The following is a 144,179-nucleotide window of genomic DNA, read 5'->3' as shown; positions in this document are numbered from 1 at the left end:
CACACCTGCTGTATGAGGTTCAATTTATATATTCATAATTATATTATATACAGTACAGACCAAAAGTTTGGACACACCTTCTCATTCAAAGAGTTTTCTTTATTTTCATGACTATGAAAATTGTAGATTCACACTGAAGGCATCAAAACTATGAATTAACACATGTGGAATTATATACATAACAAACAAGTGTGAAACAACTGAAAATATGTCATAGTCTAGGTTCTTCAAAGTAGCCACCTTTTGCTTTGATTACTGCTTTGCACACTCTTGGCATTCTCTTGATGAGCTTCAAGAGGTAGTCCCCTGAAATGGTTTTCACTTCACAGGTGTGCCCTGTCAGGTTTAATAAGTGGGATTTCTTGTCTTATAAATGGGGTTGGGACCATCAGTTGCGTTGAGGAGAAGTCAGGTGGATACACAGCTGATAGTCCTACTGAATAGACTGTTAGAATTTGTATTATGGCAAGAAAAAAGCAGCTAAGTAATGAAAAACGAGTGGCCATCATTACTTTAAGAAATGAAGGTCAGTCAGTCAGCCGAAAAATTGGGAAAACTAAGGGCAAAAATTGGGAAAAGTAAGGGCTATTTGACCATGAAGGAGAGTGATGGGGTGCTGCGCCAGATGACCTGGCCTCCACAGTCACCGGACCTGAACCCAATCGAGATGGTTTGGGGTGAGCTGGACCACAGAGTGAAGGCAAAAGGGCCAACAAGGGCTAAGCATCTCTGGGAACTCCTTCAAGACTGTTGGAAGACCATTTCAGGGGACTACCTCTTGAAGCTCATCAAGAGAATGCCAAGAGTGTGCAAAGCAGTAATCAAAGCAAAAGGTGGCTACTTTGAAAACCTAGAATATGACATATTTTCAGTTGTTTCACACTTGTTTGTTATGTATATAATTCCACATGTGTTAATTAATAGTTTTGATGCCTTCATAGTCGTGAAAATAAAGAAAACTCTTTGAATGAGAAGGTGTGTCCAAACCTTTGGTCTGTACTGTACACTGCGTGCAGAATTATTAGGCAAATGAGTATTTTGACCACATCATCCTCTTTATGCATGTTGTCTTACTCCAAGCTGTATAGGCTCGAAAGCCTACTACCAATTAAGCATATTAGGTGATGTGCATCTCTGTAATGAGAAGGGGTGTGGTCTAATGACATCAACACCCTATATTAGGTGTGCATAATTATTAGGCAACTTCCTTTCCTTTGGCAAAATGGGTCAAAAGAAGGACTTGACAGGCTCAGAAAAGTCAAAAATAGTGAGATATCTTGCAGGGGGATGCAGCACTCTTAAAATTGCAAAGCTTCTGAAGCGTGATCATCGAACAATCAAGCGTTTCATTCAAAATAGTCAACAGGGTCGCAAGAAGCGTGTGGAAAAACCAAGGCGCAAAATAACTGCCCATGAACTGAGAAAAGTGAAGCTGTCACAGCCAGACAGCTGAGAAGCGCTCACAGGAGCTTCTCAGATCCTCCTCCTTGAATTTCTTTGTTTTGGTTTAGTTTCTCATCTCGTTAGTCTATCTCAGCTGTCATGCTGTTGGACTTATTGCTACCCTTTAAATTCCTCCCCATAATGCAGTAGTGGGCGGCTGATACAACTTCCTGGAGTGTGTGTGCATGCTGTTCCCAGTTCCCAGTTCCCAGTCCTCAGTCGTCAGTCGTCTGCAAGTTAAGTGCTGTTTATGTATTTATGATTTTCTCTTTTCTGGATCCAGGTGACCCTGACTCCCTCCGTGTCAGTGTAGGGAGTCGGTGGTCGTGTCCCCTCACTATTGTAGGGTCTTCAGGTAATAGATAGCCGAGGAACGTGGATATGCGCCCATCCACCTTTGGGGTGTTCGCATAGGCTGAGCAGTGAGGGAGAGCGGCAGGTCTATTGCAGGGGTCTCCCTTTGTTCCTTAGTTGTGGATCCAGAGAGACATTGTTATATGGTTTTGTCTTGTTTCCTGTACACCATCCGTGACATTATCAGCCGCCAAAACCGTCTCAAGCATGGATCCGGTTTTACTTTTGGCTGAACGCTTTCAGGGTCTTTCTTTGGAGGTAGCTGATCTCCGTAAGACTTTTTCTCAGTTTCAAGTGACCGGTTCAGCTTGCGTTCATGGAGTTTGTGCTGAGCCTAAGATCTCGCTCCCGGATATGTTCTCCGGGGGTAGTGAGAATTTTGTGCGTTTTAGAGAGGCTTGCAAACTCCATTTTCGCCTTCTTCCCCATTCTTCTGGTGATTAAGAACGGAGGGTGGGGATCATTATATCGCTGCTCAGGGGTAACGCTCAGTCCTGGGCCTTTTCGCTGCCGGAGGGGGCACGGCCCCTCCGTTCAGTGGATGAATTCTTTTTAGCCCTGGGTCAGATATATGATGATCCGGATCGTATTGCTCTGGCTGAGTCTAGACTACGTCTGTTATGCCAGGGTAAACAGATATACTGCTCAGAATTTCGGAGATGGGCAGCAGATACGGGTTGGAATGATGCTGCACTCCGAAGTCAATTTTGCTATGGTCTTTCAGAAGGATTGAAAGATGCATTTGCCTTTCATGAGAGACCTACCTCCTTGGATTCTGCTATGTCTCAGGCTGTTCGTATTGACAGGCGTCTTAGAGAGAGAGGAGAGATCTCTCCTTCCTGTCATACTCAGTCCCGGGACAGTGCAGCGGTCTCATTCTGTGCACAGGGGTCTCAGTCGCTGTCAGCCCCTTCTGAGCAGGAGTCCATGCAGCTGGGGTTGATTGCCTCTGAAAATAGAAGATTCAGCCCGCAGGGGAGGGTTTGTTTTTGTTGTGGAGGTATAAATCATCTGGCAAATGTTTGTCCCTCTAGGAGATTCAGGCAGTTTTCTGGGAGTAATAGAGAGACAAAAAGGAAAAAATCTTTTAAAAAAGTTCCGTCTGTTACTATTGGCAGGGTTGAGGCGGAAATTGAAGGTTTTCCGTTTGCTTGTAGTTCCCGTTTTGTCCTGCCTGCTAGGGTAGCGCTAGAGAGCAAGAGCATTTTTTGTGAGATTTTTGTGGATAGTGGAGCAGCTGTCAACCTCATTGATAGTCAATTTGCAATAACTCATGGTTTCCAGGTATGCACTTTGGGAAAAGATATTCCTGTTTTTGCTATTGATTCAGCTCCACTTTCTCAGAAATCATTAAAGGGCATAGTTCACAATATCCGTTTAATTGTGAGTGATGCTCATGTTGAGGATGTGTCATGTTTCGTCCTTAGCGGTTTGCCTACTCCTCTAGTGTTGGGGCTACCCTGGCTCACTAAACATAACCCCACCATTGATTGGCAAGCGAGGCAAATAAATGGTTGGAGTAACTTTTGCAGAGAGAATTGCCTCATAACATCTGTTTCTGAGGTTTCTACTAAGACTGTACCACCTTTTCTCTCTGAATTTTTGGATGTCTTCTCTGAGAGTGGAGTTCAGGGTTTACCTCCGAACAGGGAGTATGATTGCCCTATTAATCTCATCCCAGGCGCCAAGCTGCCTAAATCTCGTTTATACAATCTCTCCCAACCTGAGAGGGTCGCTATGCGTGCTTATATCTCTGAGAGTCTGAGAAAAGGACACATACGACCCTCGAAGTCACCTGTTGCCGCTGGTTTTTTCTTTGTTAAGAAAAAAGATGGTTCTTTAAGACCTTGTCTGGATTTCAGGGAGCTGAACAGTATCACTATTCGTGATCCTTATCCGCTTCCTCTGATCCCGGACCTGTTTAACCAGGTTGTTGGGGCTAAAGTCTTTTCCAAATTAGACCTAAGAGGGGCATACAACCTGGTTAGGGTCAGAGAAGGAGACGAATGGAAGACGGCTTTCAATACCCCTGAGGGACATTTTGAGAATTTGGTTATGCCTTTTGGTTTGATGAATGCCCCAGCCGTTTTTCAGCATTTCGTCAACAGCATTTTTTATCATTTAATGGGAAAATTTGTATTAGTGTATTTGGATGACATTTTGATTTTTTCTCCTGATTTCAAGACTCATAAGGAACACTTACGTCAGGTCTTGCTCATCCTGCGGGAGAATAAATTATACGCGAAACTGGAAAAATGTGTGTTTGCGGTTCCAGAAATCCAATTTCTGGGGTTTCTTGTCTCCGCTTCTGGTTTTCGCATGGACCCCGAGAAGGTCTGCGCTGTGCTTGAGTGGGAGCTTCCTGAGAATCAGAAGGCGCTGATGCGTTTTTTGGGCTTTGCCAATTATTACAGGAAATTTATTTTGAATTATTCCTCTGTTGTTAAACCACTCACTGATATGACCAGAAAGGGGGTAGATTTTTCTTCCTGGTCGGTAGAGGCGCGTAAGGCCTTTTCTAATATCAAGGAGAGTTTTGCTTCCGCTCCCATCCTGGTACAACCTGATATTTCGTTACCCTTCATAGTTGAGGTTGATGCTTCTGAGGTAGGGGTGGGTGCGGTCTTGTCTCAGGGTTCCTCTCCTGCCAAATGGCAACCGTGTGCCTTTTTCTCAAAGAAACTCTCCTCCGCAGAGAGAAATTATGATGTGGGAGATAGGGAATTGTTGGCCATTAAGTTGGCTTTTGAGGAATGGCGCCATTGGCTAGAGGGAGCCAGACACCCTATTACCGTGTTTACTGACCATAAAAATCTGGCCTACTTGGAGTCAGCCAAGCGTCTGAACCCGAGACAGGCCAGATGGTCTTTGTTCTTTTCAAGGTTCAATTTTGTTGTTACGTTCCGCCCTGGGGTTAAGAATGTGAAGGCAGATGCCCTGTCACGTTGTTTTCCGGGAGGTGGGAATTTTGAAGACCCGGGTCCCATTTTGGCTGAAGGTGTGGTGGTCTCTGCTCTTTTTCCTGAATTGGAGGCAGAGGTGCAGGCAGCCCAGTCAGAAGCTCCTGATCTTTGTCCTCCTGGGAGGTTGTTTGTGCCTCTCGCTTTGAGACACAAGATTTTTAACCACTTAAGGACCACAGGTTTATACCCCCCTAAAGACCAGGCCCTTTTTTACAAATCGGCACTCCACAACTTTAGCGGTTTATTGCTCGGTCATGCAACTTACCACCCAAATTAATTTTACCTCCTTTTCTTCTCACTAATAGAGCTTTCATTTGGTGGTATTTCATTGCTGCTGACATTTTTACTTTTTTTGTTATTAATCGAAATTTAACAATTTTTTTGCAAAGAAATGACATTTTTCACTTTCAGTTGTAAAATTTTGCAAAAAAAACGAGATCCATATATAAATTTTGCTCTAAATTTATTGTTCTACATGTCTTTGATAAAAAAAAATGTTTGGGTAAAAAAAAATGGTTTGGGTAAAAGTTATAGCGTTTACAAACTATGGTACAAAAATGTGAATTTCCGCTTTTTGAAGCAGCTCTGACTTTCTGAGCACCTGTCATGTTTCCTGAGGTTCTACAATGGCCAGACAGTACAAACACCCCACAAATGACCCCATTTCGGAAAGTACACACCCTAAGGTATTCGCTGATGGGCATAGTGAGTTCATAGAACTTTTTATTTTTTGTCACAAGTTAGCGGAAAATGATTATTTTTTTTTTCTTTTTTTTCTTACAAAGTCTCATATTCCACTAACTTGTGACAAAAAATAAAAAGTTCTATGAACTCACTATGCCCATCACGAAATACCTTGGGGTGTCTTCTTTCCAAAATGGGGTCACTTGTGGGGTAGTTCTATTGCCCTGGCATTCTAGGGGCCCAAATGTGTGGTAAGGAGTTTGAAATCAAATTCTGTAAAAAATGACCAGTGAAATCCGAAAAGTGCTCTTTGGAATATGGGCCCCTTCGCCCACCTAGGCTGCAAAAAAGTGTCACACATCTGGTATCTCTGTACTCAGGAGAAGTTGAGGAATGTGTTTTGGGGTGTCTTTTTACATATACCCATGCTGGGTGAGATAAATATCTTGGTCAAATGCCAACTTTGTATAAAAAAATGGGAAAAGTTGTCATTTGCCAAGATATTTCTCTCACCCAGCATGGGTATATGTAAAATGACACCCCAAAACACATTCCCCAACTTCTCCTGAGTACGGAGATACCAGATGTGTGACAGTTTTTTGCAGCCTAGGTGGGCAAAGGGGCCCATATTCCAAAGAGCACCTTTCGGATTTCACTGGTCATTTTTTACAGAATTTGATTTCAAACTCCTTACCACACATTTGGGCCCCTAAAATGCCAGGGCAGTATAACTACCCCACAAGTGACCCCATTTTGGAAAGAAGAGACCCCAAGGTATTCGCTGATGGGCATAGTGAGTTCATGGAAGTTTTTATTTTTTGTCACAAGTTAGTGGAATATGAGACTTTGTATGAAAAAAATAAATAAAAAAAAAATCATCATTTTCCACTAACTTGTGACAAAAAATAAAAAATTCTAGGAACTCTCCATGCCCCTCACGGAATACCTTGGGGTGTCTTCTTTCCAAAATGGGGTCACTTGTGGGGTAGTTATACTGCCCTGGCATTTTCCAGGGGCCCTAATGTGTGGTAAGTAGGTAAATGACCTGTGAAATCCGAAAGATGCTCTTTGGAATATGGGCCCCTTTGCCCTCCTAGGCTGCAAAAAAGTGTCACACATCTGGTATCTCCGTACTCAGGAGAAGTTGGGGAATGTGTTTTGGGGTGTCATTTTACATATAACCATGCTGGGTGAGAGAAATATCTTGGCAAAAGACAACTTTTCCCATTTTTTTATACAAAGTTGGCATTTGACCAAGATATTTCTCTCACCCAGCATGGGTATATGTAAAATGACACCCCAAAACACATTCCCCAACTTCTCCTGAGTACGGCGATACCAGATGTGTGACACTTTTTTGCAGCCTAGATGCGCAAAGGTGCCCAAATTCCTTTTAGGAGGGCATTTTTAGACATTTGGATACCAGACTTCTTCTCACGCTTTGGGGCCCCTAGAATGCCAGGGCAGTATAAATACCCCACATGTGACCCCATTTTGGAAAGAAGACACCCCAAGGTATTCAATGAGGGGCATGATGAGTTCATAGAAATTTTTTTTTTTTGGCACAAGTTAGTGGAAATTGATATTTTTTATTTTTTTCTCACAAAGTCTCCCTTTCCGCTAACTTGGGACAAAAATTTCAATCTTTCATGGACTCAATATGCCCCTCACGGAATACCTGGGGGTGTCTTCTTTCCAAAATGGGGTCACATGTGGGGTATTTATACTGCCCTGGCATTCTAGGGGCCCTAAAGCGTGAGAAGAAGTCTGGAATACTGTATAAATGTCTAAAAAATTTTACGCATTTGGATTCCGTGAGGGGTATGGTGAGTTCATGTGAGATTTTATTTTTTGTCACAAGTTAGTGGAATATGAGACTTTGTAAGAAAAAAAAAAAATTATTCCGCTAACTTGGGCCAAAAAAATGTCTGAATGGAGCCTTACAGAGGGGTGATCAATGACAGGGGGGTGATCAATGACAGGGGGGTGATCAATGACAGGGGGGTGATCAGGGAGTCTATATGGGGTGATCACCCCCCTGTCATTGATCACCCCCCTATAAGGCTCCATTCAGATGTCCGTATGTGTTTTGCGGATCCGATCCATCTATCAGTGGATCCGTAAAAATCATGCGGACGTCTGAATGGAGCTTTACAGGGGGGTGATCAATGACAGGGGAGTAATCAATGACAGGGGGGTTATCAGGGAGTCTATATGGGGTGATCACCACAGTCATTGATCATGCCCCTGTAAGGCTCCATTCAGACGTCCGTATGCGTTTTGCGGATCCGATCCATCTACCAGTGGATCCGTAAAAATCATGCGGACGTCTGAATGGAGCTTTACAGGGGGTTATCAATGACAGGGGGGTAATCAATGATAGGGGGGTGATCAGGGAGTCTATATGGGGTGATCACCACAGTCATTGATCACGCCCCTGTAAGGCTCCATTCAGACGTCCTTATGCGTTTTGCGGATCCGATCCATCTATCAGTGGATCCGTAAAAATAATGCGGACGTCTGAATGGAGCTTTACAGGGGTGTGATCAATGACAGGGGGGTAATCAATGACAGGGGGGTGATCAGGGAGTCTATATGGAGTGATCACCACAGTCATTGATCATGCCCCTGTAAGGCTCCATTCAGATGTCCGTATGTGTTTTGCGGATCTGATCCATGTATCCGTGGATGCGTAAAAATCATACAGACATCTGAATGCAGCCTGACAGGGGGGGTGATCAATGACAGGGGGGTGATCAGGGAGTCTATATGGGGTGATCACCCCCCCCCTGGAAGGCTCCAGGGAGACGCCTGTATGTGTTTTGCGGATCCGATCCATCTATCAGTGGATCCGTAAAAATCATGCGGACGTCTGAATGGAGCTTTAGAGGGGTGTGATCAATGACAGGGGGGTTATCAATGACAGGGGGGTGATCAGGGAGTCTATATGGGGTTGTCACCACAGTCATTGATCACGCCCCTGTAAGGCTCCATTCAGACGTCCGTGTGCGTTTTGCGGATCCGATCCATCTATCAGTGGATCCGTAAAAATCATGCAGACGTCTGAATGGAGCTTTACAGGGGTGTGATCAATGACAGGGGGGTTATCAATGACAGGGGGGTGATCAGGGAGTCTATATGGGGTTGTCACCACAGTCATTGATCACGCCCCTGTAAGGCTCCATTCAGACGTCCGTGTGCGTTTTGCGGATCCGATCCATCTATCAGTGAATCCGTAAAAATCATGTGGACATCTGAATGGAGCTTTACAGCGGGGTGATCAATGGCAGGGGGGTAATCAATGACAGGGGGGTGATCAGGGAGTCTATATGGGGTGATCAGGGGCTAATAAGGGGTTAATAAGTGACGGGGGGGTGTAGTGTAGTGTAGTGGTGCTTGGTGCTACTTTACTGAGCTACCTGTGTCCTCTGGTGGTCGATCCAAACAAAGGGGACCACCAGAGGACCAGGTAGCAGGTATATTAGACGCTGTTATCAAAACAGCGTCTAATATACCTGTTAGGGGTTAAAAAAATCACATCTCCAGCCTGCCAGCGAACGATCGCTGCTGGCAGGCTGGAGATCAACTCTCTTACCTTCCGTTCCTGTGAGCGCGCGCGCCTGTGTGCGCGCGTTCACAGGAAATCTCGGCTCACGCGAGATGACGCCTATTGGCGTTAGTGTGACCTGGGAGCACCGCAGAGATGACGCCTTTCGGCGTTAGCGTGACGGTAAGTGGTTAAAGAACACCACGACACGGTCCTTGCTGGGCACCCGGGGGCAAGAGCCACACTGGATCTCATCGCTCGGAGATTCTGGTGGCCTGCGCTTCGTAAGTCTGTTGATGGTTTTGTGGCAGCTTGCGAGACTTGCGCTCGTGCCAAGGTCCCTCATTCACGGCCATCAGGTCCTCTCCTTCCTTTGCCCATTCCTTCCCATCCTTGGACACATCTGTCCATGGACTTCATAACGGACTTGCCTCGTTCCTCGGGAAGTCTGTGATTCTGGTGGTGGTGGACCGTTTTAGCAAAATGGTGCATTTTATCCCTTTTCCTGGTTTGCCCAATGCTAAGACGCTGGCGCAGGCATTTATTGACCACATTGTCAAATTGCATGGGATTCCTTCAGACATAGTCTCTGATAGGGGCACGCAGTTTGTTTCCAGATTCTGGAAGGCTTTCTGTTCTCGCTTGGGGGTTCGGTTGTCATTCTCTTCTGCTTTCCATCCGCAGTAGAATGGCCAGACAGAGCGCGTCAATCAGAATCTGGAGACATATCTGCGCTGTTTTGTGGCGGAGAATCAGGAGGATTGGTGTTCTTTTTTGTCCCTGGCTGAGTTTGCTTTAAATAACCGTCGTCAGGAGTCCTCTGATAAGTCACCATTTTTTGGTGCATATGGGTTCCATCCGCAGTTTGGGACTTTCTCGGGAGAGGGCTCTTCTGGTTTGCCTGATGAGGACAGATTCTCCTCGTCTTTGTCATCTATTTGGCAAAAGATTCAGGATAATCTAAAGAGCATTATAGAGAGATATAAGCGTGTGGCGGATAAGAGACGTGTGCCTGGTCCGGACCTGAATGTTGGTGATCTGGTGTGGTTGTCTACCAAGAATATCAAATTGAAGGTTCCCTCCTGGAAGTTGGGTCCTAGGTTTATTGGGCCTTACAAGATCCTGTCTGTCATCAATCCTGTTGCCTACCGTCTTGATCTTCCTCAGACTTGGAAGATCCATAATGTTTTTCATAAGTCCTTATTGAAACCTTATGTTCAACCTATTGTACCCTCGCCTTTGCCTCCTCCTCCGATTATGGTTGATGGAAATCTTGAATTTCAGGTCTCTAGGATTGTGGATTCTCGTCTTGTCCGCGGTTCCCTCCAATACCTCCTTCATTGGGAGGGTTATGGTCCTGAGGAGAGGATGTGGGTCCCAGTGACGGACATTAAGGCCTCTCGTCTCATCAGGGCTTTCCATAGGTCCCATCCTGAGAAGGTGGGCTCTGAGTGTCCGGAGTCCACTCCTAGAGGGAGGGGTACTGTCACAGCCAGACAGCTGAGAAGCGCTCACAGGAGCTTCTCAGATCCTCCTCCTTGAATTTCTTTGTTTTGGTTTAGTTTCTCATCTCGTTAGTCTATCTCAGCTGTCATGCTGTTGGACTTATTGCTACCCTTTAAATTCCTCCCCATAATGCAGTAGTGGGCGGCTGATACAACTTCCTGGAGTGTGTGTGCATGCTGTTCCCAGTTCCCAGTTCCCAGTCCTCAGTCGTCAGTCGTCTGCAAGTTAAGTGCTGTTTATGTATTTATGATTTTCTCTTTTCTGGATCCAGGTGACCCTGACTCCCTCCGTGTCAGTGTAGGGAGTCGGTGGTCGTGTCCCCTCACTATTGTAGGGTCTTCAGGTAATAGATAGCCGAGGAACGTGGATATGCGCCCATCCACCTTTGGGGTGTTCGCATAGGCTGAGCAGTGAGGGAGAGCGGCAGGTCTATTGCAGGGGTCTCCCTTTGTTCCTTAGTTGTGGATCCAGAGAGACATTGTTATATGGTTTTGTCTTGTTTCCTGTACACCATCCGTGACACAAGCGTGCAGCTGCCAAGATGCCACTTGCCACCAGTTTGGCCATATTTCAGAGCTGCAATATCACTGGAGTGCCCAAAAGCACAAGGTGTGAAATACTCAGAGACATGGCCAAGGTAAGAAAGGCTGAAAGACGACCACCACTGAACAAGACACACAAGCTGAAACGTCAAGACTGGGCCAACAAATATCTCAAGACTGATTTTTCTAAGGTTTTATGGACTGATGAAATGAGAGTGAGTCTTGATGGGCCAGATGGATGGGCCCGTGGCTGGATTGGTAAAGGGCAGAGAGCTCCAGTCCGACTCAGACGCCAGCAAGGTGGAGGTGGAGTACTGGTTTGGGCTGGTATCATCAAAGATGAGCTTGTGGGGCCTTTTCGGGTTGAGGATGGAGTCAAGCTCAACTCCCAGTCCTACTGCCAGTTTCTGGAAGACACCTTCTTCAAGCAGTGGTACAGGAAGAAGTCTGCATCCTTCAAGAAAAACATGATTTTCATGCAGGACAATGCTCCATCACACGCGTCCAAGTACTCCACAGCATGGCTGGCAAGAAAGGGTATAAAAGAAGAAAATTTAATGACATGGCCTCTTTGTTCACCTGATCTGAACCCCATTGAGAACCTGTGGTCAATCATCAAATGTGAGATTTACAAGGAGGGAAAACAGTACACCTCTCTGAACAGTGTCTGGGAGGCTGTGGTTGCTGCTGCACGCAATGTTGATGGTGAACGGATCAAAACACTGACAGAATCCATGGATGGCAGGCTTTTGAGTGTCCTTGCAAAGAAAGGTGGCTATATTGGTCACTGATTTGTTTTTGTTTTGTTTTTGAATGTCAGAAATGTATATTTGTGAATGTTGAGATGTTATATTGGTTTCACTGGTAAAAATAAATAATTGAAATGGGTATATATTTGTTTTTTGTTAAGTTGCCTAATAATTATGCACAGTAATAGTCATCTGCACACACAGATATCCCCCAAAAATAGCTAAAACTAAAAACAAACTAAAAACTACTTCCAAAAATATTCAGCTTTGATATTAATGAGTTTTTTGGGTTAATTGAGAACATGGTTGTTGTTCAATAATAAAATTAATCCTCAAAAATACAACTTGCCTAATAATTCTGCACTCCCTGTATATATCTGTATGGTATATTTAGTTTACAACATATGTTAATCAATAATTCATATAATGTGTTATCTATGTGTAACAATGTATTGATTTATATATATGTTATACCATGTATTTATCATATAGAATATATTGTAGAAGGTACAGAAACATTGAAGCAAGTTTATGTTAATTGGATTTCTGAGAAGAGTAAATGTTATTTCAAAACAATAGTTATTCATGGATGTAGATAAGTGAAATGTACAAATTCCGATGCCAAGCATCAAAGCCTTTATATAAAATTTTCATCAATTCGACCTATATTTCTAAAATATAGGAGAAGACAGCCAACTCCAACAAGTCCAGGATATAGGTAATTAAAAGTGTCAGGAAAAGACCTTCCTCAATGATTTATATTAAGAAGGTCAACGAGGTCATGTGAACATATTATTAGATATTTCATTTTAATGCTTAAAGTTGTGATGCTCATCTGCAGTACCGCAGTGCCATCTGGAGGCAGATGGACAATATTATATTATTTCATTATTTGTTCTATACCATATAAGGAGTTGATATGACATCATGGTGTTATTAGCATGCAAATACACCCACCTTACCTGATTGGGAATCCCTAATCTAAAGGGGATGATTCTTAGATAAGGGGGGGAATAATTACTCATGTGCGGAGCAGCCATGGAGATACATATAGATCCAGGGATCCATATTAAGCCATAGATCCATCCATCCAATCAAAAAGAAAACTTTACCAGAAGAAACTTGGATTATTTATATATTTTTTGAATTACTAGGAAAGTTCTTCGGAACTGATCCCATCTAAACTCTGTTTACTACTCGTGATATTAATAAGATATTTCTCTCGGTATACAGGGAGTGCAGAATTATTACGCAAGTTGTATTTTTGAGGATTAATTTTATTATTGAACAAGAACCATGCTCTAAATGAACCCAATAAACTCATTAATATCAAAGCTGAATATTTTTGGAAGTAGTTTTTAGTTTGTTTTTAGTTTTAGCTATTTTAGGGGGATATCTGTGTGTGCAGGTGACTATTACTGTGCATAATTATTACGCAACTTAACAAAAAACAAATATATACCCATTTCAATTATTTATTTTTACCAGTGAAACCAATATAACATCTCAACATTCACAAATATACATTTCTGACATTCAAAAACAAAACAAAAACAAATCAGTGACCAATCTAGCCACCTTTCTTTGCAAGGACACTCAAAAGTCTGCCATCCATGGATTCTGTCAGTGTTTTGATCTGTTCACCATCAACATTGCGTGCAGCAGCAACCACAGCCTCCCAGACACTGTTCAGAGAGGTGTACTGTTTTCCCTCCTTGTAAATCTCACATTTGATGATGGACCACAGGTTCTCAATGGGGTTCAGATCAGGTGAACAAGGAGGCCATGTCATTAGATTTTCTTCTTTTATACCCTTTCTTGCCAGCCACGCTGTGGAGTATTTGGACGCGTGTGATGGAGCATTGTCCTGCATGAAAATCATGTTTTTCTTGAAGGATGCAGACTTCTTCCTGTACCACTGCTTGAAGAAGGTGTCTTCCAGAAACTGGCAGTAGGACTGGGAGTTGAGCTTGACTCCATCCTCAACCCGAAAAGGCCCCACAAGCTCATCTTTGATGATACCAGCCCAAACCAGTACTCCACCTCCACCTTGCTGGCGTCTGAGTCGGACTGGAGCTCTCTGCCCTTTACCAATCCAGCCATGGGCCCATCAAGACTCACTCTCATTTCATCAGTCCATAAAACCTTAGAAAAATCAGTCTTGAGATATTTCTTGGCCCAGTCTTGACGTTTCAGCTTGTGTGTCTTGTTCAGTGGTGGTCATCTTTCAGCCTTTCTTACCTTGGCCATGTCTCTGAGTATTGCACACCTTGTGCTTTTGGGCACTCCAGTGATGTTGCAGCTCTGAAATATGGCCAAACTGGTGGCAAGTGGCATCTTGGCAGCTGCACGCTTGACTTTTCTCACTTCATGGGCAGTTATTTTGCGCCTTGGTTTTTCCACACGCTTCTTGCGACCCTGTTGACTATTTTGAATGAAACGCTTGATTGTTCGATGATCACGCTTCAGAAGCTTTGCAATTGTAAGAGTGTTGCATCCCTCTGCAAGATATCTCACTATTTTTGACTTTTCTGAGCCTGTCAAGTCCTTCTTTTGACCCATTTTGCCAAAGGAAAGGAAGTTGCCTAATAATTATGTACACCTGATATAGGGTGTTGATGTCATTAGACCACACCCCTTCTCATTACAGAGATGCACATCACCTAATATGCTTAATTGGTAGTAGGCTTTCGAGCCTATACAGCTTGGAGTAAGACAACATGCATAAAGAGGATGATGTGGTCAAAATACTCATTTGCCTAATAATTCTGTACAGGGTGTATAGCCAAGAGTTCCCATACTGTGGGAATATATAGTGTTAGGCACCTCCATAATGCTGATTATTCTCTTAGCAAAGATGCATATTGTTAATGGAAGATCTGACATTATTTGATAAGAGGACTAAAACCCTTGGAAAGTTATTTTCCATAGTCTGATTGCCGAGCTGAATATTTTATCATATTAATATCATATATTTTTGATTGGTCATAGGTAAAAAGAGTCAAGGGATAACAGTTATTTTCCTGTATAATCCGTGTTTTATTGTTATAGCCTGTTTGATAAACAGAAGGTCCTAAGTTTCTCTTGGTATATGAGTCTGTTTGTTAAAAGTATGACACTGGTTGTCATAAATCACTAAATCATACTGTGCTGATCAGATAGGGGTGTGTTAACACCACCGTGTGGTACATTTTGGGTATTATTTTGTAACTTTATCATTTGTTTTGCAATTGTATTAATTCTTATATTCTTTGTTTTTATAATAAATGATTATATATTTTTGCATATACAATTGTCCCTTTGTTTCACTGCTTGCACAAATCAAATTAAGATACCCGATAAAAAGAACTTAGAGGCGATTATGTCCGCCTGAAGGATAGTATAATTTTTATGTTTTATTTTTTTTATCCTCTCTTTTATATGAAGATTCTTTTTATATAGAAGATATATGACAGTAACGCCAATAGGCATCCGGGCGGAAGCGCTCTCAGGGCTCAGCGACACCTATTGGCGTCATCTCGTGAGACCCGAGATTTCCTGTGAACACGCGCTCACAGGAGCGCGCGTTCACAGGATCGCGCAGTTCACAAGTTGATCTACAGCCTGCCAGGGCTGATCATTCGCTGGCAGGCTGTAGATGTTAAAAAAAATCTCATCAGAAAGGTATATTAGACGCTGTTTTGTTAACAGCGTCTGATATACCTGCTACCTGGTCCTCTGGTGGTCCATTTTGCTTGGATCGACCACCAGAGGACACAGGCAGCTCTGTAAGTAGCACCAAGCACCACACTACACACACACACCCCTGTCACTTATTAACCCCTTATTAACCCCTGATCAACCCATATAGACTCCCTGATCACCCCCCTGTCATTGATCACCCCCCTGTAAGGCTCCATTCAGATGTCCGTATGTGTTTTGCGGATCCACGGATCCGCGGATCTGCAAAACACGGACACCGGCAATGTGCTTTCCGCATTTTGCGGATCCGCACATTGCCAGAACTATATAGAAAATGCCTTTTCTTGTCCGCAATTGCGGACAAGAATAGGACATGTTCTATATTTTTGCGGAACGGAAGTGCATACCCGGAAGTGCAGATCCGCAATTCCGGATCCGAGCGGGACAAAGTCTGTCCCCATAGAAATGAATGGGTCCGCAATTCGTTCCGCAAAATGCGGAACAGAATTGCGGACGTGTGAATGTGAATGGGGCCTAAGGGTCCCTTATCACCTCCAGTTAGTTAGCTACTTGTTAGGTAGTTAGCACCCAGCCCACCGCACCGCAGTCAGTGATTAGCGTCATCGCTGTCGCTAATCAGCACTAGTACTATATAGTATCTGTAAGTGATCAAGACTGATCGCAATCAGATCTAAATCAGTACATTAGGGTCACCTTAGGCTCTACAAAAAATGCAGTGTTTGCCCGATCAGGCCTGATCTTGTGCGCACACTTGCGTTCAGTCCGCCCCACCACAGTGACAGATTTTTTTTTCTGATCACTGCAAAAACACATTAAAATCGCTGCGGCGCTATAAAGATCAGTTTTGAGCTTTTTGGATCTTTATTAGCGATTGCAGCTTTACTTCGCAAGCACTCCTATGTCCTTTCCCCTCTTTTTTTTTTTCACATTTTTTGGCAGAGATTTTTTCATCCACATTGATCGATGCGAATGAAGAAATCTGCGCTCTGCAGATCAGAGCCTGAAATCAGATAGTGTCCTCGTGCCCCCCCCCCCGATCTGTGCACCAACCAAGCCCCCCCTTGTCCCCGCCTGCCCCTTATGAAGTTCCCCCCGCTCTCATCCACATTCCTGCAGCCTGCCCAGTGCCCTGATGCGGTCCGCCTCCTGCCCCCATTTGCTCTGCCCCTCAATGCTGGCCGTACCCCCCCAACCCCCCCGCCCCCCTTTTTAAGGCTGCCCCCATGCCATGCGGTCCCCCTGCTGTGTGTGATGGCGGCGGCTCCATTCCTGAGCCGCCGCTATCAGCAGAGAGTGTCAGCTCTATGCTGACACTCTGCTGTAACCCCATAGAGGCCGCGGCAGCGGCCTCCATGGGGTTAATAGAGGGAGGGGGCTCCCTCTCTCCACCATCGGGGCTGCCGCGCTGCGATGGCAGCGCCTGATGGTTGCCATGGCAACCGGACGCTTTGCAAAAGCGTCCGCTGTTGCCACCTACAGGGCATCTGATTGTATTATACTTTGCAATGCAAGAGCATTGCAAAGTATAGTACAGCCATCAGCCCCACTGGATCTTCAAGATCCAAGAGAGACTTGATTAAAAAAAAAAAGTGAAAATAATAAAAGTAAAAATAAATAAATAAAAATGTAAAATTAAAAAAATAAATTGCCTTTTCCTATAAAAAATGAAAAAAAAAAACCTACACATATTAGGTATCACCGCGTCCGTAACGACCGTCTCTATAAATATATCACATGATAGACCCCGTCCGATAAACACCATAAAAAAATAAAAATAAAAACTGTGTAAAAAAAAACATTATTGTCTCCTTACATCACAAAAAGTGCAACAGCAAGCGATCAAAAAGGCTTATGACCCCCAAAATAGTACCAATCAAACCGTCACCTCATCCCGCAAAAATGATACCCTATTTAAGACAATCGCCCAAAAAATAAAAAAGCTATGGCTCTCAGACTATGAAGACACTAAAACATCATTTTTTTGGTTTCTGAAATGCTATTATTGTGTAAAACGTAAATAAATAAGAAAAAGTATACATATTAGGTATTGCCACGTCCATAACGATCTGCTCTATAACATTGTCACATGACCTAACCCCTCAGATAAACGCTGTAAAAATAAATAAATAAAAACTGTTCCAAAACAGCAAATTTTTTGATCACCTTGCCCCATAAAGTGTAATAATGAATGATCAAAAATTCCTATGTACCCAAAAATGGTACCAATAAAAACCTCAACTCTTTCTGCAAAAAGCGAGCCCCTGCACAAGACGATCGGCAGAAAAATAAAAAACATATGGCGTTCAGAAAATGGACACACAAAAACATAATTTCTTATTCAAAATTGCTTTATTACGTAAAACTGAAACAAACAAACAAAGAAAGTAGACATATTTGATATCATTGCGTCTGTAACAACCTGCTCTATAAAAATAGCACATAATCTACCCTGTCAGATGAATCTTGTAAAAAAAAAAAAAACACTGTGCCAAAACAGCCCTTTTTAAGTTACCTTGCCTCACAAAAAACTTAATATAGAGCAATTAAAAATCATATGTACCCCAAAATAGTACCAATAAAACTGGCACCTTATCCCCTAGTTTCCAAAATAGGGTCACTTTTTGGGAGTTTCTACTGTAAGGGTGCATCAGGGGGGCTTTAAATGGGACATGGCATCTAAAACCAGTTTAGCAAAATCTACCTTCCAAAAACCATACAGCGTTCCTTTCCTTCTGCGCCCTGCCGTGCGCCCTTACATCAGTTTACGACCACATGTGGGGTGTTTCTGTAAACCGCAGAATCAGGGTAATAAATGTTGAGTTTTGTTTGACTGTTAACCCTCAATGTGTTAAAGAAAAAAATGTAATAAAAATCTGCCAAAAAAGTGAAATTTAGAAATTTCATCTCCATTTTCCTTTAATTCTTTTGGAACACCTATAGTGTTAACAAAGTTTTTAAAATCAGTTTTGAGTAACTTGAGGGGTGTAGTTTCTACAATGGGGTCATTTATGGTGGGTTTCCACTATGTAAGCCCCACAAAGTGACTTCAAACCTGAACTGGTCATTAAAGGGATTCTGTCACCAGGTTCTGGGCTATAGAGCTGCGGACATGCACGGCTAGATCGCCGCTAGCATGTCCGCAATATATCTGTCCTATAGGGCTGTGTGCTTTTAATTTCTTCAAAAAAGGATTTTAAAGATATGTAAATGAGTCTTGTATGTGTCCAAGGGGCTGTACTAACCTTCCTGGAGCCCAGCCGTGCCCAGCCACGCTCGCCTGTGAAGGAGCCCAGCACCGCCTATGTCCTCCGAATCTCCTCCTTTCATCAACTATAGATTGCCGTAATCTTGCGATGCGCGAGCTCGCACATGCGCAGTTCTTTCCCTGAGGCTGATGCCAGCATAGGGAAAGAACACTATACCGGCACTGCGCATGCGCGAGCTCGCACATCGTGAGATTACAGCTATCTATCGTTAATGAAAGGAGGCGATTCGGAGGACATAGGTGATGCTGGGCTCCTTCACAGGCGGGCGTGGCTGGGCACGGCTAGGCTCCAGGAAGGTTAGTAAAGCCCCTTGGACACATTTAAGACTAATTTACATATCTATATAATTGTCACTACCAGAGCTTTGGGACGTTCTCACAGCTCTGTTTCTCCACCCCTGTGATGATGTCACTACTAGAGCTGGGAGGAGTTCTCACTACTCTGTTTACTTTTGGTTTCTTTCACCACAGCTGTTCTTCATGTGTTTGATTTCCCTCTCTTTATGTCACCCCTCCTCCTATGATAGGATGTGGATTATAGTTCTCACTTCAGTTGTAGCTCTTGCTTTAGTTTCTTCACTTGTAGCTATCAGTTCACTGGACCTGTGTTCTGCTGCAGCTAGCACTCCGGATATTGCCAGCCTGTCCTTGGATCCGTCTTCTCTGAGGCTGCAACACCTTCAGCTAAGTGTGCAGACATTGTTGTGTTCCTGTTTATTTTCTGACTGGATCTGAGGTGGCCACGGTTCCCTCCATATACTGAGTAGGGCACTGGTGGCCGTGCCCCTTCCACTATTGTAGGGGTTACAGTGGTCATTAGTCTTAGGCACGTGGGCATGCCTCGTTCCGCCATTTGGATCCGGGCATGTGCTTTAGCAGAATAGGGAGAGCATTGAGGGTCGGACAGGGGTCACCCTTTATCCTCCCTAGTTCTGGGTCCAGTCAGGAGCTCTGTACTGTGTATTACTATTGTTGCTCACATACAGCCGTGACATTAATCCTTTTTTAAAGAAATTAAAACCACACAGCCCTATAGGACAGATATATTGCGGACATGCTAGCGGCGATCTAGCCGTGCATGTCCGCAGCTCTATAGCCCAAAACCTGGTGGAAATTTTCTTAAAAAATTTAAGAATTGCTTCTAAACTTCTAAGCCTTCTAACGTCCTAAAAAAATAAAATGACATTTCCAAAATGATGCCGACATAAAGTAGACATATGGGAAATGTTAAGTAATAAATATTTTATTAGGTATGACTTTTTTAGAAGCAGAGAAATTGAAATTTAGAAAATTGTGATTTTTTTCATAAATAAAAGGTGAAATATATTGACTCAAATTTATGACTATCATGAAGTACAATATGTCACAAGAAAATAATCTCAGAATGGCTTGGATAAATAAAAGTATTCCAAAGCAATTACCACATAAATGTCACTACCAGAGCTTTGAGACGTTCTCACAGCTCTGTTTCTCCACCCCTGTGATGATGTCACTACTAGAGCTTGGAGGAGTCCTCTCTGCTCTGTTTCTCCGCCCCTGTGATGAGGTCTTTACTTTCTGTTTCCTTCCTCCCAGCTGTCCCTCCTGTGTTTGATTTCTCTGCCTTTAAATCACCCCTCCTCCTTTGTAGGGTGCAGATTATATTTTTCATTTGAGTTGTATCTCTCGCTTGAGTATCTTCACTTGTGGGATATCTTTTCACTGGACCTGTGTTCTGCTGAAGCAAGTACTTTGGATATTGTCAGCGACTTTAGATCCGTTTTCACTGCTGCTGCAACTCCTTCAGTTAAGTGTGCAGACATTGTGTGTTTCTGTTTGTTTGCTGACTGGATCCGAGGCGACCCCGGTTCCGTCCATATACTGAGCAGGGCACCGGTGGCCGTGCCCCTTCCACTATTGTAGGGGTTACAGTGGTCATCAGCCTTAGGTACGCGGGCATGTCTCGATCCACCATTTGGATCCGGACATGTGCTTAGCAGCATAGGGAGAGCGTTTAGGGTCTGACAGGGGTCACTCTTTATCCTTCCTAGTTTGGGTCCGGTCAGTAGCTATATTCACTGTGTATGCTCTTGTTGCTCACATACAGCCGTGACAATAAAATGACGCATGTCAGATTTGTAAATTTTGACCTGGACACTGGGGCATCAATGACCCTTGGTCATGAAAGGGTTAAGTGGTTAAATACTGAACCCCCGACTTATATTTACCGTACGTTGGTCAGGAACAAGTTAAAAGATCAATAACAGCAAACAAAGGATCTAGACCCCCCACCCCCCAGAAATTAATTTTGCTTACAAAAATAATAATAATAAAATATTGGGCAGGTAAAAAATGAGTATATCGTAGAATAGGTAATTGATCACAATGCTCAGCATGCAGAAAAAGAATAATGATAGTAAATTTCCTATTCCATAAAGATTAAATGCATGTGCAAGAAAGGTCCAACGATCACTCCGACATACGTTTTGGCTGCCAAGCCTTTATCTGAAGGTAGCAATAATAAGTTATCCAGCCATATTTATAAGCCCACTGATCTAATTGGGGATACCCTGCTCTGTAGTGGCGCACTCATCACGAGTCCCTTCCTGCTGTATTTTAGACCCAGCACTAGGGATGAGCGAATCCGAATTTCAAGATAAATGTAATTTGCCACTAAGCCGAATTTCCTCGTGCTTTGCGGTAGCGAATCGATTTAACCTAAAACAGTTTAAAAACAATCAAAACAAAAAAAATACTTACCTGATCAATTTGCCTGCCGCCATCTTGCTTGAAGATCTCGGGCGAAAACCAGTGCGCATTGATGTATGAAGTCACCAAGCCAGCCAGCTTTTTTATGTTATCTCAGGCCGCGTGATATTTCACGCCAGACCTTCAAGCAAGATGGCGGCACCCAGCCCGCTGTGAGCAAATGGATAAGGAAAGTATTTGATTGTTTTTTGTTTTTTTTTACTTTAACACTCCTTTTTTTTTTTTACTTTTTTGTATATCAGATGGCATGATCATGTAGGAATTTTGCATCTGAAGGGTACAATGAAAGGGGGAGCAGTGCAATCGCCGCTTCCTGTCATTGCACCCACTACATAATGCGCTTCGTGACAAAGTAATTCATCACAAAGCAGATTTTTTTGTAAAATTCAGAGAAGCATCCGAGTCAAATTTTTCAAAACTTCACTCATCACTACCCTGCACCTAGAGACATCACAAACACATAACGCAGTGACACGTGCATGACACTTTCACAGGGCGGCAGGTCAGAGTTCGAGAACATGCACACAAGAGCAGGACATTTGAATATCATTCCTTCAAACCAATTATACGGTATGCCAATTATCTTTCTAAAGTTGGGTTCACATCAACATTATGGATTGCAATTTTGTTTTCTGTTATAACATGGTTATAATGGAAAAAATAGGAATCCTTAAGACGGAAGTCAAAAAGGAAGCCTTTAAGAGGCATTCCGTTTTGATCCTTCATAATACAAGTCTATGGGCAGCATTTCAGATCCGTTCTGGTTTCCATTATGTAGGAGTCCAGTCCTGCATAAAGGAATCCGTTGTGCTGCCCAGAGACTTGCATTATGACGGAATGCAAAACTGAAGCATTTAAAAGGCATTCCGTTTTGCTTTCTGTTATAATATAAGTCTATGGGAATCATAACGAACCTATCTGGTTCCCGTTGTGCAGAAAGCAAAAAAAAAACTGTCTGTCAACAGGACTTTGTTTTACGTCCTGCATAACAGGAACCCGACAGATCTGCTATGCTGCCCATAGACTTCTATTATGATAGATCAAAACGGAATGCCTCTTAAAGGCTTCCATTTTGACTTCCGTCTTATGGATTCCATTATAATCATGTTATAACGGAAAACAAAAATGGAATCAATAACACTGATGTGAGCCCACCCTAACAGAAGTAAGATAAGCTAATTTGCATTTAAATATTAATTTAAATATTTATTTCCCACAAACCCAAAGCAGAGTTGCCTGGCCTACTATAATACTCATGCGTACTAGGCGCTCTCCATAATGAGAACAAATACTAATCCTACAATCCCACTTTCTCTCCTGTTTGGCTGTCTCTTTCTTTGTGTCTCTCCCTCTCTGTCACGAGGGTGTCAAGAACCTCGCCTGACTCCATTATACCCGGGGTCAGGAAGTCGCAGCGGTTGGCTGCACGCTCTATGTAAGATAGGGCTGTTTCCTTATTGTAGCTTTGCAAACCCTTTTCGCTCACTCAGGGATCCGTAGCTCCTTCTCCTCAGCTGTTCCTTGTCCAGCACTCCCAAACCTCCTTATATTCCCCTCTCACACTTCTCTGGTTGCCAGATATAGAGCTTCCTGCCTGGACATCTATTCTGACCCTCTGGAGCTGTGTTGCTGCATTCTCTGGTAGTTGGTCCAGAACGCTACCCTCCGGATCCCTGTTGGACCTTTGTGGTCTATTGTGGTCGCCCACCTGGGTGTATGTGTTTGTCTGTTTTGTCTGTCCTCTCCCTGGTGTTTCCCTCTTAGTGACAGTGGTGCGGACTAGCGATCCCACCGGCCCGTTCACTATCTAGGGCTCATTTTAGGGAAAGCCAGGGTTTAGGCACGTGATCGCCGCACGGATGAGGAACCCGTCTAGGGACGTCAGGGCAGTCAGGTGCCAGCCGCAAGGTGAGTTAGGGGTCACCACCTTTCCCTCTCCCTTGGGCAGGGCTTTCCCTTTTTTCCTCCCTGTGCGTGACGCCGGTCATTACATTATATCTGGCCCTTAATTTTCTGTAGGTAAAAAATAAAAATAAAAAATTTACCTACTTAGAATCCAGTATGGATCAAATTGCTGCTCTGTCCAAACAATTTCATGGACTGTCTTTGGAGGTGGCAGGATTGAAGGCGTCGGTCCTCCAGCAACAGCAGTAATTACAACTGACCGCAAGCCTAGTGGTTGCTACTGGTAACCAGGTTGTTGCGGAACCCAAGGTCCCTCTCCCTGACAGATTTTCTGGGGGAAGGGACAAGTTTTTGACATTCCGTGAGGCCTGTAAATTATATTTTAATCTGTGCCCTTACTCCTCTGGTAATGAAGAACAGCTTGTGGGGGTTGTTATTTCCCTGCTGCAGGGGGACCCGCAGTCCTGGGCGTTCTCTTTACCTACTGATTCCCAGGCTCTTCAGTCAGTGGATGAGTTTTTCGGGGCCTTGGGTCTCATATATGACGACCCTGACCGAGTCGCACTGGCTGAATCAAGATTACAGAGACTCTTACAAGGAGAGCGGCCGGTAGAGGAGTATTGCTCTGAATTCCGTAGGTGGTCTACGGATACCCATTGGAACGACCCGGCTCTCAGGAGTCAGTTCTGCTCTGGGTTATCTGAAAGGGTTAAGGATGCGCTTGCATTATATGAGACCCCCTTTTCCCTTGATGCGGTTATGTCCCTTTCTATCCAAATAGATAGACGCCTTAGGTACAGGTTGAAAAAACCGGAGCAATTGGTAACCCCTCCCAAGGAGCAGTTAGTCTGTACGGACTTAGACGAGCCTATGCAGCTAGGAGGAACTACTCGTCAGGTCCGTCCTCCTGAGGCTCGCCGTAGGCGTGGGGTTTGTTTTTTTTGTGGGGAGAGGGGTCATTTCATTAATGTCTGTCCTTCTTTCCTCAAAAACAAAAGACAGTTGGAAAACTACTAACCCCAGGCTGTGTGGAGGATGTCAGCCGGGGGGTATACGTTTCCTCCATACGTACATCGCAATTTGTGTTGCCAGCGGTTATTGTTTTTGGTGATAAGACGGAGACAATTTCTTTCTTTCTAAACAGTGGAGCAGGGGTAGATTTGATAGATGCCCATTTTGCCCGCACTATGGGTTTGTCTCTCTGTACGCTACAGAGACCTATTCCCATATTCGCTATTGATTCTGCTCCTCTGTCTCAGAGAAACCTCACCCACATTGTTCATAATTTACACCTTCGGGTAGGGGACCACCATAACGAGATGCTTTCATGTTATGTTCTGGAGGGGCTTCCCACTCCGGTAGTGCTGGGTCTTCCCTGGTTGGTAGCGCACAATCCAGTGGTGGATTGGCAGGCCAGGGAGATATTGGAGTGGAGTGAGCAGTGCAGAGAAAATTGCTTAAATAGCAATTGCTTAGTCGCCTCCATAACTACCCTACCTACATTTATTTCGGATTTTGAGGATGTTTTTTTCTGAAAAAGGTTGTCAGAAGTTACCACCTCATCGTCCTTATGATTGCCCGGTTAACCTTATTCCCGGCGCAAAATTACCCAAGACCAGGTTATATAATCTTTCGGGTCCAGAGAGACAAGCCATGAAAGATTATATCTCCGAGAGCTTGGCTAAGGGACACATCAGACCCTCTTCTTTACCCGTGGCTGCAGGGTTTTTCTTCGTTAAAAAGAAAGATGGGGGCCTGCGTCCTTGCCTAGATTTTCGAGAATTAAATCGGATAACCATCCGAGACCCATACCCTCTTCCTCTCATTCCTGACCTGTTTAACCAGATTCCGGGTGCTAGGTGGTTCTCCAAACTTGATCTTAGGGGGGCCTACAATCTGATTCGTATTAAGGAGGAGGATGAGTGGAAGACAGCTTTTAACACCCCTGAGGGGCATTATGAAAATCTAGTTATGCCTTTCGGTCTGACCAATGCTCCTGCCGTCTTTCAACATTTCGTTAATGACATTTTTAGTCATCTAATCGGCAGGTTTGTGGTAATATACCTAGATGATATTTTAATTTATTCGTCTGATCTGAGAACACATGAGGTGCATGTCAGACAAGTACTGCAGGTCCTACGGACGAATAAATTATATAAAATTGAAAAATGTGTCTTCGCCGTTCAGGAGATACAATTCCTAGGTTATTTTTTATCTGCTTCAGGTTTCCGTATGGATCCTAGGAAGGTCCAGGCAATTTTAGATTGGGATCTTCCTGTGAACCTCAAAGCACTACAACGGTTCTTGGGCTTCGCGAATTTCTATAGGAAATTCATTAAAAATTATTCACTTATTGTAAAACCCCTTAATGACATGACTAGGAAGGGGACTGATTTTTCTAAATGGTCTGACGCCGCTAAATTTGCTTTTTCCTCTCTAAAAGAGAGGTTTACCTCAGCACCTGTACTAGTCCAACCTGATGTCTCTCAGCCTTTTATTGTTGAAGTCGATGCGTCAGAGGTGGGAGTGGGGGCGGTGCTGTCTCAGGGTCCGTCTCCTGGCAAATGGCGTCCTTGTGCTTTCTTTTCTAAAAAAACTATCTGCAGCAGAAAAGAACTACGATATTGGCAATAGGGAACTATTAGCTATTAAACTTGCGCTTGAGGAGTGGCGTCACTTTTTAGAGGGGGCAGTCCACCCCGTCACTGTGATTACAGACCACAAAAATCTTCTGTACCTCGAATCAGCTAAGCGTCTCACCCCTAGACAGGCTAGGTGGTCGCTATTTTTTACCAGGTTTAACTTTGTGATTACCTATCGTCCTGGGGCAAAGAATACCAAGGCTGATGCACTCTCTCGTTGTTTCCCTGGAGGGGATAATGTGAGTGATCCGGTGCCCATTCTTCAAAGAGGAGTGGTTGTTTCTGCGGTACACTCTGTTCTGGAGGGGAAGGTGTTAGAGGCCCAGGGGGACGCCCCGGTCTCTTGCCCCTCAGAGAAATTGTTTGTACCGTTGAACCTACGTTTCGAATTATTAAAGGAACATTATAATTCGGCACTTGCTGGGCACCCGGGTAGTAAAGCAACCTTGGAGCTATTGTCTCGTCGTTCCCAAAAGACCGTGGACACATCTGTCAATGGATTTTATCACTGACTTACCTTTGTCTGCGGGTAAAACAGTTATTTTGGTAGTAGTGGACAGGTTTAGCAAAATGGTACACTTCATTGCATTACCCGCACTACCTAATGCGAAGACTCTTGCTCAGGTATTCGTCAGTGAAATCGTGAAGCTTCACGGGGTCCCCTCCGATGTTGTTTCGGATCAGGGTACCCAGTTTATTTCTAAATTTTGGAAAGCTTTTTGTTCCTATTTGGGGGTACACTTGTCCTTTTCCTCAGCTTTCCATCCTCAGTCGAATGGACAGACTGAGCGTACCCACCAAAACCTTGAGACATATCTAAGATGTTTTGTGTCTGAAAACCAAGAGTTGTGGTCATCATATTTACCGTTAGCTGAGTTTGCCATAAATAATCGTCGTCAGGAATCCACTGGCAAGTCACCATTTCTTGGTGCATATGGTTTTCATCCCCAATTCTGTACTTTCAAAGAGAAGGGGTCTTCTGGGGTTCCCGAAGAGGAACGGTTTTCGTCATCTCTTTCATCGGTATGGCAGAAGGTGCAAGCTAACTTGAAAAATATGGGAGGTAAATACAAATGCATGGCTGATAAGAGACGGTCGACAGGTCCGGACCTAGGAGTGAATGACTATGTGTGGTTGTCTACTAGGAATATTAAATTGAAGGTTCCCTCTTGGAAACTGGGTCCTAGGTTTATTGGCCCTTACAAAATTGTAGCCATCATCAACCCCCCGGCTTTTCGCCTGGAGTTACCTCAGACTTTTAAAATGCATAATGTTTTTCATAAGTCGTTACTCAAAAAATATGTTCCGCCTCTAGAACCGTCACCGCTGCCACCCCCTCCTGTTGTCGTGGATGGTAATCTAGAATTTCAGATATCCAAAATTGTTAATTCTCGTCGGGTCCGCCGCTCTCTTCAATATCTGGTGCATTAGAGAGGTTACGGTCCCGAGGAAAGAATGTGGGTTCCTGCGTCTGAGGTAAACACCGACAGGCTAGTTCGGGTTTTCATGCCTCTTATCCTGAGAGACATGGTCCTGAGTGTCTGGAGGCCCCTCGTAGAGAGGGGGGTACTGTCACGAGGTTGTCAAGAACCTCGCCTGACTCCGTTATACCCGGGGTCAGGAAGTCACAGCGGTTGGCTGCACGCTTTATGTAAGATAGGGCTGTTTCCTTATTGTAGCTTTCTGGGTTTGCTTTGCAAACCCTTTTGGCTCACTCAGGGATCCGTAGCTCCTTCTCCTCAGCTGTTCCTTGTCCAGCACTCCCAAACCTCCTTATATTCCCCTCTCACACTTCTCTGGTAGCCAGATATAGAGCTTCCTGCCTGGACATCTATTCTGACCCTCTGGAGCTGTGTTGCTGCATTCTCTGGTAGTTGGTCCAGAACGCTACCCTCCGGATCCCTGTTGGACCTTTGTGGTCTATTGTGGTCTCCCACCTGGGTGTATGTGTTTGTCTGTTTTGTCTGTCCTCTCCCTGGTGTTTCCCTCTTAGTGACAGTGGTGCGGACTAGCGATCCCACCGGCCCGTTCACTATCTAGGGCTCATTTTAGGAAAAGCCAGGGTTTAGGCATGTGATCACCGCACGGGTGAGGAACCCGTCTAGGGACATCAGGGCAGTCAGGTGCCAGCCGCAAGGTGAGTTAGGGGTCACCACCTTTCCCTCTCCCTTGGGCAGGGCTTTCCCTTTTTTTCTCCCTGTGCGTGACGCCGGTCATTACACTCTCTTTGTCTCTCTCTGTCTCTCTTTCTCCTCAACATTCTCTTTGAACAGTTTCAGTGTAGCTCTCGTCTTTCACTTACTATCCACCTATACAATAATAAAAGCAGCACAGACATAGCTAAGTAAACTGCAATGCGTGGATGCATTTTTTGAAATGAAGCCATATTGACTGTTGTGAAAGAAGTGTAAGCACTTGCCAACCAATAGTCAGTTTGGAGAAAATGCTCTATATTTTTTTTTCAAACACAGAGGATGACCTCTGTTAACTATATAACGAGCAATCGCTGTCTAACATAACACTGATGATCTAGTGGAGCAAGCATAACATACTTTGCTGCTATCAAAGATGACTCTTACCTTGGTTGAATCCCTTCTTCTGACCCTGATTATTTCAGCACTCATCTACTCTACATGGAATTCTTTATACCGAAGACGTAACTTGCCTCCAGGACCAACACCATTACCCATTGTTGGAAATGTCTTCCACATTAAGAGAGGAGAGATGGTCAAATCATTGATGGAGGTTGGTTTTGAAGAATAAGATCTAAAAAATAGATGGACTATGTAGGCTGTGACTACACCTAGACATTTTGCAGCACGTTCAATTGATTTTATCTATCGAGTAGCAGCAGCAGTCAAAAGTTATAAATTGATTTGCCTGTAGAATCAATCAAATTTTCCATAGTTTTAAATAGTTAGTAGGCTGAAAAAGACCATCAAGTAAAACCTGGTATATTGGCAAACCCCAGTTAACCAATAGGAAGTTGAACCTCGCTTAAATGGCATAGATCAATTTGTCAGACAAATATAAACCACCACAGGATTCTCTTATCTGGGGCAAATACTTGTCATTTTGAAAACTATTCTTCATAACTAAGATGTATTATAACTGTTATAAAGCTGGTTCAATTGACTTTCATTGAACTTTTCTCCAGTTCTGATATCTTTTATGGACTGGATTGATTATTTGAGGAACGCTCACACCAAAGATTTATGAAGAGTTGTAAAATAATATATATATTTTTTCTTTACAAGCCACATACTTTTTAACATCAGCCTGATATTTTGTTAGCTTTTGATGCAGAAGACCGGCATTGGTTACTGTAGTTCAGTTTTGTTAACTACAATCTTTTCTTTTTTAAGACTCACCCAATAGAAGTCCAACTTATAACCACAATCATTATTTATTCTGGCAGTACATATAGTGGCCAGTTTATTCTGAGCGCCCACTTAATACTATGTTGGGGCATCTTTTTTCCACGTCCATACATTATGTCCAGCATTTTATGGCACTTTGAGAACCTGGGACAGGATCCCTTATCTGTTGGGTATGTTCTACGCCCGTTTACCTGTACAAGTCTAGAAACTCTATTCTCAGCCCCAGCATCTAATAACCAACTACTAGCACGGTTATTACATTTTGTCCCAGTCTTTGTCCACCTTCTGAAAACTTTCACAAAAGCTGCTCTTGAACAATTCACCAGTGCAGCTTTCTAGCTCATAATCTCAAAAGTCATTTCTATGGAGATGGGCATGCTTCAATGTGAAATCGGTTGCCCATGGGATAGTATTTTTCCATGAAATTCCCCTAGCTGTCCTTCTCGGATAACGGAGAACACAAAATGAAACATAGTCATCATCCTTCTAATTTGCAGGGTCTGTAAGTATTCTTTAGATGTTGTTACCCCGCCAGTAGATTTAATAGACAAAAGTCAAAAGTTTGTCTATGCCTTTCAACAGAAAAGTGCCTGCCACATCTATACAATTAGAAGGGTTTCACCAAAAATGCTATTTATGAGACTCCAGAAGACTGTGATGACAACTTTTTTTGATTAATGGAGGGGATAGCAAATATAACTATTTTTACTAGTTCCTCTACTTTTAATATAAGAAACATGGTGGTAAAGAATGGAATGTTCAACTAAAAATGACTCATCTTGACATGAAGAAATGTGCCAATGTTAATAAATCTTTACTCGCACAGAGTCAGAGCCAGATTAAGGGCTCAGGGTACAATAGTAGACAATACCATCTGCAGCAGAGCTATTTTACTGTTGGACTTAATCACTTCTTGCAGCAATAAAACAAATAACCTGTAAGTTCAGTTTTAGCACAGGATTTACTAAAGGAAAGGGCTTTAAATCTTTATATCTTTAAAGGGTTTCTACCACCAGAAATACTGTTATGTAGCTGACTGATATAGCGATGCGCTAATGTCAGCACTACATAACAGTATGTTTCTAACATTAGTCCCTGCAGCCGTTTTTCTTAAACAAAACACTTTTATTATATGCTAATGAGCCTCTAGGTGCTATGTGGGCGTAAAATCAGCACCTAGAGGCTCCGTCCACTCACCCATTATCCCGCCCAGGTCCAGTGTTGTGCCCGCCTAGCTCCTCTTGATTGATGCCACTGTTCCCTGCAGCGTTGGTGAAATCCCGCGCCTGCGCCGTTCACTTCTGTCTTCGGCGCAGGCGCAGTGAGTGAAGGCTGTTCTCCTGATGCCGGCTTCCTCACTGTGACGCCTGTGCCGAAGACAGAAGTGAACGGCGCAGGCGCGGGATTTCGCCAACGATGCAGGGAACAGTGGCATCAATCAAGAGGAGCTGGGCGGGCATAACACTGGACCTGGGCGGGATAATGGGTGAGTGGACGGAGCCTCTAGGTGCTGATTTTACACCCACATAGCACCTAGAGGCTCATTAGCATATAATAAAAGTGCTTTCTTAACAAAAACGGCTGCAGGGACTAATGTTAGAAACATACTGTTATGTAGTGCTGACATTAGCGCATCGCTATATCAGTCAGCTACATAACAGTATTTCTGGTGGTAGAAACCCTTTAAAACATTGTGTATTTTTTTTAAGGCAAGGTAAACTTTTAATTGCACAAACAGTATAAGTTAAATATAATGTGTAATATTGAGCTAATCGAAGGTAACAAAGCAGAATTTGATACAAATTTCAGGAAGAATTTGATTAGCCACAAATCAGTATTTCTTGGTGCTTCGTGGTAACAAATCAAATTTTCCAGAAATAGCGGTAAAAAAACAAACAAAAACATACTCACCTCAACCATTTGTTTGTGGAGAGGCCATCGCCGTCATCTTGATTGATGAAAGCGAGCCAAATTTAGCATGCGTTGCCGTCAATACTTATTAAATGTGTGAGGCGAATTTGTATTTTTTTTTAACCCCTGTTTAACTCTAAAAGGCTTCAATGTGACTCTCAGATCAGTCTGTGTTGAACGAAGTATCTGAGAGGTTCAATGACGGGGGTGGGGGGGGAAGGGGGGGGCACAGCCACCTTTCCTTATCATTACTCCCGTTACATATAATGAAATGCAATTCGTGACAAAATACTTCATAATAATTTCTAATTTCTTGAAAACTCCGATCATCACTAATAATGTGTAATTCGTTCACCCTAGCTTCAAAAATAAAAAAAGGAAGGAGAAGTGCACTAGAAATACTCCTAGTACACTCAAGAGGGAAATGGCAGAGCTGTATTGAACAAGATAGCTGGCTCCCAAAGCATGTGAAAACCATGTAAAGAGAGTCACCATGCAGTAGACAGATACTCATATATAAGATAGAAAGAAATGTAAATAACATGAAAATAAATGCAAAGCAAACACACAATACAGAAGGTTATGTGCAGGGAACAACACAGAATAAAATCAAATGTTAAAATACTGTAAGCCGATAACATGGGCTGCTGAACTCTGGCCACAAATGCATAGATTCCATATGGTATTGTCCGGTAAGTGTTGTAGGTGTTATTTAGCTCTAAAATTAATTAAAAGGACCCAGTTTAAATAACTGACAACCATTTTAGGAATAAAGTACCGTAGCTTTGTAATCATAGATGATAGTTCATAAATGTTATTGTATAATCAATATGTGGCTTTGGAGGTAATCCATAGCTCACCCGCCAAATATATACTCACTGTTCACTAGAGAAGGCCTTGTGGTTCGCCCGGCAGTCATTTCGCGGCAAACTTTGCTCATTCGCGGTTCGCCGAACATGCATAAATATGGTGATGTCCGCTTGCGCCATATTCTTTTACATTGTGAAAAACTTTGACCCATGACGCATCCATCAGGTGGTACAGGACAGCCAATTGAGACGTTTCAGCACATGGACATTATAAATAATCCTGATAGGGCCACAAAAGTCCTTTTAAGGACTGGTATAGGTGTGCTATTGATAGGTGTGACATACTGAGGGGTGTAATATACTTGTTATATACTTTCTAACATAGAAAGTATATTATAGTGCATTTGTATTGTGCAGCAGTTGTGTTTGTTTCTGCTGTAATACTGCAGCTATACAGAGGGGCAAACGCTCTTGGAACAAATAATTTCAACTAGCGTGATATACCAGTTGCCCCCCCAAAAAACTGATTGAGACAGGGGTGTGATATATCATTAATGTACTTTCTATATAGTGCATTTGGGTAGTGCAGCATTTGTTTGCGGTTCTGCTGCGTTACCGCAGCTACACATAGTGACAAACGCTCTTGGAACAAATAATTTCTACTGGTGTGATATACCAGTTGCCCCCCCCCCCCAAAAAAAAATAAATATTGAGGCAGGGGTGTGATATACCTTCTTCCACAAATACTGCTCTTCTATGGGGACTTTTGTCACTGGGTAATTTTGAAAATGACAGGCAGAGGCAGGCTATTTCGCAGCCGTGGTAGGGGTCGGGCAGGTATACCAGGCCGGAGCCTAAGTGGCAAGTTGCAGAAGGTGCATGCGATCACGTCAAAGAAAGCACCAGAGTTGGTTGAGTGGCTCACTCAGCCTTCCGTTTCTGCACCCTCCTCATCCTCTCTATTTGCACCCTCTATACTCTATGCTGTGTGCCCCTCCAAAGACACCACCACCAATACCATATCCCCTCCGCTCGAGTCAGAGGAATTATTTTTCCATCCATTCCAAGAACTTACCGATGCGCAGCCATTCTTGGCATTGGATCAGGAAGAGGAGGTATCAATGGACGCCACCCAGCAGTCTGACGACAGTACCCAGATCAGCCAAAGGAGGGAGGTGACTGCTGTTGCTGCCTACTCCGAGATCTCTAATGTCAGTGGTGGTGAAGGTGACGATGATGACGACATGTCGATGGAAGTCAAATGGGTGCCCACTAGGGTTGAGCGAACCTGAACTATAAAGTTCGGGTTTGTACCGAACTTTAGGATTTTTGGACCCCGGACCCGAACATTTCAGTAAAAGTTTGGGTTCGGGTTCGGCGCTTTCTTGGCGCTTTTTGAAAGGCTGCAGAGCAGCCAATCAACAAGTGTTTAACTCTGTGCCCTTAGAAGCCATCAAAGCCATGCCTACTAATGGCATGGCTGTGATTGGCCAGTGTAGCATGTGACCCAGCCTCTATATAAGCTGGAGTCACGTAGCGCTGCACGTCACTCTGCTGTGCTTAGTGTAGGGAGAGGATGCTGCTGGTGATTTCAGGGAGAGAATAGGAGAGAATCTTTGCTCAAAACGTGAATCTAACTCAGCAATCTACATACATTGTGTTGTGTGGGTGCAGGGCACAATTTTTTTTATCCTGTCCTGAGCTCAGTGCACCAGCACTGCATCTGAGCTTTTGGGACATTGAAATCCAAGCTTTAAAAACAGCACAAATAATCTGTTTGTAAAAAAAAAAAATCACAATTTTTTGGGCAATTTACAACATCTGGTGCATTTGCAGGCTTAGTCAGTGTGCAATTTAAGCTAGAAATACAGTCATAATTTTCTAGGGTTTTTAAAAACACAATTTTTGCCAAAAAAAAAACACTATTTTCCAGATCTGCAAGTGTTAAATTAAAGATTAATATATACAGCTTTCATATTCTGTTACAAAAAATAACACTTTTTTGGCAATATACAACATCTGGATTAGTCAGTGTGCAATTTAAGCTAGAAATACAGCCATCATTTTCGGGTTTTTTAAAAACACACTTTTTTGCCAGATTCCACAATTTTTCTGGTCTTGCAGCATCAGCACGTGTGAACTTCCAGGGTTAAATACTGCTGTCAAATTCAGTTATTAAACAAACACCCGTTTGGGCAAAAAAAGTTTAGTTGGCAGCCTTTGCTGCAGATGTCATTGTGAGATACACCCTTTAATTACAGGGGTTCTATTCAGATATTTGAAATACCGCCATTTGGTGCACAAATCTTTAATTGCGGCCTAGTGTGGGTCAGGCCGTGTGAGAAACACCCTGTATATACTGTACAGGGCTTACATTCTTCTATTAATGAAACACCCTTTTTGGGGCAAAATACACAATTGTTGCACCCTTGCAGCATCAAGATGTTTGAAATTCCCTTTAAATACATGGGTTTTATTCAGGTATTTGAAATACAGCTATTTTTGGCAAACAAATTTAATTGAGGCCTAGTCTGGTTCAGGGCGTGTGAGATACAACCTTTAAATACAGGGCTTCTATTCAAGTATTTGAAATACAGCCATTTTGGGCAAACAAATTTAATTGAGGCCTAGTCTGGTTCAGGGCGTGTGAGATACACCCTTTACATACTGTCGTTCTATTCTACTATTAATTAAACACCCATTTAGGGCAAGATCCTAAATTTGAGAAAAATGAGGAGAGCGTCAAATAAGGGACGTGGCCCAGGTCGTGGTGCTGCTGGTGGAGCTCCTGTTGCAGGGAGAGGTTGTGGTTGATCTGTGCCAGCTACACGCACAAGTGAAACCCCTTCCTCAGGTGCGAGTAGGCGACAGAACCTGAAGCGGTATTTGGTCGGGCCTAATGCGGCTCTACGAATGGTGAGGCATGAACAAGTACAGGCAATAGTAGATTGGGTTGCTGACAGTGGATTCAGTTCCTTCACATTGTCTTCCACCCAGTCTCATGCTGAAAGACAGTTGGCACCTGCAGCCGATGTCCATCAGTCTTTCACCTCACCCCCTTGCAAATCAGCCAAGCAGTCTGAGCCCCAAGTCATGCAGCAGTCTCTTCTGCTTTTTGATGACTCTGTTAGCAGAATTTCCCAGGGCCATCCACCTAGCCCTTCCCCAGAAGTGGAAGAGATTGAGTGCACCGATGCCCAACCACTTCTTTCAAGATGAGTACATGGGAGGACCAACTGCTGGGGCTTTCAAAAGTGTGCAGACCGACAAGGAGGGCAGGGGTGAAGACTGGGTGGAAGATGTGGAGGACTATGAGGTCCTCTACCCCACACGGAATCAAGGTCATGCGAGTGACCTATATAGTTCGTAGGAAGAGGCGGTGGTCGCACAGAGCCACCAGCACAGCAGAAGAGGGAGCAGCGTGCAAAAGCTGAGCGGCCGTCCCCTAGACAGTACGCTTGCTACTGCCCACCGCAGCAAGGGACCGAGCACACCAAAGCCAGCTCCAAGGAATTCCCTGGCGTTGCAGTTCTTCAGACAAAGTGCTGACGACAAGAAACGAGTGGTTTGCACACTGTGTAATCAGAGCCTGAAGCGAGGCATAAACGTTCTCAACCTGAGCACAACATGACCAGGCATTTAAGTGCAAAGCACGAGTGGAGTAGACACTTCAAAAACTAAGAAAGGTCTCTAGCTCCTCCTGCTTCTGCTGCAGTCTCTGCCTCTTCATCCACCTCTGGAGTGACAGTGACAGCTGCCACCCCGCAAACAGAGAATCTTCCAGCAACACCACCACCTGGGTCACCAAGCATCTCCACAATGTCCCACGGAAGCATTCAGATCTCCATCTCCCAAACGCTGGAGAGGAAGAGGAAGTACCCCCTACGAACCGGCGATCACTAGCCCTGAATGCCAGCATTTCTAAATTACTGGCCTTTGAAATGCTGTCATTCCATCTGGTGGAGACAGATAGTTTTAAAGGCCTTATGGCGGTGGCTGTCCCACAGTACGTCGTGCCCAACCGCCACTACTTTTCCAGGCGAGCCATCCCTTCCCTGCATAAGCAAGTAGGGGACAAAATCAGATGTGCACTGCGCAATGCCATCTGTGGACCAGTAAGCATGGTCACGTTATATCTCCATAACAGCACACTGGGTAAATGCAGTGGCGGCTGGGCCTGAGGCGGATAGCAGTTTGGCGCATGCCCTACCACCGCCGAGGATTGCAGGCGCTTCAGTTTGCCTCCTGTTGCTTCCTCCTCCTACTCTGCTTCCTCATCCTCTACCAGCTCCTCATCCGGTCAGCGCAACACCTTCACTACCAACTTCAGCACAGCCAGCGGTAAACGACAGCAGGCAGTTTTAAAACATATCTGTTTGGGGGACAAACCCCACACGGCGCAGGAGCTGTGAACGGGCCTTGACCAACAGACCGATGAGTGATTGGTGCCAGTGAGCCTCAAGCCCGGCCTGGTAGTGTGCGATAATGGGCAAAATCTCATAGCAGCTCTGGGACTAGCCAGTTTGACGCACATCCCTTGCCTGGCGCATGTGCTGAATTTGGTGGTGCAGAGATTTCGTAAAATTACCTCGATATGTCAGAGCTGCTGCATAAAGTGCAGGCCGTCTGTGCGCGCTTTCGGCGTTCTCACCCTGCTGCTTGCCTGTCAGCGCTGCAGTGTAATTTCGGCCTTCCTGCTCACCGCCTCATATGCGACGTGCCCACAAGGTGGAGCTCCCCCTTGCACATGCTGGCCAGACTGTGCGAGCAGCAGCAGCAGGCGATAGTGGAGTTTCAGCTGCAACGCGCACGAGTGAGTCTCTCGGCGGAACAGCACCACTTCACCACCAATGAATGGGCCTCCATGCGAGACCTGTGTTCCTTGTTGCGCTATTTCGAGTACTCAACCAACATGGCCAGTGCCGATAACGCCGTTCTCAGCGTAACTATCCCACTTTTATGCCTCCTTAAAAAAACGCTGCTTGTGATGATGGAAGAGGATGTGGCACAGGAGGAAGAGGAGGAAGAGGGATCATTTCATAGGGTTTCCGGCCAGTCATTCCCAAGTGGCTCCGGGGGTGGGTTCCTGCACCCAAACGCCAGGTACACAATTGTCCAGCCAGGGCACAGTTCTGAAGGATGACGAGGTGGAGGATGAGGAGGAGGAGATGGAGGAGGAGGAACCATGTTCACATCAGGGTGGCATCCAGACCAGCTCCTGACCATCACTGGTGCGTGGCTGGGGGGATATAGAGGACACAGACGATACACCTCCCACAGAGGACAGCTTTTCGTTTCCTCTGGGCAGCCTGGCACACATGAGCAATTACATGCTGCAGTGTCTCCGCAACGACCGCCGAGTTGTCCTCATTCTAACTTGTGCTGATTACTGGGTGGCCACGCTACTGGATCCCCGTTACAAGGACAACGTACCATCCTTAATTCCGTCACTGGAGCGTGATCGTAAGATGCGCGAGTACAAGTGCACGCTGGTAGACGCGCTGGTGGTGGCATTCCCACCTGACAGCGGGGGCACAGTGGAAGCACAAGGCGAAGGCAGAGGACGAGGAAGAGGTCACCAACGCAGCTGGGGCACCGCCAGCACCTCAGAAGGCAGGGTTAGCATGGCCGAAATGTGGAAAAGCTTTGTCAGCATGCCACAACAACCAGCACCACCAGCTGATATGGAATGTCTTAGCAGGAGGCAGCATTTCACCAACATGGTGGAGCAGTATGTGTGCACACGCCTACACGTACTGAATGACGGGTCTGCCCCCTTCAACTTCTGGGAGATGCTGGCCTGCCCTGCAGTCAGTGTATTATCTGAACATGTGTTTAGCACGACAAGGGGGCATCATCATAGACAAGCGCAGCCGCCTGTCCACAGCCAATTGTCTGTTACATATTTTGGTGAAATTCACAAATTTTTGGGTGTAATAAACCCCTCCTCTACCTAGTTAACAGCTTAATAGATTTAAATTATTTTTCTGTTACATTCTTGGGTTGACATTATACAATTTTAGACGTGAATAAATCCCTGCTCTGAATAGGTGACAGGGAATACAATTTCAGAAATTCTTCTTTATTTGATGCGCGCCACCTCCTTTGATTCAATGCTTAAACTTTAACAAATTGTACCACATTTGCGCATCAATAATTTGTCCCACATTTCCGCTTTACTCTTTTTGCCCACATTTGGGCTTCTGTAATTTGTACCACATTTGCGCTTTAACAGCTTTTCCCACATTTCCACTTTACTCTTTTGGCCCACATTTGGGCTTCAGTAATTTGTACCACATTTGCGCTTTAACAGCTTTTCCCACATTTCCGCTTTACTCTTCTGGCCCACATTTGGGCTTCTGTAATTTGACCAAAATTTAACCTCAATAATTTTTCCCTTAATTCTGCTTTACTCTTCTGGTATAAATCACAGAAAAACGGATATGCCACTGACTATACTAGCTAGTCATACAAGCAGATATTAAAAGCTGAGACTTTTGCCAATATAATCCTGTCAGGAACACATCGGAGCCCATCATGCACCACGTCAAGGTCTCAGCATGGCAAGGGTCCTACCACTACGCTAACTATGGTCTGAACACGGTCTGAAGGTGATGAAATTCAGCTCACAGCCAAGCTTCCACACAACCGCATAGCAGGACAACTAATGCAATGTAAATAAAGCAGGACTGTAAGTCACACCCATATCAGACCGTGTGATGGAGGCTACCAGGTGCAAAAGAATGTTTAAATGCCAGGTAAAGGCACATTCAATACATATACAACAAAATCACTGAAATAGTGGCAAATATGGGGAAACTGCTCAAACCCCAAACACTGTAGCGTGTTTCTCTTCTGGCCCACATTTGGGCTTCTGTAATTTGTCCCACATTTGCAATTTAACAGCTTTTATGCTCGATCCCCAAAAAAAAAATTATAAATTTATCTCCCTTAAATTTGGTCTCTTTTTCTCACGCTCCCTCTCCGGCGTGGAACCCTGATTCTCTGCCAATCGTGATCACCATGGTAGGCGCAGAAAAGAACATCGAAAGTTGATAGAGCAGATATTAAATTGGATCGTGAGATCGTGATCATGGAGAGACGCGCGTACACTAAATGACTGACAGGAGTCAGCCCCTGCAACTTCTGGGTCTCCAAATTGGGCACATGGCCTGAGCTTGCCCTTTACCCCTTGGAGGTGCTGGCCTGCCCTGCAGCGAGTGTATTGTCTGAATGTGTGTTTAGCACGACTGGAGGGGGTTATCACAGGTTGTATTTCCTAATGTTTTGGGATGTACCCTAATTTAAAAAAAATACTAATAAATTCAAGACCAAAAAGCAGTGTAGGCTACCTCCACCGCCGATTCCATCTACACCGCCACATCCACCGCCTCCTCAACCTCCTACTCCATATGGACCTCGTCCTCCTAGATCAAGATTATTATTATTATTTTTTTACGTATTTTATGTTATTTAAAGTAATTTCCCTATCCACATTAGTTTGCAGAGCACTTGCCATGCTCTTAACCACATTTTGATGCCATTTGCAGCCCTCTAGCCCTTTCCATGAGAATTTTACAGCCATTTTAGTGCTCAAAAGTTCGGGTCCCCATTGACTTCAAGGACTTCGGGTCCCGAACTCGAACTTTTTTCCAAAGTTCGGCCTAACCTGTCAAACCTGAACATCCAGGTGTCCACTCAACTCTAGTGCCCACAAGAAGAAGAGGGGAGTTTAGAGGGAGAGATGGAGCTGTAGATAAGGAGGAGAAGCATCCAGAACTTACAGTGCACAGGAGGCAAAAAGTAGACTGCTGATGTATCTAGAACGAGCCATCCTGCATGCACGGTCACATCTTGCGCTCCCAGGCCCACTGCAAGAGCACAGTGCAGACTGCTCAAGGAGGTGAAGAAGAATCCTAGAATGTCAGCTAAAGACTTACAAAAGTCTCTGGCATATGCTAACATCCCTGTTAGCGAAACAACGATACGTAAAACACTAAACAAGAATGAATTTCATGTAAGGATACCACAGAGGAAGACACTGCTGTCCAAAAAGGTATTGTTGCACGTTTACAGTTTTCACAAGAGCACCTGGATGTTCCACAGCAGTTACTGGCAAAATATTCTGTGGACAGATGAAACCAAAGTTGAGTTGTTTGGAAGAAACACACAACACCATGTGTGGAGAAAAAGAGGCACATCACACCAACATCAAAACCTCATGTAATAGAGCAGCACGAAATGGCAGCAGAATGCTTGGATGTATAGGGAGAGATATAAGCAGTAGAAAGAGTGAAGTGCTTATGCCGCTGTACAGAACACTGGTGAGACCTCACTTGGAGTATTGTGCGCAGTACTGGAGGCCATATCTCCAGAAGGATACAGATACTCTAGAGAGAGTTCAGAGAAGAGCTACTAAACTAGTACATGGATTGCAGGATAAAACTTACCAGGAAAGGTTAAAGGACCTTAATATGTATAGCTTGGAAGAAAGAAGAGACAGAGGGGATATGATAGAAACTTTTAAATACATAAAGGGAATCAACTCGGTAAAGGAGGAGAGCATATTTAAAAGAAGAAAAACTACCACAAGAGGACACAGTTTTAAATTAGAGGGGCAAAGGTTTAAAAGTAATATAAGGAAGTATACCTTTACTGAGAGAGTAGTGGATGCATGGAATAGCCTTCCTGCAGAAGTGGTAGCTGCAAATACAGTGAAGGGGTTTAAGCATGCATGGGATAGGCATAAGGCTATCCTTCATATAAGATAGGGCCAGGGACTATTCATAGGATTCAGATATATTGGGCAGACTAGATGGGCCAAATAGTTCTTATCTGCCGACACATTCTATGTTTCTATGTTTCATCCCAACTGTGAAGTATGGTGTTGGAGGCATCATGGTTTCGGGCTGCTTTGTGGCATCAGGGCCTGGACGGATTGCTATCATCGAAGGAAAATGAATTCCCAAGTTTATCAAGACATTTTGCAGGAGAACTTAAGGCCATCTGTCCACCAGCTGAAGCTTAACAGAAGATGGGTGTTGCAACAGGACAACGACCCAAAGCATAGAAGTAAATAAATAACAGAATGGCTTAAACAGAAGAAAATACGCCTTCTGGAGTGGCCCAGTCAGAGTCCTGACCTCAACCCGATTGAGATGCTGTGGCATGACCTCAAGAAAGCGATTCACACCAGACATCCCAAGAATATTGCTGAACTGAAACAGTTCTGTAAAGAGGAATGGTCAAGAATTACTCCTGACCTTTTTGCACGTCTGATCTGCAACTACAGGACGTTATTGATGCCAAAGGAGGTTCAACCAGTTATTAAATCCAAGGGTTCACATACTTTTTCCACCTGCACTGTTATTGTTTACATGGTGTGTTCAATAAAAACATGGTAACATTTAATTCTAGAGGATGACACTGTTAAGGGGTGGGGGTCTGTGGATGGCACTGTTATGGAGTGGGGGGGGGTCTGTGGATGGCACTGTTATGGATTCGGGGATCTGTGGATGCTATCCACAGATCCCCCATAACAGTGCCATCCACAGATCCTCCACCCCATAACAGTGCCATCCCCAGATCCCCCATTAACAGTGCCATCCCCAGATCCCCCATTAACAGTGCCATCCCCATCTGGGGGGTTTCTTTGCTGGGCTGGACTTTTATAGCCCCCCCCAAATTTTACTTGCATCCCTGTTCTCTAAAGGGGCGGTATTAGGGGGCGGTCCTAGGGGTGGGTAGGGGCGTAACCAGGGGAGGGGGGGTGAGTTCCACCACCTTTTCTCTGAGAAAAAAAGCCCTGCGATCAGGTATGATGTTGTATCGATCAGGTAGTGTACGCCCGCTTCACAGACATTGACAGACCAAACTCCCCTTTTAATGCACCGCAAAACAACCGGAACAGTCCATTTGCCCAACCGCAAACTTCCCATTTGCACAAGGTTGGATACCAAGCTAGCCATGTCCTGTCAATGTCATTGAAGGTTTCTTCCTCCATCCAGCCACGTACAACACCAAGGGTCCCCGAAAGGTGAATTGAATTGATTTTTCGAACGGGGAGATGGTTAAAAAAACACTGTCTCCCTCCCCTTTGTTTGAATCCATGCCACAGTCACTGCGTCTGCGCCGTGCAATTTACTGTCACACCCGATATGAGTGGTATTTTCTGTAGTTCTCTCTTCTCATCAGTTTAATCCCTGTTACGTCCCCAATCTGGGGTCCATTTATTAAATTGATTTTTCGAACGGGGAGATGGTTAAAAAAAAACTGTCTCCCTCCCCTTTGTTTGAATCCACGCCACGGTCACCGCGTCTGCGCCGTGCAATTTACTGTCACACCCGTGAGTGACACCCTGTAACAGTATGAGTGGAGGCCTAGCCAGTGGCCACAATACAGTCTGTGTGGGCCTGACACACACTGGCTTGCGACTGTGATTATATCACAGAAAAATATTAAATATATTTTTTTTTTATCTGCGAGGTATTTGTGAGTGAGTGACACCCTGTAACGGTATAAGTGGAGGCCTAGCCACTAGCCAGTGGCCACAATACAGTCTGTGTGGGCCTGACAGACACGGGCTTGCAAATGTAATTATATCACAGAAAAATATTAAATATAATTTTTTTTATCTGAAAGGTATTTGAGTGAGTGACACCCTGTAACAGTATGAGTGGAGGCCTAGCCAGTGGCCACAATACAGTCTGCAAGGTATTTTCTGTCACACCCTGTATGAATGGTGTGCACACAGTACTGTCAGTGACTGAGCCTGCAGCCTCTCACACACGGGCAGGCAACTGCAATATACAGGGTGGGCCATTTATATGGATACACCTTAATAAAATAGGAATGGTTGGTGATATTAACTTACTGTTTGTGGCACATTAGTATATGTGAGGGGGGAAACTTTTCAAGATGGGTGGCGACCATGGCGGCCATTTTGAAGTCAGCCATTTTGAATCCAACTTTTGTTTTTTCAATGGGAAGAGGGTCATTGGACACATCAAACTTATTGGGAATTTCACAAGAAAAACAATGGTGTGCTTGGTTTTAACGTAACTTTATTCTTTCATGAGTTATTTACAAGTTTCTGACCACTTACAAAATGTGTTCAATGTGCTGCCCATTGTGTCAATGCAACACTTTTCTCCCACTCTTCACACACTGATAGCAACACCGCAGGAGAAATGCTAGCACAGGCTTCCAGTATCCGTAGTTTCAGGTGCTGCACATCTCCTATCATCTGAAGGCAATTGTCTATGCTGTGAAGATACGAGATGTGCAGCACCTGAAACTACGGATACTGGAAGCCTGTGCTAGCATTTCTCCTGCGGTGTTGCTATCAGTGTGTGAAGAGTGGGAGAAGAGGGTTGCATTGACAATCCAACACAATGGGCAGCACATTTAACACATTTTATAAGTGGTCAGAAACTTGTAAATAACTCATGAAAGAATAAAGTTACGTTAAAACCAAGCACACCATTGTTTTTCTTGTGAAATTCCAAATAAGTTTGATGTGTCAAATAACCCTCTTCCTATTGAAAAAACAAAAGTTGGATTCAAAAGGGCTGACTTCAAAATGGCCGCCATGGTTGCCACCCATCTTGAAAAAGTTTCCCCCCTCACATATACTAATGTGCCACAAACAGGAAGTTAATATCACCAACCATTCCCATTTTATTAAGGTGTATCCATATAAATGGCCCACCCTGTATGTGTATATATATATATATATATATATATATATATATATATATTATACACACTGCTCAAAAAAATAAAGGGAACACAAAAAAACACATCCTAGATCTGAATTAATTAAATATTCTTCTGAAATACTTTGTTCTTTACATAGTTGAATGTGCTGACAACAAAATCACACAAAAATTAAAAAATGGAAATCAAATTTTTCAACCCATGGAGGTCTGGATTTGGAGTCACACTCAAAATTAAAGTGGAAAAACACACTACAGGCTGATCCAACTTTGATGTAATGTCCTTAAAACACGTCAAAATGAGGCTCAGTAGTGTGTGTGGCCTCCACGTGCCTGTAGGACCTCCCTACAACGCCTGTGCATGCTCCTGATGAGGTGGCGGACGGTCTCCTGAGGGATCTCTTCCCAGACCTGGACTAAAGCATCTGCCAACTCCTGGACAGTCTGTGGTGCAACGACGTTGGTGGATAGAGCGAGACATGATGTCCCAGATGTGCTCAATTGGATTCAGGTCTGGGGAACGGGCGGGCCAGTCCATAGCATCAATGCCTTCGTCTTGCAGGAACTGCTGACACACTCCAGCCACATGAGGTCTAGCATTGTCTTGCATTAGGAGGAACCCAGGGCCAACCGCACCAGCATATGGTCTCACAAGGGGTCTGAGGATCTCATCTCGGTACCTAATGGCAGTCAGGCTACCACTGGCGAGCACATGGAGGGCTGTGCGGCCCTCCAAAGAAATGCCACCCCACACCATTACTGACCCAATGCCAGACCGGTCATGCTGGAGGATGTTGCAGGCAGCAGAACGTTCTCCACGGCGTCTCAAGACTCTGTCACGTCTGTCACATGTGCTCAGTGTGAACCTGCTTTCATCTGTGAAGAGCACAGGCGCCAGTGGCAAATTTGCTAATATTGGTGTTCTCTTGAAAATGCCAAACGTCCTGCACGGTGTTGGGCTGTAAGCCCAACCCCCACCTGTGGACGTCGGGCCCTCATATCACCCTCATGGAGTCTGTTTCTGACCGTTTGAGCAGACACATGCACATTTGTGGCCTGCTGGAGGTCATTTTGCAGGGCTCTGGCAGTGCTCCTCCTGTTCCTTCTTGCACAAAGGCGGAGGTAGCGGTCCTGCTGCTGGGTTGTTGCCCTCCTACGGCCTCCTCCTGATGTACTGGCCTGTCTCCTGGTAGCGCCTCCATGCTCTGGACACTACGTTCACAGACACAGCAAACCTTCTTGCCACAGCTCGCATTGATGTGCCATCCTGGATAAGCTGCACTACCTGAGCACTTGTGTGGGTTGTAGACTCCGTCTCATGCTACCACTAGAGTGAAAGCACCGCCAGCATTCAAAAGTGACCAAAACATCAGCCAGGAAGCATAGGAACTGAGAAGTGGTCTGTGGTCACCACCTGCAGAACCACTCCTTTATTGGGGGTGTCTTGCTAATTGCCTATAATTTCCACCTGTTGTCTATCCCATTTGCCCAACAGCATGTGAAATTGATTGTCACTCAGTGTTGCTTTCTAAGTGGACAGTTTGATTTCACAGAAGTGCGATTGACTTGGAGTTACATTGTGTTGTTTAAGTGTTCCCTTTATTTTTTTGAGCAGTGTATATAAAAAAAAAAAAAAAAAAAAAAAAAGCAGACTGATGTACCAGCCCTGAAAAGGGCTTTTTGGGGTGCTGTCAGGATGCTGTCCTTACAGCAGATGAGTCTGTGGACACAGAACACTGCCCTAGCTAACGCTTTCCCTATTGAATCAGCAGCAGCAGCACTGTCCCTCCTCTCACTGAGAATGCAGATTCCGAATGAATCTAAAATGGATGCTGTCCAGGAGGTGGGAGGGTCTGGAAGGGAGGGTCTGCTGCTGATTGGCTGGAATGTGTCTGCTGACTGTGAGGTACAGGGTCAAAGTTTACTCAATGATGATGTATAGGGGGCGGACCGAACATCGCATATGTTCGCCCGCCGCGGCGAACAAGCTATGTTCGCCGGGAACTATTCGCCGGCGAACTATTCGGGTCATCTCTAATGTAGATTTCTGCGGCCATTTGATGAGATCACCAAACTGGTCAGTCGCAGCCAGGGCGCCATCAGTAACATCGTACCTTACACCTTCTTTCTGGAATGTGCATTGCATCATGTCATTGACCAAGCTGTCGAGGAGTAGGAGCAGGAAAATGAGGAAGTCGCAATGTTGGATGAATTCCCAGGGGGGCTACTCCATCTGAGACAAGTCAACAGGTGCCTGAAGAGGAGTTAGAGGAGGATAGTGCGGGGAGGAGGAGGACCAAGAAGAGCAGGTTTTAAACTTTTCTGGGATCCCTGGTGTTGTCCGTGGCTGGCGGGAGGAGACCGAGGACGACATTATCCTGGACGATCAGCAGGAGCCAAGCCACTCCACCGCTTCTAGTTTAGTGCAAATTGGGGCCTTCATGCTCCAGTGTTTGAAGAAGGACCCCCATATAAAAAGCATAAAAGGCAAGGACCAGTACTGGGTGACAACGTACTTAGACCTCCGGTACAAACACAAAATGGCAGACATGTTACCAGCATCACAGAGAGCTGTCAGAATGCAGCTGTAACAGTCCTACAGGCTCACCTGAGTCAGAGGACCGCTTGCTGGAGGTAGGAGTGGAGCCCAGTGGCAAGGACCGCAGGCAGGTAGTAGGTGCAGGAAGTCTGGCAGAGGCGTAGTCGGTAGGCAGGCGGTGGGTCAGGGCAGGCGGCAGTAAGCGTGGTCAGACAATCCGGATGGCAACGGTGGTAGCAGTTCAGTAGGTAGGGATAAAGCAGAAGAGTAGTCGGTAGGCAATTCCTGGTCAGCAGTGGACTTCCAGCAGTAGCAAGAGCAGCAGATGAGGAGAAGCTTGATCAAGGCTCAGGAGCTCAATAATCAGCAAACTGGAGTGCAAGGGGCTGGACTTATATAGGGAAGTACCAGGTGTGGGGAATCAAGGGTAATGAGCAAGGCTTGGCAAGACTGAGGTTAACTAATAGGCTTCAGGGAGGAATGTCCAGAGAGGACGGTAGCCTAGTAAGCAGGGCTACCGCCTGGCATGTGGCTGGTCACGGGTTCGAATCCTGACAGTACTCCCCCCCTTCCAAGGTGACCTCCGGGCACCGCAGGGGCAAGGGTGACGTTGGTGGAACTCTTTTACCAGTCTGGGGGTGTGGACATTTTCTTCTCGCTCCCAGGAGTTATCCTCGGGAGGGTAACCCTCCCACCCAATTAGGTATTGTAGTCTTCCCCGGTGGATCCTGGAGTCGAGAATCTTTGCGACAACGTATTCTTCTTCACCCTGTACCCTCACGGGTGGTGGAGGGGGCGAGTGGCGGCCTGTGAAGGTGTTCTCCACGTATGGCTTGAGGAGAGAGCAATGGAAGACAGGGTGCACCCTAATGGAGTCCGGAAGGTCGAGCCGGAACGTGACCTCGTTGATTTGTGCGGTGATTCGGAACATACCCATGTATCTTTGGGCAAATTTTTTGGAGGGGACCTTCAATCTGAGGTTCCTGGTGGACAGCCACACCTTGTCTCCCACATGGAAGCCCGGGGTGGGTTTGCGACGTCTGTCTGTTCCCTGTTTAAAGCGCCTCTGGGCAAGCTGGAGGTTGTCTATAATGTTCTTTTGTGCCTCCTGTAGGGTTGTTAGGCGTTCGGCCACTGCTGGGAGGGTGGAGGCGACGGGTAGGTGGGGAATGAACACCGGGTGCGAGCCTGTGTTAGCAAAGAAGGGGCTGTGCTTGGTTGAGCTGTGCTCAGCATTGTTGTAGGCGAACTCGGCCGTGGGGAGATGATCAAGCCAGTCATCCTGCAGGTGGGAGCTGAAACAGCGTAGGTATTGCTCTAGGGTCTGATTAGTTCTCTCCGTCTGCCCGTTTGACTGAGGGTGGAAAGCAGAGGACAGGTTCACTTTAACCCAGAGCGCCAGGCAGAAGTTCTTCCAGAACTTTGAGGCAAATTGTACGCCTCGGTCGGAGACCACGTCGTCCGGGATCCCATGCAGCCTGAAGACCTCTCTGAGAATAAGATCGGCCGTCTGTTTGGCTGTGGGTAGGCCTTTGTAGGGGATGAAATGGGCCATCTTGGTGAGACGGTCGACCACGACCAGGATGGTGTTCATCCCTTTTGAAGGAGCAAGGTCTACCACAAAGTCCATGGAGATCGAGCCCCAGAGGCGGGAGGGAATCGGGAGGGGTTGTAACAGACCCACGGGAGAGGAACGAGGAGTCTTATTGCGGGCACAGACCGTGCACGAGGAGATGTACCTCTTGATGTCCTCCTTGTATGTTGGCCACCAGAAGGAGCGGGAGAGAAGCTCCTGGGTCTTTCTTGTGCCAAAATGGCCGGCCACCTTGGAGTCATGGTTGAGTTTGAGCACTTCGAGCCGTGCGATTTCTGGTACATATAGTTGTAGGTCCTGATGAAACCAATGACCGTTCTTAAACGTAAGGCTGACATTCCCTGTGGGGTGGGAGAGGAAGGGGTCATTTTCATATCCTTCTTTGATTGTGCCCAGGAGTTCTTTAGAGTAGCTGGCCCCTACGACCCTTCTCTCGGGTAGGATGTTATTTTGGCCCTTGTTACTCTGTGAGGGCTCGGAAAACATTCTGGAGAGGGCGTCAGCCTTGCCATTTTTTGATCCGGGGCGATAGGTGATGAGAAAGTTAAAGCGGGAAAAGAATAGGCTCCATCTGGCCTGTCTGGCTGAGAGTCTCTTAGCGCTGCGGATGAACTCGAGGTTCTTGTGGTCAGTTAGTACGATTATGGGGTTGGTGGCTCCCTCCAGCAGGTGTCTCCACTCGGAGAAGGCATCCTTGATCGCCAGTAGTTCTTTGTTCCCGATGTCATAGTTCTTCTCGGAGGGGAACATCTGGCGGGAGAAATATGCACATGGGTGTAATAGCATCCTCTCCCCTGTCCGTTGTGACAAAACTGCCCCCACCGCGGAGTCTGATGCATCCACTTCGACTGTAAATGGCAGCTCGGGGTTCGGGTGGATTAAGATTGGAGCAGAAGTGAAGAGGAGTTTCAACTTGGTGAAGGCCTCCTGGGCCTTGAGTGTCCAGGAGAAGTGGACTGCCTTCTTGGTGAGTTGGGTGATTGGTGCTATGACCTTGGAGAAGTTCCGGATAAACTTCCGATAGAAGTTGGCGAAGCCAATGAATCTTTGTATCTCCTTCTCGTTTCTCGGAACGGGCCAGTTCATCACAGCTTGGACCTTCCCCGGATCCATACTTAGGCCCTCAGGGGAGATGATGTATCCGAGGAACTGAGTGGTGGTTCGCTCAAACTCGCATTTCTCTAGCTTGATATAGAGAGAGTTCTGTTGGAGTCTCTGCAGTACCCTGCGGACGTGTTCGCGGTGCTGCTCGAGGTCTTCAGAGAAGATCAAGATGTCGTCCAGGTAAACGACTACAAACAGATCCAGCATGTCCCTGAGGACGTCGTTAATGAAGTGCTGGAAGGTGGCGGGAGCATTGCAGAGTCCGAAAGGCATGACCAGGTACTCGAAATGACCATAACGTGTCCGGAAGGCGGTCTTCCATTCGTCCCCAGGGCGATTTCGGACGAGGTTGTAGGCCCCTCGAAGGTCGAGTTTAGTGAAGATCTTCGCTGCCCGGAGTCTCTCGAGAAGTTTTGAAATTAGTGGGAGCGGGTACCGTTTTTTTACGGTTATGTTGTTAAGCTTTCTGTAGTCTATGCAGGGACGCAGGGAGGAGTCTTTTTTCTCTACGAAGAAAAAGGGGGCTCCCGCTGGGGAGGTAAGGGCCGGGTGAACCCCTTCCTCAGGTCTTCGTCCAGGTACTCTTTCAGAGCCTTGAGTTCAGGCTATGAGAGGGGGTAGATACTGCCAAAGGGTATTTCGGCCCCGGGCAACAGTTCTATAGGGCAGTCGTAGGGTCGGTGTGGTGGCAGTTTGTCTGCGTTTTTCTTGTCGCAGACATCCTGGAACTGAGGGGGTAGCAGATCCTTGACGGATAGTTTTGAGATGGTGGTGTCTTCGGGTGGAAGGACGGGTTTGTGGGAGCAATTTAGCAAGCAGAACTCGGACGGGAATCGTATGCAGCGGGTTTCAAAGTCCACCGAGGGGTTGTGGGTGGCCAACCAAGGGATGCCCAAGATAACCGGGAACTTCGGGGAAGCGATCAGCGAGAAGTGGATCTTTTCGCGATGATCGGGTTCTATGAGGAGTTGTAGTTCGGTGGTCTCGTGAGTGGCCAGGCCCGAGGAGAGTGGGGATCCGTCGACGGTTTCCAGGTCAACGGGGGCTGCCTTGATTGTCAGTGGAATGTTCTTTTCGCGGGCGAAGGTTAGGTCCATGAAGTTGCCTCCCGCCCCGGAGTCTAGCATCGCTGAACAGGAGAGTTGTCGCTCCTCAATGTCGATGAGGATGGGAACGATGAAGTGGGATCCATGAGCCGCCGTGTTGTTATTTTCCGGGGCTGCTGGCGGGGTTGGAGTCTGTGGTTGCTCCTTTAGTTCCGTGACGGCAATAGTCTTTCGGAACTTATGAGGACATTTGATGGCAAAATGACCCGGCTCCCCACAATAGAGGCAGAGGTTTTCGGCCAGCCGTCTCTCCTTCTCAGCTGTAGATAGAGACCTACGTAGAGCGTCGACCTGCATAGGTTCAGTTGCTGATTGGGGGTCGCGCTGGGCGTTGGAAGAGAAGGAGTAAGTGGGTCTGTGGTTCGAGGACCAGAGTCTTTCTTTCTTCCTCTCGGAGAGTCTTTGATCTATCCGGATGCATAACTGAATGAAGTCATCCAGATCGTCCGGGGCCTCAACTCTGGCGAGTTCGTCCTTTATTAATTTTGACAGGCCTCGCCGGAATTGGCTCCTCTGTGCCGCTGGGTTCCAGGTGGTGTCCGTGACCCAACGGCAAAACTCGGCGGTGTATTCGGCGATGGAGCGTCTCCCTTGCCGCAGACCATGTAGTCGCGCCTCAGCTGTCGCACAGCGGTTGGGGTCGTCGAAGACTTGGCTCATGGCGGTGATGAAGTTGTTTAGGTTGTCCAGGAGCTGACTGTTAGTCTCCACATAAGGTGATGCCCATGCTAATGCTTCTTCCGTCAGGAGATTGACCATGAATAGCACCTTCTTTTTCTCGGTGGTGAAGGGGGCCGGGTACATCTGAAAATAGATGCGGCATTGGTTTAGAAACCCCCGATACTGGCGTCTGTCGCCGCCGAATCTTGATGGGAGTGGCATGCGGGTGTCTGCGGCCGCGCCGTGGACGTCCAGGTGTTGCCTCTGTAGTTCAATAATCTCCCTTTGCTGGCTTTGGACTACGCCTTGGAGCTGGGCAAATTTCTCCTGATATGTAGTACCAAATTCTTGAAGTTCGGAGACCTGCTTATGCAGAGTGGCCATTGCGGACTCCATAGTGTGGCTGATTATTCTGTAACAGTCCTGCAGGCTCACCTGAGTCAAAGGACCGCTTGCTGGAGGTAGGAGTGGAGCCCAGTGGCAAGGACCGCAGGCAGGTAGTAGGTGCAGGAAGTCTGGCAGAGGCGTAGTCGGTAGGCAGGCGGTGGGTCAGGGCAGGCAGCAGTAAGCGTGGTCAGACAATCCGGATGGCAACGGTGGTAGCAGTTCAGTAGGTAGGGATAAAGCAGAAGAGTAGTCGGTAGGCAATTCCTGGTCAGCAGTGGACTTCCAGCAGTAGCAAGAGCAGCAGATGAGGAGAAGCTTGATCAAGGCTCAGGAGCTCAATAATCAGCAAACTGGAGTGCAAGGGGCTGGACTTATATAGGGAAGTACCAGGTGTGGGGAATCAAGGGTAATGAGCAAGGCTTGGCAAGACTGAGGTTAACTAATAGGCTTCAGGGAGGAATGTCCAGAGAGGACGGTAGCCTAGTAAGCAGGGCTACCGCCTGGCATGTGGCTGGTCACGGGTTCGAATCCTGACAGTACTCCCCCCCTTCCAAGGTGACCTCCGGGCACCGCAGGGGCAAGGGTGACGTTGGTGGAACTCTTTTACCAGTCTGGGGGTGTGGACATTTTCTTCTCGCTCCCAGGAGTTATCCTCGGGAGGGTAACCCTCCCACCCAATTAGGTATTGTAGTCTTCCCCGGTGGATCCTGGAGTCGAGAATCTTTGCGACAACGTATTCTTCTTCACCCTGTACCCTCACGGGTGGTGGAGGGGGCGAGTGGCGGCCTGTGAAGGTGTTCTCCACGTATGGCTTGAGGAGAGAGCAATGGAAGACAGGGTGCACCCTAATGGAGTCCGGAAGGTCGAGCCGGAACGTGACCTCGTTGATTTGTGCGGTGATTCGGAACATACCCATGTATCTTTGGGCAAATTTTTTGGAGGGGACCTTCAATCTGAGGTTCCTGGTGGACAGCCACACCTTGTCTCCCACATGGAAGCCCGGGGTGGGTTTGCGACGTCTGTCTGTTCCCTGTTTAAAGCGCCTCTGGGCAAGCTGGAGGTTGTCTATAATGTTCTTTTGTGCCTCCTGTAGGGTTGTTAGGCGTTCGGCCACTGCTGGGAGGGTGGAGGCGACGGGTAGGTGGGGAATGAACACCGGGTGCGAGCCTGTGTTAGCAAAGAAGGGGCTGTGCTTGGTTGAGCTGTGCTCAGCATTGTTGTAGGCGAACTCGGCCGTGGGGAGATGATCAAGCCAGTCATCCTGCAGGTGGGAGCTGAAACAGCGTAGGTATTGCTCTAGGGTCTGATTAGTTCTCTCCGTCTGCCCGTTTGACTGAGGGTGGAAAGCAGAGGACAGGTTCACTTTAACCCAGAGCGCCAGGCAGAAGTTCTTCCAGAACTTTGAGGCAAATTGTACGCCTCGGTCGGAGACCACGTCGTCCGGGATCCCATGCAGCCTGAAGACCTCTCTGAGAATAAGATCGGCCGTCTGTTTGGCTGTGGGTAGGCCTTTGTAGGGGATGAAATGGGCCATCTTGGTGAGACGGTCGACCACGACCAGGATGGTGTTCATCCCTTTTGAAGGAGCAAGGTCTACCACAAAGTCCATGGAGATCGAGCCCCAGAGGCGGGAGGGAATCGGGAGGGGTTGTAACAGACCCACGGGAGAGGAACGAGGAGTCTTATTGCGGGCACAGACCGTGCACGAGGAGATGTACCTCTTGATGTCCTCCTTGTATGTTGGCCACCAGAAGGAGCGGGAGAGAAGCTCCTGGGTCTTTCTTGTGCCAAAATGGCCGGCCACCTTGGAGTCATGGTTGAGTTTGAGCACTTCGAGCCGTGCGATTTCTGGTACATATAGTTGTAGGTCCTGATGAAACCAATGACCGTTCTTAAACGTAAGGCTGACATTCCCTGTGGGGTGGGAGAGGAAGGGGTCATTTTCATATCCTTCTTTGATTGTGCCCAGGAGTTCTTTAGAGTAGCTGGCCCCTACGACCCTTCTCTCGGGTAGGATGTTATTTTGGCCCTTGTTACTCTGTGAGGGCTCGGAAAACATTCTGGAGAGGGCGTCAGCCTTGCCATTTTTTGATCCGGGGCGATAGGTGATGAGAAAGTTGAAGCGGGAAAAAAATAGGCTCCATCTGGCCTGTCTGGCTGAGAGTCTCTTAGCGCTGCGGATGAACTCGAGGTTCTTGTGGTCAGTTAGTACGATTATGGGGTTGGTGGCTCCCTCCAGCAGGTGTCTCCACTCGGAGAAGGCATCCTTGATCGCCAGTAGTTCTTTGTTCCCGATGTCATAGTTCTTCTCGGAGGGGAACATCTGGCGGGAGAAATATGCACATGGGTGTAATAACATCCTCTCCCCTGTCCGTTGTGACAAAACTGCCCCCACCGCGGAGTCTGATGCATCCACTTCGACTGTAAATGGCAGCTCGGGGTTCGGGTGGATTAGGATTGGAGCAGAAGTGAAGAGGAGTTTCAACTTGGTGAAGGCCTCCTGGGCCTTGAGTGTCCAGGAGAAGTGGACTGCCTTCTTGGTGAGTTGGGTGATTGGTGCTATGACCTTGGAGAAGTTCCGGATAAACTTCCGATAGAAGTTGGCGAAGCCAATGAATCTTTGTATCTCCTTCTCGTTTCTCGGAACGGGCCAGTTCATCACAGCTTGGACCTTCCCCGGATCCATACTTAGGCCCTCAGGGGAGATGATGTATCCGAGGAACTGAGTGGTGGTTCGCTCAAACTCGCATTTCTCTAGCTTGATATAGAGAGAGTTCTGTTGGAGTCTCTGCAGTACCCTGCGGACGTGTTCGCGGTGCTGCTCGAGGTCTTCAGAGAAGATCAAGATGTCGTCCAGGTAAACGACTACAAACAGATCCAGCATGTCCCTGAGGACGTCGTTAATGAAGTGCTGGAAGGTGGCGGGAGCATTGCAGAGTCCGAAAGGCATGACCAGGTACTCGAAATGACTATAACGTGTCCAGAAAGCGGTCTTCCATTCGTCCCCAGGGCGATTTCGGACGAGGTTGTAGGCCCCTCGAAGGTCGAGTTTAGTGAAGATCTTCGCTGCCCGGAGTCTCTCGAGAAGTTTTGAAATTAGTGGGAGCGGGTACTGTTTTTTTACGGTTATGTTGTTAAGCTTTCTGTAGTCTATGCAGGGACGCAGGGAGGAGTCTTTTTTCTCTACGAAGAAAAAGGGGGCTCCCGCTGGGGAGGTAAGGGCCGGGTGAACCCCTTCCTCAGGTCTTCGTCCAGGTACTCTTTCAGAGCCTTGAGTTCAGGCTATGAGAGGGGGTAGATACTGCCAAAGGGTATTTCGGCCCCGGGCAACAGTTCTATAGGGCAGTCGTAGGGTCGGTGTGGTGGCAGTTTGTCTGCGTTTTTCTTGTCGCAGACATCCTGGAACTGAGGGGGTAGCAGATCCTTGACGGATAGTTTTGAGATGGTGGTGTCTTCGGGTGGAAGGACGGGTTTGTGGGAGCAATTTAGCAAGCAGAACTCGGACGGGAATCGTATGCAGCGGGTTTCAAAGTCCACCGAGGGGTTGTGGGTGGCCAACCAAGGGATGCCCAAGATAACCGGGAACTTCGGGGAAGCGATCAGCGAGAAGTGGATCTTTTCGCGATGATCGGGTTCTATGAGGAGTTGTAGTTCGGTGGTCTCGTGAGTGGCCAGGCCCGAGGAGAGTGGGGATCCGTCGACGGTTTCCAGGTCAACGGGGGCTGCCTTGATTGTCAGTGGAATGTTCTTTTCGCGGGCGAAGGTTAGGTCCATGAAGTTGCCTCCCGCCCCGGAGTCTAACATCGCTGAACAGGGGAGTTGTCGCTCCTCAATGTCGATGAGGATGGGAACGATGAAGTGGGATCCATGAGCCGCCGTGTTGTTATTTTCCGGGGCTGCTGGCGGGGTTGGAGTCTGTGGTTGCTCCTTTAGTTCCGTGACGGCAATAGTCTTTCGGAACTTATGAGGACATTTGATGGCAAAATGACCCGGCTCCCCACAATAGAGGCAGAGGTTTTTGGCCAGCCGTCTCTCCTTCTCAGCTGTAGATAGAGACCTACGTAGAGCGTCGACCTGCATAGGTTCAGTTGCTGATTGGGGGTCGCGCTGGGCGTTGGAAGAGAAGGAGTAAGTGGGTCTGTGGTTCGAGGACCAGAGTCTTTCTTTCTTCCTCTCGGAGAGTCTTTGATCTATCCGGATGCATAACTGAATGAAGTCATCCAGATCGTCCGGGGCCTCAACTCTGGCGAGTTCGTCCTTTATTAATTCTGACAGGCCTCGCCGGAATTGGCTCCTCTGTGCCGCTGGGTTCCAGGTGGTGTCCGTGACCCAACGGCAAAACTCGGCGGTGTATTCGGCGACGGAGCGTCTCCCTTGCCGCAGACCATGTAGTCGCGCCTCAGCTGTCGCACAGCGGTTGGGGTCGTCGAAGACTTGGCTCATGGCGGTGATGAAGTTGTTTAGGTTGTCCAGGAGCTGACTGTTAGTCTCCACATAAGGTGATGCCCATGCTAATGCTTCTTCCGTCAGGAGATTGACCATGAATAGCACCTTCTTTTTCTCGGTGGTGAAGGGGGCCGGGTACATCTGAAAATAGATGCGGCATTGGTTTAGAAACCCCCGATACTGGCGTCTGTCGCCGCCGAATCTTGATGGGAGTGGCATGCGGGTGTCTGCGGCCGCGCCGTGGACGTCCAGGTGTTGCCTCTGTAGTTCAATAATCTCCCTTTGCTGGCTTTGGACTACGCCTTGGAGCTGGGCAAATTTCTCCTGATATGTAGTACCAAATTCTTGAAGTTCGGAGACCTGCTTATGCAGAGTGGCCATTGCGGACTCCATAGTGTGGCTGATTATTCTGTAACAGTCCTGCAGGCTCACCTGAGTCAAAGGACCGCTTGCTGGAGGTAGGAGTGGAGCCCAGTGGCAAGGACCGCAGGCAGGTAGTAGGTGCAGGAAGTCTGGCAGAGGCGTAGTCGGTAGGCAGGCGGTGGGTCAGGGCAGGCGGCAGTAAGCGTGGTCAGACAATCCGGATGGCAACGGTGGTAGCAGTTCAGTAGGTAGGGATAAAGCAGAAGAGTAGTCGGTAGGCAATTCCTGGTCAGCAGTGGACTTCCAGCAGTAGCAAGAGCAGCAGATGAGGAGAAGCTTAATCAAGGCTCAGGAGCTCAATAATCAGCAAACTGGAGTGCAAGGGGCTGGACTTATATAGGGAAGTACCAGGTGTGGGGAATCAAGGGTAATGAGCAAGGCTTGGCAAGACTGAGGTTAACTAATAGGCTTCAGGGAGGAATGTCCAGAGAGGACGGTAGCCTAGTAAGCAGGGCTACCGCCTGGCATGTGGCTGGTCACGGGTTCGAATCCTGACAGTACTCCCCCCCTTCCAAGGTGACCTCCGGGCACCGCAGGGGCAAGGGTGACGTTGGTGGAACTCTTTTACCAGTCTGGGGGTGTGGACATTTTCTTCTCGCTCCCAGGAGTTATCCTCGGGAGGGTAACCCTCCCACCCAATTAGGTATTGTAGTCTTCCCCGGTGGATCCTGGAGTCGAGAATCTTTGCGACAACGTATTCTTCTTCACCCTGTACCCTCACGGGTGGTGGAGGGGGCGAGTGGCGGCCTGTGAAGGTGTTCTCCACGTATGGCTTGAGGAGAGAGCAATGGAAGACAGGGTGCACCCTAATGGAGTCCGGAAGGTCGAGCCGGAACGTGACCTCGTTGATTTGTGCGGTGATTCGGAACGTACCCATGTATCTTTGGGCAAATTTTTTGGAGGGGACCTTCAATCTGAGGTTCCTGGTGGACAGCCACACCTTGTCTCCCACATGGAAGCCCGGGGTGGACTTCCAGCAGTAGCAAGAGCAGCAGATGAGGAGAAGCTTGATCAAGGCTCAGGAGTAGGGATGAGCGAACCCGAACTGTATAGTTCTGGTTCGTACCGAATTTTGGTGTGTCCGTGACACGGACCCGAACCCGAACATTTTCGTAAAAGTCCGGGTTCGGGTTCGGTGTTCGGCGCTTTCTTGGCGCTTTTTGAAAGGCTGCAAAGCAGCCAATCAACAAGCGTCATACTACTTGCCCCAAGAGGCCATTACAGCCATGCCTACTATTGGCATGGCTGTGATTGGCCAGTGCAGCATGTGACCCAGCCTCTATTTAAGCTGGAGTCACGTAGCGCCGCACATCACTCTGCTATGATCAGTATAGGGAGAGGTTGCAGCTGCGACGTTAGGGCGAGATTAGGCAGATTAACTCCTCCAAAAGACTTCATTCTGTGATCGATCTGCAGCTGTGGATCATTGGAGTGCTATTATTGACTTGCTCACTTTTTTGAGGCTGCCCAGTGCGTTTTTAGATCACTTTTTTTCTGGGGTGATCGGCGGCCATTTTGTGACTTGTGGTGCGCCAGCACAAGCTATCACCAAGTGTATTTAACCATTGATAGTGTGGTTATTTTGTGCTATATCCTACATCAGCTGCAGGCTGAGCCTGTGTCACCGAAGTGCATTTAACCATCGACAGTCTGATTATTTTTTGGCCATATACTACATCTGGTGCAGGCTGAGCCTGTGTCACCCAAGTGCATTTAACCATCAACAGTGTGGTTATTTTTTGGCCATATATTACATCAGGGGCAAGTTGAGCCTGTCACCCAGCGCCTAAAAAATAGACCTGACATTTCTATTCAACCAAATCTGTACTGTTTTAGCTGGTCAAGTTATTTGTAGTGACCGTAAAAGCACACTTTTTTTTCTGGGTTGAAAAACCATTCCCAAATTTGCCATTCTCAAAATAACTAGTTTCTGGTATTTGAGGCCTACTTGAAATCTATCCCAAAAAGAATATCTTACATTGAAGGTACTGATAGTGTCATTCAGAAAAACCTAAGACACACGCTAGCGTGCTGATAGAAGTGTGATTCTGTGATTAAACCTATACCTGTCACACAGCGCAAAAAAAAACAGGCCTCACATCTCTATTTAACCAAATCTGTTCTGTTTTAGCTGGTCAAGTTATTTGTAGTGACCGTAAAAGCACACTTTTTTTTCTGGGTTGAAAAACCATTCCCAAATTTGCCATTCTCAAAATAACTAGTTTCTGGTATTTGAGGCCTACTTGAAATCTATCCCAAAAAGGATATCTTACATTGAAGGTACTGATAGTGTCATTCAGAAAAACCTATGACACACGCTAGCGTGCTGATAGAAGTCTGATTCTGTGATTAAACCTATACCTGTCACACAGCGCAAAAATAAACAGGCCTCACATCTCTATTTAACCAAATCTGTACTGTTTTAGCTGGTCAAGTTATTTGTAGTGACCGTAAAAGAACACATTTTTTTCTGGGTTGAAAAACCATTCCCAAATTTGCCATTTTTTTAAATTGTGGTGAACGGGAACAATGAGGAAAACATCTAATAAGGGACGCGGACGTGGACATGGTCGTGGTGGTGTTAGTGGACCCTCTGGTGCTGGGAGAGGACGTGGCCGTTCTGCCACAGCCACACGTCCTAGTGAACCAACTCCCTCAGGTCCCACCAGCCAGCAGAATTTACAGCGATATTTGGTGGGGCCCAATGCCGTTCTAAGGATGGTAAGGCCTGAGCAGGTGCAGGCATTAGTCAATTGGGTGGCCGACAGTGGATCCAGCACGTTCACATTATCTCCCACCCAGTCTTCTGCAGAAAGCGCACAGATGGCGCATGAAAACCAAGCCCATCGGTCTGTCACATCACCCCCATGCATATCAGGGAAACTGTCTGAGCCTCAAGTTATGCAGCAGTCTCTTATGCTGTTTGAAGACTCTGCTGCCAGGGTTTCCCAAGGGCATCCACCTAGCCCTTCCCCAGGGGTGGAAGAGATAGAATGCACTAACGCACAACCACTTATTTTTCCTGATGATGAGGACATGAGAATACCACCTCAGCACGTCTCTGATGATGACGAAACACAGGTGCCAACTGCTGCGTCTTTCTGCAGTGTGCAGACTGAACAGGAGGTCAGGGATCAAGACTGGGTGGAAGACGATGCAGGGGACGATGAGGTCCTAGACCCCACATGGAATGAAGGTCGTGCCACTGACTTTCACAGTTCGGAGGAAGAGGCAGTGGTGAGACCGAGCCAACAGCGTAGCAAAAGAGGGAGCAGTGGGCAAAATCAGAACACCCGCCGCCAAGAGACTCCGCCTGCTACTGACCGCCGCCATCTGGGACCGAGCACCCCAAAGGCAGCTTCAAGGAGTTCCCTGGCATGGCACTTCTTCAAACAATGTGCTGACGACAAGACCCGAGTGGTTTGCACGCTGTGCCATCAGAGCCTGAAGCGAGGCATTAACGTTCTGAACCTTAGCACAACCTGAATGACCAGGCACCTGCATGCAAAGCATGAACTGCAGTGGAGTAAACACCTTAAAAACAAGGAAGTCACTCAGGCTCCCCCTGCTACCTCTTCTGCTGCTGCCGCCTCGGCCTCTTCTGCTGCTGCCGCCGCCTCGGCCTCTTCTGCTGCTGCTGCCGCCGCCGCCTCGGCCTCTTCCTCCGCCTTTGGAGGAACGTTGGCACCTGCCGCCCAGCAAACATGGGATGTACCACCAACACCACCACCTGCGTCACCAAGCATCTCAACCATGTCACACGGCAGCGTTCAGCTCTCCATCTCACAAACATTTGAGAGAAAGCGTAAATTCCCACCTAGCCACCCTCGATCCCTGGCCCTGAATGCCAGCATTTCTAAACTACTGGCCTATGAAATGCTGTCATTTAGGCTGGTGGACACACACAGCTTCAAACAGCTCATGTCACTTGCTGTCCCACAGTATGTTGTTCCCAGCCGCCACTACTTCTCCAAGAGAGCTGTGCCTTCCCTGCACAAACAAGTGTCCGATAAAATCAAGTGTGCACTGCGCAACGCCATCTGTGGCAAGGTCCACCTAACCACAGATACGTGGACCAGTAAGCACGGCCAGGGACGCTATATCTCCCTAACTGCACACTGGGTAAATGTAGTGGCGGCTGGGCCCCAGGCGGAGAGCTGTTTGGCGCACGTCCTTCCGCCGCCAAGGATCGCAGGGCAACATTCTTTGCCTCCTGTCTCCTCCTCCTCCTACTCAGCTTCCTCCTCCTCTTCTTCCACCTGCTCATCCAGTCAGCCACACACCTTCACCACCAACTTCAGCACAGCACGGGGTAAACGTCAGCAGGCCATTCTGAAACTCATATGTTTGGGGGACAGGCCCCACACCGCACAGGAGTTGTGGCGGGGTATAGAACAACAGACCGACGAGTGGTTGCTGCCGGTGAGCCTCAAGCCCGGCCTGGTGGTGTGCGATAATGGGCGAAATCTCGTTGCAGCTCTGGGACTAGCCGGTTTGACGCACATCCCTTGCCTGGCGCATGTGCTGAATTTGGTGGTGCAGAAGTTCATTCGCAACTACCCCGACATGTCAGAGCTGCTGCATAAAGTGCGGGCCGTCTGTTCGCGCTTCCGGCGTTCACACCCTGCCGCTGCTCGCCTGTCTGCACTACAGCGTAACTTCGGCCTTCCCGCTCCCCGCTCTAATGCGACGTACCCACCAGGTGGAACTCCACCTTGCATATGCTGGACAGACTGTGCGAGCAGCAGCAGGCCATAGTGGAGTTTCAGCTGCAGCACGCACGGGTCAGTCGCTCTGCGGATCAGACACACTTCACCACCAATGACTGGGCCTCCATGCGAGACCTGTGTGCCCTGTTGCGCTGTTTCGAGTACTCCACCAACATGGCCAGTGGCGATGACGCCGTTATCAGCGTTACAATACCACTTCTATGTCTCCTTGAGAAAACACTTAGGGCGATGATGGAAGAGGAGGTGGCCCAGGAGGAAGAGGAGGAAGAGGGGTCATTTTTAGCACTTTCAGGCCAGTCTCTTCAAAGTGACTCAGAGGGAGGTTTTTTGCAACACCAGAGGCCAGGTACAAATGTGGCCAGACAGGGCCCACTACTGGAGGACGAGGAGGACGAGGATGAGGAGGAGGTGGAGGAGGATGAGGATGAAGCATGTTCACAGCGGGGTGGCACCCAAAGCAGCTCGGGCCCATCACTGGTGCGTGGCTGGGGGGAAACACAGGACGATGACGATACGCCTCCCACAGAGGACAGCTTGTCCTTACCTCTGGGCAGCCTGGCACACATGAGCGACTACATGCTGCAGTGCCTGCGCAACGAAAGCAGAGTTGCCCACTTTTTAACGTGTCCGGAATACTAGGTTGCCACCCTGCTGGATCCCCGGTACAAAGACAATGTGCCCACCTTACTTCCTACAAGTCCAGCAATTATACCCTACTGAAATAATATATGACTAAGTTTAATGAGAAAAAATACAAATATAAACCTCTGTATAGTCAGTGGAGTGGACCACACCCTGATAGGACATACCGGGTAAGTGATGGGGAAGATATCCCTACCACTGCTACCCTGCTCTGGTCCTCAGCCCAGGGACGTCTCCTGGTGGTGGGGACTCCCTGTCCCCGTGCCTAACCTAAAACTCCTGTCTAACCCTGATAAGGTGACAGGTGAGGAGATGATGATGTCCAAGTGGTCCCTCCACGGATGACTAGCACAAAAAATGTATAGAGAGAGTAAAAGAAAAAAAGAGGTGTCCACTGTATCAAGCCCTCGTGACAATTTGCCAGGAGGTACAGGGTACACCTAGTGGTTAAAATACGCAGACAAACATATGCACAAAGAGACACTAATATGATGGTTTGATGATTACCAAAAAGATACAAATCCAACCCCGATGCGTTTCACCCACAGAGTGGGATCATCAGGGGGTAATACGAGGTAGGTAAAGGAGCCCAAAGTAGATAACACAGGCCCTGTCCAATAATAATGTGTAATTTATATATGCGTTTTATGCGTTTTGAAAATTACGCAGAAAACACCAGACCCAAGACTGATATAGGTAATTGAATCAATCGATAAATCAAGGCCAAATGGCGAGGTACATACGGTCACTGGAAAGTGAGGTGGGATGAACTCGTGCAAAATTCAAATCTCTACGGGAAAAACACATGGATAAGGATGTAAGCAGATAGAAAAAATACCATTGTCAATGCATATGTGGCACTCGAATAAGTGATTCAATGAGTACCTGAAGTATCAGAGGGCGCCAGTGTCACAAACTGATGAATTGTGAAAATGCGCAGTAAAGGGCATCAAAGGTAATACCCATGATAGGTGTAACTGAAAGAAACAAAATGATCACAATACTGTACACCCCTCAAATCCAAGGAATAAAAGTAGAGATAGATTTGCAATACCTGATATTCAATCCCAGTGTGAAAATATTATCAATTGGTGAAGCTCCTATGATACAGAGCTACCGGCCGTAAAGTACCTAAAAATGTATATGGTAAGGCTGAAATGATGAGCCTGTAAACAGGTTGTCACAAAACAAACGATCGAGTGAGTACTCACATGGTGCCGATATCCAAATGAGAAGAGGGTCTGGAGCCATGATAATGGGAGCCCCCGCCCTTTTATATATGCCAAGCCCGCCACCTTATGGAAGGGGGCAGTAGCAAGCCCCAGGTGAAAGGACTCAATCAAGAGCCGCTGCTGCATGACCACCGTGATGCGTGCGTTCCACAGTGGAACGCACGCCAGAGTGAGTCATGCTAGGCCGCCGTGATGTGTGCGTTCCACAGTGGAACGCACACCAGAATGAATGATAGGCTACTGCCGGACGGATATCCAGTATGTGAAGCGCAGCCCCCCGGAAGCTACCTGGTCAGCGTCAAGCATGCGTGTCAACGTGGAACGCATATCGGAAACGACGCCTCCAGGTAGAAACCAGACGTGATGACTGGCATATGGAGCGCATAGCCCGCATATTAAAATGATATCATCAGCTATATACTTATCATAAGCTATATTAACCCTATACATCAAGGGCAAAGCTAATGGGATTAGAATGTTACAAGATATATTAAATAAAAATGAAGTTGAATATAAACCCACTATGGGGTAGAACGCTTTATGAAAAATAAATAAATAAATAGCATCGGCGATCAGCATGTTGAAGGGTGGTGCCAAAAAACGTTGGGACTGGCGAGGTGGGGACAGGGGAGGGGGAAGTAACAGTGTACAGAGTGGAATATATAGAGTAATTGTATAACTGGTCACCTCACTGATGACAAGGTGCCTTTTTTGGTGTGCATAAATCTAGGCCACACCATGATAAATATCACATTCGGGTACTTCCCGTACCCAGGCTAAGTGACAGGGAATACCTAATATTTTTACGAATGGCTACAATTGCGAACGGGACATGACAGGGATAGTCCCCGTACGAGGCCAGAACTACAGCAAGACAGGATAAGTTTAATAATGTGGGAATATGTGAAATATAGTAGTGATGAATGATTAATTAAACTATAAAAGGCGGGGGAAGAGTTCATAGAAAGCACGAAAATGTAAGACGCTCGTTGAGACCCCGTGGAGATTGTGAGCGGAACCTATGTATCCATTCGCTCTCCTTTTGTAAAATTCGTCTATCCAGGTCTCCTCCTCGTGGAGAGGGGGACACTATTTCAAGGACGGTGAAGCGGAGAACCGAAGGATCGCCCTCATGACAATCATTAACGCGGATGGCCACGGGTGTTGGTTCCTTCTTAATTATATCGTTGATGTGTTCGAGGATTCTTCTCCTGAACTCACGTATGGTTTTACCCACGTAGTCCATTGGACAAGGGCACTGGCAGAGATACACCAAGCCCTTAGACACGCAGTTAATAAAATCGCGAACCTGATAGGAATGACCCGTGACTGAGCAAATGATTGTCTTAGCAGTCGAGATGTATTGACAGGCCTTGCATCTCCCGCATTTAAAGACTCCAATGGGTTTCCGGTCGAGCCAGCAGCCACCTTTTGTGGGTGGTGAAAAGTGGCTGCGGACGAGGCGATCCTTAAGGCTCCTGCCTCGTCTATAGGAGACCGAGGGATACTTGCTCACGATGTCCGATAGGTCAGAGTCCATATGTAGTATGGGCCAATACTTACTAAGGACTTCCCTGATTGCACGATTGGCAGTGTCATAATTTGCAATGATACGAGCTGGTTGGGGACCATCAGTGGTTCTACATCTTGGAACCAAGAGTTCGGTACGAGGTTTGGTTACCGCACATTGAAATGCCTCCCGAAGTACTCTTTTGGGGTACCCCCTTGCTAGGAGTCTCTGCTGCAGACTACCAGCCTCCTTGAAAAAAGATGTGTTATTGGAGCAGTTCCTCCTAACCCTGAGGTATTGTCCTCTGGGTATGCCCCGTTTTAAAGGGACAGGGTGGTAACTGCTCCAATGAAGGAGGGAGTTTGTGGCAGTGCTCTTCCGATAAATGTTGGTAGACAAGGAGTCGCCTACCTTGGTTACCATCACATCAAGGAAGACAATGGACTCAGGATCCATCTCATAGGTGAATGAGAGGCCCACATGGTTCTGATTGAGATCAGAAACAAACCGTTTGCAGCTATGAGGGTCACCCTTCCAGACAACGAACACGTCGTCTATATATCGGGTCCAAAATTGGAGCGTGATAGGAAGATGCGCGACTACAAGCGCACGTTAGTAGACGCGCTACTGAGAGCATTCCCAAATGTCACAGGGGAACCAGTGGAAGCCCAAGGCGAAGGCAGAGGAGGAGCAAGAGGTCGCCAACGCAGCTGTGTCACGGCCAGCTCCTCTGAGGGCAGGGTTAGCATGGCAGAGATGTGGAAAAGTTTTGTCACTACGCCACAGCTAACTGCACCACAACCTGATACGGAACGTGTTAGCAGGAGGCAACATTTCACTAACATGGTGGAACAGTACCTGTGCACACCCCTCCACGTACTGACTGATGGTTCGGCCCCATTCAACTTCTGGGTCTCCAAATTGTCCACGTGGCCAGAGCTAGCCTTTTATGCCTTGGAGGTGCTGGCCTGCCCGGCGGCCAGCGTTTTGTCTGAACGTGTATTCAGCACGGCAGGGGGCGTCATTACAGACAAACGCAGCCGCCTGTCTACAGCCAATGTGGACAAGCTGACGTTCATAAAAATAAACCAGGCATGGATCCCACAGGACCTGTCCATCCCTTGTGCAGATTAGATATTAACTACCTCCCCTTAACAATATATTATTCTACTCCAGGGCACTTCCTCATTCAATACTATTTTTAATTTCATTTTACCATTATATTGCGGGGCAACCCAAAGTTGAATGAACCTCTACTCTGTCTGGGTGCCGGGGCCTAAATGTGTGACAGTGGCCTGTTCCAGTGGTGGGTGACGTGAAGCCTGATTCTCTGCTATGACATGAATACAGATTCTGCACTGACATAAGGCCAAATTCTCTGTTACATGACCTCTCTCCTCTGCCTGGGTGCCTGGGCCTAAATGTGTGACAGTGGCCTGTTCCAGTGGTGGGTGACGTGAAGCCTGATTCTCTGCTATGACATGAATACAGATTCTGCGCTGACATAAGGCCAGATTCTCTGTTACGGGACCTCTCTCCTCTGCCTGGGTGCCTGGGCCTAAATGTGTGACAGTGGCCTGTTCCAGTGGAGGGTGACGTGAAGCCTGATTCTCTGCTATGACATGAATACAGATTCTGCGCTGACATAAGGCCAGATTCTCTGTTACGGGACCTCTCTCCTCTGCCTGGGTGCCTGGGCCTAAATGTTTGACAGTGGCCTGTTCCAGTGGTGGGTGACGTGAAGCCTGATTCTCTGCTATGACATGAATACAGATTCTGGTTTCCTGATTCTCCTCCCCCTCTGTCATGTGTGCGCGCGTCATCCTGGGTACCGCCTCCGGCGCCTCACGCCCGTGCGTCCTCACGTCAGAGCCACCCGATCATGTGATCTGTATCACATGGTGTGGGCGTGTCGGCGGGACGCCGGCCGTGGGGCGGCTGGATGCGGATTACCAGGATTTCTGCGCGCCTTTCTAACATGTACACCTGGGGACGAGTAAGTACTCACTTTCATTGGCTAAGAGAGTCTATTTAAACCTGGTTCACAGTGATGGCGCTACCCCCTGACGAAGGCACGCCGAAACGCGCGTTGGGGTAGCGCCACCCTGGGTCTCGCTGCACACGGTCTTTCCAGGTAAGCTTTGGTCCTCTATTGCCCCCCGCTGGCTGTGTGGTCATTTTTTGTCCACTTGCACTTTGCTTTCTATGCAACATACTTTCACCTTTATGCGTTTGCATCTGTTGCCAGTGGGGGTGCATGAGTTGACCTTGCTTTACCTGATGTCATATGGTTTTTTCATCTATTTACCCATTTCATGGGTTGGGCACTGTACCCAATATTCTCCATTCCCATGTTATATATCACTATATACTACATTTTTCCATCTCTATATCCGTGTGTTTTTCTTCCCAGGGTGGCGCTCTTTCTGTTCTCCGCTCTCATCACCTTGCCTCACGGCATCTTATGTACCTACCTTACTTCCTTTTTTTGGTATTTTTAACGTGCTTTAATAAAATTTATATACTTTTGGTATTATGAGCTCCCTCTTCATTTGTTTCTGCTGTTTCACTCGGGAGCTTTTACCGAGTTATACTTTAGGTGTATCCCCTGTTGCCATTTTGGGTGGGCACTGTTCCTCACTCGCTCTGGGGATACCCTGGGTCATTTTTGTTTATCAGATTCTGCGCTGACATAAGGCCAGATTCTCTGTTACGGGACCTCTCTCCTCTGCCTGGGTGCCTGGGCCTAAATGTGTGATAATGGCCTGTTCCAGTGGTGGGTGACGTGAAGCCTGATTCTCTGCTATGACATGAAGACAGATTCTGCGCTGACATAAGGCCAGATTCTCTGTTACGGGACCGCTCTCCTCTGTCTGGGTGCCGGGGCCTAAATGTGTGACAGTGGCCTGTTCCAGTGGTGGGTGACGTGAAGCCTGATTCTCTGCTATGACATGAATACAGATTCTGCGCTGACATAAGGCCAGATTCTCTGTTACGGGACCTCTCTCCTCTGCCTGGGTGCCTGGGCCTAAATGTGTGACAGTGGCCTGTTCCAGTGGTGGGTGACGTGAAGCCTGATTCTCTGCTATGACATGAAGACAGATTCTGCGCTGACATAAGGCCAGATTCTCTGTTACGGGACCGCTCTCCTCTGTCTGGGTGCCGGGGCCTAAATGTGTGACAGTGGCCTGTTCCAGTGGTGGGTGACGTGAAGCCTGATTCTCTGCTATGACATGAATACAGATTCTGCGCTGACTTAAGGCCAGATTCTCTGTTACGGGACCTCTCTCCTCTGCCTGGGTGCCTGGGCCTAAATGTGTGACAGTGGCCTGTTCCAGTGGTGGGTGACGTGAAGCCTGATTCTCTGCTATGACATGAAGACAGATTCTGCGCTGACATAAGGCCAGATTCTCTGTTACGGGACCTCTCTCCTCTGCCTGGGTGCCTGGGCCTAAATGTGTGACAGTGGCCTGTTCCAGTGGTGGGTGACGTGAAGCCTGATTCTCTGCTATGACATGAAGACAGATTCTGCGCTGACATAAGGCCAGGTTCTCTGTTACGGGACCGCTCTCCGCTGTCTGGGTGCCGGGGCCTAAATGTGTGACAGTGGCCTGTTCCAGTGGTGGGTGACGTGAAGCCTGATTCTCTGCTAAGACATGAAGACAGATTCTGCGCTGACATAAGGCCAGATTCTCTGTTACGGGACCGCTCTCCTCTGTCTGGGTGCCGGGGCCTAAATGTGTGACAGTGGCCTGTTCCAGTGGTGGGTGACGTGAAGCCTGATTCTCTGCTATGACATGAATACAGATTCTGCGCTGACATAAGGCCAGATTCTCTGTTACGGGACCTCTCTCCTCTGCCTGGGTGCCTGGGCCTAAATGTGTGACAGTGGCCTGTTCCAGTGGTGGGTGACGTGAAGCCTGATTCTCTGCTATGACATGAAGACAGATTCTGCGCTGACATAAGGCCAGATTCTCTGTTACGGGACCTCTCTCCTCTGCCTGGGTGCCTGGGCCTAAATGTGTGACAGTGGCCTGTTCCAGTGGTTGGTGACGTGAAGCCTGATTCTCTGCTATGACATGAAGACAGATTCTGCGCTGACATAAGGCCAGATTCTCTGTTACGGGACCGCTCTCCGCTGTCTGGGTGCCGGGGCCTTAATGTGTGACAGTGGCCTGTTCCAGTGGTGGGTGACGTGAAGCCTGATTCTCTGCTATGACATGAAAACAGATTCTGCGCTGACATAAGGCCAGATTCTCTGTTACGGGACCTCTCTCCTCTGCCTGTGTGCCTGGGCCTAAATGTGTGACAGTGGCCTGTTCCAGTGGTGGGTGACGTGAAGCCTGATTCTCTGCTATGACATGAAGACAGATTTTGCGCTGACATAAGGCCAGATTCTCTGTTACGGGACCGCTCTCCTCTGTCTGGGTGCCGGGGCCTAAATGTGTGACAGTGGCCTGTTCCAGTGGTGGGTGACGTGAAGCCTGATTCTCTGCTATGACATGAATACAGATTCTGCGCTGACATAAGGCCAGATTCTCTGTTACGGGACCTCTCTCCTCTGCCTGGGTGCCTGGGCCTAAATGTGTGACAGTGGCCTGTTCCAGTGGTGGGTGACGTGAAGCCTGATTCTCTGCTATGACATGAAGACAGATTCTGCGCTGACATAAGGCCAGATTCTCTGTTACGGGACCTCTCTCCTCTGCCTGGGTGCCTGGGCCTAAATGTGTGACAGTGGCCTGTTCCAGTGGTGGGTGACGTGAAGCCTGATTCTCTGCTATGACATGAAGACAGATTCTGCGCTGACATAAGGCCAGATTCTCTGTTACGGGACCGCTCTCCGCTGTCTGGGTGCCGGGGCCTAAATGTGTGACAGTGGCCTGTTCCAGTGGTGGGTGACGTGAAGCCTGATTCTCTGCTATGACATGAATACAGATTCTGCGCTGACATAAGGCCAGATTCTCTGTTACGGGACCTCTCTCCTCTGCCTGGGTGCCTGGGCCTAAATGTGTGACAGTGGCCTGTTCCAGTGGTGGGTGACGTGAAGCCTGATTCTCTGCTATGGCATGAATACAGATTCTGCGCTGACATAAGGCCAGATTCTCTGTTACGGGACCTCTCTCCTCTGCCTGGGTGCCTGGGCCTAAATGTGTGACAGTGGCCTGTTCCATTGGTGGGTGACGTGAAGCCTGATTCTCTGCTATGACATAAAGACAGATTCTGCGCTGACATAAGGCCAGATTCTCTGTTACAGGACCTCTCTCCTCTGTCTGGGTGCCGGGGACTAAATGTGTGACAGTGGCCTGTTCCAGTGGTGGGTGACGTGAAGCCTGATTCTCTGCTATGACATGAATACAGATTCTGCGCTGACATAAGGCCAGATTCTCTGTTACGGGACCTCTCTCCTCTGCCTGGGTGCCGGGGCCTAAATGTGTGACAGTGGTCTGTTCCAGTGGTGGGTGACGTGAAGCCTGATTCTCTGCTATGACATGAATACAGATTCTGCGCTGACATAAGGCCAGATTCTCTGTTATGGGACCTCTCTCCTCTGCCTGGGTGCCTGGGCCTAAATGTGTGACAGTGGCCTGTTCCAGTGGTGGGTGGAGTGAAGCCTGATTCTCTGCTATGACATGAAGACAGATTCTGCGCTGACATAAGGCCAGATTCTCTGTTACGGGACCTCTCTCCTCTGCCTGGGTGCCTGGGCCTAAATGTGTGACAGTGGCCTGTTCCAGTGGTGGGTGACGTGAAGCCTGATTCTCTGCTATGACATGAAGACAGATTCTGCGCTGACATAAGGCCAGATTCTCTGTTACGGGACCACTCTCCTCTGCCTGGGTGCCTGGGCCTAAATATGTGACAGTGGCCTGTTCCAGTGGTGGGTGACGTGAAGCCTGATTCTCTGCTATGACATGAATACAGATTCTGCGCTGACATAAGGCCAGATTCTCTGTTACGGGACCTCTCTCCTCTGCCTTTGTGCCTGGGCCTAAATGTGTGACAGTGGCCTGTTCCAGTGGTGGGTGACGTGAAGCCTGATTCTCTGCTATGACATGAAGACAGATTCTGCACTGACATAAGGCCAGATTCTCTGTTACATGACCTCTCTCCTCTGCCTGGGTGCCTGGGCCTAAATGTGTGACAGTGGCCTGTTCCAGTGGTGGGTGACGTGAAGCCTGATTCTCTGCTATGACATGAAGACAGATTCTGCGCTGACATAAGGCCAGATTCTCTGTTACGGGACCTCTCTCCTCTGCCTGGGTGCCTGGGCCTAAATGTGTGACAGTGGCCTGTTCCAGTGGTGGGTGACGTGAAGCCTGATTCTCTGCTATGACATGAAGACAGATTCTGCGCTGACATAAGGCCAGATTCTCTGTTACGGGACCGCTCTCCGCTGTCTGGGTGCCGGGGCCTAAATGTGTGACAGTGGCCTGTTCCAGTGGTGGGTGACGTGAAGCCTGATTCTCTGCTATGACATGAATACAGATTCTGCGCCGACATAAGGCCAGATTCTCTGTTACGGGACCTCTCTCCTCTGCCTGGGTGCCGGGGCCTAAATGTGTGACAGTGGCCTGTTCCAGTGGTGGGTGACGTGAAGCCTGTTTCTCTGCTATGACATGAATACAGATTCTGCGCTGACATAAGGCCTGATTCTCTGTTATGGGACCTCTCTCCTCTGCCTGGGTGCCTGGGCCTAAATGTGTGACAGTGGCCTTTTCCAGTGGTGGGTGGCGTGAAGCCTGATTCTCTGCTATGACATGAAAACAGATTCTGCCCTGACATAAGGCCAGATTCTCTGTTACGGGACCTCTCTCCTCTGCCTGGGTGCCTGGGCCTAAATGTGTGACAGTGGCCTGTTCCAGTTGTGGGTGACGTGAAGCCTGATTCTCTGCTATGACATGAAGACAGATTCTGCGCTGACATAAGGCCAGATTCTCTGTTACGGGACCGCTCTCCTCTGCCTGGGTGCCTGGGCCTAAATATGTGACAGTGGCCTGTTCCAGTGGTGGGTGACGTGAAGCCTGATTCTCTGCTATGACATGAATACAGATTCTGCGCTGACATAAGGCCAGATTCTCTGTTACGGGACCTCTCTCCTCTGCCTGGGTGCCTGGGCCTAAATGTGTGACAGTGGCCTGTTCCAGTGGTGGGTGACGTGAAGCCTGATTCTCTGCTATGACATGAAGACAGATTCTGCACTGACATAAGGCCAGATTCTCTGTTACATGACCTCTCTCCTCTGCCTGTGTGCCTGGGCCTAAATGTGTGACAGTGGCCTGTTCCAGTGGTGGGTGACGTGAAGCCTGATTCTCTGCTATGACATGAAGACAGATTCTGCGCTGACATAAGGCCAGATTCTCTGTTACGGGACCTCTCTCCTCTGCCTAGGTGCCTGGGCCTAAATGTGTGACAGTGGCCTGTTCCAGTGGTGGGTGACGTGAAGCCTGATTCTCTGCTATGACATGAAGACAGATTCTGCGCTGACAAAAGGCCAGATTCTCTGTTACGGGACCGCTCTCTGCTGTCTGGGTGCCGGGGCCTAAATGTGTGACAGTGGCCTGTTCAAGTGGTGGGTGACGTGAAGCCTGATTCTCTGCTATGACATAAAGACAGATTCTGCGCTGACATAAGGCCAGATTCTCTGTTACAGGACCTCTCTCCTCTGTCTGGGTGCCGGGGACTAAATGTGTGACAGTGGCCTGTTCCAGTGGTGGGTGACGTGAAGCCTGATTCTCTGCTATGACATGAATACAGATTCTGCGCTGACATAAGGCCAGATTCTCTGTTACGGGACCTCTCTCCTCTGCCTGGGTGCCGGGGCCTAAATGTGTGACAGTGGCCTGTTCCAGTGGTGGGTGACGTGAAGCCTGATTCTCTGCTATGACATGAAGACTGATTCTGCGCTGACATAAGGCCAGATTCTCTGTTATGGGACCTCTCTCCTCTGCCTGGGTGCCTGGGCCTAAATGTGTGACAGTGGCCTGTTCCAGTGGTGGGTGACGTGAAGCCTGATTCTCTGCTATGACATGAAGACAGATTCTGCGCTGACATAAGGCCAGATTCTCTGTTACGGGACCTCTCTCCTCTGCCTGGGTGCCTGGGCCTAAATGTGTGACAGTGGCCTGTTCCAGTGGTGGGTGACGTGAAGCCTGATTCTCTGCTATGACATGAAGACAGATTCTGCGCTGACATAAGGCCAGATTCTCTGTTACGGGACCGCTCTCCTCTGTCTGGGTGCCGGGGCCTAAATGTGTGACAGTGGCCTGTTCCAGTGGTGGGTGACGTGAAGCCTGATTCTCTGCTATGACATGAAGACAGATTCTGCGCTGACATAAGGCCAGATTCTCTGTTACGGGACCTATCTCCTCTGCCTGGGTGCCTGGGCCTAAATGTGTGACAGTGGCCTGTTCCAGTGGTGGGTGACGTGAAGCCTGATTCTCTGCTATGACATGAAGACAGATTCTGCGCTGACATAAGGCCAGATTCTCTCTTACGGGACCGCTCTCCTCTGTCTGGGTGCCGGGGCCTAAATGTGTGACAGTGGCCTGTTCCAGTGGTGGGTGACGTGAAGCCTGATTCTCTGCTATGACATGAAGACAGATTCTGTGCTGACATCAGGCCAGATTCTCTGTTACGGGACCTCTCTCCTCTGCCTGGGTGCCGGGGCCTAAATTTGTGACAGTGGCCTGTTCCAGTGGTGGGTGACGTGAAGCCTGATTCTCTGCTATGACATGAAGCCAGATTCTCTGCTATGGCATGAAGAGACTGATTCTCTGCTGACATGAAGCCAGATTCTTTGCTATGGCATGAAGAGACTGATTCTCTGCTGACGTAAAGCCAGATTCTCTTCTATGGGACCTCTGTCCAATTGATATTGGTTCATTTTTATTTTTTTAATTTTTATTTTAATTCATTTCCCTTTCCACATTTGTTTGCAGGGGATTTACCTACATGTTGCTGCCCTTTGCAGCCCTCTAGCTCTTTCCTGGGCTGTTTTACAGCCTTTTTAGTGCTCAAAAGTTCGGGTCCCCATTGACTTCAATGGGGTTTGGGTTCGGGTTCGGGACGAAGTTCGGATCGGGTTCGGATTCCGAACCCGAACATTTACGGGAAGTTCGGCCGAACTTCTCGAACCCGAACATCCAGGTGTTCGCTCAACTCTACTCAGGAGCTCAATAATCGGCAAACTGGAGTGCAAGGGGCTGGACTTATATAGGGAAGTACCAGGTGTGGGGAATCAAGGGTAACGAGCAAGGCTTGGCAAGACTGAGGTTAACTAATAGGCTTCAGGGAGGAATGTCCAGAGAGGACGGTAGCCTAGTAAGCAGGGCTGGGATGTGGCTGGTCACGGGTTCGAATCCCGACAGCAGCACTTCCAGGCCTTGCTTCGAGAAAAGATGCATTCGAGAAACAGTTGTGGGTACCAATCCAACAGCGCATGCAAGAAGAGGGCAGTTTGAAGATGTGTTGGTCACTTCGGATATGAGATCATTACCCATCGACAGCCACCCTCTGGGAACACCTCAGGGAACGCCTAGACCGACAGGTGTCCAACTACATCGGGTTAACGGTCGATGTGGACGCTCTGAGAAGCAAGGAACCCCTTAACAACTGGGTGTGCAGGCTTGACCTGTGGCCAGAGCTGGCACAATTTGCCATGGAACTCTTGGCTTGCCCCTTATCCAGTGTCCTGTCTGAAAGGACGTTCAGCACATCAAGGGGGATCGTGACCGTTAAGCGCACTTGCCTAGCTCACGACTACCTCAGATTTCTAAAAATGAATTAGGCATGGATCTCGGAGGAATTCAACACATGTGACGAACACGTTGAATTGAATTTCCTCATGACATCCCACAAATATCCGCCACCACCCAGAACGAACAATGTTCCCTGTCTTAGGTAAATACAGCGGAATAAAATACATTTTCTGTCCGTTGAATGCCTAATGTTTTTGGCCTCGGAGGAATTCAACACCTGTGAAAACCACTTGTTTCAACTGTTATCATTAGGGTTTTTTTCAAGAGGGGGGATTTTTGTTAGCCATGTTTTTGATCCAATTTTATATTTTTATAGTTCATTTAAAAATATATGTATTTGACCTATATTTGTACTGGCCTTCAGTAAAATTGATGTCCATTGACCGTCTAATAGTCCTCCAGCCACATAATCACTTGATCGTTTCTGTACGCTGAATGCATAATTTTTGGGGCCTGTAGTCCACTGGCCTGCTGTAAAATTGATTTCCAATGACCATGTAATCTACCTCCAGCCACATACTTACTTGTACTTTTCTGTACGTTGAATGCATAATTTTTGGGGCCTGTAGTCCACTGGCCTGCTGTAAAATAGATATCCAATGACCGTGTAATCTACATCCAGCCACATACTTACTTGTTCTTTTCTGTACGCTGAATGCATACTTTTTGCAGTCTGTAGTCCACTGGCCTGCTGTAAAATTGATATCCAATGACTGTGTAATCTACCTCCAGCCACATACTTACTTGTTCTTTTCTGTACGCTGAATGCATAGTTTTTGGGGCCTGTAGTCCACTGGCCTGCCGTAAAATTGATATCCAATGACCGTATAATCTACCTCCAGCCACATACTTGTTCTTTTCTATAAGGTGAAGGCATAATTTCTGGTACCTGTAGTCCACTGGCCCGCTGTAAAATTGATATCCAATGACCGTGTAATCTACCTCCAGCCACATACTTACTTGTTCTTTTCTGTACGGTGAATGAATAATTGTTGGGGCCTCAAAGGAATTCAACACCAGTGACGAACACGTGTTATCGAATTTCAACTAATATCATTTGTGGTTTTTGCTTTTAATCCAATTTTATATTTTTAGTTCTTTTAAACATATGTATTTGACCTGTATTTGTACTGGCCTGCAGCAAAATTGATATCCATAGACCATGTAATATACCTCCGACCACATAATCACTTAAACTTTTCTGTCTGGTGAATGCCTAATGTTTGGGGCCTGTAGTCCAGTGGACTACAGTACAATTTTTATCCATTGACCGCACAATGTACCTCAAGCCACATAATCAGAAATTCTTTTATGTCAGGTGAATGCCTAATTTTTGTTGGAATGTTGGTCATTGATCTCCCTTTAGTATGTCACTGTCCACGTGTGGGACTATTTGTGCACTTCTACTAAGTATTTAGTAGCTGCAAATATGAGCTAAATATTTTTCAGGTTCGCCTGCCATTAAAGTGGACTTGCGGTTCACAAACATTTGATCGCAATCGCGTTCGTGAACCGTCCCGGCCGATGTTCGTCAATCACTAATGTTCACATCAACAGTGTAGACACAGTTATACAGTATGTACTCACTGTTCACAGCAGCAGTGTAGGCACAGGTATATAACATATACAAACTGTTCACAATGCTGTGGTGTAGAGCAAGACATTTTATATACAGGCACCAGTGTAAAACGTGCTCCAATGGTCTGCATGCCAACTAAAAACAATGCTTTGGTGAAAATACCACATGAAATCTACTAATTTACTGCAATGGTCCAGCAGCCCACATACTGTACATAAATTCTACAGATGTTTTGAATAAAAATTATTCCAGCTCCAAGAGGATTTAGAATATGGTGTAATATTCTGTAATAGTTTAGAGACCTGTGGTGCTATGTGCAGCAAATAGTGACTTCTTTTTTTCTTTGGGCGCATTGTTTCATCTTCCTTTCACCACTTTATAAAACAACATCACAGATTTAGATTACGTTTACCAAACCAAATTGGAAATTTGACACAAATAAAAAATGGAGCAGGCACAATATTCTGATGCAAAATTAACCTCCACCACTTGACGATCAGCACCGTACATGTACAACAGACATCAACATTTTTGAGATGGCATCCGCTTGTTAGAAAAATGGGCGCCATAGCCACTAGGTTTCTGCTGTTTCAAACAGCAAAATCTTGAGACTAATGTCTGTGATTCTCCTGTTCCAGTAACAGACTCCCCCCAGCTGAGACTGGGGAAGCTGTTACATAGAAGGGATAGCCTGGAGCCTGATTAAGGCTCCAATACCTATCACTGGTATATTCCATTACAGAACAACTTCAAAAGAAACATTTATGGTCATCTCACCTTGGTCTCTTAGTCCCCAAACTAGATACCTGAGGGCAAGGAGACAATCCTGGACTGGAAACGGGCTATCTTTAGTTTTTGCTAATGCCATGAGTAAGGAATAAACTTCCTGAGTCTGAAATATTTTGGCTACTGATTGCTATCGTGCAAGGTGTTTTTAATCATAACTTAATAAAGAAGATATTTTTTACAGAAGTGCTGGAGAAGGGGATGTATTTTATTGAATAATTCTAATACAGGCTTGCAGGTAGCAGCACTGCATTGGAATACACTGAATGCTGCACTCTATAAATATTTCAGAATACAAGTGGTAATCCAATGTTTGCTTGTTATAGTCACCTAGGGTGACAAAACAAGGAGAAAAAAGTTTTAAAAAATAAAAAAGTTCAAACTACACCCTTTACCTAAAATTAAAAGAAATATATATATATTTTTTTTAAATTGGCATTGCCGCATCTGAAAATGTCCATACTATTAAAATATAAAAATATTTATCCCATACAGCGTTAATGGAAACAAATTCTAAATGGCCAACTCTCACAAAAAAATGAATAAAAAGTGATCAAAAAGTCATCCCAAAGTGGTATCAATGAAAAGTACAGATCTCCCCACAAAAAAGACCCCCCCCCCCCCCCACAGGTCCAGAGATGTAAATATAAAAAAGTTAAGGGGAATAGCTTGAGAGCAGGCTACCTTTTTTAATACAAAGAAGATCTAATGGGTTACCCTAGTAGAAAGCGATTGGCTCCAAATGGGGCTTTCTTTGGGTTGACCTTTAGACCCATTATTGTGGCAGTAGCCACTGGGTGCTACTCCAGTACTGTGGTGTCAAAGTTGGTGATATGGATCATGCCTGAAATGAGAGTTGATATGGTTATAGAATTGTCTGGTGGATGAAGGCAGGACTCTTGGGCTGACATTGGTATTATAATGATGAGAGATATCCTTATATAGCAATGCACTGTATAATGGATATTATGTTTTAATATTTTCATATTTTATACTTTCCTACAGTTTAAAGAGAAATATGGCTCAATATACACTGTGTATTTTGGACATTATCCTATAGTTGTCTTGTCTGGTTACGACACTGTCAAAGAAGCATTAATTGACCGTGCAGAGGAATTTGCGGGTCGGGGAAGACTTCCCACCATTGATCAATTTATGAAAGGATATGGTAAAGTTGTCTATATTCTATACTATTACTTGTTTTACACTCAGTAAAATATACAGGTGAAACCCGAAAAATTAGAATATTGTGCAAAGTTCATTTATTTCAGTAATACAACTTAAAATGTGAAACTAACATATGAGATAGACTCATTATATGCAAAGCGAGATATTTCAAGCCTTTATTTGTTATAATTTGGATAATTATGGCTTACAGTTTAAGAAACCCCAAAGTCACAATTTTGAGGTACCCTTTGCTCAGGGGATATGGATTAATTTGCTGACTAGAGTGTGAGCCTAGAATATTGAACCTTTTCCCAAAATTCTAATTTTAAGCTGCATTAATGCAATTCTTTTTAATTTGCATTACTGAAATAAATGGTCTATATTGCTAGTATATATTTGCACGATATTCACTTTTTTTTTTTCACCTGTACACACATTGTTTTTTTTTTTGTTTTTTTTTCTGTTTGTGCATTTTTCAGGGGTCGTTTTTTCCAATGGGAGTAGATGGAAGGATTTGCGCAGATTTTCCCTTACAACCTTAAGAAATTTTGGCATGGGAAAGAAATCCATTGAAGAAAGGATCCAAGAAGAAGCCCATTTTCTCATAGCAGAGATCAAATTACAAAAAGGTACTGTATTTATATACCCACTATCCAACATGACCAAATCATAGTATAGTGTAATCATTATAGACTAGCAATGCTATATAAAAAGGTAAATACATATCCGACCTCGGAGCTGACAACCCATATGTTATGGACCTGTTCACCTGAACATAAAAAGGAAGACTCACCTATCCGTGGCCCGGCTGCTGCTCTGTTCCTGGTCGCTTCCAGTCCCAACTAGACCAGGAAGCAGCTGGGTCTCGTGACCACTTCAGCCAATCACAGGTTTCAGTGGTCCTTGAATGCTACATCACAGCAGTAATTGTATTGTAACTATAGGCTTGTTATTAGCTGTAGCTGTCTCTGGACTCAGCCGCTTACTGGTCCAGTGGGGACTCTAAGCAGCTGGGAATGGAGCAGCAGTCAAAATGTGGGCAGGCAAGTCTTCTTTTTTATTTTACCTGGCGCAAGTCCATAGCATAGGGGCTGTTAGCTCCAAAACTGGACAACCTCTTGATTTTTTTTCATTTTTTACTGAATATTATGTCATTCCAATCTTTTAATCAGTATCAGTCATTGCTTATATTGTGTTACTAGTAGCACTATGCATCAAGTATAGCATTTTGAGATATATCTACAGCGGTGCTTGAAAGTTTGTGAATCCCTCAGAAATCTTGAATTTAATCCAATGGAAATGTAATGAAAGGACCTGAAGTTTAAGCCGTTTTGAACAAAAACATTTAGTTGCAGTTCTTTCTGCACAAGGGGGTCACAACAAGATACTGAAAGTAAAGGTTCACATACTTTTGCCACTCACAGACATGTGATGTTGATAATTTTCCTCAATAAGTAAATGACCAGGCTTATATTTTTGACCTATTTGTTTGATATGGTTATCTTTACCTACTTTTAGGACTTGTGTGAATATCTAAGGTCACATTTATGTAGAAATTTCTAAAAATTCTGAAGATTTCAAAAACTTTTAAGCACCACTGTAACTATACACTGACAAACCATAGCAAAAATCGAAATTGTTACCAATTATTGCCATGACTATTTGAAGTATTTGAGGCTGTGTTTTAGCCCCTTTGATGCTGTACAGTGTCATAGAAGCTAAAATACAGCATTTCATAATGTGCTAGTTCAAAGGTGTGCTAATCACATTAGACTGGCACACTCATACACTGGCAGAATATGTATTGAAATATGGTGGATGGTGACACTGGAATCTACAATTAGAAAAATTGAACAATACATGTTATTTATTGATTACAGTAAATAAACCACCTAAAAAATATACAAAGCCATGATTAAAGAGGTTTTCAGGCTCTTCATATTGATGATGATGACTTATCCTTAGGATAGGTCATCAATATCAGCTGGGGTCCAACACCTGATACCCCCACCGATCAGCTGTATAAAGAGAAAACACATGCCGTGCTGGCGTCCTGTCTCTCCTGTCCTGAACCCTCAAGGTAAAAACACAAAATAAAAAAAAAATAAAAAAAATCCACATCCAGAAAGGAAGCTACAAACCAACAAGCATACATACATTACATTTATTGTTTCACGTGAATATAGTACCTTCGTACACTGGATAAAGTAATGCAGCAATTAGGTTCCTGGATGCAGATTTTTTTATTTTTTTTTACTTTTATTTTCTGTTTTTACTTTGAGGGCTTGGAAGATAATCATCATGTGCACATATACTGGAGAATAACTGGACTATAGCTAGGGCATGATTCTATCTTTGTATTATTTGTATTAATTGGTACATTATATTATTAATAATGGCTTTGTATGACTTTTAGGAGGTTTCTTTAATTTTACATTCTTCTAATTGTTGTACATTCTATCTGGTATTCCAAGCTCACCCCTCACCATATTTGAATATATATTTTACCAGTGTATCACAGTACCAGTCTGAAGTGATAACTATGGTTTCAACTCTAAGAATTCTTTAGCTCTGAGCACCTATCCATCAAGCAGATTTGATCGAAGCCACTTGTGTTGGTTTTGTAGTAATCCAAGGTTAGCTTGTCAATATCTTGCTCCCTATTAAAGTAAGGAGAAGCATGACTCCCTCGATGGAGGTCCAACTGAAAAAAAGTAAACTTGGATGCAATACGCAAATGAGTTTGCAAGTGATCAGCAGTTGGTCCCAAACCCAGCAAGTGTATAGACACCTCCATACGCCCTCTTTTCTGGATGTGGCAAAGGTGTAATACAGTGTAAGGGATCAAGGGGTTGGTTAATCTGGAGCACACGATCAGCTCCGATGTTCACAGCGGCGGTTGCGTTCCAGGATGGAACGCAACGTGCGCGATGACGTCAGCGCGCGACGTGCGCGATGACGTTATCGGCTCCTCCCTCACAATCACTGCAACCCGATATATGCGCCAAGGCACCTATACACGGCGTTCCACTAATTTGGAGTGCACGCCGTGTATGCTGCTAAGGTAGCCTCACCTCCGTGACACAGAGCTGAACCACAACCTGCTGGGACCCTCATTGCTACAGGATCACCACGCCGGGATACTTGGACCTTCTAGGAGAGCTCCTAAAACGCAAGTATCAGTCTACTCAAAGACTGGATGTACCTGGACTAACTCAGTTCTCTCCTATTACTAACAACACTTCGGCACCTGGTTGCCCGCTTTCTGCTGTAGCAGGTGAGAGGGGTGAAATAGTAACAAGTGTTACGGACGGTAACTCTGTCCCTCCACACAAATTGTTTCACTACATACACCTGTGAAGGTATAGGAGCTACACTAATAATTGTTATAGCATAGGGAACAGGTGTATGATGTTTGGATCCCTAACTCTCCGTATACCAGATTGAGAGAGCCGCCTGGGTATCCGTCACTTAACCTGAATTACCATACCCGCTCTCGTTCTGGGCTGGGTATTGGTTAATGCAAAACGTCTCCGCAGTTGAGATCCTCGCCAACCAGTTAGGTGCATTACATATTAGTGGAACCCAAATGGATCCAGCGGAGTTAGCGAGACACATGGTCACTCTCTCACAGAGGGTTGAGAACCTCTCAGAGGATGTTCTGAACCTGCAACTGGAGAACCAGACTTTGCGAGACCTTGTCGCACAGAACACAAACCCCCCAAGGGAGGGGCCCGAACCTATGGTCAGTCCGCCGGAACTATTCTCAGGGGATCGTAAACAGTTCCGTGATTTCATAAACGCTTCAAATTTAATGTTTGAACTTCGTCCTAGGACGTACCCTACAGACCGGATAAAGGTCCTTACAATGATCTCCTTCCTTAGGGGTGAGGCTAGAGCGTGGGCAAATACCTACTTGGAAAGGCAGGACCCCGTCCTAGACAACTACCACCAATTTCTCACCATCATGGCTCTCTTGTATGAAGACCACAGCAAGCAGCAGACGGCGGAATCTGCCATCAGGAGCATAAAACAAGGCAGACGGCCGGTTGAGGACTTTATTGCCGAATATACACGGTGGGCTCGGGAGACCGAGTGGAACGATATTAGTCTCAGAAACCAGTTCCGTCTCGGCCTCTCCGAAGCATTGAAGGACGAATTGGCAAGAGGAGACATGCCTCTCACCCTCGATGAATTAATGCAACGTGTCACCATCCTCGACAGACGTCTACGTGAACGTAGAGTTGAGCGGTGCATTGGATACGTACCTCCCAGTAGACCAACCCAGATGCACCCCCCTGAAGAGAACATGGAGATAGGTGCCCTTAGGGGTCCTCTAACAGAGAGAGAGAAAACCAGAAGACGTAACTTGAATCTCTGCCTTTATTGCTCTTCCGAAGCCCATGGGGTAGATGACTGCCCGGCTATACGGAAAAAGTCCGAAGGTAAGCAACACAATCGTTGTAAAATCGTTGTTCCCCCGATCAGAACCCCGGGTTACTTATACACCTCTCTTACTCTACAGTGGGACCAAAGTCGACTTACCGTTGACGCAATGGTGGATACAGGTTCCTGTGGAAATTTTATCGATACGCTGTTGATCAAGCGAAATAAAATTCCATTGATTAAAAAGAACTCCCCGATGTCCGTGAGTTTTATTGATGGTACTACTTCGGCCTCAGGCCCAGTTCAATCCCAAACCCCACCAATAATGGTGACGTGTGAAAACAATCACACTGAATTCATGTCTTTTGACATTATATCTTCCCCTTTATTCCCTATCATACTAGGTCTACCATGGTTAAAACTTCATAGACCAACACTTCTATGGGACCAAGGGAAGGTAAGGTTAGACTCGGGGTATTGCCAGGAGACTTGCTATCCTACAAACCCCATATTAACGGTTGGGGGCACCCAGATACCAGACCTCTACCAGGACTTCTCCGACGTGTTCAGCTCTAAGAATGCTGAGACACTGCCGCCTCACAGAATATATGACTGTCCCATAGACCTCCTTCCAGGTAGTGAAATACCCACAGGGAGGATTTATCCATTGGCGAAACCTGAGTTGGACCATCTCAAACAGTATCTAGAGGAAAACCTGAAAAAGGGGTTCATTAGCCCCTCTACCTCACCCGCAGGTTCGGGAATGTTCTTCGTTCGGAACAAGGATTCCAGCCTCCGTCCTATCATCGATTATAGGGCTCTAAACAAAGTGACGGTAAAAAACAGGTACCCATTGCCTCTCATTAATGAGCTGATTGAACGCCTCAGCACTGCCACTGTCTATACCAAACTGGACCTCAGAGGAGCTTACAACTTGATAAGGATCAGAAAAGGAGACGAGTGGAAGACCGCTTTTCGCACCCGCTATGGACTTTTTGAGTACCAAGTGATGCCGTTCGGTCTATGCAATGCTCCTGCAACATTCCAAAATTTCATAAATGACATTTTCCGTGATCTACTGGATGTTTGTGTCATTGTCTATCTGGATGACATATTGGTTTATTCAGATAACATCCAGGACCACCGAAGACATGTCCGTTGGGTACTAGCACGTTTAAGAGCCCACTGCTTGTACGCAAAATTGGAGAAATGCGTATTTGAAACGACCACCTTACCGTTCTTGGGGTATATCATCTCCCCCGAAGGAATTCAGATGGACCAGTCCAAGATTAAATGTATACAAAATTGGCCCAGTCCGGGTTCTAGGAAGGCACTCCAAAGGTTTTTGGGGTTCGCTAATTTCTATAGGAAATTCATCAAGAATTATTCCGCTACTACGAAACCGCTTACCAGTCTTACAAGCATCAATACGAGATTCAAATGGAATCAAGAAGCTCAGGAAGCATTCCAACTACTAAAGCACAGGTTCACGTCCGCCCCCATTCTCACCATACCGGACCCTAACAACTTGTACGTCCTCGAAGTGGATGCATCCCAAAATGCTGTAGGTGCTGTCTTATCTCAACGCTCATCGTTAATGACACTCTTACACCCGGTGGGGTTTTTCTCCCGGACACTAAATCCGGCCGAGGTCAACTACCCCATAGGGGAAAAGGAACTTCTGGCAATAAAAAACGCGTTGGAAAATTGGAGACATATCTTGGAAGGCTCAAAACACCCAATCACTATTTATTCAGATCACCGCAACCTCCAATACCTAAAGACCGGTAAGACATTATCCTCTCGTCAAGTAAGGTGGAGTTTTTTCTTCGACCGGTTCGATTTCCAAATCACATATAGACCAGGCTCAAAAAACGGAAAAGCAGACGCGCTTTCTCGGTTGAATGAACCCAATCCAGGAGCAGATTTTCCTTCTTGGGTCATTCCACCCGAAAAAATTATCGCTTCTGTAACTCTACATCAAAGACTTAAGGACAACTTAAAACTAAACGAAGAGGATCGTCCTTTAGGACTCCGCAGGGATGAGGAGGGCTTCTACTATAAGGAGAATCTCCTATACATACCACCAAGACTCACAACACAAGTAATTCAACTACACCATGATACTCCCATGTCGGGGCATCCGGGCACCTCCAAAACCGTTGATTTAGTCCGCAGATACTACTGGTGGCCCAACATGATACAGGAAATTCAGGACTACGTCGCCTCATGCGAGATTTGTGCCACTTGCAAACATGACCGTAAGCGACCTTACGGGTTACTAATAAACCTCCCGATACCCTCCAGACCCTGGGAGTGGGTATCAATGGATTTTATTGTTGATCTTCCCCCTTCACATGGTCATAATACAATACTTGTTGTTGTTGACCTTCTAACAAAGATGGCTCATTTCGTGGCTCTGAAGAAGTTACCATCCTCAATGGAGACTGCTGAGGTCTTTGTCACAAACATAGTCCGTCTACATGGTGTGCCTACAAAACTGATTTCGGATAGGGGGTCACAATTTACCTCCAAGTTTTGGAAGGCTTTATGTGGGAAACTCCAGATAGACCATCGGTTGTCCACGGCATACCACCCACAGACAAATGGACAAACCGAGAGAGTAAACCAATGCCTCGAGCAGTACCTCCGCTGCCACTGCTCTTATCTCCAGGACGACTGGGAGACCTTACTTCCCCTTGCAGAATTTTCCTATAACAACTCCAAAAGTACCTCTACCCTCTATTCTCCATTCTTTTCGAATTACGGGTTTCACCCTTCTCCTATCACTCCGATGAGTGTACTTACTAATGTGCCAGCTACTGAGGATTACTTCTCCACTTTGCAGAAGACCCTCAAGGAACTTAAAGAAAATCTTATCCGAGCTAGAGAACGTCAAAAAATTTATTATGATCGACACAGAAGGCCGAATCCCCCTTATCAAATAGGGGACTCTGTCTGGCTGTCCACCAAAAACCTCCGCTTGGGTACTCCCTCTAAAAAATTGGGGAAACAGTTCATCGGACCATTCCGTATTGAGAAGGTCATCAACCCTAACACCATGAAACTCATCCTACCTCCTCGATTTCAGATACACCCCACTTTTCACGTTTCCCTGCTGAAGCCTGTTCGTCCTAACCCTTTTCCAGACAGGAACCCTGTCCCGTCACCTCCGGTCATAGTCCAAGGTGAGGAAGAGTTCGAAGTTGAGGAGCTGTTGGATTCAAGAAAGAGGGCGGGGAGACTTCAGTACCTTATACGATGGAAGGGTTACGGTCCCCAACATGATTCCTGGGAGGTGGCCGACGTTGTCCACGCTCCAAAACTGCAGAAGGAGATCCACCGCAGGTTCCCCGACCGGCCCTCCCCTTCTGGGGTACCCCGGAGGGGTTCCCTTAGGAGGGGGGTACTGTAAGGGATCAAGGGGTTGGTTAATCTGGAGCACACGATCAGCTCCGATGTTCACAGCGGCGGTTGCGTTCCAGGATGGAACGCAACGTGCGCGATGATGTCAGCGCGCGACGTGCGCGATGACGTTATCGGCTCCTCCCTCACAATCACTGCAACCCGATATATGCGCCAAGGCACCTATACACGGCGTTCCACTAATTTGGAGTGCACGCCGTGTATGCTGCTAAGGTAGCCTCACCTCCGTGATACAGAGCTGAACCACAACCTGCTGGGACCCTCATTGCTACAGGATCACCACGCCGGGATACTTGGACCTTCTAGGAGAGCTCCTAAAACGCAAGTATCAGTCTACTCAAAGACTGGATGTACCTGGACTAACTCAGTTCTCTCCTATTACTAACAACACTTCGGCACCTGGTTGCCCGCTTTCTGCTGTAGCAGGTGAGAGGGGTGAAATAGTAACAAGTGTTACGGACGGTAACTCTGTCCCTCCACACAAATTGTTTCACTACATACACCTGTGAAGGTATAGGAGCTACACTAATAATTGTTATAGCATAGGGAACAGGTGTATGATGTTTGGATCCCTAACTCTCCGTATACCAGATTGAGAGAGCCGCCTGGGTATCGGTTACTGAACCTGAATTACCATACCCGCTCTCGTTCTGGGCTGGGTATTGGTTAATGCAAAACGTCTCCGCAGTTGAGATCCTCGCCAACCAGTTAGGTGCATTACATACAGTCACTAATGGAAATTCTCATAGAAGGGAAACTACTGTGCATGTAAAGTCGCCATGCATGTGTTACAGCGCCAGGGTGGTTTAGCCAAAGTGCCTTGCAGCTCTGGGGTCCTGATTTTCAATCCAATCAGGGACACCATGTATGCAAGGGTTTTTTCTGGATACTCCATTTCCATCTCACATTCTAAAAATAGGCAAATTGGCTTTCTATTAAACTGACCTTAGTGTGCATTGAGGTCAAGCTCTTATATGATAGCCACTGATTTACCAGGGAGTTGCCCCAGCCACACAACTATCCCTGTGCTTTGAGTCCATGTGAGAAAAGTGTATTACGAATGCTTGTCATTGTCATAGATTTCAATGCTGGAGATTAAGACTGTGGACTGTGGAACCGGTTCAGAGTCTAATTGCTGTAACAGTACTAAAGAATACAGGATGAGATCAGAAACAATAGGTGCAGCAATCGGGAGAGTCTGGTCAGCAGCCAGAGTTAGGTATAAAAGCGGGATTAGAAAGTAACATCATGAATGCTTAGCCAAGTTCAGTACACAGGTATCAGCAATGATTGTAGCACAGGATGAAATCAGACCTAGACTAAGATAATAGTCCAACAATCTAACAAGGAGAAAGTGTTATGGTCAAACTTTATTTGGAAGTCCAAGAAAACAAGGCCTAGAAACTCAAGGGGCAAGAAGTGTCCTAGACAATAGATTCAGTAAAAGAGAAGTCCAGCATAACCGGTAGTTTAGTGAGAAGAGTTATTTCCTAAGAGACAGGAATCTTTGGGTTTGAATTCTGACTCAGGACCGCTCATTGCGCAGTTGCAAGCTCACTTGCTTTGCATCCAAATTAGTTTTTTCGGTGTATGGCCCTCGTGTATGGACCTCTGTCCAAGGACACAAAGGTATACTTGTGCAGTACCCAAGACCTGGGGGTAACTACAAATATATTGTATATAGTTGTGTATTATATTTGCATGTACACCCTGTACAGAATTATTAGGCAAATTAGTATTTTGACCACATCATCCTCTTTATGCATGTTGTCTTACTCCAAGCTGTATAGGCTCGAAAGCCTACTACCAATTAAGCATATTAGGTGATGTGCATCTCTGTAATGAGAAGGGGTGTGGTCTAATGACATCAACACCCTATATCAGGTGTGCATAATTATTAGGCAACTTCCTTTCCTTTGGCAAAATGGGTCAAAAGAAGGACTTGACAGGCTCAGAAAAGTCAAAAATAGTGAGATATCTTGCAGAGGGATGCAGCACTCTTAAAATTGCAAAGCTTCTGAAGCGTGATCATCGAACAATCAAGCGTTTCATTCAAAATAGTCAACAGGGTCGCAAGAAGCGTGTGGAAAAACCAAGGCGCAAAATAACTGCCCATGAACTGAGAAAAGTCAAGCGTGCAGCTGCCAAGATGCCACTTGCCACCAGTTTGGCCATATTTCAGAGCTGCAACATCGCTGGAGTGCCCAAAAGCACAAGGTGTGCAATACTCAGAGACATGGCCAAGGTAAGAAAGGCTGAAAGACGACCACCACTGAACAAGACACACAAGCTGAAACGTCAAGACTGGGCCAAGAAATATCTCAAGACTGATTTTTCTAAGGTTTTATGGACTGATGAAATGAGAGTGAGTCTTGATGGGCCAGATGGATTGGCCCGTGGCTGGATTGGTAAAGGGCAGAGAGTTCCAGTCCTACTCAGACGCCAGCAAGGTGGAGGTGGAGTACTGGTTTGGGCTGGTATCATCAAAGATGAGCTTGTGGGGCCTTTTTGGGTTGAGGATGGAGTCAAGCTCAACTCCCAGTCCTACTGCCAGTTTCTGGAAGACACCTTCTTTAAGCAGTGGTACAGGAAGAAGTCTGCATCCTTCAAGAAAAACATGATTTTCATGCAGGACAATGCTCCATCACACGCGTCCAAGTACTCCACAGCGTGGCTGGCAAGAAAGGGTATAAAAGAAGAAAATCTAATGACATGGCCTCCTTGTTCACCTGATCTGAACCCCATTGAGAACCTGTGGTCCATCATCAAATGTGAGATTTACAAGGAGGGAAAACAGTACACCGCTCTGAACAGTGTCTGGGAGGCTGTGGTTGCTGCTGCACGCAATGTTGATGGTGAACAGATCAAAACACTGACAGAATCCATGGATGGCAGGCTTTTGAGTGTCCTTGCAAAGAAAGGTGGCTATATTGGTCACTGATTTGTTCTTGTTTTGTTTTTGAATGTCAGAAATGTATATTTGTGAATGTTGAGATGTTATATTGGTTTCACTGGTAAAAATAAATAATTGAAATGGGTATATATTTGTTTTTTGTTAAGTTGCCTAATAATTATGCACAGTAATAGTCACCTGCACACACAGATATCCCCCTAAAATAGCTAAAACTAAAAACAAACTAAAAACTACTTCCAAAAATATTCAGCTTTGATATTAATGAGTTTTTTGGGTTCATTGAGAACATGGTTGTTGTTCAATAATAAAATTAATCCTCAAAAATAGAACTTGCCTAATAATTCTGCACTCCCTGTATTTATGTATTGGCCGAGCATCCCAGCAGGGAAGACATGGATGGCAAAGGTTGGCAGGAACAGGCCTAACCACCCTGTTCCTCCCCTCTTGGTCGGAGTGGGCTAGTCCCATTTCCTGCCAGGTGTGGGGAGTTCCTAAGTAGCCTTGGAAGGGAGAGGAAGCACACTGCGGAGCTCCTGCTCTTTGGAACAAGTCCCCAGGGAGACCAACTAATCCTACCTCATGAAAACACAGAGACAAAACAGCAAAACCCTGAATTACAGGCAATGCTGCAAGGTGAAGAATAACAGCTCAAATACCCACCACCCAAAACTGCCACTAGCCCAGGTAAAGCTCAAGTCTGAACTTTACAGTGGACACTTATACCCGCAAATGCTGATCAAACCTGCCTCTATATCTCCTTAATTGCAATTGGTGCCATAAACTGCACTTTAAATTTTCTGCTGTTAGATATACCATAAGTTATATTTTGCACTTAGTAAAAAGAGACAGTTAATCGTTCACTTCTGGCCTCATTCTTCAAATTACCTTTCCACTGCACCGATCCCCAAGGAACAGCCTTAGGGAGTACACCGTGCCACAACATCTCATCAGAGCTATTACCACTCCTACTGTATCTTCTACACTGGCTCCTCAGCGGCTGCTGTACTTGTAAGACTGTTAGCCCACTACCCACACTGGTATTAGTTTCATAGAAAGAAATTAGCTTTAAATTAAAGTGGAGGTTAACCTGAGGATGCATTAGAATTACCATTCCTCCCTCTCTCAATCTCATCCTTCCTACCTTCATTCATTTCTTAATTTCTTGTCTGCTTTATTATTATGTGGAAAAAACAAACAACACACTATTATTATTATTTTTTATGTTGTTTATACAGAACAATTTGTCGACCCGACCAGATTTCTAGCCCAGTGTGTTTCAAATGTAATTTGCTCCATTGTGTTTGGAAACCGCTTTGAATACAGTAATGATAGCTTCCAGAAGCTCCTGGGCATGTTTAATGCTGTATTTCAGGATATGAGCGGTGTGTATGGACAGGTAAGTGCAACACTTTCAACGTTATACACTGGACAGCCACATGGTCTTTAATCAGATGCAAATCTACTCTTTGGAAAAATATTTTTCTCTCGGCAACCGATTTAGTACCCTCTTATTAAGAGAAATGTACATGTAACTATAGGGGATAAAGAGCTTTCAGTAATACCTCGGCTCTGGCATCAAAAAGGCACCAATAACCCTCTGCTAATATAGAGAACACTAATACTATAAATATCATGTGATATTTGGGTACGTTGGACAAATATAGATTTTTCATTAGGACCCAGAAGTAAAGATGGGTCCAATTCTAACAAATGAGTCAATTGTAAAAGTATATTGATACTTTGGAGAGAGTTCAGAGAAGAGCTACTAAACTGGTACATGGATTGCAGGATAAAACTTACCAGGAAAGATTAAAGGACCTTAACATGTATAGCTTGGAAGAAAGACGAGACAGAGGGGACATGATAGAAACTTTTAAATAAATAAAGGGAATCAACAAGGTAAAAGAGGAGAGAATATTTAAAAGAAGAAAAACTGCTACAAGAGGACATAGTTTTAAATTAGAGGGGCAAAGGTTTAAAAGTAATATCAGGAAGTATTACTTTACTGAGAGAGTAGTGGATGCATGGAATAGCCTTCCTGCAGAAGTGGTAGCTGCAAATACAGTGGAGGAGTTTAAGCATGCATGGGATAGGCATAAGGCCATCCTTCATACTGTATAAGATAGGGCCAGGGGATATTCATAGTATTCAGTATATTGGGCAGACTAGATGGGCCAAATGGTTCTTATCTGCCGACACATTCTATGTTTCTATGTTTCTATGGTGTATGACACACTGGGCCAGATTTATCATTAGCTCAAGTCAGAATAATGGAGTGAAAAAAGTCGCAAAAAAATGTGCAAACGCTAAAACTGCGCACAAATATGTGACTTTTTTCTGCTCTGCACTATGCTCGCCAGTTTTCTGAAAGTGGGTGTGTTTTCTTATGTAAATGAATCTCTAGACAGATTTACTATTGGGACTATTTAAAAAGTCGCAAAAAAGTCGCAAAAAAATTTGCAATTTCACTCCAGTGAGGACCATGCTTATCTTATGAGACCTTTTATTAGAACATGCAACTTTTTCATAAGGACGTGCGACTTTTGTAAAGCTGCTTACTGACGGATAAACTGCTACCGTCAAACCACATTTATTACAGTCTTAAAGGGACGATCAGAAATCTGACTTGGCTAAAACTATCACGATCGGCGTGACTATCACATACGTGACACAGAGGGAGGGAAAGAGGAAGGCTCTGCCCAAGTGAGAGGGAAGGTGGTGACCCCTGACTCACCTTGCGGCTGGCACCTGGCTGCCCTGACGTCCCTAGACGGGTTCCTCACCCGTACGCCGATCACGTGCCTAAAACCCTGGCTTTCCCTAAGCTGAGCCCTAGATAGTGAACAGGGCGGTGGGAACACTAGTCCGCACCACTAGCTCTAAAGGAAAACACCAAGGGGAGGACAGACAATACACCCTGTACAGAATTATTAGGCAAATGAGTATTTTGACCACATCATCCTCTTTATGCATGTTGTCTTACTCCAAGCTGTAAAGGCTCGAAAGCCTACTACCAATTAAGCATATTAGGTGATGTGCATCTCTGTAATGAAAAGGGGTGTGGTCTAATGACATCAACACCCTATATCAGGTGTGCATAATTATTAGGTAACTTCCTTTCCTTTGGCAAAATGGGTCAAAAGAAGGACTTGACAGGCTCAGAAAAGTCAAAAATAGTGAGATATCTTGCAGAGGGATGCAGCACTCTTAAAATTGCAAAGCTTCTGAAGCGTGATCATCGAACAATCAAGCGTTTCATTCAAAATAGTCAACAGGGTCGCAAGAAGCGTGTGGAAAAACCAAGGCGCAAAATAACTGCCCATGAACTGAGAAAAGTCAAGCGTGCAGCTGCCAAGATGCCACTTGCCACCAGTTTGGCCATATTTCAGAGCTGCAACATCACTGGAGTGCCCAAAAGCACAAGGTGTGCAATACTCAGAGACATGGCCAAGGTAAGAAAGGCTGAAAGACGACCACCACTGAACAAGAGACACAAGCTGAAACGTCAAGACTGGGCCAAGAAATATCTCAAGACTAATTTTTCAAAGGTTTTATGGACTGATGAAATGAGAGTGAGTCTTGATGGGCCAGATGAATGGGCCGTGGCTGGATTGGTAAAGGGCAGAAAGCTCCAGTCCGACTCAGACGCCAGCAAGGTGGAGGTGGAGTACTGGTTTGGGCTGGTATCATCAAAGATGAGCTTATGGGTCCTTTTCGGGTTGAGGATGGATTCAAGCTCAACTCCCAGTCCTACTGCCAGTTTCTGGAAGACACCTTCTTCAAGCAGTGGTACAGGAAGAAGTCTGCATCCTTCAAGAAAAACATGATTTTCATGCAGGACAATGCTCCATCACACGCGTCCAAGTACTCCACAGCGTGGCTGGCAAGAAAGGGTATAAAAGAAGAAAATCTAATGACATGGCCTCCTTGTTCACCTGATCTGAACCCCATTGAGAACCTGTGGTCCATCATCAAATGTGAGATTTACAAGGAGGGAAAACAGTACACCTCTCTGAACAGTGTCTGGGAGGCTGTGGTTGCTGCACGCAATGTTGATGGTGAACAGATCAAAACACTGACAGAATCCATGGATGACAGGCTTTTGAGTGTCCTTGCAAAGAAAGGTGGCTATATTGGTCACTGATTAGTTTTTGTTTTGTTTTTGAATGTCAGAAATGTATATTTGTGAATGTTGAGATGTTATATTGGTTTCACTGGTAAAAATAAATAATTGAAATGGGTATATATTAGTTTTTTGTTAAGTTGCCTAATAATTATGCACAGTAATAGTCACCTGCACACACAGATATCCCCCTAAAATAGCTAAAACTAAAAACAAACTAAAAACTACTTCCAAAAATATTCAGCTTTGATATTAATGAGTTTTTTGGGTTCATTGAGAACATGGTTGTTGTTCAATAATAAAATTAATCCTCAAAAATACAACTTGCCTAATAATTCTGCACTCCCTGTACAGACTCAACATATAATCCCAGGTGGGCGACAACAGGAGACAACAAGAAGTCCAACAGGGATCCGGAGGGTAGCACTCTGGAACGACAACCAGGATTCACAACTCCAGTGGGTCAGTATAGAAGTCCAGGCAGGAAGCTCTATAACTGGCAACTAGAGAAGTGTGAGGGGAGAATATAAGGAGGTTGGGAGTGGCAGACAAGAAACAGCTGAGGAGGAGAAACTACGGATCCCTGAGTGAGACAAAAAGGATAGCAAGGCAAACACAGAAAACAATCACTAAGAAACAACGTGATCTTTAGATATAGAGCGCGCAGCCACCCGCTGCGACTTCCTGACCCCGGGTATAACAGAGTCAGACGTGGCTCTTGATACCCTCGTGACAGTACCCCCCCTTTCACGAGGGGCCTCCGGACACTCAGGACCAGGTCTCTCCGGATGAGAGGCATGGAAAGCCTGAATTAACCTGTTGGCGTTTACCTCTGACGCTGGAACCCACATTCTTTCCTCGGGACCGTAACCCCTCCAATGCACCAGATACTGAAGAGAGCGGCGGACCCGACAAGAATCAACAATTCTGGCTATTTGAAACTCCAGATTACCATCCACAATAACAGGAGGAGGTGGCAGCGGTGATGGTTCTAGAGGTGGAACATACTTCTTGAGTAACGATTTATGGAAGACGTTATGGATCTTAAAAGTCTGAGGTAGCTCCAGGCGAAAAGCCACAGGGTTAATGACGGCTACTATTTTATAAGGACCAATGAACCTAGGGCCCAGTTTCCAAGAGGGAACCTTCAACTTAATATTCCTAGTAGACAACCACACATAGTCATTCACTCCTAGGTCCGGACCTGGCGACCGTTTCTTATCGGCCATGCATTTATATTTACCACTCATCTTTTTCAAGTTAGCTTGCACCTTCTGCCATACCGATGAAAGAGACGAAGAAAACCTTTCCTTTTCGGGAACCCCAGAAGACCCCCCCTCTTTGAAAGTACAAAATTGGGGATGAAAACCGTATGCACCAAGGAATGGTGACTTGCCAGTGGACTCCTGATAATGATTATTTATGGCAAACTCAGCTAACGGTAAATATGATGACCACAACTCTTGGTTTTCAGACACAAAACACCTTAAATATGTTTCTAGGTTTTGGTTGGTACGCTCAGTCTGTCCATTCGACTGAGGATGGAAAGCTGAGGAAAAGGACAAGTGTACCCCCAAACGGGAACAAAAAGCTTTCCAAAACTTAGAAATAAACTGGGTTCCCCGATCCGAAACCACATCGGAAGGGACCCCATGAAGCTTCACGATTTCACTGATAAACACCTGAGCAAGAGTCTTAGCATTAGGAAGTGCAGGTAACGCAATAAAGTGTACCATTTTGCTAAACCTGTCTACTACAACCAAGATAACAGTTTTACCCGCAGACAACGGCAAGTCAGTGATGAAATCCATTGACAGATGTGTCCATGGCCTATTGGGGATGAAAAGTGGCAATAAAGACCCTGCTGGACGTGTATGAGAGACTTTCGCGCGTGCACAAGTAGAGCAAGTAGACACGAAATCTATTACATCCTGACGCAACCTTGGCCACCAAAAACGACGAGATAATAGCTCCAAGGTTGCTTTACTACCCGGGTGCCAAGCAAGTGTCGAATTATGATGTTCTTTTAATAATTCAAAACGTAGGTTTAACGGTACAAACAATTTCTCTGAGGGGCAAGAGGCCGGGGCGTCCCCCTGGGCCTCTAACACCTTTCCCTCTAGAACAGAGTGTACAGCAGAGACAACCACTCCTCTTTGTAAAATAGGTACCGGATCACTAACATTACCCCCTCCAGGGAAACTACGAGATAATGCGTCTGCCTTGGTATTTTTTGCCCCAGGACGATAGGTGATTACAAAGTTAAATCTGGTAAAGAATAGCGACCACCTAGCTTGTCTAGGGGTGAGACGCTTAGCCGATTCTAGGTACAGAAGGTTTTTGTGATCCGTAATCACCGTGACGGGGTGGATTGCTCCCTCTAAGAAGTGACGCCACTCTTCAAGCGCCAGTTTAATCGCCAACAGTTCCCTATTTCCAATATCATAGTTCTTCTCTGCAGAAGATAATTTTTTGGAAAAGAAAGCGCAAGGACGCCATTTGCCAGGAGACGTACCCTGAGACAATACAGCCCCCACTCCCACCTCTGACGCATCTACCTCAACAATAAAAGGCTGGAAGACATCAGGTTGAATTAGAACAGGTGCTGAGGTAAACCTCTCTTTTAGAGAGGAAAATGCATTTTTAGCGGCGTCAGACCATTTGGAAAAATCAGTCCCCTTCCTAGTCATGTCTGTAAGGGGTTTAACGATCACTGAATAATTTTTAATGAACTTTCTATAGAAATTTGCGAAACCCAAAAACCGTTGTAGGGCTTTAAGGTTCTCAGAAAGATCCCAATCTAAAATTGCCTGGACCTTCCCAGGATCCATACGGAAACCTGAAGCAGATAATAGATATCCCAGGAACTGTATTTCCTGAACGGCGAAGACACATTTTTCAATTTTTGCATATAATTTATTCGTCCGTAGGACCTGCAGTACTTGCCTGACATGCACCTCATGTGTTTTCAGATCAGCCGAATAAATTAAGATATCATCTAGGTATATGACTACAAACCTGCCGATGAGATGACTAAAAATATCATTAACGAAATGTTGGAAGACAGCAGGGGCATTGGTCAGACCGAAAGGCATAACTAGATTTTCATAATGCCCCTCAGGGGTGTTAAAAGCTGTCTTCCACTCATCCCCTTCCTTGATACGAATCAGATTGTATGCCCCCCTAAGATCAAGTTTGGAGAACCACTTAGCACCCGCAATCTGATTAAAAAGGTCAGGAATGAGAGGAAGAGGGTATGGGTCTCGGATGGTTATCCGGTTTAGCTCACGGAAATCTAGGCAAGGACGCAGGCCCCCATCTTTCTTTTTAACAAAGAAAAACCCTGCAGCCACGGGTGAAGAAGAGGGTCTGATGTGTCCCTTAGCCAGACTCTCGGAGATATAATCTTTCATGGCTTGTCTCTCGGGACCCGAAAGATTATACAACCTGGACTTGGGTAATTTTGCACCGGGAATCAGGTTAACCGGGCAATCATAAGGACGATGAGGTGGTAGCTTCTGACAACCCTTTTCAGAAAAAACGTCCTCAAAGTCCGAAATAAATGTAGGTAGGGAAGCTATGGAGGCGATTAAGCAATTGTTATTTAAGCAATTCTCTCTGCAATGCTCACTCCACTCCAATATCTCCCTGGCCTGCCAATCCACCACTGGATTGTGCGCTACCAACCAGGGAAGACCCAATACCACAGGAGAGGGAAGGCCCTCCAGAACGTAACACGAAAGACACTCATTATGGTGGTCCCCTACCCGAAGGTGTAAATTATGAACAATGTGGGTGAGGTTTCTCTGAGACAGAGGAGCAGAATCTATAGCGAATACAGGAATAGGTCTCTGCAGCGTACAGAGAGACAAACCCATAGTGCGGGCAAAATGGGCATCTATCAAATTTACCCCTGCTCCACTGTCTAGAAAAAAATAAATAGACTCCGTCTTAACACCAAAAACAATAACCGCTGGTAACACAAATTGAGATGTTCGTATGGAGGAAACGTATACCCCCCGGCTGACATCCTCCGCACAGCCTGGGGTTAGTAGTTTTCCGACGGTCTATTGTTTTTGAGAAAGGAGGGACAGACATTAATGAAATGACCCTTTCCCCCACAGAAAAAACAAGCCCCCCCCCCTACGGCGAACCTCAGGAGGACGGGCCTGACGAGAAGTTCCGCCTAGCTGCATAGGCTCATCTAAGTCAGTACAGACTAACTGTTGCTTGGGAGAGGTAACCAATTGCTGAGGAATTTTCGATCTCTCCCTAAGACGTCTATCTATTCTGATAGAGAGGGACATAACAGCATCAAGGGAAAGGGGGGTCTCATACAGCGCCAGTGCATCCTTAACCCTTTCAGATAACCCAGAGCAGAACTGACTCCTGAGAGCCGGGTCGTTCCACTGAGTATCCGTAGCCCACCTACGGAACTCTGAGCAATATTCCTCTGCTGACCGATCTCCCTGTACGAGTCTCCGTAACTTCGACTCAGCCAGGGCGACTCGGTCAGGGTCATCATATATGAGACCCAAAGCCCCAAAAAATCCCTCCACTGACCGGAGAGCCTGGGAACCAGGGGGTAACAAGAACGCCCAGGATTGCGGGTCCCCCTGAAGCAGGGAAATGACAATCCCTACCCGCTGTTCTTCATTACCTGAGGAGTAAGGGCGCAACTTAAAATATAATTTGCAGGCCTCACGGAACGTCGCAAATTTGTCCCTTCCCCCAGAAAATCTGTCAGGAAGAACAACCTTGGGTTCTGTAACAACCTGGTTACCCATAGCAACCGCTGGGCTTGCGGTCTGCTGCATTTGCTGCTGTTGTTGGAGAACAGACGCCTTCAATCCTGCCACCTCCAAAGACAGGCCTTGAAGCTGTTTTGCCAAGGCAGCAATAGGATCCATATTGGATTCTAAGTAGAGAAAAAAAAACAACAAAAAATTATTATTTTTTTTTTCTAAAAAAGTAAGGGCCAGTTATAATATCACGATCGGCGTGACTATCACATACGTGACACAGAGGGAGGGAAAGAGGAAGGCCCTGCCCAAGTGAGAGGGAAGGTGGTGACCCCTGACTCACCTTGCGGCTGGCACCTGGCTGCCCTGACGTCCCTAGACGGGTTCCTCACCCGTACGCCGATCACGTGCTTAAAACCCTGGCTTTCCCTAAGCTGAGCCCTAGATAGTGAACAGGGCGGTGGGAACACTAGTCCGCACCACTAGCTCTAAAGGAAAACACCAAGGGGAGGACAGACAATACAGACTCAACATATAATCCCAGGTGGGCGACAACAGGAGACAACAAGAAGTCCATCAGGGATCCGGAGGGTAGCACTCTGGAACGACAACCAGGATTCACAACTCCAGTGGGTCAGTATAGAAGTCCAGGCAGGAAGCTCTATAACTGGCAACTAGAGAAGTGTGAGGGGAGAATATAAGGAGGTTGGGAGTGGCAGACAAGAAACAGCTGAGGAGGAGAAGCTACGGATCCCTGAGTGAGACAAAAAGGATAGCAAGGCAAACACAGAAAACAATCACTAAGAAACAACGTGATCTTTAGATATAGAGCGCGCAGCCACCCGCTGCGACTTCCTGACCCCGGGTATAACGGAGTCAGACGTGGCTTTTGATACCCTCGTGACAAAAACTGACTTTAGCCATATGTGAAAGTGGAGTGAGCTGTCAGAGAAGTGATAAATCTGGCCCACTGAGTTCTTGTAGCACTCGTAATTTTCTCTCATATTTCTGTCTTTCTTTTCCTTCCCCTTTCAAACTCTTTAACGGAAAGACAGCAGTAGTAAATAATGTCAAAATGATGCTGACATATATGGCTATGGGTAAACGCATGGTTGAGGCTGTTAACAGTGTGTTTGAGAATGCACTGCTCTGTCGGATTTGTCATACATTTGATACACACGTGGTAGTCTTGACTTGAAAAAGGTTCTGGGAGAGAACCGAAACGTTGTCTCATTTTGACATGTGTGAATAAAACCACATTTTTTCTATACTTCAAGGAGTGCTGCGGATTTTCTTCACTATATATATATATATATATATATATATATATTTGTATATAATGTGCAAGTGCTGCCAAAAGTTACAAGAAAGTGGCACTCCGATACACCCTTTATTACACATAAAGGAATGCATCATTCACACCCTTGAAAAATTATGATTGCTGGCCTGCTGGTGACATTAGGGGCGAGGGCCTGCTGCTGACCTGACCATCTAAAAAACTAGGAGTAAGGGTCTGCTGCTGAGCTGACCATTTAACACATTAAGCGGATGGCCTGCTGCTGATCTGACCATCTAAAAAATTAGGGGTGAGGGTCTGCTGCTGAGCTGACCATCTAAAAAATTAGGGGTGAGGGTCTGCTGCTGATCTGACCATCTAAAACATTAGGGATGAGGGTCTGCTGCTGAGCTGACCATCTAAAACATTAGGGATGAGGGTCTGCTGCTGAGCTGACCATCTAAAACATTAGGGGCAAGGGCCTGCTGCTGATCTGACCATCTAAAAAAAAATAGGGATGAAGGTCTGCTGCTGAGCTGACCCTCTAAAACATTAGGGGCAAGGGCCTGCTGCTGAGCTGACCATCTAAAAAATTAGGGGTAAGGGTCTGCTGCTGAGTTGACCCTCTAAAACATTAAGGTTGAGGGCCTGCTGATGATCTGACCATCTAAAATATTAGGGGTGAGGGTCTGCTGCTGATCTGACCATCTAAAACATTAGGGGTAAGGGTCTGCTGCTGAGCTGACCCTCTAAAATATTAAGGGTGAGGGCCTGCTGATGATCTGACCATCTAAAATATTAGGGGTGAGGGTCTGCTGCTGATCTGACCATCTAAAACATTAGGGGTGAGGGTCTGCTGCTCAGCTGACCATCTAAAACATTAAGGATGAGTGCCTGCTGCTGATCTGACCATCTAAAAAAATAGGGATGAGGGTATGCTGATGAGCTTAGCCTCTAAAACATTAGTGGCGAGGAACTGCTGCTGATCTGACCATCTAAAACATTATGGGCAAGGGCCTGCTGGTGATCCTATAAAACATTAGGGGTGAGGGTCTGCTGCTGAGCTGACCCTCTAAAACATTAGGAGAGAGGGCTACCTAATGAGCATGTTGATAAGATGGAGGAGGGCGAGAAAAGGAAGATTAACCCATATACCCTTTTTTGTGGTGGAAGGGGTTCATGGGAATACAGTGTATTCAATACACCATAAAAGCCACATTTAAAGTGCCTTTATGTTCAGCCGCTTTCCTCTGGTGGAGTAGAGTAGTCAGGTGCAATCCAGGCCTTGTTCATTTTGATAAGAGCCAACCTGTCAGCATTTTCAGTTGGCAGGCGGATGCGCTTATCAGTTATTATGCTCCCAGCAGCACTAAATACCCAATCTGACAAAACACTGGCGGCAGGTCAGGCCAGCACCTTGAACTGCTCCGATGCTCAAGTCAGGGGGGCTGCCAGGGTGATAATGGTGGTATATCCGGGTTCATCTCTGAACCCGGACAACCCCTTTAAGTGGCGAGAGCCACAGCTTAGTCTGGTCCCTTATACCCTGCCACAACTCTGCGGCGGCGTGCTGTTTGTCACCTAAGGAAATTAGTTTCAGCTTGGCCTGTTGCTGCTTCCCCACTGCAGTGCTACACTGCTTCCAGATACTGACTGATGGCTTACTAATGCTGCAAGATGATAATTCAGAGGTGGAAGTGGAGGAGAAGGTGGAGCATGAGAAGGGGGGGGGTTGCAGCCACTAATGTAGGTGGTGGCGGAAATCCTGATGGAAGTAGAGTCTGCAATCCTTGGCATCATTGGCACCTGTGCCATCCCAGGGTACGACTCGCTCCCGGTCTCCACAACGTTCACCCAGTGTGCCGTTAGGGGAATGTAGCATCCCTGGCCAAAAGCACTTGTCCATGTGTCAGTCGTTAAGTGGACCTTCCCAATAACTGCTTTGTTCAGGGCACGGGTGATGTTACAGGACACATGCTGGTGTAAGGCAGGGATATCACACTAGGAAAAATAGTGGCAGTTGGGGACTGAGTAACGATGGACGGCCTCCTCCATCAGGCTGCGGAAAGCCTCAGTGATCACGAGCCTAAATGGCAATATTTCCAGGGCCAGCAATTTGGAAAGGTGTGCATTTAGTCCTATGGCCTGTGGGTGGGTGGCTGGGTATTTGCTCTTTCGTTTAAAGGCCTGGGGTATGGACATCTCTACGCTGCGCTGGGACTCAGAAGTGGATGTGCTAGATGATGGTGCTTGCAAAGGTCCAGGTGCAGGGCAGGAGGCTTCCACGCCTGCATCTTGGACAGGGGATTGGCCAGCACATAACACAGGGGCAGAGGAGGCAGTGGTGTGACCCACAGACACTGATTGTGGATCCAGGCATTTGGCCCACCTATTACGGTGCTTTGATGCCATGTGGCGGATCATGCTGGTGGTGGTGAGGTTGCTAGTGTTCACGCCCCTGCTCATTTTGGTATGGCACAGGATGCAAATGACAATTCTTTTATCGTACGCACTTTCCTCAAAAAAGCGCCAGACTGCAGAACACTTACCCCTTGCCAAGGGAGGTTGCCGCAAGAGGGTGCTCCACGGAACAGTTGCGGGCCTGTTTGGAGTGGACCGCCTTCTCCCTTTTGCCACCCCACTGCCTCTTCCAGCCTGTTGCGGTGCTGCGGATCCCTCCCCCTCTGTACTGCTGTCCTCGCTCGGCTTGCTACCTTCTCAGGTTGGGTCAGTGACTTCATCGTCCACCACCTCCTCTTCCACGTATTCACTCTGGTCATCCTCCTGACTTGCTGACCTAACAAGGACCTCACTTATTGACAACTGTGTCTCATCAACCTCTTGAGACACTAATTGCTGTTGACTTATTGGCAACTGTGTCTCATCATCATCCACCTTGTTAAACACTAATTGCCATTCCCCACCGTTATCTTCTTGTGACTGTGGATGCTCAAGAGTTTGGGCATCAGTGCACACAATCTCCTCATGTCCCTCTTCAAGCAGGCTTGACGAGAGGCTCAAATAAAGGGATGGAGATGAAAAGAGCTTCTCGGAATATCCAAGTGTGGGATCACTTATTTGGCAAGATTCTCCATGGTGGGAGGAAGGAGCATCTGGGTGAGGATTCTGATGACCAGACTCTTGGCTACTGAGACTGGACTTTGTGGAAGACAGGATGGTGCTTAACCGACTGGAAGCATTATCTGCTGCAATCCAACTGACCACATGGTCGCGCTGATCTGACTTCGAGAGTGGTGTCCTGCGCCGCCCTGCAAACTGGGACATGAAGCTAGGTATCGTGGATGAGTGTGTTTCTTGTGCTCTGGCAGCAGACACGGTTTTCCTCTGCGTGCACCATCAGCAGAACGGCCACTTCCCTGTCCCTTACTGCTCGCCTTGAGCATATTAAATGGTATATATGCTTGCAAGTATGTCACACGTACAGTAGCGCAGGTTTTGTAAGTGTATGCACAAATAAATTACACTGAATGTCACAGATATTTAGGATGCGCAAATGTTATACAGGAGATGTAGCGCAGGTAATGTCACTGTCACCAGTGGCAAAAAAATTTGACTGAATGTCACAGATATTTAGGATTAGAGATGTCGCAAACATAAAATTTTCCGTTCGCGAACGGCGAACGTGGATTTCTGCTAATGTTCGCGAACGGGCGAACCGGGCGAACCGCCATAGACTTCAATAGGCAGGCGAATTTTAAAACCCACAGGGACTCTTTCTAGCCACAGTAGTGATGGAAAAGTTGTTTCAAGGGGACTAACACCTGGACTGTGGCATGCCAGAGGGGGATCCATGGCAAAACTCCCATGGAAAATTACATAGTTGACGCAGAGTTGGATTTTAATCCATAAAGTGCATAAATCACCTAACAATCCAATTTTTTTTTGAACAACGTGGTTTAAAACTAGTGATGAGCGGGAGGTGCCATATTCGATTTCGCGATATTTCGCGAATATTTGAATGAATATTCGTATTATTTTCGTCAAAATCGAATATTCGTAATTATTTTATTTTTCGCGAATAATATGCGATTAAATTAATCGTACAATTTTTTTTAATCGTATGATTTATTTTTATTTATTTTTTCCTGTATAAGGCAACGTTCCTATGACTATGGCTAGGCTAATATGTGTATTTTACGAAATTTCTTAATATTGCTCTAACTCCGTCTTTTAGAATATTCGTAATATTGCTCTAACTCCGTCTTTTAGAATATTATGAATATTCTAAAAGACGAAGTTAGAGCAATATTAAGAAATTTCGTAAAATACACATATTAGCCTAGCCATAGTCATAGGAACTTTGCCTTATACAGGAAAAAAAATAAAATAAAATCGTACGATTAATTTAATCATACGATTTTTATTTATTTTTTCCTGTACAAGGCAACGTTCCTATGACTATGGCTAGGCCAATATGTGTATTTTACGAAATTTCTTAATATTGCTCTAACTTCGTCTTTTAGAATATTCGTAATATTGCTCTAACTCCGTCTTTTAGAATATTACGAATATTCTAAAAGACGAAGTTAGAGCAATATTAAGAAATTTCGTAAAATACACATATTAGCCTAGCCATAGTCATAGGAACTTTGCCTTGTACAGGAAAAAAATAAAATAAAAAAATCGTACGATTAATTTAATCATACGATTATTAGCCTAGCCATAGTCATAGGAACGTTGCCTTATACAGAAAAAAAAATAAATAAATAATCGTACGATTAAATTAATCCCGAAAGGTGAATTAAATTGATTTTTCGAACGGGGAGATGGTTAAAAAAACGCTGGCTCCCTCCCCTTTGTTTGAATTCACGCCTTGGTCACTGCGTCTGCGCCATGCAATTTACTGTCACACCCGATATGAGTGGTATTTTCTGTAGTACTATTCTCATCAGTTTAATCCCTGTTACGTCCCATATCAGGGTGGGATTGCCTTTTGTGAAAAAAAATTTAGGCCGGGTACCTTCGACTGCCTTCACAGTGACAGACCAAACTCTGATACACCAAACTGAATTGATTTTAGGTACCGGGAGATGGAAAAAGCAGCTTAATCGGTCCTCTTACTCCCAAGTTGGGGCACTGCGCGTGCACGGAGCAATGTGCTGTGACACCCTATATGAGTGGTGTCTTAACTAGTACTATTCCTATCAGTTTAATCCCTGTTACGTCCCCTATCCGGGGACGTGTGTCAAATTGATTAACCATTGTCGAATTAACGAACCATTACGACATCCTGGAATAATTTAGTTCTGAGCTTTGTACTTGCTTTGTATTGGAATTGATGGGGATTTATTTTATGTATTAAAAACCCATCCATACAACTTTAAAAAAAAAAAAATTATTTATTTAGTTTTTTCTATGAAAAATTATCCAGCCGATCGCTTTTGTTCTGATCATAATAAAGCAACGGCCTTATCATCTGGGGTGTAGTAACATTGCCAACACACTCATAGAGGTGATGATCGCTTCATTGTGATACGCAAACCCCTTCACCACAACAAGGTAACGATCACGAATGAGAATTGACACTTGTATGTGCCTTTTTTTTTATTTTGTTTTTGCAGCCACAGTGCAGCACCAGAGGCCAGAAAAATTAGGCATGTACATATGCCTGAAAAATAATGTTATTGTTGCAGCCGCTGTTGTAGCAGCGGCCGGAAAAATTTATGTTTTCAAGGCAGAAAGGTGACTAAAACATTGCGGCTTGAACCCTAGTTGGTGGCGGAGAATTCACGAGAGTCATCCGGTATGCAGACATTAAATACAGCAGCTTGGGGGACCATTTTGAGGCCAAGGCATGTCATCAGGCCTTTTGTTAGTTAAACGTATCCCCCAATGTCAGTCCCTTCGGGATCCATGCCTCATTCATCTTAATGAAGGTGAGGTAATCAACACTTTGTTGACTGAGGTGACTTCTTTTGTCAGTGACAATGCCTCCTGCTGCACTGAAGGTCCTTTCTGACAGGACACTTGAAGCGGGGCAGGCCAGAAGTTCTATCGCAAACTGGGATAGCTCAGGCCACAGGTAAAGCCTGCACACCCAGTAGTCAAGGGGTTCATCGCTCCTCAGAGTGTCAATATCTGCAGTTAAGGTGAGGTAGTCTGCTACCTGTCGGTCGAGTCGTTCTCTAAGGCTGGATCCCGAAGGGCTGTGGCGATGTGTAGGACTGAAAAAGCTCTGCATGTCCTCCATCAACAACACATCTGTAAAGCGTCCTGTCCTTGCCGCCGTGGTTGTGGTAGGAGGAGGATTACTTTCACCTCTTCCCCTGTTAGATTCCCGTTGTGCTGTGACATCCCCCTTATAAGCTGTGTAAAGCATATTTTTTAGTTTTGTTTTGAACTGCTGCATCCTTTCTGACTTTCTGTAATTTGGTAACATTTCCGCCACTTTCTGCATATACCGGGGGTCTAGTAGCGTGGCCACCCAGTACAGGTCTTTCTCCTTCATCCTTTTTATACGAGGGTCCCTCAACAGACATAACAGAATGAAAGACATCATTTGCACAAGGTTGGATGCCGAGCTACTCATTTCCCGTTCCTCGTCCTCAATGATGTCATTGACGGTCTGTTCTTCACCCCAGCCACGTACAACACCACGGGTCCCAGATAGGTGACAACAACGAGCACCCTGGGATGCCTGCTGTGGTTGGTCTTCCTCCTCCTTAAAGCCACATACCTCCTCTGACTCCTCTTCCTCATACTTCTCTTGCAGCGTTGCCGCAGGTCCGGCAAGCGATGATGACAAGGCTGTTTCTGGTGGTGATGGGGACCACAACTCTTCCTCTTCACGCGCATCTACAGCCTGATCCAGCACTCTTTGCAGGGCACGATCCAGGAAGAAAACAAATGGGATGAGGTCTCTGATGGTGCCTTCGGTGCGACTGACTAGGTTTGTCACCTCCTCAAAAGGACGCATGACCCTACAGGCATTGCGCATGAGCATCCAGTAACGTGGCAAAAAAATTCCCAGCTCCGCAGAGGCTGTCCTAGCACCCCGGTCATACAAATACTCGTTGACGGCTTTTTCTTGTTGGAGCAGGCGGTCGAACATTAGGAGTGTTGAATTCCAACGTGTCAGGCTCTCGCAAATCAAGCGCCATGGCCGTGTAGGAACGCGTGAAATGGCCACACACCTTCCTGGCCTGCTTGAGGACGTCCTGTAAGCCTGGGTACTTAGACACAAAGCGTTGTACGATGAGATTCAACACATGTGCCATGCACGGCACATGTGACAACTCTCCAAAATTCAATGCCGCCAACAAATTGCTTCCATTGTCACACACCACTTTGGAGATCTCCAGTAGGTGCGGGGTCAGCCACTGATCCACCTGTGCGTTCAGGGCGGACAGGAGTGCTGGTCCGGTGTGGCTCTCTGCTTTCAGGCAAGTCAACCCCAACGCAGCGTGACACTGTCGTATCGTATGTGGAATAGCCCCCTGGGGAGCTGGGGGGATTCAGTTGATGTGCAGCCAGACGCCGCAGCAGAAGAGGACTCAGCCGAGGAGGTTATGGAAGAGGATGGAGTAGGAGGAGTAGAGGAGGTGGCAGTAGGCCTGCCTGCAAGTCGTGGCGGTGTCACCAACTCCGCTGCAGAGCCACGCATTCCATGCTTGGCAGCCGTCAGCAGGTTGACCCAATGCGCAGTGTAGGTGATATACCTGCCCTGACCGTGCTTTGCAGACCAGGTATCAGTGGTCAGATGGACCCTTGCCCCAACACTGTATGCCAGAGATGCCATGACTTCCTTTTCAATCACTGAGTAGAGGTTTGGGATTGCCTTTTTTGAAAACATAATTAGTCTGGGTACCTTCCACTGTGGTGTCCCAATAGCGACAAATTTTTTGAAGGCCTCAGACTCCACCAGCTGGTATGGTAAAAGCTGGCGGGCTAAGAGTTCCGTCAAGCCAGCTGTCAGATGCCGGGCAAGGGGGTGACTCTGTGACATTGGCTTCCTACGCTCAAACATTTCCTTTACAGACACCTGACTGTGGGCAGATGAGATGGAACTGCAGAAGGTGAGAGGCGGAGTGGCGGGTGGTTGAGAGGGGGCAAGGAGGACAGCAGTGGTTGACGTGGCTGAAGATGCTGGACCACGAGGAGGATGGTGGCTTTGAGCTTGTGTGCTGCTTCTACTGGTCATCATGTGTTGATCCCATAGGCGTTTGTGATGTGCGATCATGTGCCTTCGCAAAGCAATTGTACCTAGGTGGGTGTTGGATTTCCCACGACTCAGTTTCTTTTGGCACAGGTTGCAAATGGCATCGCAGACACACAAAATAAATGCCACACTGCTGAGCTTTGCAATGATGGCATTCTGGTGGTGGCAACAGCATGTGTTGATTGGCGCACTGTCTGGCTGACCCCGGGTGCCGATACATGCTGTCTGACTGTACCACTAGCTCCTTGCGACGACCTCCCCCTGCTTCCAACTCGTCTCCTCCTTCTCTCTTTCTCCCCTTCTGAACTTTCCCCCTCTTCTTCTTCTCTTCGAGCAGGCACCCACGTGGCATCCACGGTCACATCGTCATCATCCACCACTTCACTTGTATCTGACACCTCAGCAAAGGAAGCAGCAGCGGGTACAACATCATCATCATCATCACACTGTACATCAATGTGTGTAATGCTGCCTGACTGAGACATATCCCTTTTATCTCCATCCTCTGGCAATAATGATTGCGCATTACTAATTTCATCCAACTGATGTGTAAATAACTCCTCTGAGGGATCAAGTGAAGCGGCTGTGGTGGCTGTGGTGGTAGTGGTGGTGGTGGCGGCGGGCGGGAGAGTGGTAACTTGAGAGCAGGTGACCAAAGTTGAGCTGGAGAAGGATGGTGCGTCAAGGTTCTTAGCGGAAGCTGTTGAAGATTGGGTGTCCTGTGTAAGCCAGTCAACTATTTTCTCTGAATTTTTTGGGTTCAGGGTACGTGGCCTCTGAACACTGGGCATTATTCCAGGGCCAGTGGAAATCACAGCAACACGACCACGACGGCCCATGCGGCGTGGCCTGCCTCTGCCTGTCATTTTTTATTAGATAAGTGTTACTATGCGGGCAAGGTACTGTGCCACCCTATATAAGTGGTGGGTAGTGGGCACAGTACAGTCTGTGTGGGCCTGACACACACTGTCTTGCAACTGTGATTATATCACAGAAAAATATTAACTAGAATTTTTTTTTTATCTGCGAGGTATTTGTGAGTGAGTGACACCCTGTAACGGTATAAGTGGAGGCCTAGCCACTAGCCAGTGGCCACAATACAGTCTGTTTGGGCCTGACACACACGGGCTTGCAAATGTGATTATATCACAGAAAAATATTAAATATAATTTTTTTTTTATCTGAAAGGTATTTGAGTGAGTGACACCCTGTAACGGTATGAGTGGAGGCCTAGCCACTAGCCAGTGGCCACAATACAGTCTGTGTGGGCCTGACACACACGGGCTTGCAAATGTGATTATATCACAGAAAAAGATTAAATAGATTTTTTTTTTATCTTCAAGGTATTTTCTGTCACACCCTGTATGAATGGTGTGCACACAGTACTGTCTGTGACTGAGCCTGCAGCCTCTCACACACGGGCAGGCAACTGCAATATATATATATATAAAAAAAAAAGCAGACTGATGTACCAGTCCTGAAAATGGCTTTTTGGGGTGCTGTCAGGACGCTGTCCTTACAGCAGATGAGTCTGTGGACACAGAACACTGCCCTAGCTAACGCTTTCCCTATTGAATCAGCAGCAGCAGCACTGTCCCTCCTCTCACTGAGAATGCAGATTCCGAATGAATCTAAAATGGATGCTGTCAAGGTGGTGGGAGGGTCTGGGAGGGAGGGTCTGCTGCTGATTGGCTGGAATGTGTCTGCTGACTGTGAGGTACAGGGTCAAAGTTTACTCAATGATGATGTATATGGGGCGGACCGAACATCGCTTATTCGCCGGCGAACTATTCGGTCCATCTCTTTTTAGGATGCACAAAGGTTATACAGGAGATGTAGCGCAGGTAATGTCACTGTCACCAGCGGGGAAAAAATTTGACTGAAAGTCACAGATAGAGACGGCCTTGTGGTTCGCCTGGTGGTCATTTTGCGGCGAACTGTGCGTGTTCGCGATTCGCCGAACATGGGAACATATGGAGAAATTTGCCCCCGCCATATTCTTTTACATTGTGAAGAACTTTGACCCATGACACATCCATCAGGTGGTACAGGACAGCCAATTGAGAGATTTCAGCACATGGACATACCCCCTACCTTATAAATAAACCAGATCTGGCTGCCATTTTACATGGAAGCAAATGACACCACTCTTCCTCAACCATATTATGATTAAGATAAATAAAAACACTGACAACTTTTTCTTAATGGAATAGAAATGGCCGAAGTGCTTTATTAAGGGTAACCAAAATTAAAACCAATAAATAATTTAATAAATTAATTAATAATTAAAACCATAAACCATACCAATAAATACCAATTTAAAACCATCCATATAGACCAAGATCCACTCAGCATCAGCTGAGCGATACAGCCCCTCTAATAAAACACAGCGACAGGTAGCACAAAATAAAGGGAGGGAAGGCGGGCGCTGTCCAGATCCGCGACGACTGCCCTGAGGTAGCGGCGAACCTGGGGATATAAAGGGTACAAATCTCCCGCCTTGCGGGCAAAAACAAATTACAGAGCTGGAAATCTCCCCCAGCAACAGGGTAGCAACCAATTAGAAGCTCCTCTTCAGTTGCCATACAGAATCTCCAACATAAACCTTACCAGCTCCAACCGGTTTCAACTTCATGAAGTAAATTTACCTGAAAAATAAGAGCTGAAAAGAGAAAGAAAGGGGGGGGGGGGGGGGGGGGGGCAGAGAACACAAATTGCCTAGTAACTGACATAAAATATTGGGGTCATTGCCCCCATGTGTCCCCCAAGCTAAACGCTCTGGTGGGCCCTCACATTCAGTGTTTTGCCAGTGTAGGGAGAGGTTGCTGTGTGGAGCAGGGACAGGCTGTTAGGGACACCAAACGCTAGCTAATAGGGCCACAAAAGTCATTTTAAGGTCTGGTATAGGTGTGATATCGATATGTGTGATACACAGAGGGGAGCAATATACTTATAATATACTTTTATAATAAGTCAAAAACACATAGATCTATATAGTGATCACCTGGAATTCAGGGGCCTAGGGGCTAGGGGCTTGCTAGGGCCATTTTTATATAGGGTAAGGTTCTGGATGGGGTCGCTCTTATCAGAGCAGGTGGTCTGTGGTTAGGCTATCAGGGCCAGAATAGCGCCCCCCTCTAGGGCAATATCAGGGACAGTTCTTTGCCCACCCTTTCCTCATCATCATCTAGCCCAGGGACAGATGTTTTTTTGCTTTCCCTCCGGGATTCATGGATGTGCACTGGAACCCCCCGGATTGTGGTAGGAAATATGGTTTCTAATTTGGTGCCGCCAAACACCTTATTTAGTGCCGCCGAGCACTTGTTATTGCCCACCACATCTATGTTTTTTGCTTAATTTTAATAATTTCATTTATTTTCATCTTGAGGGATATCTTTTCCATTCACACGTCCGCAAAATGGGTCCGCATCCGTTTTGCAATTTTGCAGAATGGGTGCAGACCCATAAATTTTCAATGGGGCCGGAATTTGCTGTCCACATCCGCACTTCCGCATCCGTGCTTCCGTTTCCGCAAAAAAATAGAACATGTCCTATTTTTGTCCGCAATTGCAGACAAGATTAGGCATTTTCTATTATAGTGCCGGCGACGTGCGGTCCGCAAATTGCGGAATGCACATTGCCGGTGTCCGTGTTTTGCGGATTTGCAAAACACTTACGAACGTGTGAATGGACCCTCATAGCAACATTATTAAAGGTTACGTTTTATCTTTATGTATATTCTAATGGATTGCCTTCCTTGTACAATGTTATAATATACTTTCTATATTAGAAATTATATAATAGTGCATTTGTATTGTGCGGCAGTTGTGTGCGGTTCTGCTGCGATACTGCAGGTATATAGAGGGACAAGCGTTATTGGAACAAATAATTTCTACTGGTGTGATATACCTGATATATTTGTGTACTGTATAGTGCATTTGCGCATGCGCGTAATTATACTATATTGCCGATATTTCGCATTGAAAAAAATTATGAATGGAGATCGCAAATTCGAATAATACATCTGGTATGTCACTGTCCATGTTGTGGGACTATTTGTGCACTTCTAGTAATTATTTCTTGGCTGCAAATAAGAGCTGAAGGTTTTTCAGGTTCGCCTGCCATTAAAATGAATGGGACCTGCCTCGAACTTGCGGTTCGCGTACATTTGATCGTGTTCGTGCAAATATTTAGGACAGATCTAGTGACAGATATTTAGGATGTGCAAACGTTATGCAGGAGATGTAGCGCAGGTGATGTCGCTGCTGCCAACGGCCAAACAATTGCGCTGAATGTCACAGATATTTTGGATGCGCTAATGTAACACAACAGATGTACCAGAGGTTGTGTCACTATCAGCAGCGGCCAAATGATTACACGCAATTTAGCGCACTTTGCGCTAATAATATACATAGCAGCCAGATAAAAAAATAGTCCTTAAAAGGACTTTTGGGTCTCTAACACCTTTTAACACAAAACAATTCCTGTCCCTACACTATCTGTCCCTTCTGCTCCAGCTCCCCCTGACTAAGACTAAGCCGAACCACGTGTCATTGGGTGCTATATAGCACCCGATGACGCATTCCGGCCAGCCAATCACTGTAATGCCAGTAACTAACATGGCTACGGCATTACAGTGAGTGCCAGTACTTCCCCGTACATTTATTGGCTGCGTAGCAGGCAATAAACATACATGGAGGAGACTCAAGCCGAAAACCGCGATTTGCGGACCATCGAGATGCTCGAGTGAAAATGGTGTTCGGCCGAGCATGCTCGCCCAACACTATCTTTTATATTATAATGTTATGTACATCAGCAATGATAAGGTATGGTTGTTTGGTTCGTATTAGAAATTAAACTTACCATCCCATTCCTCCTCTATTGGTGGCAGAGGGCTGGTCCGACTTCTTGCTAGGAAAAGGAGCAATGACAGATCTATTCACTGCCATTAGCCAGCCTTGTGTAAAAATCCTCCCAGAACCATACCTGATTCATTTTCACAAATGTTATGCGTTCTAAACTTGCGGCTAACAATGTTGTCCACTTCAGTGCGATGATTACACCTACTATGCTGAATACATCCTCTTAAAGTACACTGGAGGCTGCAGAAGACAGAACACACATAGCAAACATAGCAAGTCATGGCCACTGTTCCAATCTGCCTAACCAAAAGTCTATGAATCAGGCAAGCAAGATGTGGAAGCTGTTCTTCTATCATCTCTTGTTGCATTAGCTTGAGTGTTTTCTTTAAATATCAGGTGGATAATAGCTAATGTTACTGTGTTCCCTACTGACAAATCTGGTGACCTCTTTGAAGAGCCTGAGTATGCGACATGCATCCCTGATGAGCTGCCACTGCCTGAGCTCTAAATAACACGTTTCCTCTGTGGTGGTTTCATGCATGATGTTATCATTGACCCATTTATGCTGCTTATACAGATAGTCTAGCAAATGCAAGGTGGAATTCCAGCAAGTTGAAACATTATGAATCAAGCAGTGCAAAGGCAGATTGTTCTGGCAGGGAGACATCCTGTGGAAAATGTTCCTTTTGTTGCACATTAGCAATTGATCCGCTGTGTGGCTTCTTGTCCATCAGATCTAAGACAGCATGGCAACATTTCAGTTTACACATATGAAAGGAGGGAGGTGGAAGGGAAACAAAGCAAGGACTTGGAGAGGGATGGCTAAGCATCTGGTGTGAAAACTAGACTGGCCAAATATGATGTCAATACAACTTGATCTTGTTGCTGTGGTGCACCATTGCCAAGCAAAACATTGACCTAATAGTTCAGGGATGGCCAACCTGTGGCTCTCCAGCTGTTGTAAAACTACAACTCCCACCATGCTGTGCTGTAGGCTGATAGCTGTAGACAGTGTGGGTATGCTGGGAGTTGTAGTTTTACAACAGCTGGAGAGCCTCAGGTTGGCCATCCCTGTAATAGTCCATGAATGACATGTATTGGCCATAACAGCTGCCCTGAGTGTCAATTGTGGTGTGCCCCTTGCTGCACAGCAACAGTTTCAAGGAGCAGCCCACGTTCGACACCACGTGAGAGTACAAGACAGGAATGTCAATGACAATTTCAACAACTTTTTTTGTACCCATCAAGCCAATTTTTAGCAATTCTTTAAAGTCGAGACAATTAATATCAGGTTTTTTTTAGAAAAAAAAAGTTGCAGTTGGACAAAATCCAATACAATCTTTGTGAGGTCAGATACATGACTGATAAATTTACTTTTTTTTAAGACAAAATAAAATTTGCATATGGACAATGCAGAGATTGCAGACTGCAATGGTTTGATGTTTGCAGCCACACGGGAAAAAATTTATTTCTTGGGAAACAACACAATTTTAATCCATTTTGGAAAAGACAAGAAAATCAAAGGCAATTTTCAGCAAATGCTTTAGAAAAAAAAAATTCAGTTGGACAAAGTTGAGCTTGCAGACAGCAATGGTTTGATATATGCAAGCACTGTGGAGTTTGAATTTTTTCGAGACAAAACAAAAATTCTCAATTGGGCAAAGTGTACAACAATAAATCATTGGTCAGGTATGCAACAATTTTCATAAATATTTGTTACCACCGACTGCTATTCTTTTACCCACTGTCACTTAGCATTAAAGAGCTTGAGATGGGTTGGATACAGTCCTAGGAGATACCAGAGTGTGGTATATGACTCTACAGAGCAATCAAGGTATTTTCATTGGGAATGAAATCAATACATTTATTCAGCCTGATTCAAATCAGACAGCGGATTTAATTGAATTGGGCCGAGAATACATTTTGGGAAATTTACTCATCTTTATTACACATGAACACATTAATAGTGATGAGCGGCAGGGGAAATATTCGAATTTGCAATATTTCACGAATATTTGATAGTATATTCATCATATATTTATGAATTTGTGAATTTGAGATTATTTTCTTGATCGCGAAAAATCGGCAATGTAATATTCAAGTAACATAGTAACATAGTATAAGGCCGAAAAAAGACATTTGTCCATCCAGTTCGGCCTGTTATCCTGCAAGTTGATCCAGAGGAAGGCAAAAAAAAAACTGTGAGGTAGAAGCCAATTTTCCCAACTTTTTTTATTTTTTTTATAAACAATTTTATTGATTTTAAACAATAAAACAGTTTCTAAAGTATGAGGTTACAGCAAATTGAGATACAGTATGATTTGACAATCCAGTTTACAATTACACCTCATTCAGATAACAAAGGCTGTGTAAACAGAAAGTAAAGAGAGAGTAGTTGTATACTTGGTAGTGTAGAAGATAATACAGTCATGATTCAAGGCCCAACAGCAAGGCATAACAGAAGACACGTCAAACCTCTTCTAAAAGGGAAGTTATATAAAAGGAGAGTACATGAGTGATCAGATGAATCAAGAGAAGTTTCTATAATTTTTCCATGCTGACCAGATTGAAAGAAATTTCTTTCTAGATCTCATCTCCCAATTAGAAAGCTCTTCTAGGCGGTAGATTTGGTCAATCTTATTTTTCCAGTGGTCAATTGAGGGAGCTTCCGAAGAGCGCCACTTGGTAGGGATTAATAGACGAGCTGCTGATAGCATAAAGGATAGGAGAAATGTGTTCTGTTTACTCGAAGCGGTTAGGCCAAGGGACAGGAGAGCGGTTTCAGGTAGGCATGGAAAGTTAGAATTGCAAATGGTATTACTAATCTGGAAGATTTGTTTCCACCAGGTCTATAGGGGGGGGCAAGTCCACCAGATATGCATAAAGGTGCCTTTATCAGAGTTACATCTCCAACAGGTATTGGGAATGTCGGGATACAGGAGAGCTACTTTATCTGGAGTTCTGTACCACCTGGATAAAATTTTATATCCGTTCTCCTGTATCCGAACGCACCTAGAGAGTTTATGTGGGATTATAAGTAGATATTTGATTTCTCTGCTGGAAAATTGTTTACTTAGGTCTTTCTCCCATAAGCCTATATATGCGGGTTTGGTCTCTATAAGGGGCAGTTTCAATTTATTATAGATGAGGGATATCAATTTGGGGGGATAACAAGTGCTAGATAACAAGGGTACAAACCAATTAGGAGAATTTTCCTTAGTTATGGACTTGGCCCGCAAGTTCAGTTCCGCTCTCAGGAATTTGAGAGTGAGGAAGTTAGAAGTTGGGATATTAAGAGAAGTGGCTAGTTCTGGCTCTGATAGTACACTACCATCTTTGTCAAGGAGATCCATTAATAAGGTGGTTGATGATCTAACTTGTATAGGGGCTGTAGATCCAACTTCTGTAGGAGCTAGAGAGAGAAAGTCTCTAACCCGCAAAAGGGAGGGGAGAGATGAAGGGACCTTATAGGTAGAAGAAAACCAGTTCCACACTTTAATGGTGGAGCGTATCAATGGATTGGCACCGGAGGGTAGAACTAATAGAGGTTTGTCAGTCAGCAACAGAGATCTAAGGGATGAACTGAAATTCGCGTTTTCAATTGGGAGCCAGAGTTTATGAGGGGGGCTTCGTATCCAATCAATCACTCTACATAGATGGATGGACTTCATATATCATTCAGGGTCTGGGAGGCCAATGCCACCTAGGTGATTGGTTTGGTAAGAGTGGCGAAGGAGATTCTGGATTTTTTCCCTTGCCATAAAAACTGTCGGATAAGTGAATTCAATTGTTTGAAATAAGAGCGGGGAATCATAATGGGCAGTACCTGGAGGAGGTAGGTAAGTTTAGGGATAATCAAGGACATCAATATATTTTTCCTGCCAAACCAGGAAAGATGATGTCCCTCTAATGAGTCCAATTGAGCGGCAATGGATTTTAATAGGGGGGTGTAATTCAAATGGAACAGGTCAGGAAGGTGGGAGTTTATTTTAATGCCTAGATAAGTTAGTCTTTGTTCAGTCCAATTAAAGGGAGAATTCAGTTGGAGAGTTTTAATGCAGGAAGGAGATAGGCCAAAATGTAAAACCTGTGATTTTTGGGGTTTATTTTGAAATTTGAAAGAAGGCTAAATTGGTTAAGTACAGAGAGTATTTTGGGCATGGAGGTGAGGGGATTGGTGGAGAGGATTAAGCGGTCATCAGAAAATGCAGCTAATTTGAATTCTTGAGATCCAACCTTCAAACCCTGGATAGAGCTTTCCTGTCTTAAGGCCTGCATAAGTGTCTCCATAACTAAAACGAAGATAAGGGGGGAGAGGGGGCAACCTTGGCGTGTACCATTGTTAATCTGGAAAGTAGCCGACTTGAGGTTGTTCACTAGGACCGAGGCGGAAGTGTTTTTGTACATCGCAAAGATGGCATGTATATATGGTTCCGGGAAGTTGAATTTAAGCAACGTAAGTTTAATGTAGGACCAGTCTATGCGGTCAAAAGCTTTTTCCGCTTCGGTACCTAGTAGAACCAACGGCAGTTTTTTATGGGCGGAGTAGAAGAGTGCGTCTAATATTTTAGTTGTATTGTCCTTACCCTCTCGGCCTTTGCCAATTTTCCCCACTTAAGGGGGAAAAATTCCTTCCCGACTCCAATCAGGCAATCAGAATAAATCCCTGGATCAATGACCCCTCTCTAGTAGCTATAGCCTGTAATATTATTACACTCCAGAAATACATCCAGGCCCCTCTTGAATTCCTTTATTGTACTCACCATCACCACCTCCTCAGGCAGAGAGTTCCATAGTCTCACTGCTCTTACCGTAAAGAATCCTCTTCTATTTTTGTGTACAAACCTTCTTTCCTCCAGACGCAGAGGATGTCCCCTCGTCACAGTCACAGTCCTGGGGATAAATAGATGATGGGAGAGATCTCTGTACTGACCCCTGATATATTTATGCATATTAATTAGATATTCCCTAAGTCGTCTTGTTTCTAAAGTGAATAACCCTACTGTTGATAATCTTTCTGGGTACTGTAGTTGCCCCATTCCAGTTATTACTTTAGTTGCCCTCCTCTGAACCCTCTCCAGCTCTGCTATGTCTGCTTTGTTAACAGGAGTCGTCTGACTAGTGATTTGCAAAGTGGTAGGACTATATTATTATCACGGGCATCTATGCCCCTTTTGATGCAACCCATTATCTTATTGGCCTTGGCAGCAGCTGCCTGACACTGGTTTTTGCAGCTTAGTTTGCTGTTTATTAAAATTTCTAGGTCCTTTTCCATGTCAGTGTTACCCAGTGTTTTACAATTTAGTATGTACGGGTGACTTGCATTGTTCCTTCCCATGTGCATAACCTTACATTTGTCAGTGTTAAACCTCATCTGCCACTTCTCTGCCCAAGCCTCCAATCTATCCAGATCCCTCTGTAGCAGTATACTGTCCTCTTTAGTGTTAATTACTTTACACAGTTTAGTGTCATCTGCAAAAATTTATATTTTACTGTGCAAGCCTTCTACAAGATCATTAATGTATATTGAAGAGAATAGGGTCCAATACTGACCCCTGAGGTACCCCACTAGTGACAGTGACCCAATCTGAGTGTGTACCGTTAATAACCACCCTCTGTTTTCTATCGCTAAGCCAGTTACTTACCCACATATAGACATTTTTTCCCAGTCCGAGCATTCTCATTTTATATACTAACCTTTTATGTGGTACAGTGTCCAATGCTTTGGAGAAGTTCAGATATACGACATCCATTGATTCACCACTGTCAAGTTTAGAACTTACCTCCTCATAGAAGATGATCAAATTAGTTTGACATGACCGATCCCTCACGAAGCCATGCTGATACGGCGTTATTTGCTTATTTTCATCGAGATCCTCCAAGATAGCATCTCTTAGAAAACCTTCAAACAGTTCACCCACAACAGATGTTAAACTTACCTGCCAATTTTTTCCGGGCTCTGTTTTTGCACCCTTTTTGAATATTGGCACCACATTTGCTACGCGCCAATCCTGTGGAACATTCCGTCAGTATAGAGTCCGCAATTATCAGAAATAAGGGTCTGGCTATAACATTACTTAATTCTCTTAGGATATGAGGGTGTATGCCATCTGCGTACGAAATACAGGCGTGGGTCGCTATAGCTACATTTTTCAAGCTGCTAGAAGTTTCCTGAGACTGTATAAAATGGTTGGCACGGCAGAACATAACAATAGCTTTATATGCAGATAGAGTGCTCTAATATGTGAGAAATTGAAAAATCGGCACTAATGATGAGAATATTTTGGATAATACGTGCAACTTCAAATTTTAAAAGGTCTGAGTACTTTTTAGTGATTGGTGCACTAAGTATTGTTGTGAACTTGTGACATCACAGCACTATGTATGTATGTATTTATCTACCATACATACATACAGCACTATGTCTGTAGCATGTATGTATGGATAGCAGAACCTATCACACTACCTAACACCCTGCACTGGAACCTATCAGATACACTATATGACTTTCTAACCTACACTGACTATCTCCCACTAACTATCTTTATTATATATATAAGCTAACTAACTAACTATCTAATGTAATGACACAGGAAAGCACAGAGCACAGCAATAACACTGCTGTCTCTCTCAGATCTGCAAAATACTGGGGAGGTTCTTATATACTAAAGGGGTAGGCAAATTTCCTATTGGTTGCTAGGGATAATGCTAAGCTCAGACAAAGACAAAGACATTGCAGCCTTCTCATTGGCCCACAAGCAAGAAGGGAAGTTACTGATGAAAAAAAAACTAGAATATTTGAAATTACGAATATATATCACTGTATTCTAAATATTTGCAAATTCTCAAAGTGCCGATATTCGCGATTAACCACACACATTAACCATAATGAGGGTAGAGGAAATTCATTCAAATAAGGGCCACTGAATTCACTGTAACAAGTCAGGCAATGTTTATTTCAGGTAATGTACATGTCAATGACTTTTGATAATATTGTCCCAGTAATCTTGGTAACAATATTACCACTTATTTTAAATGAATATCTAACATTTTATTATTCTACATTTCTTTACTCAGTTACTGGACATGCTGCCAGCAGTCATGAGCTATATACCAGGACCGCACCAGAGAATAAATAAAAGCATGGGAAAACTCACCGATTTCATCAAGGAACGAGTAGAAATGAATAAGGAGTCATTTGATCCCAACTCACCCAAGGATTTCATTGATTGCTTCCTCTTAAGACAGCAGCAGGTATCTAAATAAGTGTTAAGAAAAGGGTTCAGTGGAGATGAGGAGTGGGGGATAACCTGTATTTGGCTGGTGTGGGAACCAGTGGCCTATCATTACCAATAGATAGTATACCCTGCGGGTAGGTTTGGCCTCTTTGTCATTTTGCATGGAGGGATAAAGTGAAGCTTGTACCAGTGGTAGTCAACATGCTATCAGTAAAGGAAAGAAGGGAAGAGAATGCAGTGGTGTTTGATGTTACTATGGAAAAGCCTATAAAAGAAAGAACTTTTGTTCCTATCCTTTTCTTCCTTTAAGATGGCGGTGGGATATTTTGGGCATGTCATGGAAACATACTCTCTATTCAGGGGCATAGCGGAAGGATCATGCATGGATCCTTGTGCAAAAGTTCAGATTGTCCCCTTTTGTGCATTCACAAAGTAAATGTTTACCCATAAATCTATAATGTCCTCCTGCGTTCCCCCCCCCATCCCTTTAAATATGTGTCTGTGTCCCCTTTATTGTACTCCCTCTGTGTCCTGTCTTGCATGTAGTATCATCATGAGATGCACACTGGACCTTCAGGGATGAGATGTCGTCATACAGGGTCATCCTCAGGTGGTCATCAAGGAGTTACCACTTGGTGCTTTGTTATTGCTATTGCATAAGTTAATGCATCCATCAGGATGACATAACATGTGTTATCTGGGGAGTAGAAACTAACCCAATGGATCACTTGGAGCATGAAGCCATGGGTCATCCCAAAGTAGATCATTATGAGTGGCAGGACATTAGCAGCAGCATCATTGGGAAGGGTGAGGAGGCAGAAACTCCTAGACACAATAGTATCAGTGTCATCATGGAGACGGTCCCTGGTGGAACTATACATGGGAAAAGGCGAAATGAGGCTGTGAGCTCCTACTGTTGTTTCGTTGGATCCAGCCACTGTTAGTATAGTGTTGGTGTTCCCTGTGTCCCAATTGCAACTGCTACACTATAGCTATGCCACTGGCTGCATTTATGAGCATAATGGTGCCTTCCCTTTCCCATCCCTCCTCCAGTATTCACACACACAACTGTAATTTGCGCAGATTGTGACATCTGTTTCAGGACAGTAAAGACCCAATTATCTTTAAATCACCATAGTCTATATCGTGACTACAACATTCACTGTTTTTTCTATACTACTGTGCCTGATATATTCTTTTTTTTTCAACAATGTTGCTCCAAAATGGAACATCCCTTTAAAGAATAATGCTACATTTGTGTCTTCAGGAAAAGGACAATCCTAACTTTGACAGGGAGAACATGATAATGACCATACTCAACATGTTTTTTGCTGGGACTGAAACAGTCAGCAGTACCCTAAGACATGGACTTATGATACTTATGAAGTACCCTGAAATACAAGGTCAGTATTACACCAGTAGCCCTCCTTTGGTAACTTTTTTGTTAGGGCTCTTTCACACTTGCGTTGTTGGGTTCCGGCATAGAGTTCCGTCGTCTGGGCTCTATGCCGGAAGAATCCTGATCAGGATTATCCCAATGCATTCTGAATGGAGAGAAATCCGTTCAGGATGCATCAGGATGCCTTCAGTTCCGGAACGGAAGGTTTTTTGGCCGGAGAAAATACTGCAGCATGCTGCGCTTTTTGCTCCGGCCAAAAATCCTGAACACTTGCCGAAAGGCCGGATCCGGAATTAATGTCCATTGAAAGGCATTAATCCGGATCCGGCCTTAAGCTAAACATCGTTTTGACGCATTACCGGATCCGACGTTTAGCTTTTTCTGAATGGTTACCATGGCTTCCAGGACGCTAAAGTCCTGTTTGCCATGGTAAAGTGTAGTGGGGAGCGGGGGAGCAGTATACTTTCCGTCCGTGCGGCTCCCGGGGCACTTCAGAGTGACGTCAGGGCGCCCCACGTGCATGGATGACGTGTCGCATGGATCACGTCATCCATGCGCATGGGGCGCTCTAACGTCATTCTGGAGCGCCCCGGGAGCCGCACGGACGGTAAGTATACTGCTCCCCCGCTCCCCACTACTACTATGGCAACCAGGACTTTAATAGTGTCCTGGATGCCATAGTAACACTGAACGCATTTTGAAGACGGATCCGTCTTCAAATGCTTTCAGTTCACTTGCGTTGTTACGGATCCAGCGGGCACCTCCGGCAAATGGAGTGCACGACGGATCCGGACAACGCAAGTGTGAAAGAGCCCTTAGATAGATCCCTTGAGGATTAATTGATCACAAAGTGTCCAACTTCTGGCTTCCCTGTTGGTTGGTTGTAAACTGTATCTGTCAGCAACAAAATGTATTTGACAAGAATTTCAAATTTACTAAATAAGCGTAGCGTAGCATTAGAATACTTCTTGTACTTTATTTGGTTTGCAGACTGCTGTTGCATTGTATTTTTTTTTCTTTGTGTCTCTAGCCATGGCAGCGTGCACCTGTGCATTGGGATGTGCTTACTGACCACTTTTTTTCTTTGCAGTCCGCAAGAGTTCTCTATCTCTTTCATCCTAGAGTCTTTCCAGTACAAAATGTAACTACTAGGAGACCAGAGAGTATAATATACCAATATCCAGGGCAACTGGAGCATATTTTATTTGACAACATTGTGATAGGTAAGCTGTGAGATGGTTCCAGTGCATACTGGAGCGCCACAGCCTCTTCAAACAGCTGATCGACAGGATACCGAGTGTCAGATATTGATGACCTATATAGATTATAGTCATACATATTGAATTCCCAGAAAAACCCTTTAACTTAAACTTTGCAGAAAGCAACTTCTGGGTTTTGAAAAACTGGAAAACTGTTATGAATTTTAAAATTAAATATAACAAAAGAAAATATATTCACAAGTTTAATCCCCCGTCACTTCCATCACCAAGCTCCAGCACACCCTGCTAGTTCTTGTTAAAGAGGTTCTCCAGGCTTTTAATATTGATGACCTATCTTCAGGATAGGTCATAAATATCAGATCGGCGGGGGTCCGACACCCGGCACCCCTGCCGATCAGCTGCTTGAAGAGGAGGCGCGCCGTGCCAGCGCTGCCTCCTCTTCACTGTTTACCTTCTCGCCGTCGCCTCTGCAGCAGTAAGCAAGTGTAATTACACCTAACCATCCCATTCATTTCAATAGGACGGCTCGTTCCCATACACTTGTATAGGAGCGATCCATCCCATTGAAATAAATGGGACAGCTTGGGTGTAATTACACCTGCTCACCACTGCAGAGGCGACGACGAGAAGGTAAACAGTGAAGAGGAGGCAGCGATGGCACGGCGCGTGCCTCCTCTTCAAACAGCTGATCCTGAGTATAGGTCATCAATATTAAAAGCCTGGAGAACCCCTTTAACATGACTGCAGAGGTGACAAATCCACGTACCCCCCAATATTTGGCCTCAGCAGTCTCATGTTATCAACCTCTGAGGCCAGTGATTGGCTGCTGCGATTATATGGGGTACATGGTCTTGTAAGTGATGCAGCCATATAAACAAGGACCGGCAGGAGGACTGGAGCATGGCTCTGTAACTGGTCGGGATCAAACTAGTGAATATATGCTTCCTAATAGTGGGCTACTTTTTTAATAAGACATAAAACCCTTTTTAAGGAATTCCGTACCTATATGTACGCATATAGGGGGTTCATTTTAGGCGTAGTTCTGCTGCACATTGCAGCACAAAGGTTAGCTTCTCACAGTTGCTACAAATTAAATGGAGGTACAGTGCTGACATTCTTTGAACAGTCCATTCTACCTCATTCCAGAGATACCCTTAAAGATTGAAATCAGGCCATGGGGTCAAAGAACACGCGCTGTCATGTTCCTGGAAGTAATTGATGACTATAAGACCCTTGTGGCATAGTGTACATCAAAACTTCACCTCTATAATTCTGAACTGTTGACACCTAACAGGAAGCAGTCATCAATTCATGTTGCTTGCAGCAAATTAAGACCCTCCCATCAGCATAGTGCAATAGAAATCTTGATTCGCCTGATCTAGGAAATGTTCATTGTTCATTAATCCAATTTTTGTACTCTCTTGCCCCCTGGTGTCCTTCCTTATTTCCTTCCCTACCTCCCTCCCTTTCACTTGAAGGTATACTGTTTATTCATCAGAATAATTCCTGACATCCTCCTCTGTCCCCTTTCATCAATGAGATGTTTATGTCCACAGGATCCCCTATCGCTAAAGGTTTTTACTTCACTCATTCCCAATATAAATTGCACTGTTCCACCAGAAAACCCCATAAGGTTGCCAGTTTTTGAAATAATGGCTCTGCCTGGTGCAGTACTGATCACTAGTGTTCATCAAGCACCAAAGTGCTCGAGTAGAACACCTCGGGATGCTTGGGTGGTCTACCGAGCACCCGAGCACAATGCAAGTCAATGGGAGAACCAGAGCATTAAACCAGGCACCCCCTGCTCTGAAGAGGGGAGGGTGTCTGGTTCACATGAAAAGGTGAGAAATTGATGGAAACACCATTAAAATGATTCGGGAACAGCATAAGGAGGATGTCTGGAGGCATCTTGGACTCGCAGGTCGCTGCTGGGAACAATGTTGTTCAAGTAGTACGCCAATTTTGCAGACTGACAATAATACGCCCAAAATCGAAGATAATATAGATTTTAGAGGAAAAATTGTTAGGAAAAATTCTTTTCTGTATATTTACTTGTATATAAAGTGAAAGACGGCCAAAAATTACAAGAAACTGGCACTGCAGTACACCCTTTATTACACATAAAGCAGGGCATCATACATGCCCTTGAAAAATTATAATTGATGGCCTGCTGGTGACCCTCAAAAACATTAGGAGAAAAATCCCACTGGTGACCCTCTAAAACATTAGGGGCAAGGGCCTGTTGCTGATCTGACCATCTAAAACATTAGGGGTGAGGGTCTGCTGCTGAGATGACCATTTGAAACATTAGGGGTGAGGGCCTGCTGCTGAGCTGACCATCTAAAAAATTATGGTTGAGGGTCTGCTGGTGAGCTGACCCTCTAAAACATTTGGGGCGAGGGCCTGCTGCTGATCTTACCATGGAAAAAAAATTGGCTCAGGGCCTGCTGCTGAGCTGACCATCGAAAAAATTATGGTTGAGGGCCTGCTGCTAAGCTGACCATCGAAAAAATTATGGTTGAGGGTCTGCTGGTGAACTGACTCTCTAAAACATTAGGGGCGAGTGCCTGTGCTGATCTGACCATCTAAAATATTAGGGGTGAGGGTTTGCTGCTGAGCTGACCATCTAAAACATTAGGGGTGAGGGCCTGCTGCTGAGCTGACTTTTGAAAAAATTATGGTAGAGGGTCTGCTGGTGAGCTGACTGTCTAAAACATTATGGGCGAGGGCCTGCTGCTGATCTGACCATGGAAAAAATTATTGTTGAGGGCCTGCTGCTGATCTGACCATGGAAAAAATTATAGTGGAGGGCCTGCTGCTGAGCTGACCATCGAAAAAATTATGGATGAGGGCCTTCTGCTGAGCTAACCATCAAAAAAATTATGGTTAAGGGCCTGCTGCTGATCTGCCCATGGAAAAGATTATGGTTGAGGGCCTGCTGCTGAGCTGACCATGGAAAAAATTATGGTTCAGGACCTGCTGCTGAGCTGACCATGGAAACAATTATGGTTGAGGGCCTGCTGCTTAGCTGACCATGGAAAAAATTATGGTTGAGGGCCTGCTGCTGAGCTGACCATCGAAAAAATTATGGTTGAGGGCCTGCTGGTGAGCTGACTCTCTAAAATATTAGGGGCGAGTGCCTGCTGCTAATCTGACCAAGGAAAAAATTATGGTTCACGGCCTGCTGCTGATCTGACCATTAAAAAAAATATGGTTGAGGGCCTGCTGCTGAGCTGACCCTCTAAAATATTAGGAGCGAGGGCAGCCTAATAAGCATGTTGATATGATGGAGGAGGAGGACGAGAAAAGAAGATTGAACCATATACCCTTTTTTGTGGTGGAAGGGGTGCATGGGAATACAGTATATTCAATACACCATAAAAGCCATATTTAAAGTGCCTTTATGTTCAACCGCTTTCCTCTGGTGGAGTAGAGAAGTCAGGGCAATCCAGGCCTTGTTCATTTTGATAAGAGTCAACCTGTCAGCATTTTCCATTGACAGACAGATGCGCTTATCAGTTATTATGCCCAAAGCAGCACTAAATACCTGCTTTGACACAACACTGGCAGCAGGGCAGGCCAGCACCTCCAAGGCGTAGAGCACCAGTTCGTGCCACGTGTACAGCTTGGACACCCAATAGTTTTAATGCACACAGGGATCATTGAGGACGCTAACACGGTCTGCTACGTACTCCTTTACTGTCTTCCAAAATTTTTCTCTCCTTGAGACACTAGGCCGCGCATCATGGTGAGGGTGCTGGTGGGGTGTCATGAAACAGTCCCAGGCCTTGGAGAGTGTTGCCTTGCTTCTGTTGGAACTGCTGTGTGTACCCCTCGTCTCCCATCCTCGGTTGCCCAAGGAACTACGTACTCTGCTGCCAGCGATGTCAGCTGGAAATTTTTGGAAGGTATTGCACCATCTTGCTAGTCCTCTCCACCACAGAAATGACAGATGAGAAGTTCTCTTTGTAGCGGGGGTCGAGAAGGGTGAACAACCAGTAATCGGTGTTGGCCAAAGTGCATATAACGCGAGGGTCACGGGAAAGGCAGCATAACATAAAGTCAGTCATGAGCGCCAGAGTCCCATCAGACAAGACTTTGCTGTCCTCATCAGGAGTATGACTGTCAATCTCATTATACTCTTCTGCCCACCCTATGCTGAACAGATTAAATAAACCATCTATGGGTACTACCCTCTGAAGCGGAGGCAACCATCTCCTGCTCCTCCTTCTCCACATCATCATCCAATTCACGCTGAGAAGACGAACGGAGGGTGGTCTGGCTATCAACCTGTGTACTGTCTTTCCCCATTTCCACTTCTTCCACATGTAAAGTGTCCTCCTTCATTGTGAGCAGTGAGCGTTTCAGTAGACACAGAAGTGGGATGGTTACGCTGATAATAGTGGCATCGCCGCTCACCATCTGTGTTGATTCCTCAAAGTTTCGTAAAACCTCACAGAGGTCAGACATCCATGCCCACTTGTCGCTTGTGAAGAGCGGAAGCTGACTCGAAAGGCGACGACCATGTTGCAACTGGCATTCCACTACTGCCCTCTGCTACTTATAAAGCCTGGCCAACATGTGGAACGTGGAGTTCCAGCGCATGCTCACGTCGCACAACAGTCAGTGAGCTGGCAATTGCAAGCACTGCTGCAGCTTTGCCAAACCTACGGCAGCTGTAGATGACTTTCGGAAATGGGCTCACACGCGGAGCACCTTCACCAGTAGCTCAGGCAAATTGGGGTAGGTTTTGAGAAACTGCTGAACCACTAAGTTGAACACTTGGGCTAGACATGGCATGTGTGTGAGCTTGCCAAGCTCCAAAGCTGCCACCAAGTTACAGCTATTATCAGACACAGCCATGCCTGGTTCTAGGTTGAGTGGCGAGAGTCACAGCTCAGTCTGGTCCCTTATACTCTGCCAAAGCTCTGCGGCGGTGTGCTGTTTGTCACCTAAGCAAATTAGTTTCAGCGGCCTGTTGCCGCTTCCCCACTAAAGTGCTACACTGCTTCCAGCTACTGACTGATTGCTCACTGGTGCTGCAAGATGATAATTCAGAGGTGGAAGTGGAGGAGGAGGTGGGGGGTTGCAGTCACTATTGTAGGTGGTGGCAGAAATCCTGATGGAAGTAGGGTCCGCAATCCTTGCCGTCTGTAGCACTTGTCCATGTATCAGTAGTTAAGTGGACCTTCCTTCCCAATAACTGCATTGGTCAGGGCACGGGTGATGTTACAGGACACATGATGGCTGGGACGGCACACTGGGAAAAATAGTGGCGGCTGGGGACAGAGTAACGAGGGACCGCCGCTGCCATCAGGCTGCAGAAAGCCTCAGTGACCACAAGCCTAATTGACAACATTTCCAGGGCCAGCAATTTGGAAAGGTGCACATTTAGTGCTATGGCCTGTGGGTGGGTGGCTGGGTATTTGCGCTTTCTTTCAAAGGCCTGGGGTATGGACATCTGTACGCTGCGCTGGGACACAGAAGTGGATGTTAGCTGATGGGGCTTGTGAATGTCCAGGTGCAGGGCGGGAGGCATCCAAGCCTGCGTCTTGAACAGGGGATTAGCCAGCACATAACACAGTGGAAGAGGAGGCAGTGATGTGACTAGCAGACACTGATTGTGGACCCAAGTGTTCGGCCCACCTATTAGGGTGCTTTGATGTGGCGGATCATGCTGGTGGTGGTGAGGTTGCTAGTGTTCACGTCCCTGCTCATTTTGGTATGGCACAGGTTGCAAATGACAATTCTTTGATCGTCCGCACTTTCCTCACAAAAGCATCAGACTGCGGAGCTCCTACCTCTTGGCAAGGGTGGTTGCCGCACGAGGGTGCTCCGGGAAACAGTTGAGGGCCTGTTTGGTGTGGCCCGCCTTCTCCCTTTTGTCACCCAACTGCCTCTTCCAGCCTGTTTTGGTGCCGCGGATCCCTCCCCCTCTGTACTGCTGTCCTCGCTCGGTTTGCCACCTTCCGAGGTTGGATCAGTGATTTCATCGTTCCACACCTCCTCTTCCACTTCCTCACTCTGGTCATCCTCCTGTCTTGTTGACCTAACAAGAACCTCACTTATTGACAACTGTGTCTCATCCTCATCATCAACCTCTTGAGAGACTAATTGCCGTTGACTTATTGACAACTGTGTCTAATCATCATCATCCACCTCGTGAAACACTTATTGCCATTCCCCACCGTTATCTTCTTGTGACTGTGGATGCTCAAGAGTTTGAGCATCAGTGCACACGATATCCTCATGTCCCTCTTCAAGCGGGCTTGGTGAGAGGCTCAAATCAAGGAATGGCGATGAAAAGAGCTCCTCGGAATATCCGAGTGTGGAATCACTTATTTGGCAAGTCTCTCCATGGTAGGAGGAAGGAGGATCAAGGTGAGGATTCTGTTGACCAGACTCTTGGCTACTGAGACTGGACTTTGTGGAAGACAGGGTGGTGCTTAACCAACTGGAAGCATTATCTGCTGCAATCCAACCGACCACCTGGCTGCACTCATCTGACTTCAAGAGTGGTGTCCTGCGCCGCCCTGCAAACTGGGACATGAAGCTAGGTATCGTGGATGAGTGTGTTTCTTGCGCTCTGGCAGCAGGCACAGTTTCACCGCGCCCCGGGCAACGACCTCTGCGTGCAACATCGGCAGCACTGCCACTTCCCCAGCGGGAAAAAAATTTGACTGAATGTGACAGATATTTTGTATTTGCAAATGTTATACAGGAGATGTAGCGCAGGTAATGTCACTGTCACCAGCAGGGAAAAAATTAGAATGAATGTTACAGATATTTATGATGCGCAAATGTTATACAGGAGATGTAAAGCAGGTAATGTCACTGCTGTCATTAGCGGCTAATAAAAAATTACAGGGAATGTCATAGCTATTTGGGATATAGCACCCGATGACGTGTTCCGGCCAGCCAATCACTGTAATGCCAGTAACCAACATGGCTATGGCATTACAGTGAGTGGCAGTACTTACCTGCACATTTATTGGCTGTGTAGCAGCCAACAAACGTGCGGGTAGGAGACTCGAGCATGTCGCTCGAGCACACGCGGTATTTGGCCGAACATCACTACTGATCACCATTCCTATTCTACATTGTTTTGATCTCTCAATTTTCTCATTCTTCTGTGGATCAATTTCTGTGTGAATCCAGATTAAACCATTTCATTGATTTTATGCCACAATAAAGTCTCCAATAAAGTGGCTATTCAGTGGATTTTATCCCTCATTGATATATACTGTTTACATTGCCTATGCAGTATGATGTATATCTTCATATGTAACTTACACTTTTTTTTTTTCCTCCCACCATTTTACCCAGCTAAACTACATGCGGAAATAGACCATGTGATTGGTGAAAGCCGCATCCCAAACCTTGAAGACCGCAACAAAATGCCATATATGGAAGCCGTAATACACGAGATCCAGAGATTCATTGATATTCTCCCACTGAATGTTCCCCACGCAACAATAAAAGATGTCGACTTCAAGGGATACACTATTCCAAAGGTAGGAAAATGAGACAATGCATTTTTTGACCAAGACAGTCTAAAAAGAGTGAAATCTACACTGAGCAAAAATATAAACGCAACACTTTTGGTTTTGCTCTCATTTTGCATGAGCTGAACTCAAAGATCTGAAAAATTTTCTACATACACAAAAGACCCATTACTCTCAAATATTGTTCACAAATCTGTCTATATCTGTGTTAGTGAGGACTTCTCCTTTGCTGAGATAATCCATCCCACCTCATAGGTGTGGCATATCAAGGTGCTGATTAGACAGCGTGGATATTGCACAGGTGTGCCTTAGACTGCCCACAATAAAAGCCCACTCTGAAATGTGCAGTTTGATCACACAGCACAATGCCACAGATGTCGCAACATTTGAGGGAGCATGCAATTGGCATGCTGACGACCAGAGCTGTTGCCCGTGCAATGAATGTTAATTTCTCTACCATAAGCTGTCTCCAAAGGCATTTCAGAGAATTTGGCAGTACATCCAACCGGAGTTTTCTAAGCAATAAGGTGACATTCGATTCAGATCAAACTTATTAAGACTTAGATGACTCACATTTAATTTAATTTTAAGAATTTTTCTCATCTCTACCAGTGACTAATATACATGAAGCTGGTGAATTGACAAAGTTTGTAGAAAACTCTCGGACAATAATATATTTTTTGTTAGAATGCTTTCACCAGTCATATTTGATCACACATTGTACTGCTGCTACAACTGTCAGTAATCAACTAGGATTCGCTCCTAACTTTGCGAGTTTTTCACTAAAGTTCGGGTTCAACTATAACATGGTTACAATGGAAAATAATGGCATTCTTAATACAGAATGCTAAATAAAATGTCCATTGAGGGGTTAAAAATAATTAAAAAAAACTCACCTCATCCACTTGATCTCGTGGTGAGTGCGGTGACGTCATCGCAGGTCCTTTTGCAGGTCCTGCAGAAAGAAGAGGATGCCGGCTGCACAATCAAGTGGATGAGGTGAGTTATTTTTATTATTTTTAACTTCTCAATGGACATTTTATTTAGCATTCTGTCTTAAGAATGCTATTAATTTCCATTATAACCATGTTTTAACGGAAAATAATAAAGTGAAGTTCGGGTCCCTATTGACTTTAATGGGGTCCGGGTTTGGGGTCAAGTTCGGGTCAAGTTTGGGTCCTGAACCCGTACTTTGACCTGACGTTTGTCCGAACCCGAACTTCCACGGGTTTGCTCATCCCTAACTAGGGTCTGTGGGAAAACCAAATGTTCTATTTCCCTACAGCACCACCACAGGGATAATGAAGTATTGCATTGTGCCAACTGAGATCAATAAATAGACTGTCTGTTTAACACTGAATTGATGTGCTGGGTCCTCCAGAAAGAGCCTTTTCTCTACCTAATATATAAGGGTCCTCAAATCAAAACCAGACAGTGAAAGCTAAATTGTAACTGAATTGTTCTGTTTCTTGAAATTCATCCTCTCACGTGCCCCCTTTTCCGATTTCAAATATCACATAATTTGCTATAATCTCTCTGTCCCTTCACTTTGGGGGATGCAATTTCTGCACTCATCTGGTTTATAAATCATGGAGGTCATTTATCAAAGACCAGAATTTTATGCCAATCTTTGATATCCCCACATTTCTGGGAGGATGATCTTAATTTATGACGAGGAGCAGACCTCATCATCAATAAAGAAGATTTCAGTCACAATTCACACCAGTTAATTGGAGCAAATGATAGTGAATGTGCCCACACCAAACCCCCGACACTCCTCTTTTTCAGAAAGCTTAGAAACGCCACTTGCTCCTAAGTTTAGTTAGATAGTGCCGAAAAAAAGTTGCAATTTTAGTGTGTGAGTCATGTGTAGAGTCATTTTACCATTACATTTTACCTTTTTACTAAATGCCATTCCCTTGTGTGTCTAGGGCACAGATGTCTATCCATTGTTGTGTTCTGTTCTTAAAGACCCTACAAAAATTCCCTGCCCCGACAATTTTGATCCTACCCATTTCTTAGATGACAAGGGATGCTTTAAGAAGAATGAGACCTTCATGCCATTCTCTGCAGGTAATAACAATGTTTATTAGTGTTGAGCGCGAATATTCGAATAGCGAATATTAATCGCAAATATCGCAACTTCACTAATTTGCGAATATTTTGAATATAGTGCTATATATTCGCTATATCGAATATTTGTCATTTTTTAACATCTGAAAACATGATTCCTCCCTGCTTCCTTCTTTTGGGTCAATGAGTCTTTCGCCCACAAGCAACTTAAGCAGGAAGGAATCATGTTTTCATATGGAAAAAAAAACCTAATATTCTAAAAAACAAATATATTCACTATATTGCTATAACTTTGTTTTTTAGAATATTTGTCATATTCTAAAACAAGAATATATAGCAATATAGCGAATATTCGTAAAATACACATATAGACTGCAATTAAGCTACTATAGTGCTATAGTATTTTTTTATAGTGTAAATTATTTCCAAATCTGAAGTTCAGAAGAGAAAAAAAACTTAGACTATAAAAAAAAAAATTATAGCACTAAATTAGCTAAATTGCAGTCTATATGTGTATTTTACGAATATTCGCTATATTGCAATATATACTTGTTTTAGAATATGACGAATATTCTAAAAAACAAAGTTATAGCAATATAGCGAATATTCGTAAAATACACATACAGACTGTAATTTAGCTAATATAGTGCTATAATCTTTTTTTTATAGTCAAATTTTTTATTTCTCTTCTAAACTTCAGATTTGGAAATAATCTACACTATAAAAAAAAAAAAAACTATAGCACTATATTAGCTTAATTGCAGTCTATATGTGTATTTTATGAATATTCGCTATATATTACTATATATTCTTGTTTTAGAATATGATGAATATTCTTAAAACTAATATATAGCACTATATTTACTGCTATACATTCTTTTTTGAGCAACTTTGCATTATGCGATTTTTTAATTTTAGATTAATCGGAATCGCGAAAATTATCTTGAATACGAATATTTGCGAAATATTGCAAATTCGAATATGGGACCTGCCGCTCATCAGTAGTATTTGTATGGGTTCAGCCTAAACTCAATGTCTAAAATAAATGTTAAAAAGAAGATCCATTCCTAATTTACTGGCTGATATAGGCAGAAATACTGTACGGGTGATTTATAAAATTGTCTCCCTTCGTATAGCAGCCCGTATGTAAGTGGTCACTATAGTGTCTCACTGTTTCCTATTGTATATGGGGGGGGGGGGGTGAAACAGAGGAGAGGATAATAGACAGTCAAGCTCCACAAATGCTATAATATCAAGGGTGAAAGTATGTGTCTTGATTAGCAGGAATACCAGTGATCATTTTTTTCAATTGGTCTTTATTAAAAATATTGAGCCCCTTTCTCTGTACAGCCTTGATATTCTCTATTTGCATGCTCTGTATTTCTACTGTTTCCCATTAGGCAGCTCAGCTGAAATCTCCTTATCTCTGACCTTATTAACACTCATTATAGCTCAATTCGTATCTGATAAGAATGTGGCTTAAGGTACTTTTACACTTGCGGCAGAGGATTCCGGCAGGCAGTTCCGTCGCCGGAACTGCCTGCCACATCTGGCAATCTGGACTCAAACTGATGGCATTTGTCAGACGGATCCGGATGCGGATCCGTCGGACAAATGCATTGAAATACCGGATCCGTCTCTCCGGTGTCATCTGGAAAAACGGATCCAGTATTATTTTTTTTTGCATTTTTAAAGGTCTGCGCATGCGCAGACCGGAAAGCCGGATCCATTTTGCCAGAACACTTAATGCTGGATCCGGCACTAATACACTTCAATGTAAATTAATGCCGGATATGGTATTCCAGCAAATGTTCAGTATTTTTGTCCGGAGAGAAAACTGCAGCATGCTGCGGTATTTTTTCCGTCCAAAAAAACATAAGAGGGACTGAACGGATGCATCCTAATGCATCCTGAATAGAATGCTCTCCATTCAGAATGCATTAGGGTAAAACTGATCAGTTTTTTTCCGGTATTGAGCTCCTGTGACGGAACTCAAAACCGGAAAACAAAAGTGCTAGTGTGAAAGTACCCTTAGGCTACTTTCACATTAGCATTAGGTTTGCGGTATTTGTCCGGCCAATTATCAGCATGTATGCCGTGCTATGGCTGGATCTCCAGCTCATCCCCATTTGACTGAATGGGACCAGGCCGGACTTCCAGCAGCACAAGTGTGCAAGCGTTAATAACCATCCTCAAAAAGCCTTCCCTTCACCTGTCTTCTTTGTCTAGTTATAGCCCCATATAATTTCTCCCATATGCCTCAAAGCTATTTGACCAACATGTCCACTTTGACCTGTCCTCTCATCTCTCTTCCTGCTCACTCTTTGACTAGCTTGAATCTGGCTTCCGACCCCACCACTCAACTGAAACTGCCCTCACCAAAATCACCAATGACCTGCTAACTGTCCTGTTAACTGACCTGCTAAAAACCAAACAACATTATTCTGTCCTCCTCCTCCCTCACCAGTCCTCTGCCTTTAACAATGTCGACCACTCCTTTCTGTTACAAACTCTTTTATATTTTGGCATCACAAACTTGTCCCTGTCCAGGATCACATCATACCTCACAGATTAGACATTTAGTTCTCCCACTCTCACATCACCTCCTCGTATCATCCTTTCTCTGTTAGTGTCCCTCAAGGCTCTGTCCTAGGATCCCTGATCTTCTCAATCTACACCTTCGGTCTGGGACAGCTCATAGAGTCCCATGGCTTTCAGTATCACTTTTATGCTGATAACACATAAATTTACCTCTCTGGTCCAGACATCAGCACCTTACTATCCAGAATCCCACAATATCTATCTTCTATCTTCTCCTTTTTCTTCTCTAGCTTTCTAAAATTTAACATGGATAAAACAGAATTTATCATCTTTCACCCATCTTACTCAAAACCCCAAACAGACCTATCTATCATGATCAATGGATGCACACTCTCCACGGTCAACCAAGTCTGCTGCCTTTGAGTAACCTTGGATTATGCACTGTCCTTCAAACCACACATTCATGCCCTTTCCACCACCTGCCGCCTTCAACTCAAAAATATCTCTTGTATCCATGCATTCCTCAATCAGGAATCCACAAATAAACTTGTACCCACCTAGACTACTGTAACACCCTCTGTTTCACCCTGTTACTCCTCTGCCTCTCCTCTCTGCCAATCCTTTCACTGGCTTCCCATTGCCCTGTGAATTCAGTTTAAAATATTAACAAATACATATAAGGCCGTCCACAACCTATCCTCTCCATACATCTCTGAAATACTTTCCCAATACATCCCCACATGTAATCTCTGATACTCACAAGACCTCCTTCTTTCCTCTTCCCAAAATCACCTCCAAGATTTCTCCCGTGCATCCCCCATACTCTGGAACTCTCTACCCCATTGAATGGCGCTTTTAATAATAAATAATAATAATAAGAAGAAGATCAATGGAAAAAAAGATTTTTAGCCCACAATAAGTAAAATTCAGTCCTAAAAAAATTGCCCTGAAAGATGTAGCCTTTAAGCCACATACTGTACATGGGCACCTTTGTGCCCACTCACTGCTATACATCCCCACCCGGCTAGTGAAAGTACATAGGCTATCTGTTAGGATAGTAAGGAATGTTTGTGTCATAAACTCAGTTATATGCATGGTACTGGTGCTACACCCTTACTAAATTGGCGTGCCTTGTGTTAGAGGGACGGTTTAAATGTGTCCTTGAATAAACCTAAGGGTAAGGCCACACGGTCAGGTTTCTGCATGTAGTTTTGGAAATAAAAATCAAGAGTGGATCACAAAAGAACAAGTGTAAAGGACAGACATGACGTCTACTCTTTTTTAGACTCACTCCTTATTTTGGTTAAAAAAACTGCTTTAGGAAACTAGACTACACCCTAACAGTGTGAAGTAAGGCACTGTGTTAGTTAGATAATGCCTAGATTACCGCTGCCTAGCTGACCACTAGCCTAGCAAGCTGTAGACCAAACTGGAGGCTCTATTGGATTGCTTGTACTGTTCAGAGTGTTTTACTGCACAATATTTATGTGTAATCAAGAGCAATTTGAGACAAGCAGCCACATCTGACATGACCAGCGCTAGTGTGGCCTTGAAGCGACTGCGTAATTCTACCTATTTAAAATGAGCAACTGTGGTTTTGGTTTAAAGAGACTTCTATCAAAGCTGTAACTGAGCGGAACTAAGGAGTCTTGAGTCTTCAGCGTTTTATTGAGCACTAAAGATTCCTGTGTATAACAAGTCAGTGTCACAACCAGACAGCTGAGAAGCTCTGACAGGAGCCGTCCAGATCCTCCTCCTTGAGTTTCTTTGTTTTGATTTCTGTTACTCACCTCGTTAGTCTATCTCAGCTGTCATGCAGTCGGACTGATCACTTCCCTTTAAATTCTTCCCCATAAGGCAGTTGTGTGCGGCTGATACAACTTCCTGGAGTGTGTGTGCATGCTGTTCCCAGTTCCCAGTTCCCAGCTCCCAGTTCCCAGTTCCCTGTCTACAGTCGTACGCAAGATAAGTTCTGTTTATGTATTTATGATTTTCTGTTTTCTGGATCCAGGTGACCCTGACTCCCTCCGTGTCTGTGTAGGGAGCCGGTGGTCGTGTCCCCTCACTATTGTAGGGCCTTCAGGTCTAAAGATAGCCGAGGTACGTGGATATGCGCCCATTCACCTTTGGGGTGGTCGCATAGGCTGAGCAATAAGGGAGAGCGGCAGGTCGATTGCAGGGGTCTCCCTTTTGTTCCTTAGTTGTGGATCCAGTGTGTCATTGTTTGTATTGTTTTATCTTGTTTCCTGTACACCATCCGTGACATTATCAGCCGCCGAAACCGTCTTACCGGTTACACTTTTGGCTGAACGCTTTCAGGGTCTTGCTTTGGAGGTAGCTGATCTCCGTAAGACTTTTTCTCAGTTTCAAGTGACCGGTTCAGCTTGCGTTCATGGAGTTTGTGCTGAGCCTAAGATTTCGCTCCCGGATACGTTTTCCGTGGGTAGTGAGAATTTTGTACGTTTTAGAGAGGCTTGCAAACTCCATTTTCGCCTTCTTCCCCATTCTTCCGGTGATGAAGAACGAAGGGTGGGCATCATTATATCGCTGCTCAGGGGTAATGCTCAGTCCTGGGCCTTTTCGCTGCCGGAGGGGGCACGGCCCCTCCGTTCAGTGGATGAATTCTTTTTAGCCCTGGGTCAGATATATGATGATCCGGATCGTCTGGCTGAGTCTAGACTACGTCTGTTATGCCAGGGTAAACAATCCGCAGAGATATACTGCTCAGAATTTCGGAGATGGGCAGCAGATACGGGTTGGAATGATGCTGCACTCCAAAGTCAATTTTGCTATGGTCTTTCAGAGGGATTGAGAGATGCATTTGCCTTTCATGAAAGACCTACCTCCTTGATTTCTGCTATGTCTCAGGCTGTTCGTATTGACAGGCGTCTTAGAGAGAGAGGAGAGATCTCTCCTTCCTGTCATACTCAGTCCCGGGACAGTGCAGCGGTCTCATTCTGTGCACAGGGGTCTCAGTCGCTGTCAGCCCCTTCTGAGCAGGAGCCCATGCAGCTGGGGTTGATTGCCTCTGACAATAGAAGATTCAGCCCGCAGGGGAGGGTTTGCTTTTGTTGTGGAGGTATAAATCATCTGGCAAATGTTTGTCCCTCTAGGAGATTCAGGCAGTTTTCTGGGAGTAATAAAGAGACAAAAAGGAAGAAATATTTTAAGAATGTTCCGTCTGTTACTATTGGCAGGGTTGAGGCGGAAATTGAAGGTTTTCCTTTTGCTTGTAGTTCCCGTTTTGTCCTGCCTGCTAGGGTGGCGCTAGAGAGCAAGAGCATTTTTTGTGAGATTTTTGTGGATAGTGGAGCAGCTGTCAACCTCATTGATAACCAATTTGCAATAACTCATGGTTTCCAGGTATGCACTTTGGGAAAAGATATTCCTGTTTTTGCTATTGATTCAGCTCCACTTTCTCAGAAATCATTAAAGGGCATAGTTCACAATATCCGTTTAATTGTGAATGATGCTCATGTTGAGGATGTGTCATGTTTCGTCCTTAGCGGTTTGCCTACTCCTCTAGTGTTGGGGCTACCCTGGCTCACTAAACATAACCCCACCATTGATTGGCAAGCGAGGCAAAAAAAATGGTTGGAGTAACTTTTGCAGAGAGAATTGCCTCATAACATCTATTTCTGAGGTTTCTACTAAAACTGTACCACCTTTCCTCTCTGAATTTTTGGATGTCTTCTCTGAGAGTGGAGTTCAGGGTTTACCTCCGCACAGGGAGTATGATTGCCCTATTGATCTCATCCCAGGCGCCAAGCTGCCTAAATCTCGTTTATACAATCTTTCCCAACCTGAGAGGGTCGCTATGCGTGCTTATATCTCTGAGAGTCTGAGAAAAGGACACATACGACCCTCGAAGTCACCTGTTGCCGCTGGTTTTTTCTTTGTTAAGAAAAAAGATGGTTCTTTAAGACCTTGTCTGGATTTCAGGGAGCTGAACAGTATCACTATTGGTGATCCTTATCCGCTTCCTCTGATCCCAGACTTGTTTAACCAGGTTGTTGGGGCGAAAGTCTTTTCTAAATTAGACCTAAGAGGGGCATACAACCTGGTTAGGGTCAGAGAAGGAGACGAATGGAAGACGGCTTTCAATACCCCTGAGGGCCATTTTGAGAATTTAGTTATGCCTTTTGGTTTGATGAATGCCCCAGCCGTTTTTCAGCATTTCGTCAACAGCATTTTTCATCATTTAATGGGAAAATTTGTATTAGTGTATTTGGATGACATTTTGATTTTTTCTCCTGATTTCAAGACTCATAAGGAACACTTATGTCAGGTCTTACTCATCCTGCGGGAGAATAAATTATACGCGAAACTGGAAAAATGTGTGTTTGCGGTTCCAGAGATCCAATTTCTGGGGTTTCTTGTCTCCGCTTCTGGTTTTCGCATGGACCCCAAGAAGGTTCGCGCTGTGCTTGAGTGGGAGCTTCCTGAGAATCAGAAGGCGCTGATGCGTTTTTTGGGCTTTGCTAATTATTACAGGAAATTTATTTTGAATTATTCCTCTGTTGTTAAACCACTCACTGATATGACCAGAAAGGGGGTAGATTTTTCTTCCTGGTCGGTCGAGGCGCGTAAGGCCTTTTCTAATATCAAGGAGAGTTTTGCTTCCGCTCCCATCCTAGTACAACCTGATGTTTCGTTACCCTTCATAGTTGAGGTTGATGCTTCTGAGGTAGGGGTGGGTGCGGTCTTGTCTCAGGGTTCCTCTCCTGCCAAATGGCAACCGTGTGCCTTTTTCTCAAAGAAGCTCTCCTCCGCAGAGAGAAATTATGATGTGGGAGATAGGGAATTGTTGGCCATCAAGTTGGCTTTTGAGGAATGGCGCCATTGGCTAGAGGGAGCCAGACACCCTATTACCGTGTTTATTGATCATAAAAATCTGGCCTACTTGGAGTCAGCCAAGCGTCTGAACCCGAGACAGGCCAGATGGTCTTTGTTCTTTACAAGGTTTAATTTTGTTGTTACGTTCCGCCCTGGGGTTAAGATGTGAAGGCAGATGCCCTATCACGTTGTTTCCCGGGAGGTGGGAATTTTGAAGACCCGGGTCCCATTTTGGCTGAAGGTGTGGTGGTCTCTGCTCTTTTTCCTGAATTGGAGGCAGAGGTACAGGCAGCCCAGTCAGAAGCTCCTGATCTTTGTCCTCCTGGGAGGTTGTTTGTGCCTCTCGCTTTGAGACACAAGATTTTTAAAGAACACCACGATACGGTCCTTGCTGGGCACCCGGGGACAAGAGCCACACTGGACCTCATTGCTCGGAGATTCTGGTGGCCTGCGCTTCGTAAGTCGGTTGAGGGTTTTGTGGCAGCTTGCGAGACTTGCGCTCGTGCCAAGGTCCCTCATTCACGGCCATCAGGTCCTCTCCTTCCTTTGCCCATTCCTTCCCGTCCTTGGACACATCTGTCCATGGACTTCATAACGGACTTGCCTCGTTCCTCGGGGAAGTCTGTGATTCTGGTGGTGGTGGACCGTTTTAGCAAAATGGTGCATTTTATCCCTTTTCCTGGTTTGCCCAATGCTAAGACGCTGGCGCAGGCATTTGTTGACCACATTGTCAAATTGCATGGGATTCCTTCAGACATAGTCTCTGATAGGGGCACGCAGTTTGTTTCCAGATTCTGGAAGGCTTTCTGTTCTCGCTTGGGGGTTCGCTTGTCATTCTCTTCTGCTTTCCATCCGCAGTCGAATGGCCAGACAGAGCGTGTCAATCAAAATCTGGAGACATATCTGCGCTGTTTTGTGGCGGAGAATCAGGAGGATTGGTGTTCTTTTTTGTCCCTTGCTGAGTTTGCTTTAAATAACCGTCGTCAGGAGTCCTCTGATAAGTCACCATTTTTTGGTGCATATGGGTTTCATCCGCAGTTTGGGACTTTCTCTGGAGAGGGCTCTTCTGGTTTGCCTGATGAGGACAGATTCTCCTCCTCTTTGTCATCTATTTGGCAAAAGATTCAGGATAATCTAAAGAACATGAGTGAGAGATATAAGCGTGCGGCGGATAAGAGACGTGTGCCTGGTCCGGACCTGAATGTTGATGATTTGGTGTGGCTGTCTACCAAGAATATCAAATTGAAGGTTCCCTCCTGGAAGTTGGGTCCTAGGTTTATTGGGCCTTACAAGATCCTGTCTGTCATCAATCCTGTTGCCTACCGTCTTGATCTTCCTCAGACTTGGAAGATCCATAACGTTTTCCATAAGTCCTTATTGAAACCTTATGTTCAACCTATTGTACCCTCGCCTTTGCCTCCTCCTCCGATTATTGTTGATGGAAATCTTGAATTTCAGGTATCTAGGATTGTGGATTCTCGTCTTGTCCGCGGTTCCCTCCAGTACCTCGTTCATTGGGAGGGTTATGGTCCTGAGGAGAGGATGTGGGTCCCAGTGACGGACATTAAGGCCTCTCGTCTCATCAGGGCTTTCCATAGGTCCCATCCTGAGAAGGTGGGCCCTGAGTGTCCGGAGTCCACTCCTAGAGGGAGGGGTACTGTCACAACCAGACAGCTGAGAAGCCGTCCAGATCCTCCTCCTTGAGTTTCTTTGTTTTGATTTCTGTTACTCACCTCGTTAGTCTATCTCAGCTGTCATGCAGTCGGACTGATCACTTCCCTTTAAATTCTTCCCCATAAGGCAGTTGTGTGCGGCTGATACAACTTACTGGAGTGTGTGTGCATGCTGTTCCCAGTTCCCAGTTCCCAGCTCCCAGTTCCCAGTTCCCTGTCTACAGTCGTACGCAAGATAAGTTCTGTTTATGTATTTATGATTTTCTGTTTTCTGGATCCAGGTGACCCTGACTCCCTCCGTGTCTGTGTAGGGAGCCGGTGGTCGTGTCCCCTCACTATTGTAGGGCCTTCAGGTCTAAAGATAGCCGAGGTACGTGGATATGCGCCCATTCACCTTTGGGGTGGTCGCATAGGCTGAGCAATAAGGGAGAGCGGCAGGTCGATTGCAGGGGTCTCCCTTTTGTTCCTTAGTTGTGGATCCAGTGTGTCATTGTTTGTATTGTTTTATCTTGTTTCCTGTACACCATCCGTGACAGTCAGATAGTGAGGGTGATGGACAGTGATATACCACATAATCATAGTCAGGGACTGAGGTAGTGACAAGAGGTGTCTGGAAGCTTCTGTATGTTACACACAGGCATCTTCAGTGCTTAGTATAAGTTAAGACTGAGGACAGACTCTCCATAGTAATGCTCAGTTACAGCTTTGCTAAGAAGAGTCTTTGCACCCTGTTTTCTAGTAGAAATAAACATACTTCCCTAACAAAGGACATTAAAAAATGTGTCCCTACACAATATCAAAAATAAACTGAAACAACAATTACACTTTAAGGGTGAGGCACCTCCCCTAATAGGAGCCAAGCCCACGCAACAGTGTGAAAAGCACTATAGCACATGTACTTTTGTCAATGTTGATTGTTGGGAACTACTGTACGTAAAAGTGGTCACCATTATCGAAACGGAGGGATCATGAAGTGTCATGTACTGAGTAAGACAAGCATGCTATGATCTATTAAACGTCAAATGTTATGGTGAAAATGGAGGCAGAATTTGTAGTTAATGATCTTTTCCTCACATTAGGGAAACGGGTATGTGCCGGAGAAGGTTTGGCCAGGATGGAGCTGTTTCTTTTCTTTACAACCATCCTACAGCACTTCAAGTTAACTCCAGAGAGAGAAATCACGGACAATGATATCAAACCCCTGATGGCCGGTTTTGTAAATGTTCCCAAATTTTATCGGATGTCGTTCATCCCGCGGCTTTAATTTTGAATAAAGATGGCATGTAGTCTTACTTCAGATGCATCAAATAAGCTTCAGCTGTGTGATCCTTTCTTTCAGGGGGGCTGGGTCTTGCAAATCGGGTCGTAGAAGAAAAAAAGACACAAATCAAGTCTTCTGGAAATTGTATGCAATAACTAATTATGTGCAACACGTGTAATGTAACATGGGCAAATGTATAATGCATGTGACCTTGATTATTCAGAAAGTCAACATATTTAAAGTAAAGCTAGGAAAATCATTGTATTAGTCTCTATCAAGTGTTCATTGGCTATTTGAATCCTATTTGAATCCTTTTAATTCAGCAATTGAGAAACATGGCACCCATTAACCCTTTAATATCACACATATTTCACTAGAAAGGGGTATTCCAGCCAGAAGCAGTTACTATCTGTTAGATAGCATAAAAATTCTAGGAGGAAGTCCAACCACTGGGACCTACACGGCCCCCAGATATGCTGCATCCTCAGCCATAAACTTTGGACGGAGCAGCAGGCTATATTCTCAACCACCACTCTATTTAAATTCCTCCTAGCCACAGCTATGTGCCCTGAGGCAAATGGGGACCGTGGACACTGTTCTGGTGATCGTCGGGGGGGGCCAGCAGTTAGAACCCCACCGAACAAACATTTATAAAATATGCAGTGGATAGGTGACAAATGCTTCTTTGTGAATCACCACTTGTGCTGCTTAACCGTTTGCTGTCACGGTAAAGCCGATAGGCGTCTGGACAGCAGCGCTCTCAGGTCTCAGTGACGCCTATTGGCGTCATCTCGTGAGACCTGAGATTTCCTGTGAACGTGCGCTCACAGGATTGCGCAGTATTCAAGTTTAACTACAGCCTGCCAGCACTGTAGATTTTTAAAAGAACCAATCAAATAGGTACAGTATATCAGACGCTATTTTGTAAATAGCATCTGATATACCTGCTACCTGCTCCTCTGATGGTCCCTTTTGCTTGGATCGACCACCAGAGGACACAGGCAGCTCTGTAAGTAGCACCAAGCACCACACACACATTACACCCCCCTGTCACTTATTAGCCCCTTATAACCCCTGATCACCCCATATAGACTCCCTGATCACCCCCCTGTCATTGTTCACCCCCCTGTAAGGGTCCATTATCACTGCCAGTTACTTAGCTACTTGTTAGGCAGTTAGCGCCCACCGCACCGCAGTCACTGATTAGTCGCTGATTAGCGTCATCGCTGTCGCTAATCAGCAATAGTACTATATAGTATCTGTAAGTGATCAAGACTGATCTCAATCAGATCCATATCAGTACATTAGGGTCACCTTATGCTCTACAAAAAACGCAGTGAACGCCCGATCAGGCCTGATCTTGTGCTCACACTTGCATTCAGTCCGCCCCACCACAGTGACAGAATTATTTTTTTTTCCGATCACTGCAAAAACACTGTAAAATCGCTGCAGCGCTATAAAGATCACTTTTGAGCTTTTTGGATCTTTATTAGCGATCGCAGCTTTACTTCGCAAGCACTCCTTTTTACTAGGCAGGTGTGCTCTTTCTCCTGGGTAGTCTCAGAGGAATACCCCCTAAATTTAGTTAGCCCAAAATGTCAAAAATGAATTCCAAACTACTTCTCACGCTTTAGGGCCCCTAAAATGCCAGGGCAGTATAAATACCCCACAAGTGACCCCATTTTGGAAAGAAGACACCCCAAGGTATTCCGTGAGGGGCATGGCGAGTTCATAGAAGATTATTTTTTTTGGCACAAGTTAGCGGAAATTGATATATTTTTTGTTTTTTCTTACAAAGTCTCATATTACACTAACTTGTGACAAAAAATAAAATCTTACATGAACTCACCATACCCCTCACGGAATACCTTGGGGTGTCTTCTTTCCAAAATGGGGTCGCTTCTGGGGTATTTATACTGCCCTGGCATTTTAGGGGCCCTAAAGCGTGAGAAGTAGTTTGGAATCCAAATGCGTAAAAATGCTCTGTGAAAACCTAAAGGTACTCATTGGAATTTGGGCCCCTTTGTGCACCTAGGCTGCAAAAAAGTGTCACACATGTGGTATCGCCGTACTCAGAAGAAGTAGGGCAATGTGTTTTGGGGTGTATTTTTACATATACCCATACTGTGTGTGAGAAATATCTCTGTAAATGACAACTTTTAATTTTTTTTTATACAAAGTTGTCAATTTACAGAGATATTTCTCTCACCCAGCATGGGTATATGTAAAAAAACACACCAAAACACATTGCCCTACTTCTTCTGAGTACGGCGAAACCACATGTGTGAAACTTTTTTGCAGCCTAGGTGCGTAAAGGGGCCGAAAGTCCAACGAGTACCTTTAGGCTTTACAGGGTTGCTCACAATTTAGCCCCGCCCAAAATGCCAGAACAGTAAACACACCCCACAAATGACCCCATTTCGGAAAGTAGACACCCCAAGGTATTCACTGAGGGGCATAGTGAGTCCATGGGAGATTTTTTATTTTTTTGCCAGAAGTTAGCAGAAATGGAAACTTTATTATTATTATTTTTTCCTCAGAAAGTGTCATTTTCCGCTAACTTGTGAAAAAAAATTAAATCATACATGAATTCACCATGCCCCTCCGCGAATACTTTGGGGTGTCTCCTTTCTAAAATGGGGTCCGTTGGGGAGTATTTATACTATCCTGGCATTCTAGCACCTCAGGAAACATGACAGGTGCTCAGAAAGTCAGAGCTGCTTCAAAATGCGGAAATTCACATCTTTGTACCATAGTTTGTAAACGCTATAACTTTTGCGCAATCCAATAAATATACACTTATTGGATTTTTTTTTAATCAAAGACATGTAGCACAATAAATTATGACACAAACTTGTATAGAAATGTAATTATATTTGAACAATTTTACCAGAAAAAAATAAAAATACACTTTTTTTGAGAAAATTGCGGTCTTTTTAAATTAATATCAGAAAAACGAAAAATCTCAGCAGCAATCAAATACCACCAAAAGAAA

At 45.5% G+C, this 144,179-nt stretch overlaps 1 protein-coding gene across 1 annotated transcript; it reads left to right on the top strand.

The window, feature by feature from the left end:
• The first annotated feature begins 28,593 nt into the window (after positions 1 to 28,593).
• LOC120978241 (cytochrome P450 2G1-like) lies at positions 28,594 to 141,434 on the top strand. Its single transcript, XM_040406478.1, has 9 exons — positions 28,594 to 28,795; positions 77,369 to 77,531; positions 78,010 to 78,159; positions 89,492 to 89,652; positions 118,516 to 118,692; positions 119,944 to 120,079; positions 128,622 to 128,809; positions 130,732 to 130,873; positions 141,003 to 141,434. Exons 1-9 carry the CDS (start codon positions 28,619 to 28,621, stop codon positions 141,185 to 141,187), a joined length of 1,479 nt encoding a protein of 492 aa, XP_040262412.1. The 5' UTR covers positions 28,594 to 28,618; the 3' UTR covers positions 141,188 to 141,434.
• The last annotated feature ends 2,745 nt before the right edge of the window (positions 141,435 to 144,179 follow it).

Source organism: Bufo bufo, chromosome 8, assembly GCF_905171765.1.
Source record: "Bufo bufo chromosome 8, aBufBuf1.1, whole genome shotgun sequence".
NCBI classification, from domain to species: Eukaryota; Metazoa; Chordata; class Amphibia; order Anura; family Bufonidae; genus Bufo; species Bufo bufo.
The sequence above is the reverse complement of the archived record's forward strand: the minus strand, read 5'-3'. Positions and strand labels throughout refer to the sequence as shown.

Excerpts from the sequence above, each read along its gene's own strand:
- LOC120978241 (XM_040406478.1), top strand. The coding sequence starts at position 28,619 with ATGACTCTTACCTTGGTTGAATCCCTTCTTCTGACCCTGATTATTTCA. Across the intron at positions 78,160-89,491 it reads AGAGATCAAATTACAAAAAG|AACAATTTGTCGACCCGACC; the intron begins GTACTGTATTTA and ends TTGTTTATACAG. Across the intron at positions 120,080-128,621 it reads GAAGTACCCTGAAATACAAG|CTAAACTACATGCGGAAATA; the intron begins GTCAGTATTACA and ends CATTTTACCCAG.